Here is a 144,179-nt window from a genome sequence, read left to right on the forward strand (position 1 = left end):
GAATGTTTAATGTTGCTACTTTAGCATGTCATCTCATGGCCATGATATATATGATCTCATAAAGCATTTCTAGGAAAGTGGTCAAGTGTGAATGAATTGACATGAGTGTCTGGGAAAGATTATTTAGAACACACCATTTATTTTATGGTTCATACCCGGGCGATTATGAGGAATTTGTTTTTCAACATAATCATGAGCATATTATATGGTATAGGATCAAGTGTTGCTTTGAGTTTTGAACTCATGAGGGATTAAAGAAACTTGATCGGGTGTGATCAAATAATCTGGGGCATAGACGAGATATTATGAGTGATGTACTATGTTAGTTTAGATGGTGACTTAATATAGTACTCCTACCTTACACCTTCTCATCAGATCCCACACTCCATTTTTCAGTATGAAGAGAGGATTGGACAAGAGATTGAGAGAAGCCAGTTCTGATTGTAGTACCCAGTGTGGACGAGTGGGAGATGTTAGAAAATAGGCTGGTTTTGACCCAACCCATAAACCATAGCCCATGGATCGTCCACATGGGTTATCTGATAAGTAAATTTAAATTTAGGCTAATTGATATTGGTATGAATTATTAATATCAGTAGTAGAGTAATTTAAACTTAACTGATATGAGTTATCAATATCAGTAGTGGAGTAATTTAAACTTAACAGATGAGATCTTTTAGGGATCACATATATCTAATAGTAAGTAAATCTCTATTAGTATTTAAAATATTCTTACATCAGTTAGATTAATAAGAGATACAATGAGTGAACATACGTGTGCTCTCTTAAAATAAGCAATCTCTCTAGAACACCATCTACTGTTCTCTAGAATTTGGAGCATGAAAATTAGGAGAGACTCTAGTAGCCTTTTCTGCGACTTTGAGGTGTTCCACAAAGGAGATAGTGAGGAGTTTGTAAAGCAAGTAAAGAATAAGATTTGACAATTTGGTAATCTGTTCCACCAAAGGTATGTGTCTATATGACCTCTAGCAAAGTATATAACTATTCAACAACTTTAATTAATTATTTAAACATCAAATTTTAATACTAAAGTAGAGGAGAATTTTGGAAACCTGCTCTTAAGTAATGGACAGGTTAGTATACAATATTTTTAATATTAATTTAACAAAATTTGGTCAAATGGATATCAAAGAAGAAAAAAAAAATTCCCTTTAAATTTGGAATAACATTTCTCCAAATTTTAAGAAAGAAGAATGTAATTTAAAACAAAAAGTCAAATCATTTTATAAACAAGTCAACGCAACTAACATTTTTTATACAAGATAGAGTTTCTACTCTAGTATAATCTAAATGTATATGTGTGTGAAACTCTTTCCTAGAGACTAGAACCCCGGCTGTTGCCCCTCTCCACACCCCACAAACATTTATACTTGTAGAATGACCACCGCACTAAGGGTGTGTGATGGTCATGCAACTAAGGGTGCGTTTGTTTTGACAGTAAACCAATTCCGGAAAATGTTTTCAGCATTTGCGGGTGTTTGGCAACACCGGAAATTTTGGTCAAACGGAAAAGAGGAAGCGTTGACCGTAAAACACACCCTCCCCACCCGGAAAATAATTTCCATGTCTATTTTACCTTCAAATTGAGTTTTCCGTTGGAAAACACAGAGAAAGAGAAGGAGAGGGAGAGAGCAACAACCACACCAGAAAAGAGAGAGAGAGCTAGAGGGAGATCGCCGGTGAAGCCAAGATCACGCCGTCCTCAACCCAAAGGCCCGCCGGCGAGCTCGCGCCGGGCGAGATCGAGGCGCGATCTCGCGCGGTCGAGCTCGCGCCGGGCGAGATCGACGTGCGATCTCGCGCCGGGCGAGATCGACGTGCGATCTCGCGTCGTCGAGCTCGCGCCGGGCGAGATCGAGGCGCGATGCGCGAGATCGACGGCGCGAGATCGCGCCTCGATCTCGCCCAGATCGCGCCGGCGAGAAACCCTCCCCACCGATCTCACTCTTCCTCCTCCCTGTCTCACCTCCCTCTCTCAGTTTAATTTGATTTGGCCGGTGATTTGATTTTTGTTTGTTTAGAAGTTGATGGATTTTAACGTTTTATTATAAAATTTGTTTGGAATGTGAGAAAATGGTTGAGAAAATGTGAAAAATCAGTAAAAATTTTGCATTTTCAGAATGTTACCAAACACCTGAAAATATTTTTCAAAGTATTTTTTCAAATGTTACCAAACACCTAAAAATATTTTCTTTTCCCGAAAATGTTTTCAGCTGAAATCATTTTACACCCGGAAACCATTTACTGCCGAACCAAACGCAGCCTAACACTTACTTTTAAATATGTTAGGTAAAATACTAAAATGAGTTATTTATTTATTTATTTATTATTTTTTGGAGGGTCCACCAGATAAAAGTACGTTAGATGGCCATTTTATTTTTTGAATTTTTAGGCAATATATGTTAGGTAAAATACTAAAATGAGTTATTTATATTATTGATTATTTTTGGAGGGACCACCAGCTAAAAGTACGTTAGATGGCCATTTTATTTTTTGAATTTTTAGGCAATATTCAATTTGAAGGGGAATACGACATTACAAGTGTTAGCTCAAATTTAATTATGGACAATGGTAGTGAATTGTTTACAACAACCTGAAAATAAAGTCTATTTCCTTTCAAAAAAAAAAAAAAAGAGTCTATTTTGTGCGTGTATTTTTTTTTTTTTTTTTTCCATTTTAAGGAGAATAATGAGTAGATAAGTCTTTTTTATTCTTCACTTTTTTTTTTCCTAGTTCATTTTAAGGAGAATAATGGGTAGATAAGACTTTTTCTTTTCAATGGCTGGTTATTTCCCATGAATGCTAATGTTAAATTCAACTAATTGGTCATTATCCACTTTACTACAGTATTTACTTTTGTGTAAATTTCAGTTAACTTAATCGATATCTTGACTTGATAATAAAATGCAATCATCATAACATGAATGCCCTAGCTATAGAGGCCATCTATAAATTTTTTCTTTTTTAATTTTTGTAGCATACTAAAACAGACTTAACACAGCATACATGTAGAAGAAACCAAGCCTCAATTTATTGTTATATTTGCAGTGTCACAAGCCCACTTTTCATCATCATCATACATAGAAGGCATTCAAATAACATAACCATGTGGGCAAGAACTAAGAGGGTATTAGAGTATAGATATAACTAAGATAAGTCTATTAGTTACAACCGAGAGTTAGCTTACCACCACCTTGGGCTTCCCTTGCCCTTGTTCCCACCATACAAGCGGAAGAGGCTAAAGGCAGACATACAAGAAATGGCAACCATGCTAAGGCTAACTATGAGTGCACTCGCTATTCCCTCACCAATTTGGTTGCAATACTTCCCATACATATTGCATATCTTCATCCACTGTAGTTCTGGCTGCCCCAACTTCGAAATCACTGCTGATTGTGCAGTAGCAGCCACTGCGGCCACGGTCACATACGCCATTACCTGCATAAGCAAGTTAATTGGTTTTTCTTTTTAATGGTACAGGTTAATTAATAATATAGATGAAACATGACAAATGAACAGTTGCTACATGTTACATCAAATTGATAGCACTAATTAGAGGCATTTATCACGGAGGAGTACCGAATGACCAGTGGACTTCATGGACTTAAGACATGGTATGACAGCAATAAATATTATATACATATTCACGAGACAATACTATGCAAAATATTTACGGCCAAAATTGAAGATTATCATTTATGATCACGTCCAAATTAATCTTACAAGCACCCGTTCCTCATTAGTTATAGCTAGCACATGCAGTCACATATTACCCTTTCCTCCATAGCAACTCTAATTAGCTTGTGAAAAACGTGTCCAAATCCACATTTTTGTCACACTAGTTTACATTTACTATTTCACACACATATCCACAATTGATACAAAAATGTTTACATTTTAAGAATGTTAACATTTTAACATATAAAAGTGAATATGAAATAACCAATGTGGAAAATGTGATGCGACGGGGGAGGACCATAGAGAGTAAAGGGAGAAGGAAAGAAATAACCAAATTGGACAAGAGAAAGAAGGTCCACAGCTTCGATCTTACCACCTAGTCAAGTCTTATCAGTCAGTCTCACAAATTTATTTAGGAAGTACATTAATTGAGGTCATAAATAAAAGTGCAAGGCTGCATTTAATTCCCACGCGAAATGTTTCATAATCATAAGAAATAGAAACAAAAATACAAGAGGCATCTACTTTGGATTGCTTAACAATGATATATATCAGCATATGTGGCCCAGGAGTGTTCATCGCTGACTACAGACTACCGATTTGGATATCATGAGATAGTCACGTGAAGGGGACCAAAAATTTATTGGTAGACATGAAGCAACAGAATGTGATTAAATGGCCTAATGAATACATGCATATGGCCCTGTTGTGCCAATGGTTTTTTTTTTTTTTTTTTGGGGGGGGCTAAATATTGTGTTGGTTGTGATATTGACAAAAATGAGACATCAGACGTGCACAGAAATGGCCCTAGTGAGAATGCAGAAAATGATCTTTGGTTCATATATATATATATTTTACAAATCTAAAGATGCACAACTATGCCATTTAAAATTTAAAATAGTATGGTAATCTGTACGAAATAAAATTTCAACTATGAAATGAACAAATGGATTGGATTTGAAAGGGAGAGGATACTGTTGCACAATGTGCTTATTGCTATTTGTAATTGTATGACACTTGTGCAACTCCAGTGGGTTGGTTTAGTGGATTCTTATGTCTCATGAGATTCATAAGGGTTTTGGGTTTAAAATTCCTGGTCAGCGTCTTGAGGCTACCCACAAGAAACACGCACCCAAGATAATAGTCAGGTAATCAAAGAGCTGGACACCCACGCAATTATGCAACTAATTGTGACAAAGTTCTCAAGGGCCTAGACCTTTCAAGTTGATGAATCTGTTGCTTTGTACATTAACCTTCGGTTTGGCTTAAGAAATAAGAAGGAAAAGAAAACAATTAGATTAAGATCTTTGCTAGTGATTCCTATACCAAATGTGCTTTTGGGAGAAGAGGAAGATCCTTTTGTTTTTTACCCCTGAAAATATTAGAAATGGTTCTGCAAGAGTCTGCCAAAAGGGCTTTGTAATTGGGAGTGGAGGGAAATTCCTAAAACTGAGGAATAAAGTTAGGCTTTCATTGAGGCATAAAATTAGGAATGGTGTGCATATATTTGAGTGTTGGGGGTGATAACACCTTGGGAATACTCCAATTGAGTAGTTAATATAACATATAGGGATACCACTTAACCCAAAAGGCCTAAACCTACGAATTTGGGCTCAATTATGTTATATTAACGACTCTTTCTTATTGTTATTCAATGTGATATTTAATGTGAGACTTCACTCACTCATTAATACTCAACATTGAGTGGTTACTACAGGAAACAATTGAAACTAGAAATAATATTTATTTTGCTTGTCCTTTTCTAAAGGGGTGTGACTAACTGCTTTAAGACGTTTGATCAATAGGCAGGTAGGGGATTGTTCTGAGTTGTGAAGAAGTTGGGAGTTGAAACTTTTCAGCATACTCTGTGTATGATAGCCTGGTCTGTGATTATTACCATCGTTGATGAGATCCAAATGCTGAAATTTCTAATGAGAGTGTTAGACCTAAACAAGAGTTGTGTCATGCTGTGTTGTTTACTGTCAGGTGTCGGCTTTATTGGTGCATTTGAAGCTCTATTCTAAACGGGTCTCTTTGCTGCCTTTGAAGAATTCCATTGTGTTTGTGAGTTTTAATTGTTTGTGTTTGTACTTTGTAGTGCTAATGATGTTTAGCTGGTTTGCTTCAGTTGTGGCAATTGGTTGTAGTGCTATGTTTGCTGGTATCTGTTATGTTGATGTTGTTCAGTAGTGTGGCAGCTTGAATAGTTGGGGCTTGTTTTGGTGTTTGTTATTGTTCTGGTGTATATTGCTGTGTGAATAATAAAATTTTCATTCGTAAATAAAAAAGGTTCATTTCATCATCTGAAATTCATTTTCTAGTCTATTAAACATAATAAAAACAATGGAGCTCAGTATAGCTGGTATACATTCAATTTTATTTCAATATTCATTTTGCAAATAATCCAAACAAGGTCAATAACACCTTTTGGGGTGAATAGTTAAGTGTAATTTTGTTAATGTCTAGCTGAGATTAATGTTTAAAAAAGGGAAAAGGTTATTAGCACTATCAAAAAGAAAAACCAAAATCTGGGTAACTTGACCAAAAGGGGAGGAGATGAAATATTGGAACCTATCATCATGAGACATGATCTTCAAGGTAACATGCTCCTTCAGATTTGTAATATTTTTCTTGTTTCACATGGATTTTCATGCATGCCATGTGCAAAAAGAAAAAAAAAAAAAAAAGAAGAAACGAATTAAAGCCATAAATAAATTAGCATAAAGTGTAGATCTTTGTTTTGTTTTGGATCATCATAAAAAATTCTAGAAGGCAATGTACCTGATCACCAGAAAAGATTGCCCAAGCTAAGGGCTTGCTGAAAAGCACATGCCCTCTAATCATGCTCACAACGCAACGCAACACTTGCATCAACGAGTAGGCAGCAGCTGTCCCATTTGCTATCACCAAAAAGCTGCAGAATATGGTAACACAAAACGAAATTTGATCACAAATAACCTCAAAGAGAGAGAGAGAGAGAGAGAGAGAGATGGTTTGAGATCTTACACTAGAGCTTTCATATCTGTATATTTAGCTTTCTTTCGGATTGAGAAGATTTCCCTGACCTGGGAATCAGTCCCCACAAGAACAGCTGCAAGAACTCCAAGGCCACAGATCACACACCTCAACACCAACTCTGCCACCCTCACTCTCCTATCAACTACCTTCACATTTATGCTATGAGACACTGGGACATTCCCAGGACTTATACCAACACCCAAATAGCTCATCCTTACTTCCCAACACACACACACACTTTCAAAAGTCTAGAAAATTAAACACAGAAGAGAAGTTAGAGACAACCCTCAAACTCACACAAGGCCACCCAAGCACTTATACACAACCACCAGCAATAATTTCCACTACTTTAATACACACACAGGGCAGACACAACTTTCATTTATTTATTTTTTCAATTGCTCAATATTTGGTGATGGAGATTAGTGCAAGCCTGTGAGGTGTGCCAAGTGGTCAAAGCTAGAGGCAGCAGAGATGCATGACCTCTGTATTGAGAAAGGGTACCTCATCCTTTTATAGGTAGAGCATTCAATGGGGCTTTTAAGTTTCATAGGTCTAGTTCTGTATTTAAAGGACCTATAATATTTATTTCCTGGGAGTTTTATAGATATGCTAGGTCCATAGCCCCAGGGGGGGTCTAGTTGATGTGAGATTTCGTATGCATGTATGAGGTCTATTGTTCGAATCGTGATGGGTAACATATGAAAGGTGGATTTTTAACATGCATTGTGCCTCATCTACTGGCTCTCTTGGGGTACTAGGGTAAGATATGTGGCACCCCGATCACAGTAGTTATGACTCAATTCAATATTTCCTAATGAGAGTACCTCTATTAAGTCACGCCCTGAGAGTAAGTTATATATGGTCGGCCTGCCCCTTTTCGTTCGTAAAAAAAAAAAAAAAAAAAAAAAAGATATGCTAGGTCCATATAGAAAATGATACACGGACATGATTTATTTGTTTATTAGTAATGCTACATAAACACAAAATTTTATAACATTTTTTATACATGCATGTGGCAAGTCTGTACTGAGTTTTTATTTGAGCTTAGGATTGACATTATTTTTTTAGAGAAATGTTAATTGATATGATAAGGTGCTTTTTAAGAAAAAATTGTTTTGGAGTATAGCTAATAAAAAAAGGTATGAATTAAAGAGGGAATTAAAATATTAATAAAATAACAAATGGAACTCAAAATATTAGCTCTATTAACTCGAGTCTTTTGGGTAAATATTGGTAAAAATCAAGTTTTTTGGGGTTATAGTCGCTGTTCAAAGTTATTTGGGGGAATGAGGAGAGAGAGTGAATTTCGGCAACAGTGTTGCCGAAATTCGAAGAAAAGTATGAGAGAGAAAATGCAATCTGAGGAGAGAGAAATTTTGAGAATTTCGGCAACAGTGTTGCCGAAATTCCTTCTGCCCAGCCTGCCCGCGTGAGTGCTCAAAAGGAAAAAATAAAAACGGTTTGCGGCAATCCCATTGCCGAAAATGGAGGGAAAAGAAAAAAAAAATTGAATTATGGCAATGGGATTGCCGAAATAGGGGGGGAAAAAAAAAGAGAAATGTGGCAATGGTAGTGCCGAAATAGTGGGGGAGAAAAAAAAAAAAAAAAAAAAGAAGAGAAATGTGGCAATGGTAGTGCCGAAATAGTGGGGGAGGAAAAAAAAAAAAAAAAAGAGAAATGTGGCAATGGTAGTGCCGAAATAGGGGGGAGAAAAAAAAAAAAAAAAAAAGAAATGTGGCAATGGTAGTGCCGAAATAGGGGGAGAAAAAAAAAAGAAAAAAAAAAAGAAAGAGAAATGTGGCAATGGTAGTGCCGAAATAGTGGGGGAGAAAAAAAAAAAAAAAAAAAAGAGAAATTTGGCAATGGTAGTGCCGAAATAGTGGGGGAGAAAAAAAATGTGGCAATGGTAGTGCCGAAATAGTGGGGGAGAAAAAACATATTATGCAATATAGTTTTTTCCAAGTAATGATATAATAACTGATAATAACAAAGTAAAATTGACTGTAAAAAGATCACAATAATACAATTTATTACAATTTTTGTGGTCATATACTACTAATAATAATAAAAATAAATAATATTAAATAATTTCAAAATTAACAAAACATATACGTAAATTTTTGTGGCCACATTTCTCTTTTTTTTTTTTTTTTCTCCCCCCTATTTCGGCACTACCATTGCCACATTTCTCTTTTTTTTTTTTTTTTTCCTCCCCCACTATTTCGGCACTACCATTGCCAAATTTCTCTTCTTTTTTTTTTTTTTTTTTTTTCTCCCCCACTATTTCGGCACTACCATTGCCACATTTCTCTTTTTTTTTCCCCCCCTATTTCGGCAATCCCATTGCCATAATTCAATTTTTTTTTTCTTTTCCCTCCATTTTCGGCAATGGGATTGCCGCAAACCGTTTTTATTTTTTCCTTTTGAGCACTCACGCGGGCAGGCTGGAATTTCTAAGAACACTGTTGCCGAAATTCTCAAAATTTCTCTCTCCTCAGATTGCATTTTCTCTCTCATACTTTTCTTCGAATTTCGGCAACACTGTTGCCGAAATTCACTCTCTCTCCTCATTTCCCCAAATAACTTTGAACAGTGACTATAACACCAAAAAACTTGATTTTTACCAATATTTACCCAAAAGACTCCTATTAACTCTGCATCATATAAAACAGGTCAAAAATTTAGCAATAAATCAAACTATTTCTTAACAAACACCGGTGTTTGTTAATGCTCTACTATGTTAACAAATATTAAAGGTCCATTTGGTACATGTGTTTAAAAATTAAAAATTATTATTTAAAAATATTTGTAAAAATACGTGTAAATAAAAAAAAGTATGAAAATATACATAATATTATTTAAAAATTAAAAATTGTTATTTGAAAACACATAACAAACACTCTAATTTTTTTTTTTATTATTATTTTTGTGTCTATAGATTTTTTTATTTGCACCTCTAGATTTTTTATTTTTGCAGGGTTGTCTTTCTTTCTTTCTTTCTTTCTTGGAAGAGGCAGAGTTCATGTCCCAACTCCCAAGGAGTCAGATAAGGTGAAGAAGGCCTTAAATTTTCTCATTGAACGATGGTGTGGTCAGTGGTGGAATTTATGATGCCCCGTTACTTTTGCAAACTGCAATAGGCCATTTCAGAAAATGACAAACTAGAGAGCTTTACTCAACAGAGTAAGTCTACAGATAATTAAAAAAAAAAAAAAACTTTACAAAATTTTTTTACATTTGATGAGAAGTTAAAAAAAAAATGTATAATAGTGTGTAAAAAAAAAAAAAAAAAGATTTGTAATGGTTAGATAAAACATAAAACTTGAAAAAGAGTTGTCTATATATATATATATATATATATATATATATATATATATATTTTTTTTTTTTTTTTTTGGGTGTAACTGTAAGTAGCAGTAATCTTACCTAGTACGAACATATGCAATAAAAAAAAGGAGAGAGTGGTAGTATGAAAGCTTAAACAAAAGCACGCACAACAGGGGCAAAAGCTGATATATAGATAAGAGGAATGATTAAAGTGGGTCACTTTGTCTTTGATGTTGATTTGCTCTCTGTGGTGGTAGTAGGTTATGTGATCTTATCACATGTTAGCATGATGAAATGTGACCATTATTCCCCCTTTGTGCAAGTGATTCCCACAAAGCCACGCGTTTTCTTAAACCCAAAAACTTGTTTTAAAAAGAAAGGACGGCAAAAATTCTCATCATTGCCTTGTTCTGTTCTATCTAAGTTTTTCCCGTGACAGAAAAGGGATAGATTTTGCTTTATATATATATATATATATATATATATATAATGTGTGTGTTTATTTAATATATATTTAATTATCGATATAAGATTCAATTTTTTTTAACATATTCCTCTAAAACACTTGTTCTCTCTTTCTCTTAGCACTTTAACTTTCTTTTATAAGAGATAAAGTCATCTCATTAAAGATAACAAAATACCTCTAACATGTCTTGCCTCTGGCTTGTCTTGCTCTCTCTTGTGTGACTTTTTCTTGTCCAAAAAAGAGCAAGACAAAGATGGGGCATCCCTAAGCTAGTCCTATCCCTTGTTACCATCTTTACTTGCTAGTGCTAGGGTGGGAGCAAAAGATGTTCGAGATCATCAACTAGCGAACACCTAAGTATTAAACCTATTGCCATCTTGATGTGGGTAGAAGTCATTAGAAGAAGAAGACGTCCAATTTTTTAAGAATGTAATCTTGAATTCACAAAGTGATAAGGTTTGAAATTCACTAGAAGAAAAAAAAAAACACGAAAATCTATATTTTACTAATCTGAAAACTAAATTACTTGGAGGCTACAATCCGTTTAAATAACGAAAGAAGCCATAGGAGATAAAATTAGGTGACAAAATATCAAATGCTTTGGTCTCTAGGAGACATTCCAAAAAAGACGGAACTTTATCTAGACTTTTAAATTAAAAGTTTTAATTGAAATAAAATTACTAAAAACAACAAAAAAGAAGATTTCATAATCCAAACAAAGAAATTTTCCCAAAAAGTGGCTTCGGTTATGGTAGGAGGCGATGAGTTTTACTCCCAATTTGTTACCCTTCATGTTGCCAATTTTCACATAATTCTGTCACCATCGCCAGTGATTTCTACTAGTACTTTTCTACCACCTAGATTTCTTGCCCGCTTACTTTTGGCGGTCCCTTTGCTCAAGTTAAATATGTGTTGTTTGTTTTACATCACATCTAGAGAATGAGCCACTGACAATACTCACCAAATTATTGCATAACACTACTTTAGTAGTTGGTGAAGACGAAAATAATGCTCCACTTCAACGCCTCGATGGGACTAAACAGGAAGCGTGTAGTTAGGCAGAGTTAAGTTCAATGTAGTAGGTATTGTATTTTAGGTATTTTTGTAATTAAATTAAGTCATATGATTGTATTGTCCAATATAAATATTACTATTTTTCTTGTAAGATAATGGATCTTATTTATCGATGCAATTACATAATTGAATTTAATTAAAGAACAAAGTATAACATTTAAGATACTGAACTTGAGTTTTGTTTATATATTTAAATTTTTTTTTTTTGTACTTCTAGTATTTGCACATAGACAAAACTTGTTAGATACAGTTTTTTAGATTTTCCAATTGAATTGATTAATATAAAAAAAATATTATACTTGTAAGGGCAATTAAATTCAACCATATAGTTCATTGACCAATACAATCATATATTCGAATTCAATTAGAAAACTTAAGGGACATGGAATTTACCCATCTTACACGCTTTACTACAAGAATTTCATTTATCATTGTTCATCCGACGCTTAAAGAACCTAATACTATGAATTGTTCAAATTGACCCTTCTTCTTTAATTCAACTAGTTATAATTGATAGAAAATGATCTTGTGGTTTGCATGTGACCACTTTACTATAAAAAAATATTGTAAAAATAATACATGCACAATATATGACCATTTTTTTTTGTTAATTTGAGATGGTGGGTCAATTTGGGCAAAAAATCCAAACCATTGGGGGGTTGTTTTGCATTTTGCCAAAAACAATTCACATAGAAATTATGTGATAAGTGTTAAAATAATGGTTAAATGTTAAATGTTTAAATTTATTATTTATAGTAATTTAAACTTTTGAGACAATGGGTAAATTATCTTAAATCTTGTAGCAATTGGTCTTAAGCTAAAAAAGTTAAGTTTTCACTTATTAAGGGGGAGTATGGATTCAAAACTAGTGGAAGTATTCAAATATATATATATATATATATATATATATATATATATATATATATATATATATATATATATTTAAAAGTTGAAGCATAACTTTTATTGTTCTTACGTTCTAGTTGAGCCATATCATCGCCATGTCATGATTTTTTTTTTTTTTTTTGGATTCCACTTCACACATTATCTATAATCAATCATCTTTTCTATCTCTCAACTCATCATCATCCCATCATTAATTTCCCAACTTATTTTTATACATTCTCCAACCTTTCCCCTCCCTTTTACCTTTTCATATTCCCACTACTATTTACCTTAATATCACTCTTCCTCTATATCTTTATTTTCATTTTATTAATTTTTGGCGCCTCTTTTTATTCCTATCCTCGTACTATAAAGTTGCAATTCACTCTCTCATTTCATGCATAGTTTTCTCACACAAAATAGGTTATTTCTCTCTCCCTCTTTCTCATTTTTTTTTTTCAATTTTTGGAGGATTTTATTATTTTTCTTGCATCTCTACTTTAGGTTTGTTAGGGACACTATTGATGTAATTGGCTAATCTTTTGACAAAATGCACTTTACTTATAATTGGGTAGATCTAGGATGGTTTAAGACTTCAAGAAACATATTGTTTAAGTCAAGTGTTAAAGCCATGCAAATCTATTCAAGAAACAAGTGAAAAAGTACTGTTCATTAAAGCTCGATAGAAGTCTATCTATCGAGATTTAATGTTGAAGCTCGACAGCAGCTCGATAGAAGCTGTATCTGTCGAAAATTACGAAATCAAAATTTTCAGATCTGATTACACGCATATCCAAGTGTATTTGTGTAGGGTTTCTTTTTTTACAACTCTAGACATATATAAGGATTATTTTAAGAGTCGTCTTAGTGTGTGTTTGGATACTGCTTATTTTGCTGAAAAGTGAAAAAATCAAAAATAATTTCTGGGTTACTGTTCACTATTGTTTAGCATTGTTCATTTGTCTTAATGCACTGTTCATGTCCTATGAACAATGTAAGAGGTGCTAGTAAAAAAAAAGAAGAAGCCAAAAACGCTAGATGCATGATTGTGGAACGCAATCCAAACGGAGCTTTAGTGTTGCAAAATGTCTTTAGGAGTATCCCTACATGCTTATTGTGACCGGAGACAGAAATTGCTCTAGTCTATCTTTCTCTCTATAAAAGCTACTGCGCCTTTACGCCAAGGGTTTTGTGACCAAGGAGCTTCCTGATTTTCATGTTGATGAACTGAAGAACTTTTCAGCCAACATCTTTCTCAAGTTGGTGTGTTAGTCACATACTGGGATCCGTGTATTATTGGTTAGTCACGTACTAGGATTCAAGCATCGAAAGGAGAGATTGCCGCTACAATACAAGTCCAATTGGGTATTGGGGTAAGGGATCAACTGTAAGTTGGTATTAGGTACTGAGATTTCTTTTACTTATAACCATTTGTTTTGATAATAGTGGATTCTCGGGAGTGGTGACCTTAAATTTACCCGGTGGGGTTTTGCCTCAGTGGTTTTTCCTATTCGTAAATAAATCACCCGTGTCAAATTTATTTTCCATTGCATTTAACTTAGTTGGTGATTTGTTTGTGCTACCACGCTATTGCATGTTAAATTGACTTAATTAATTAACTTGGATAATTAATTAATTAATTTGCCAAATGGATCAATACATTTTTGGCCTATCAAGGTTGATGAATTTTTGTGTTCTTTATAACTCTACTTTAGGTTGATGTGATTTAGTTTTTTATTTTTAATTTCTTATCTTTTTTTTTTCTTTGATTTCTTAGATGATATCTTATTGAATTATAAAGACAATGTATTAGAAATATAATGTTATTATATTACATAGCATGACTTAGATAATTTGATATTTATTACTATATATATATATATATATTATTTTTACTCTTTTTATTCTCATCTTATTATCTATAATTTTTTTTATTCTCTCTCATATTCTTTCTTGAAAAAGTGATTACTCTCTCTCTCTCTCTCTCTCTCTATTTTATACTCTTCCTTGCAACTCTATTTTAGGTTAATGAATCTTTGTATTTTTTAAAACTTAATACGTATTGGTGTTGTATTTTTTAGTTCCCTATCACAAGTAGTCTCTCTTCGTGTGCGTTTGGCTCCAGCTTAAAAAGCCAACTTATTTTTGCTACTATTCATAGGTCTCATTGCACTTTTTGGTACTATTCATGAGTCCCACTGTACTATTTCAACTAACTTTTACCTTTATCTACAGTACTTTTAGCAAAATATTTTCAGTTTCAGCAAAATAAGCGAATCCTAAACAGACCCTCCCTCTAGTACTTTTGGTCAGATTTTTGTTTGGGTTAATACTTAGTTATTTTGGAAGTGATAATTAAATTTAAATAATATATTTGAAACTTAAAATATTTAGTTGTAAAGAAAAAAAATTAGAAAATATATCAAATCAGTCCTGTTTGGTCCACTTTGGTCTATCCAATCTACTTCGGTCCAATTGGTCGAATTCAGTCCAATTCGGTCTATTTGATCTACATAGTTTACTTCAGTCCATTCCAGTCCAATTCAGTCCACTTTTCTCTATTTGGTCCATTTAGTTTACATATGTTCAATTCGGTCCACTTTAGTTCATTTTGTCCACTTCGGTCCATTTGGTCTAATTCGATCCATTTCAATTCATTTTGGTCCATTCGGTCTAATTCGGTGTGCTTACTTAAGAATGGAAAAAAGACAGGTTTTGAGTTTTAATTATCATGATAATATCCTTTAAGAGAATTAAGAATTTGAATATTTTATTTGAAATTTAAAAAGTTTAGTTGTACAAAAAAAAAAAAGCTTTATAACATAATTTCGAAGAATATGGACCACCTTATAAATGGATAATATTAATCATCAATCAAACACACTCAAAATAATAGAATGATATATTGGTGGAGATAGAAAGATGAAAACTAATTTTAGAAATTGTTTAATATTTAGGAAGAATAAAATTATCTTCAACAAATTTTAGAGAACAAATTATACATTATATTACAATGATTATCTATTCCCATGCATCATGTCGTGGGTCTGCGACTAGTAATAGTTAAATAATTAAAGTCATCATTTCCTAACAATTTAAACTTTAAAAATAGATGATATTTTATTACAAAAAACCCAAATGACAATTTTGGGTTAGCTATTAGTACTTGATAATTTCCTTTAGATCAATGGGGTTGAAAGAATTTTTTTTTTTTTGCATATATCTTTTGTCCATATCTTACTTTAATCATCTCTTCCTTGGAACAATTCTTCATCAATGTCTGCATCTGGATCATGATTATGGTAATAAGGATCATCAAAGTCGAAAGGACTGGGCATTTCCCAATGGTGTTGATGGGGCCATTGCTGTCGGCAAACATCTGGGTCTGCTGGCACAATGTCTGGAAGGATTCCTTGATTGAGGGATTCTGCCATTGTGAGAGAATAGTGATAGGATATCCAAGATACGTCCGTGTGTCTGTGAATAGTTCCGTCGGCATTTGTTACCCAATGTACTTCTGGAGGGTGGACAATTCCTTCTGCTTGAACATTATTTTTGGAGTTCAACTTTGCTACTATACATGCTGAATTGATTTTGTGACCAAACCGGGGGTGATCTGTTTTGTGATACTTGGACCATTGACCATCATGAGCATCATTTTTCAAAATTTCATGCCAAAATTTGTGAAAATATTTATTTTCATGAGAAAAAGTGTATGAGTAGAATCGTGGTTCAAAATGAATGCACAAGTAGTACTCATTGAGTAAGTACCACATGTAAAGGTAATGCGCAACATTCCAATATGTTATCCAAAATGCAAATGGAGTTTTCCATGGTTGTTCAATATCTGGGAAAATGGCAAGGAAATGGCTTTGGTGTTGTTTAAGGTAATCATGAGGACTCCAATGATTCTTTTGGATCTGGCTTGGAGGGTCAGGGTCTTTATTTGGTCTTTTATGTCTGGGGGAAGGGTTTCTATCATGTTCATGATATCATCAGAGGATGAAGTAGAAGGGTCAGAGGATGAAGAAGGGCCTGAGGATGAGGATGGATCTGTTATTGGGTATACACATAAGGGTGGAGGAATTATTGTGGTATGGAGGACTGGAGGCTTTCTGGAAAGGTAATCAGTGATAAGGTTATCTGTACCTTTGATGTGTTTGACTTGGAAGGACCATTGTGAAAACCAATTTGACCATCTGAGTAACTAGGGATGGGGAAGCATTTTTCTTTTGAACTGGAGCATCTTTGGGAAAGAAGACATATCTATTTTTACAAGAAAATTATGACCAAGGAGGTGAAACTGGAACTTTTCAATGCCATGTTTAACTGCCAGAATTTCTTTGAAAGTGGAATGATAATGGAGTTCTGAAGGCTTGAATGCACCGCTTTTGTATCCACAAATGTTTCTCTTACCATCAATTTCTTCAAAGAGAGCTGCTGCCCAATACTCATCACTTGCATCTGTTTGTAGAATTCTTTTTCCTGTTCCTGGAATCTGCAAAGGGGGAAGTTTTTCTGCTAATTTTTTCAATTGTTGAACTGCTTCTGTATGAACTGAATTCCATGCTGGAGGAGATTTTTTCAACAACTTGGACAAACAATCTCTGCGTCTGGAAATTTTTGGAATGAAATCTGACATGTAGTTAACAATTCCAAGAAACTGTTGGATCTGTTTGGTGCTGGTGAGTGTATCTGGAAATTCACTGAGAGAGATCGCTATGTGAGGCTGCAGAGTGTACTTATCATCTGAAATGTTTACTCTCAAGAAATCAATAGAGGATACTCCTATGACCATTTTCTTTTCTGAAAGCATTATCCCTTGAGCTTTTACTAAATTGTAGAATTCAGTAAGCAATTTTTCGTGGGATTCTGCATCTTTTGAGAATAGGAGGATATCATCTATATAGATCAATGCATTTGAAAACAGTGGTTGAAACAGAGTTACCATTGCTTTTTGAAATTGGGATGGAGCATTTTTTAGGCCGAAAGGCATTACCGTCCATTGATAATGGTGGTCTGGAATGCAAAATGCTGTCTTGTATCTTTCTTCTGGATGGATTCCTAATTGCCAAAATCCTGCTTTGAGATCAAACTTTGAAAATACTTTGGCATTGGAAAGATGCTGGAAGAGAGCACTTTTGTTTGGCAGTGGAAACTTGTCATCAGCAAGGAAATGATTAAGATCTTGGTAATTGATTACCAATCTGAGCTTTCCTCGAACTTGTTCTGCATGCTTATTAACATAGAAGGCTTCACATGCCCATGGAGAAGTTGTGGGTTCAATGAGGTTTTCTGAAAGAAGGGTAGCTAACTCCTGCTTAGCTAGAGACAAGTGTTCTTGGTTCATACCTCTATGACTAGCTTTTGTAGGGTTAACATCTTCATTCTTTTTGAAGGGGAGGGTTATGAAAAAGGCTGGGTTTTTCCACAGAGGATTTGGGTTTTTGAGGAGGAATTTTGAGTGGGTGGCTGCACAACATTCATTGATAATTTGGGCTTTTAAGGAGTCAAAAGGGTTTATTGAGAACAAATGTGGTACCTGGGTCCATGTGAAAAGGTGTTGTTTATGCAAGAGGCCTTTTGAGGACCATCTGAGGCTGGGTATCTGGTGAAAGAGGTTAAATCTTACGAGGAGGTCTTTGCCTGTGAGGGGGGATCCAAGAACTTGGTGTTTAATGGTAAGGGTTGGGAATATTCTAATGTGAATGGGTTTGCTTTTCTGGGTGATCAGGAATGTTTCTCCATTGGCTACTCTGAACATCTGATGATAGGGTAACCAAAAATCTTCTGGTAAAATCTTAGGGTGAAGGATTGTTGCTGCTGCTCCTGTATCAAACAAAGCTATCAATGGGATGGGTCTGGAGTAGGTATCAAGGAGGATGTGAACTTTGGCTATTGGTGTGGGGCCAATTATTGGGGCTATAAGAGGCTGAGATGTGTATATGGTTTGGATTTCTAGGTCTGAATCATTTGTAATGTTTGAATCTGACTCATTTTTTGAGGTTGAATAAGCCATGACTACCAAGGCTTGGGGAGAATAATCGTCATCAAGGGAAAAGAGTGATTCAACATCTGAAAATGGAGTATCATCTGCATGAATCTGGGCTTGCTCCAAAAGCTTTGCTGCTTTTTCTCTTTTTGGACAATTTTTTGCAAAATGACCGGGCTTTGTATATACAAAACAAACTTTTGAAGTTTTGCCTTTGAACTGCTTTCTTCTGAGAAACTTCCATTTCTTTTTTCTGAAAAATTTCATCTTTGGATGAGAATGTTTCTTCTTCCAAGAGTACTTCTTGTAATGATCTCTTCTTTTTGTTGGACAAGAACAGGTTTTGTCATAACACTTGATCTGTAAATCTTTCCTTTTGCAATTGTCTTTAAGCTTGCTGTGGATCTTATCAATCTCTGAAAGAAACTTTCTTTTATTGCAAAGTTTTTCCAAAGCAATAAGGACATGCTGATAAATCTCTCCTAAAGAGGCTTGTTGCAGGGTGATTTTTTGAAGATTCATCATACGAAAAGTCTCATCACCAAGTGGTTCTGGGAATGAGTTCAAGAAAGTGTGCTTGGAATTCACATCATTCATGCCATTAAAGGCGTAGTATCTGCTGGACATTCTGTCAAAATGTTTTTTCAAATCTTTTCTTTCAAAAGAACAACAATTCATCAGTAGGAATTCATCTCTCGCTACTTCAGTGTAATGAGCTAATAAACCAAGAAATTCATTATGGAGGATCGTGAAAAAATCCTCGAGTGTGTTATACTAGGCTGCTTGTCTTTGCCTGTATTCTCCACAGTTAATCCACCATTGTCTCAGTCTGCCTGTTAGTCTTGCTACAAATTTGGCAATAATCTGGGCAACTGTATTGTTTGGGGCTTGAAGTTCTGCTGTACACCATGAATACATGTTGAAAATCTCATCTTGCCATTTTGAAGGAGGACTGTTATCAAGGGTAAACAAGTGCTTTGAATTTGTGGTTGATGAGTAGGTTAATCTTGTGTGGTGATCAGGGATGAAAGGTGGTGTAGGAAATATTGGGTGTGGAGGCGGAGGTTGTTTGGGGTGAAGGACATCATCTTCTTTTTCTACTTTTGGCTCAGTCATGAAGACTTCATCTAGGTCAAGGCCAGATAAGTCTAAATCTGTGTCATCAATGACCGGAAGAACAAAGGGTTCTGTTGGTTCTTGAAGAGTTAAAGTTTTGAGAAATGATGATATCGGGTTTGGAGGATCAGAATTTATGGTCAACATGTTCATATCTGGGGGCTTGGAGGAAGCACCAATTGTTAGATCTGGTGGTTGGTATAAGGGTTCTTTGTCTTTTTTGATGGGATAAGGTTCCTTTTGTGGTTTGGTTTGAGGTTCTGGTCTGGGTTGAGATTCTAGTTGAGGTGGTGGTGTTGGGTTTGTTGTGCTGGAAAAAATTCCACATAGTTTGAAAGGATTTTGGGCTGGATGTGTCATGTTTAGTGGTTGGAGGTTTTGGTATGGGGAAACTAGGGAAAATGGTGAGGGTACTGGTATGGACAGATCTTTATACAATGATTGACGAGGTTGGTATGGCATGTAGACTTGCATTGGAAGTGCTTGGGTAGCTGCCTTTTGTGAGTTTTCCAAAGACTGGAGTTGCATCAACAACTGCTTTTTTTCTTTTTCTTTTTGCCCGATGAGTGGAAAGGAGACAGACAAATCTTTTACTGTGGAGGCAATTGTTTCCAATTCTTGTTCAACTAACTGCATTTTCTTCTTCAAATCTTCAATGAGAGAATTTGAGGATGAGAATGTATGACTTACTGCTTCAGTCAACTTTTGTTGATTATCAAGAATCTTTGAAAGGACTTGATTCTGTGCTACAACATTTTTTTGCCTGCCAATTGAGAGCTGCTTTAGCTGAGGAAACTTGTTTTTTGGTTCCATCTGAATTGGTTCCAACAGGGTTTTTGATTTTCCAAACAAGTTTAACATTGGCTTGTGGGTGGTCAAAGCTTTCTAAATGAGGAAAATGTTGTGAGTATGAGGGTGATGCATGGTCAAACATATAACAAGGTAAGGGCTTTTGTGTGTGGGTTTGACTGGGAGGCTTGGGTTGACATTTTTGTATTTGGGGAAGGACTTTCTGGTAATTTGGGATTAAAGGTGGTTTCTGGTTTTGCTGGTTTGGATGATGACTTTCTTTGTATGGGGAAAGGGATGGAGGTTTTTGTTTCTGGATCTGGGATAAAAGACATAGTAGTCAAACTTTCCTGAAGGTTCTCCGAGGAGGTCAACTTCTGGGTCTCCTACTTCATATCTTTCTTTGAGAAGCTGCTGTGAAGACTTTTTCTTTCTTCTTTTCTGATCTTCTTCAAATACTTCTTCTTCTCGACATTCTGCACAATCACAAACATCCCACCATATGTGCAGTGGATGATTTTCCTTCATAGACAGGTTTTCCATCTTCTCTAAATGCTTTGATCTGAAGACCATCAAGACCTTCATATGAAACTGGTTGGATCATTGCCGTTGGAAAGACTGTAACTTCTTCCTTTTCTGGTGTGGCTGTCATAAACCTAATTTCAATATCAACATTTTGGTTTCTGAATAGAAAGGAGTGTTGGACTGGATTGGCTGAGATGCCTGGTGAAGAGTCTCATATTTTGTGATCCATGACTCTGGAAAGAGCTTTTTCATCTGATCTTTGTTCAATTGTCTTGGAACAAATGTGCACATAGGCGTCATGCCTAGATCAACTTGAATCAAAAGAGCATCATTGGACTGGGCTATCTCTGGTATAGCTAGGTCAAAAGCATGGTTTTGGAGTTTGTAGGCAAGCTGATAGTGGAGTGTAGCTGCAAAAGTATCATGCACTTGAGAAGCTCCTGCAATCTGGACTTGGACTTTAAGAGCATCACAAAGGTGAGGGTCTTTGAGAGACATGTTGAAATTGGGGAAAAGGGTGACAAAGACTGTTCCCGCATTGAGTGTGGTTTGGACAGTTCCTATAACTGCATTGTGGTATTCCAAAAATCTAGAATCAAGAAGAGCAATTCTAGAAGCTATAGGGAGTCCTTTTCTGCCATGAAAAGTGAGTGCGAGTCTTACTGCACCAAAATGGAGGTGAGTATAACCTTGTCTTTGCCATGGAATGACAAACTCTCTGGGAAGAGCAAGACTGATAAAGTTTTCTTTTTCACTAGCTGGAATATTAAACTGGTCGAACTTTGAGGCCTGGACATATTCTTTTACACTAGAAGGATGAGAAGGACCTAGAAACTTTTTTATGGATTTTTTGAAGGTTTTTTGAGGTTTATCAAACACAGTGTAGGGATTTACAATAGGGAAATCAGTAATAGGTATTTTACTATCTTCAGGGACATGGGATATTTCATATAAATAGTCTAATCTATTTGCAGTAGATTTACGAAGGGAAAGATCACAAGAAGTTGTAATAGTATCTGTGACTGCTGAGGATGATGAACTAGCCATGATTGTTTCTAAAATGAAGAACTGTTTTCCTAAGGTCTAACAGGACTAAAACGCCACTCCTAGGCTCACGTCCACTAGATGACTCAGGAAAAATAATTCTTTGACACTTTTAGTACAACCCCTTAGTATTCTACTTGATTATCAAATCCAGTGTTCTGATGTGATTTTCACAGAGGATCCACAATAAGTGGCAACTGTAAATCACAGAGCATACTAATCAGGACAATAATTCAAGTATACTAATCAAAGGAGAGTGAAACTGGTTGCAAGGCTTTAGTAGTTTTGTGTTGCATAGCAGTTTTAAGCTGTATGGCTCTGATACCAATTACGGCGGAAAGTGACGAAGAACTAAGAGAAAGTGACGAAAACCAAGGAAAATACAAAGGAAGAAAGTGACGAAGAACAACTAGGATACAAAGGACAACTAAACTTAAAACATGAAGAAGGAAGCTACGGGAAAGTAGAATTGATGAAGGAGAATAAGGACGACTTACAACTACAAGACGAACACGTTGTCTGGATAATGGGAGTATAAGAAGATCATGGAAGCTTATTAATGGCATATATTGCTAAAATAATATTGAAAATGACAGAAAAATATGGAATAGAACATAGAACAAGATACAACAAACTGAGAGATATTATTAGATTGAACAAGTTTTTTACAGGACTGGAAGACATAGACTGGAAAATATTACACAAACTGGCTAACTCTAACTCTAGAATTTTTTCTAAGTCTCTCCACTCTTTCAACTCTTAAAACTCTCTCTAAAACTCCCTCTAAAACTCTCTCTGTTGAACTAAGGATACAAGCGGCCAATTTATAGGCAAATATTTTACAAAATGACAAAATAATTTATAGTGGAGAAATGTGAATTCTGACTTCCTTCTTTACAGTTGTCGAAGATTTGTGATGATGCAGGGCCAGCTGTCTTCTGAATGGGTAGGAATTATTCTTCTGCAGGATTCTCTTCTGACAATGGGAATTATGGCACTGAGGGAAAGGACAAAGCATCATGCATGAAAATAGTTGAAGTCTTGAAGGAAGTGTGACGGCAAAAGGAAAACACACCAAAACAAAAGTGGGTCCCACAATTTTTTTTTTTTGCATATATCTTTTGTACATATCTTACTTTATTCATCTCTTCCTTGGAACCATTCTTCATCAATGTCTGCATCTGGATCATGGTTATGGTAATAAGGATCATCAAAGTCAAAAGAACTGAGCATTTCCCAATGGTGTTGATGGGGCCATTGCTGTCGGCAAACATCTGGGTCTGCTGGCACAATGTCTGGAAGGATTCCTTGATTGAGGGATTCTGCCATTGTGAGTGAATAGTGACAGGATATCCAAGATACGTCCATGTGTCTGTGAATAGTTCCGTCGGCATTTGTTACCCAATGTACTTCTGGAGGGTGGACAATTCCTTCTGCTTAAACATTATTTTTGGAGTTCAGCTTTGCTACTATACATGCTAAATTGATTTTGTAACCAAACCGGGGGTGATCTGTTTTGTGATACTTGGACCATTGACCATCATGAGCATCATTTTTCAAAATTTCATGCCAAAATTTGTGAAAATATTTATTTTCATGAGGAAAAGTGTATGAGTAGAATCGTGGTTCAAAATGTATGCACAAGTAGTACTCATTGAGTTAGTACCACATGTAAAGGTAATGCGCAACATTCCAATATGTTATCCAAAATGCGAAGGGGGTTTTTCATGGTTGTTCAATATCTGGGAAAATGGCAAGGAAATGGCTTTGGTGTTGTTTAAGGTAATCATGGAGGACTCGAATGATTCTTTTGGATCTGGCTTGGAGGGTCAGAGTTTTTATTTGGTCTTTTATGTCTGGGGGAAGGGTTTCTATCATGTTCATGATATCATCAAAGGATGAAGTAAAAGGGTCAGAGGATGAAGAAGGGCCTGAGGATGATGATGGATCTGTTATTGGGTATACACATAAGGGTGGAGGAATTATTGTGGTATGGAGGACTGGAGGCTTTCTGGAACGGTAATCAGTGATAAGGTTATCTGTACCTTTGATGTGTTTGACTTGGAAGGACCATTGTGAAAACCAATTTGACCATCTGAGTAACTAGGGATGGGGAAGCATTTTTCTTTTGAACTGGAGCATCTTTGGGAAAGAAGACATATCCATTTCTACAAGAAAATTATGACCAAGGAGGTGAAACTGGAACTTTTCAATGCCATGTTTAACTGCCAGAATTTCTTTGAAGGTGGAATGATAATGGAGTTCTGAAGGCTTGAATGCACCGCTTTTGTATCCAGAAATGTTTCTCTTACCATCAATTTCTTCAAAGAGAGCTGCTGCCCAATACTCATCACTTGCATCTGTTTGTAGAATTCTTTTTCCTGTTCCTGGAATCTGCAAAGGGGGAAGTTTTTCTGCTAATTTTTTCACTTGTTGAACTGCTTCTGTATGAACTGAATTCCATGCTGGAGGAGATTTTTTCAACAACTTGGACAAACAATCTCTGTGTCTAGAAATTTTTGGAATGAAATCTGACATGTAGTTAACAATTCCAAGAAACTGTTGGATCTGTTTGGTGCTGGTGAGTGTATCTGGAAATTCACTGAGAGAGACCGCTATGTGAGGTTGCAGAGTGTACTTTCCATCTGAAATGTTTACTTCCAAGAAATCAATAGAGGATACTCCTATGACCATTTTCTTTTCTGAAAGCATTATCCCCTGAGCTTTTACTAAATTGTAGAATTCAGTAAGCAATTTTTTATGGGATTCTGCATCTTTTGAGAATAGGAGGACATCATCTACATAGATCAATGCATTTGACAACAGTGGTTGAAACAGAGTTACCATTGCTTTTTGGAACTGGGATGGAGCATTTTTTAGGCCGAAAGGCATTACCGTCCATTGATAATGGTGGTCTGGAATGCAAAATGCTGTCTTGTATCTTTCTTCTGGATGGATTCCTAATTGCCAAAATCCTACTTTGAGATCAAACTTTGAAAATACTTTGGCATTGGAAAGATGCCGGAAGAAAGCACTTTTGTTTGGCAATGGAAACTTGTCATAAGCAAGGAAATGATTAAGATCTTGGTAATTGAAGTTCTGCGGTACACCAGGAAGTTCTGCTGTACACCATGAATACATGTTGAAAATCTCATCATGCCATTTTGAAGGAGGACTGTTATCAAGGGTAAACAAGTGCTTTGAATCTGTGGTTGATGAGTAGGTTAATCTTGTGTGGTGATCAGGGATGACAGGTGGTGTAGGAAATATTGGTGGTGGAGGTGGAGGTGAAGGTTGTTTAGGGCGAAGGACATCATCTTCTTCTTCTACTTTTGGCTCAATCATAAAGACTGCATCTAGGTCAAAGCCAGACAAGTCTAAATCTGTGTCATCAATGACTGGGAGGACAAAAGGTTCTGTTGGTTCTTGAAGAGTTAAAGTTCTGAGAAATGATGATATCGGGTTTGGAGGATCAGAATTTATGGCTAACATGTTCATATCTGGGGGTCTGGAGGAAGCGCCAATAGTTGGATCTGGTGGTTGGTATAAGGGTTCTTTGTCTTTTTTGATGGGAGGAGGTTCCTTTTGTGGTTTGGTTTGAGGTTCTGGTCTGGGTTGAGATTCTAGTTGAGGTGGTGGTGTTGGGTTTGTTGTGCTGGAAAAAATTCCACATGGTTTGAAAGGATTTTGGGCTGGATGTGTCATGTTTAGTGGTTGGCGGTTTTGATATGGGGAAACTGGGGAAAATGGTGAGGGTACAGGTATGGACAGATCTTTATACAATGATTGACGAGGTTGGTATGGCATGTAGACTTGCATTGGAAGTGCTTGGGTAGCTGTCTTTTGTGAGTTTTCCAAAGACTGGAGTTGCATCAACAACTGCTTTTTTTCTTTTTCTTTTTGCCCGATGAGTGGAAAGGAGACATACAAATCTTTTACTGTGGAGGCAATTGTTTCCAATTCTTGTTCAACTGACTATATTTTTTTCTTCAAATCTTCAATGAGAGAATTTGAGGATGAGAAGGTATGACTTACTACTTCAGTCAACTTTTGTTGATTATCAAGAATCTTTGAATGGACTTGATTCTGTGCTACAACATTTTCTGCCTGCCAATTGAGAGCTGCTTCAGCTGAGGAAACTAGTTTTTTGGTTCCATCTGGATTGGTTCCAACAGGGTTTTTGATTTTCCAAACATGTTTAACATTGGCTTGTAGGTGGTCAAAACTTTCTAAAGGAGGAAAATTTTGTGAGTATGAGGGTGATGCGTGGTCAAACATATAACAAGGTAAGGGTTTTTGTGTGTGGGTTTGACTGGAAGGCTTGGGTTGACATTTTTGTATTTGGGGAATGACTTTCTGGTAATATGGGATTAAAGGTGGTTTCTGGTTTTGCTGGTTTGGATGATGACTTTCTTTGCATGGGGAAAGGGATGGAGGTTTTTGTTTTCTGGATCTAGGATAAAAGACATAGTAGTCAAACTTTCTTGAAGGTTCTCCAAGGAGGTCAACTTCTGGGTCTCCTGCTTCATATCTTTCTTTGAGAAGCTGCTGTGAAGACTTTTTCTTTCTTCTTTTCTGATCTTCTTCAAATATTTCTTCTTCTCGACATTCTGCACAATCACAAACATCCCACCATATGTGGCCAGTGGATGATTTTCCTTCATAGACAGGTTTTCCTTCTTCTCTAAATGCTTTAATCTGAAGACCATCAAGACCTTCATAAGAGACTGGTTGGATCATTGCTGTAGGAAAGACTGTAACTTCTTCATTTTCTGGTGTGGCTGTCATGAACCTAACTTCAACATCACCATTCTGGTTTCTGATGAAGAAATGAGTGTTGGACTGGATTGGCTGAGATGCCTGATGAAGAGTCTCATATTTTGTGATCCATGACTCTGGAAAGAGTTTTTTCATCTGATCTTTGTTCAACTGTCTTGGAACAAATGTGCACATAGGCGTCATGCCTGGATCAACTTGAATCAAAAGAGCATCATTGGACTCGGCTATCTCTGGTATAGCTAGGTCAAAAGCATGGTTTTGGAGTCTTTAGGCAAGCTTATAGTGAAGTGTAGTTGCAAAAGTATCATGCACTTGAGAAGCTCCTGCAATCTGGACTTGGACTTTAAGAGCATCACAAAGGTGAGGGTCTTTGAGAGACATGTTGAAATTGGGGAAAAGGGTGACAAAGACTGTTCCCGCATTGAGTGTGGTTTAGACAGTTCCTATAACTGCATTGTGGTATTCGAAAAATCTAGAATCAAGAAGAGCAATTCTAGAAGCTATAGGGAGTCCTTTTCTGCCATGAAAAGTGAGTGCGAGTCTTACTGCATCAAAATGGAGGTGAGTATAACCTTGTCTTTACCATGGAATAACAAACTCTCTGGGAAGAGCAAGAGTGATAAAGCTTTCTTTTTCACTAGCTGGAATATTAAACTGGTCGAACTTTGAGGCTTGGACATATTCTTTTACACTAGAAGGATGAGAAGGACCTAGAAACTTTTTTATGGATTTTTTGAAGGTTTTTTGAGTTTTATCAAACACGGTGTAGGGATTTACAATAGGGAAATCTGTAATAGGTATTTTACTATCTTCAAGGACATGGGATATTTCATATAAATAGTCTAATCTATTTGCAGTAGATTTACGAAGGGAAAGATCACAAGAAGTGGTAATGGTATCAGTGACTGCTGAGGATGATGAACTAGCCATGATAGTTTCTAAAATGAAGAACTGTTTTCCTGAGGTTTGACAGGACTAAAACGCCACTCCTAGGCTCACGTCCACTAGATGACTCAGGAAAAATAATTCTAACACTTTTAGTACAACCCCTTAGTGTTCTACTTGATTATCAAATCCAGTGTTCTGATGTGATTTTCACAGAGGATCCACAATAAGTGGCAACTGTAAATCACAGAGCATACTAATCAGGACAATAATTCAAGTATACTAATCAAAGGAGAGTGAAACTGGTTGCAAGGCCTTAGCAGTTTTGTGTTGCATAGCAGTTTTGAGCTGTATGGCTCTGATACCAATTGCAGGGGAAAGTGACGAAGACCTAAGAGAAAGTGACGAAAACCAAGGAAAATACAAAGGAAGAAAGTGACGAAGAACAACTAGGATACAAAGGAAAACTATACTTAAAACATGAAGAAGGAAGCTACGGGAAAGTAGAATTGATGAAGGAGAATAAGGACGACTTACAACTACAAGACGAACATGCTGTCTGGATAATGGGAGTGTAAGAAGATCATGGAAGCTTATTAATGGCATATATTGCTAAAATAATATAGAAAATGACAGAAAAATATAGAATAGAACATAGAACAAGATACAACAAACTAAGGGATATTATTAGATTGAACAAGTTTTTTACAGGACTGGAAGACATAAACTGGGAAATATTACACAAACTGGCTAACTCTAACTCTAGAATTTTTTCTAAGTCTCTCCACTCTTTCAACTCTTAAAACTCTCTCTAAAACTCCCTCTGCTGAACTAAGGATACAAACGGCCTATTTATAGGCAAATATTTTACAAAATGACAAAATAATTTACAGTGGAGAAATGTGAATTCTGACTTCTTTCTTTACAGTTGTCGAAGATTTGTGATGATGCAGGGCCAGCTGTCTTCTGAATGGGTAGGAATTATTCTTCTGCAGGATTCTCTTCTGACAATGGGAATTATGGCATTGAGGGAAACGACGAAGCATCATGCATGAACATAGTTGAACTCTTGAAGGAAGTGTGACGGCAAAAGGAAAACACACCAAAACAAAAGTGGGTCCCACAAATTATTTTTTTATTTTTTATTTTTTTGCATATATCTTTTGTACATAACTTACTTTAATCATTTCTTCCTTGGAACCATTCTTCATCAATGTCTGCATCTGGATCATGGTTATGGTAATAAGGATCATCAAAGTCAAAAGGACTGGGCATTTCCCAATGGTGTTGATGGGGCCATTGCTGTCGGCAAACATCTGGGTCTGCTGGCACAATGTCTGGAAGGATTCCTTGATTGAGGGATTCTGCCATTGTGAGTGAATAGTGACAGGATATCCAAGATACGTCCGTGTCTGTGAATAGTTCCGTCGGCATTTGTTACCCAATGTACTTCTGGAGGGTGAACAATTCCTTCTGCTTGAACATTATTTTTGGAGTTCAGCTTAGCTACTAGACATGCTGAAATGATTTTGTGACTAAATCAGGGGTGATCTGTTTTGTGATACTTGGACCATTGACCATCATGAGCATCATTTTTCAAAATTTCATGCCAAAATTTGTGAAAATATTTATTTTCATGAGGAAAAGTGTATGAGTAGAATCGTGGTTCAAAATGAATGCACAAGTAGTACTCATTGAGTAAATACCACATGTAAAGGTAATGCGCAACATTCGAATATGTTATCCAAAATGCAAATGTGGTTTTCCATGGTTGTTCAATATCTGGGAAAATGGCAAGGAAATGGCTTTGGTGTTGTTTAAGGTAATCATGGAGGACTCGAATGATTCTTTTGGATCTAGCTTGGAGGGTCAGGGTTTTTATTTGGTCTTTTATGTCTGGGGGAAGGGTTTCTATCATGTTCATGATATCATCAGAGGATGAAGTAGAAGGGTCAAAGGATGAAGAAGGGCCTGAGGATGAGGATGGATCTGTTATTGGGTATACACATAAGGGTGGAGGAATTATTGTGGCATGGAGGACTGGAGGCTTTCTGGAAAGGTAATCAGTGATAAGGTTATCTGTACCTTTGATGTGTTTGACTTGGAAGGACCATTGTGAAAACCAATTTGACCATCTGAGTAACTGGGGATGGGGAAGCATTTTTCTTTTGAGCTGTAGCATCTTTGGGAAAGAAGACATATCCATTTCTACAAGAAAATTATGACCAAAAAGGTGAAACTGGAACTTTTCAATGCCATGTTTAACTGCCAGAATTTCTTTGAAAGTGAAATGATAATGGAGTTCTGAAGGCTTGAATGCACCGCTTTTGTATCCACAAATGTTTCTCTTACCATCAATTTCTTCAAAGAGAGCTGCTGCCCAATACTCATCACTTGCATCTGTTTGTAGAATTCTTTTTCCTGTTCCTAGAATCTGCAAAGGGGGAAGTTTTTCTGCCAATTTTTTCAATTGTTGAACTGCTTCTGTATAAACTGAATTCCATGCTGGAGGAGATTTTTTCAACAACTTGGACAAACAATCTCTGTGTCTGGAAATTTTTGGAATGAAATCTGACATGTATTTAACAATTCCAAGAAATTGTTGGATCTGTTTGGTGCTGGTGAGTGTATCTGGAAATTCACTGAGAGAGACCGCTATGTGAGGCTGCAGTGTGTACTTTCCATCTGAAATGTTTACTCCCAAGAAATCAATAGAGGATACTCCTATGACCATCTTCTTTTCTGAAAGCATTATCCCCTGAACTTTTACTAAATTGTAGAATTCAGTAAGCAATTTTTCATGGGAATCTGCATCTTTTGAGAATAGGAGTATATCATCTACATAGATCAATGCATTTGACAACAGTCGTTGAAACAGAGTTACCATTGTTTTTTGAAATTGGGATGAAGCATTTTTAAGGCCAAAAGGCATTACCGTCCATTGATAATGGTGGTCTGGAATGCAAAATGCTGTCTTGTATCTTTCTTCTAGATAGATTCCTAATTGCCAAAATCCTGCTTTGAGATCAAACTTTGAAAATACTTTGGCATTGGAAAGATGCTGGAAGAGAGCACTTTTGTTTGGTAGTGGAAACTTGTCATCAACAAGGAAATGATTAAGATCTTGGTAATTGATTACCAATCTGAGCTTTCCTCGAACTTGTTCTGCATGCTTGTTAACATAGAAGGCTTCATATGCCCATGGAGAAGTTGTGGGTTCAATGAGGTTTTCTGAAAGAAGGGTAGCTAACTCACGCTTAGCTAGGGAAAAGTGTTCTGGGTTCATACCTCTATGACTAGCTTTTGTAGGGTTAACATCTTCATTCTTTTTGAAGGGGAGGGTTATGAAAAAGGCTGAGTTTTTCCACAAAGAATTTGGGTTTTTGAGGAGGAATTCTGAATGGGTGGTTGCACAACATTCATTGATAATCTGGGCTTTCAAGGAGTCAAAAGGGTTTATTGAGAACAAATGTGGTACCTGGGTCCATGTGAGAAGATGTTGTTTATGCAAGAGGCCTTTTGAGGACCATCTGAGGCTGGGTATCTGGTGAAGGAGGTTAAATCCTATGAGGAGGTCTCTGCTTGTGAGGGGGGATCCAAGGACTTGGTGTTTAATGGTAAGGGTTGGGAAGATTCTAATGTGAATGGGTTTGCTTTTCTGGGTGATCAGGAATGTTTCTCCATTGGCTGCTCTGAACATCTGATGATGGGGTAACCAAAAATCTTCTGGTAAAATCTTAGGATGAAGGATTGTTGCTGCTGCTCCTGTATCAAACAAAGCTATCACTAGGATGGGTCTGGAGTAGGTATCAAGGAGGATGTGAACTTGGGCTATTGGTGTGGGGCCAATTATTGGGGCTATAAGAGGCTGAGATGTGTATATTGTTTGGATTTTTGGGTCTGAATCATTAGTAATGATTGAATCTGATTCATCTTCTGAGGTTGAATAAGCTATGACTACCAAGGCTTGGGGGGAATAATCATCATCAAGGGAAAAGAGTGACTCAACATCCGAAAATGGAGTATCATCTGCATGAATCTGGGGTTGCTCCAAAAGCTTTGCTGCTTTTGCTTTCTTTGGACAAATTTTTTGCAAAATGACCGGGCTTTCTACATACAAAACAAACTTTTGAAGTTTTGCCTTTGAACTGCTTTCTTCTGAGAAACTTCCATTTCTTTTTTCTGAAAAATTTCTTCTTTGGATGAGAATGTTTCTTCTTCCAAGAGTACTTCTTGTAATGATCTCTTCTTTTTGTTGGACAAGAACAGGTTTTGTCATAGCACTTGATCTACAAATCTTTCCTTTTGCAATTGTCTTTAAGCTTGTTGTGGATCTTGTCAATCTCTGAAAGAAACTTTCTTTGATTGCAAAGTTTTTCCAAAGCAATAAGGACATGCTGATAAATCTCTCCTAAAGAGGCTTGCTGCAGGGTGATTTTTTGAAGATTCATCATACGAAGAGTCTCATCACCAAGTGGTTCTGGGAATGAGTTCAAGAAAGTGTGCTTGAAATTCACATCATCCATGCCATTAAAGGCGTAGTATCTGCTGGACATTCTGTCAAAATGTTTTTCCAAATCTTTTCTTTCAAAAGAACAGCATTTCATCAGTAGGAATTCATCTCTAGCTACTTCAGTGTAATGAGCTAATGAACCAAGAAATTCATTATGGAGGATCGTGAAAAAATCCTCAAGTGTGTTACTCTGGGCTGCTTGTCTTTGCCTGTATTCTCCAAGGTTAATCCACCATTGTCTCAGTCTGCCTGTTAGTCTTGCTACAAATTTGGCAATAATCTGGGCAACTGTATTATTTGGGGCTTGAAGTTCTACTGTATACCATGAATACATGTTGAAAATCTCATCATGCCATTTTGAAGGAGGACTATTATCAAGGGTAAACAAGTGCTTTGAATCTGTGGTTGATGAGTAGGTTAATCTTGTGTGGTGATCAGGGATGAAAGGTGGTGTAGGAAATATTGGTGGTGGAGGTGGAGGTTGTTTAGGGCGAAAGACATCATCTTCTTCTTCTTCTACTTTTGGCTTAGTCATGAAGACTTCATCTAGGTCATGGCCAGATGAGTCTAAATCTGTGTCATCAATGACCGGAAGAACAAAGGGTTCTGTTGGTTCTTGAAGAGTTAAAGTTCTGAGAAATGATGATATCGGGTTTGGAGGATCAAAATTTATGGCCAACATATTCATATCTGGGGGTCTGGAGGAAGCACCAATAGTTGGATCTGGTGGTTGGTATAAGGGTTCTTTTTCTTTTTTGATGGGAGGAGGTTCTTTTTGTGGTTTGGTTTGAGGTTTTGGTCTGGGTTGAGATTCTAGTTGAGGTGGTGGTGTTGGGTTTGTTGTGCTGGAAAAAATTCCACATGGTTTGAAAGGATTTTGGGCTAGATGTGTCATGTTTAGTGGTTAGAGGTTTTGGTATGGGGAAACTGGGGAAAATGGTGAGGGTACAGGTATGGACAGATCTTTATACAATGATTGACGAGGTTGGTATGGCATGTAGACTTGCATTGGAAGTGCTTGGGTAGCTGTCTTTTGTGAGTTTTCCAAAGACTGGAGTTGCATCAACAACTGCTATTTTTCTTTTTCTTTTTGCCCGATGAGTGGAAAGGAGACAGACAAATCTTTTACTGTGGAGGCAATTGTTTCCAATTCTTGTTCAACTAACTGTATTTTCTTCTTCAAATCTTCAATGAGAGAATTTGAGGATGAGAAGGTATGACTTACTGCTTCAGTAAACTTTTGTTGATTATCAAGAATCTTTGAAAGGACTTGATTCTGTGCTACATCATTTTCTGTCTGCCAATTGAGAGCTGCTTCAGCTGAGGAAACTTGTTTTTTGGTTCCATTTGGATTGGTTCCAACAGGGTTTTTGATTTTCCAAATATGTTTAATATTGGCTTGTGGGTGGTCAAAACTTTCTAAAGGAGGAAAATTTTGTGAGTATGAGGGTGATGCATGGTCAAACATATAACAAGGTAAGAGCTTTTGTGTGTGGGTTTGACTGGGAGGCTTGGGTTGACATTTTTGTATTTGGGAAAGGACTTTCTGGTAATATGGGATTAAAGGTGGTTTCTGGTTTTGCTGGTTTGGATGATGACTTTCTTTGCATGGGGAAAGGGATGGAGGTTTTTGTTTTCTGGATCTGGGATAAAAGACATAGTAGTCAAACTTTCCTAAAGGTTCTCCAAGGAGGTCAAATTCTGGGTCTCCTGCTTCATATCTTTCTTTGAGAAGCTGCTGTGAAGACTTTTTCTTTCTTCTTTTCTGATCTTCTTCAAATATTTCTTCTTCTCGACATTCTGCACAATCACAAACATCCCACCATATGTGTCCAGTGGATGATTTCCTTCATAGACAGGTTTTCCATCTTCTCTTCAATTATATTGGGATTTTTCAACAGTAATATGAGTCTTGGGTTTGTGAAATTTTTTCCATTTGTTTGATGGCATACAAATTTCACTATTTCTTTCATAATTAACAACAATGATGTCAATAATGATCTCATATTTAATCTGTCACCTTAACATCCTTTGCTTTGATTCATTTAATTTGAAGTATTGATACAATTCAAAAACAGATTGTCTTTTGTAATTTTATAATCCATGTAATTGTGATAAAAAAAAGTTGTGAAATTTGTGACAAAATGTAGCGTTGTTGAAAGTCTATATAGGCTTTTTGTGAGGGTAAACAACACCACCACCTAAATTTAAAGCTAAATCAGTAAGTATATGCTTAACAATTTTTCGATTTTTTGTTTTGATCTTCCGTTTAATTAGCTAGTGATCAATGAGTGTAAATGGTATAAGTAGTTACGATTTATGAGCCTACGAGTCACAACCAAACCAATCAACGGGTATTATTGTCTGTGGTCATTGAGCTAACTTCGTTTTTTTTTTTTTGAAAGTGTCATGGAGCTAACTTGAGCCCAACTCAACGGCCTAGAAGATGCAACAAGTTAAGCAGGTTGGGCTGAGTATTTGAAAATTTAAATGTGTGTTTGGTAACTGGGTTTAGCTTTTTACAGGATTAGTTTTTTATAAATTTTTTTGAAGGTTTTGGGTACAATTGTAATTTACAATTTTACTTTTAAAAAAAAGAGTTTACAATTTTACTTGATGCAATGATGATTAATTATCTATGACTTCTTAATTATCTCCCAATCCTCATCAAAATGAGTGTTTTGTTCTATCTTTCACTAAAAAAAGGGCACAGATTCTTTTAGGTACAGTAATTATTTTATGTTGTGTGTGCTTCACTTATTTTACATTTTAAATGTAAACATTATTAAAAATTTTGGACATTGCGTATAAAATTATTAACGCTGTGTGTATGAAGTGTAAATCAATGAGTGTGAAAAAATAATTATAAAAAAAGATTATTGTACATTGGATATGACCTTTAAATATAATCTGCCTTGTTACGTAAATAAACAAAAAGTTAGTGTTAATACTTAATGGAATCCATTTAAAATATAAATTATGCCAAAGCACATTAAATAAATAATTATGAGCCCTTCTACCGACATTCCCAAAGTAAAAACTTTTGTAAATAAGCATTACCTTAAAAAATTTAGAGAGAGAGAGAGAGAGAGAGAGAGAGAGAGAGAATCTAATGCAGTTCCTTTATATTTTCAGTCAAGATACTCAAACTTTCATCAATCATGGCCTTTGCCGTTACAAACCAGTGCAAGTGCTATAATTAAAGGACATTCTCGATATTTTCATTCAAGGAAGATACTCAAACTTGCATGATTTGTGACCTGCCACCAAAGACAAAGAAGAAAACATCACGACATTTTCCACTACACATGCTAGTAAAACCAATTAAGATAATGTATTCAATTGTCATCTCATTGCCTTTAGTACAAAATTTCCAGCCACCCTTGGATGCTTTCTAGTTTCTAGGACAACCTAAAGCTCTCTTGCTCAAAATCCATTCTAAAATAGATGACAAACCATTCAAAAATCAAGCAATTTCCACATGGATTATACCTTAATTTAGGCACATGGACTTGTATTCTCAACTTCTATAGGTCAGTGTTATTGTATTTATTTGATTGACCAACAAGATTATATTGACAAAGATCTAATTTCAGAAATCCTGAGTAAAATTTCTAACCATGTCACATCATTCAATATACTTGGAAGTATAGTGAATTATAGTGGGATTTCTTTTTCTTTCCTCCAATAAGTAGTAGGTCCAATTAAGACACTATAAGGTATACAGAAACAAAATTGCAATCATGTTATTAATCTAAGTTGAAAAAAGAGTTGTGTGGGATTGGGATTTCTTAGATATCTTACTTGGGTCAAGATCTGTGATCATTGCAGCAGCGTTAAAATAGCAAGTAGCTCCAATGTGCTTGAACTTCTGATAGTAGTTGTTGAAGGCATAAGAGGCATGATCCCTTATTGTATTTGGTAAGAAGCAGGGCTTGTTTACTTGTATTTTGCTGCAATCTGCCCCTCCTTTTCCACAAGCCCAGTTAAGGGCCTTAAGCAGCTCATCATCTGGGGTCTGCTCATCAGCTATGCACCATTCCTCAAATTGCCCATCTAACATTAATCACCAAAAAAAGTTTATAACTAAACACAGCATTAGATCATTAGGAACCACATATAATATATGAAGGGCTGTGGACTTCGTTAAAGTTCAACCTGCTAACAAGTAACACAAAAACATGAATTATTGGCTTCTTAACATAAAGTGAAAGGTTAAAGGTATACATATCACAAGGCACAAAATAGAGTGCTTTGAAATGAAGACAGAGCAATTAATATGTTTTTGTTTAATTTTTTTCATATCCATCCATGTACCATGCATTTGTACCCTTCTAAAATTTGTTTTGCAAATCAAACGGTGCTACATATTCGTTATCCACCATGTTAATAATTATAATAAAAAAGGGATAATGATGATTCTACCAGATTTTTGCAGAATAAGTGTCAAAAGGAGCAGGGCTAGAAGAGTTCTTATAAAAGCAGATGACATTGTTCTCCAGAAGCTGCTGCAGGAGCTTAATCTATAGCCAGAATTGGACATCCACATTAAAACCCACAGTAAATCCTATATATCAAGTAACTTTGATACTATCAAAGAAACTCTCAGCTTTAACGAAAGTAGAGATACCATTCTATATGCATTCCTTCAATCTTACGTAAAAAACATTAGACAAGCTTTTCTTTGAAATACCTAACATACCCTCATTTCTAAATTTTGATTCTGAATATCATTTACTGAAATGCTAAAAACGGACACCTTTGATTTAGTGTTTGAAAAAAAGTGTACCCATGTCCCATTCCGGACATGTTGATATCTTTGATTGACTAAAAGGAACATTAATTTTCCTTAAATTTAGTCCAGTTACCGGATTCACCGAAGACAAATTTTGTTCTAATAAATATTATATTAAGGGTTCATAGTTAGACAACAATTTATAATAATAAAGATGTAGCTGTTAAAGGTTTTCTGTTGTAAACATTATTCGTCAGGTCGAATCTCGTAAATCCTTACTTCTATTATCTCTTTCTCATGCCAAATCTTTTATTTTTTGTTACTGTTATTTTAATATGGTATTAGATATATTTTTCTATGGCCCTTAATAGTTTTCGAGCAACCCACCACCAATCATCGCTCAACTACAACTAGCCATCGTTTTCTAGCCACTTCTGGCCATTGTTTTTCTTCGGATATGAGACACTTTCCCACCCTTTTTTTGGACTACAATTTTGGGTTCTATTTTCCTATTTGAGGTACTCAAATCATATCACGCAAATAGCTACATCAATCAATCTTTCTGGGATCAATCTAAATGAAATTTGCCAACTCTCTCACATGATTCATCATGATTGTCCTCTGCCAATATTCCTTAGGTTATTAGTGCAGCCATCCCTGGGCCAGAGCAGCCGCTCTTTGGTCACTTGTGCAACTATTCTTGTACCCTAGTAGTCCTCTTCCGGCATTCATTCATTATCCGTTGTCATCATCAACATTTTGCATGATTCATTCCACGTTATGCCTGACCCATTTTATATCTGATTTGGTCATTTATGGTCATCTTCAAGGCATCTTCATGTACTTACATTCCAAACTCAAATGCATCATTTGACATCTACCTTAAGCTTGGGGGAGGATGTTAGTGCATGATGCGAATCGCATTTAGCACATGTTGATATTCTTGTTTGACTAAAATTAAGGAACATTAATCGTTTTTTTATTTTAGTCCAATCAAAAGATTCTCCTAAGTCAATTTTACTTCTCATATATATCTCACTTAATATTCACAGTAAAATAACAATTCATAATTGTTATGTTCTAAGACCTTATAGACTAATGTATTAGAACTTTAATGTGCAATGTGTTAGCAAACCATGATCAAAACATAGAGTTTTGGTTTAGGCTTGCTCAAAGTATGTTTTATTGTAAAGTTGGAATTGGGTGATTATAGAAATTAGTGGACAAATTCTGCAAGGCTCGATTGATCGAAAATTAGATTCAATCGATTGAGAATTGTGCAGAATTAATTTTCTGCAGAATTTTCAACTCAACCTAAGCCCGTTTGACGTGTAGGGTTTTATGTTTTACTTCACATATAAAAAGAAAAATCCTAGTTACGTTTTAGAGGCTTTTGATGTATTGTGTGTTTGAATCTCTTGTGAGATCTAGAGGTGTTTACCTTCATACATACTTAGAGTTATCAAGATTAAGATTGATGTCAACAAACTTAGTGATCGCTTCAGTTGCTGCATAAAGAACTTAACAAAGATTTGAAATCTTTGAGTGGAGTCTTAAAGTTACAAGTAGGAGAACTTGTGGTTGTAGTGAATTAAAGGAAAGAAGTAATCCGTAAACTTGGAGCTGTCACGTGGTTGTGGTAGTAAGTTTTTTACTCGAGGTAGCAATAAGATGTTAGTGGTTTAAGTTTTATTGTAGAAACTTTAATTCTTTTATAGTGGATCTGTTTTATCTTGAAGATAACTAGGTTAAATCCTTCTCATATTTTTTATCGATTTACTTTTTCTGAGTTATCAGATCTCTATGTTCTTTACTTTCTGCATTATATTTATTTTACACATATTTGTTTGACTTAATTAATCAACTTGACTTAATATTAAGTTAAACCTATTGTATTAAAGGATCTATAATTTTACAATAATAATAAATATGTAGTCGTTAAAAATTATTTGACGTGGACATGGACCCCAAGCCGAACCATATAAAGCTTTCTTTTGCTCTCTCTTTCCCTCTCTAAGAGTCTGTTTGGATATAACTTATTGCTGAAAACTGAAAACTGAAAACATTCTAGCAAAATAATTTTTAAATGTGTAAAAAGTACTGTTCATGCCAAAAATCACTGTTTATTGGCCTAACATCACTGTTCATAGCCTATGAACAGTGACAGACACGCTGAAAAAAAAAAAAAAAGAAAGCCAGACGTGGACGCTGAACGTGGAAGCTGAATCCAAACACATTCTAAATCTTATATTTTTCTTTTATTTTAACAAAAAGGGCCAGACACGTTACCAGCTTATCATTGGATTGAAAGCAACTTGCTACTTTATGAGTGAAAGTTGTATTCCACATCTAACAGCTGTTATATGATCTAATGGTCAAAGAATCCTTTTAGCTTGATGTAGCCTCCCATTGAAGCGTTGGCTGACACGTATGGAATACTTTTATGTACAATATGATCACTTGTTTTATACGTTTCTGATGAGTGTCTTTTCAAGTCTTCGTACACAAGACATTATTATTATTTTTTTTTTGAGGTAATTACGATAAATCGTTAACCCGTTCGAATTTTTTCTTCCTTAAACTTTTAAGTATTTCCTAAATATCTGTATATGAGAAAGTATCCATTCAGTTATAAGTCATTTAACTTATACACAAAACATTAAAGTGTGTTATACAATCTATATAGCAAGGAAACTAAGAAGAAGTAAAGTGTTTAATTTTAAAATTCCACAACAATGCTAAATGTTGTCCCATGTTAGTGCATCTTGCACATGTATAACCAAAGAAGCCATTGCTAAAGCAACAACTTAAAACAAGACAATCCAAAACACATTACAAATTTAAGATAAAGTAGTTTAATGAAAAGAATGCGTGAATTTGAATAAAATAAATATACTATTTATTGTAAGAGTAATATTTATTATACACCCAATAACTCTTTAACAAGTTATTCATTGATCATAAAAATATCAATTAGAATTGAGTTGAAGAAGGTTTCAAAGACAAATTTATGCCCCCCAAGAGTTGCTGCAAACCATGAATCTCCACCTCATCCACTTCATTCTCCTCCGTATCATATCAAAAGAGTTTTCCCATCCTGACCTCCTGCAGGAACAGAATTTGACCACCACTATTTGAACAAATTAATGGGCCTCAAATGCCCATACACGTCCTTTCCAACACAACACAACACAACAATCTCAAGAGTTCTTCACCCCGAACTCCTCCATCACATACAGATCTACATAACGCATATGAATATGATGGTAGTAAACCAGTAATACAAAACACAAAGTTTTCCTCCCAAGTTGGTTTCAAACTCCCAAACCCACTGAGGCACCACATGGAAATTCTCAGGCCCAAGATAGCCACGATTTTTTTTAAAAAAAAAAAATCCTTGTGTCATATTCAGGGGTGGCTCAACAACTTTTGGGGTTTAAGGCAAAAAACTTAAATGTGACATTTTTTTATATTTAAATATTAGTAACAAATTTATCCATTCATCATTTTTTTAGATTCAATTTATTTTTTAACTTTTTATCTTTTTTTTTTGAAGTTTTTTATATCCAAATAGATATTTTTTAGTACACTTATAATGAACAACAAGTATTTATAAATTAACAGAACATGATTCATAATTGAAAATTATAATTTACTTAAAAATAAAATTTAAAGTATAGAATAATAGAACCTGATTCATCAATACCAATGTTCCAACTTTACTAATGTTGTGACCACTTTATAATCTAAACCTCCACGAATAAAAATTAATTTATTACATAGTTCTATAAATTAATATCACCAATACAAATTGGTTGACGTGATATACATCAAATTATTAATCCGTGTTATAACTGATAAGTTACAAAGCACAAGATTTGCACAATACATGGCTCACTCTCTCAGTAGCTATGTGATATATGTTTAGAAAGAGTAATAATAATAATAATAATAATAATAATAATAATAATAATAAAAAAGGGTGAGTGGGTGACAGTGTTATGTTCTATCACTACCATGATAAAAATTTTTTTTTTAAAAAAAGCTTAAAGAGAAAAAAGAAATAGAGTGAGAGCTTAAAGCCAAACCTGAAGGGAGAAAGATCTGAAGCCAAACAAATTTCAAGCGGCTGGAGTTTAAAACTTTAAATGGAGAGAATGACAAAGTTTCTAACAATGAGTATAAAAATCTAAGGTTTGAGTTTGATTTGTTTGGGCCTTTTGATTTTAGTCTTTTGTTTTGCTTTGTTGAGTTATTGAGAGAGAAAGATTTTTCTATTTGTGGAGTATGAGAGACTAAGAGTCCGTTTGGATAGAACTTATTTTGCTGAAACTGAAAACTGAAAACTGAAAACACTGTAGCAAAATAATTTTTAAATGTGTGAATAGTACCGTGAGACCCATTTTTAATAAAAAAGTTGTTAAAAAGTGAAATTTGTGGGACCCATGAACAGTGCATTTGTGCACTGTTCATGGCTGAATAGTCAAACCTTGCGGCTGGGTTTTAAAAAAAAAGAAAAAAAAGAAAAAAAAAGAAGAGGAAGCAAAACGCAAACGCAGCCATAAAAGCTGTATCCAAATGGGTAATAAGTGGTATACTCTTAATTAAAAACTCCCACATAGAGATCAAAGAGTCAAGAGCACTATCACCAAGAGTTTTTTTTTTCCTGTTTTTTCTTTGATATATATATGAGAGAGAGATAATCAACTCTACGTGCCCACGAAAAATTTTTATTTATGTTTTTTCTTTGATAGAAAAATAATTTTGATGCACTAATTTATTTTTTGGCCTTGATTAATATTATTATAGAGCAAAAAATATTCTTATTGGTTCAAATTTAGGGCCTTAGACAATTGTTTTTGTTGGTTTTAAGGTAGTACCGGTTCTAGTCATATACAAATGTCATCCAGTGAAAAACCCCTTATGCTCGAGAGAAGTTATTATGTACTTTCGGAGCAATGCTTCCTCAGACCCACTCCTTATGTGATAGGAGAGTGCATTATTGCGGGAGTATTGAATAAATTTCCCATGCTTTGAACTCCCATCTTTGAAAAACCTTGAATGAAATAACGTGAAACCTTTAACCTTCTCCACGTATTGCTTGCTTCTCATACTATAAACTACATTAGTTTAACTGCTGCCTCACTTAGAAACAAAACCAAACCTTCATTGCCACTATGTTGTGCTTGCACAGCACAATCCTCAGTTCCTCATCAGTCACGTACCACCTTGTAATTATCACTATCCAAGTCATACCCAAATCCATTTACGCAGCCCTCGCATTTCCCATAATTATAGCCACGGAATTCAATGGGAGAGAACGGCAAGGTCTTGTACTTGACTACTTTCCCGTGGAAAAACTCCAAACAAACAAAGCCATTGCACGAGCCCACCCCAGAAGTTTTTGGCTTCTGATTTCAAAGGGTTTCTTAATTTGACAGATTTGTGGAAGGAAACTGATTCACTGAATCCATGTCCACGAACTCTCTCCTATGTGGTTTCCAAGGATGATGCCGAGATTGGTATATGATCGGACCGTTTGCAGTGGAGGTTGATGAAGAATATATGGATCCTCCAATATTGTTGAACACCATTATTTTGATAAGCTTTTAAAACGTACCACACTCTTTGCAGGTATTCGGGACATGATGTCAAAGACCAGTTCCGAAGGGACATTCATGTTCTTCTTCCACTCGAGTGGTTGGTCTGTGTGTGACATTTTGCTTTGTTTTTGGTTTGCCATTTAACATTTTCCTTTCTATAAAATTTAGTCACTCCCTCAAAAAAATAAAAAGGATTAATTGCATTTATTTATTTATTTTTTGAGAATCAGAATTAATCACATGGTACATTGTACTCACATGATTTTTTTTCCAAAGTATACTAATTAATTATTAAGATAATTTTTTTTTTCCGGTTGACCTTTTATTTTCTAAATTATTAAAACATCTAATGTATCATATTGGATTGATAATCTAATAACTTTTTTTAGAAAGTTTTGACCTATAATGTCCGCTCTTAATGATAGCTCTTTATCATTAGACCAAAATACTAATAAGTTTTTAATGTAAATAAAAATTGAATTTTAGATTTCTTATTCAACTATTAGAAATTTTATTAGTTGAGTTAAATGCGTTTAATAACTAAATTTATGATCTCATACATAGCAAGGACACATGGTTTATTCATTAAGGATGTACATTTTGATTTTAGAAAAATGAAAAAGAACTAATTTTAGGATTACATAAAACACAACAACTACTTTACTGTTTATATGAAAAACTTTGATTAGCTGTTTGTTATTTTTATATCAACTCGTTACTCTTTTTTTTTTCACCAGTACTCTATCACGTGGAAAGGTGCCCTAGAATGTTTGAAATTAAAAAGATGTACGATTTGATTCTCAGACCCATTTTGAAAGTTTGTTGGCCAGCTCAGTAACGTGAGCCTATGACATTAGACACTGTGGTACAGTGATTGGACCGTGGCCCAGCCCACCACCCCTCCCGCGGGAAAAGTTGAACAACCTCTTCCTCTTGTCGTTGACAGTGACAGAGAGTATCTATTACGAACTACGTATAAACTGCAGGGTCACTAGTCTCAGAGACTCGTTAAAAAACGTACCTCTCTTCGTTTTGATCTGGGCTGTTCATAGCAAACAAAAATCAGACTGCAAAAGTAGTGAACAAAATGTAACAAGCTAATATTTTATAATAATCACCATGATTTTTCAACAGAGCTACCAATATTTAAGCCATTTGATCGGGTTTGGTCTTTTGGACTTTATCATGATACAAACAGTAATAGACTGAAAGTACTCTTGGATACATAGCTTCATGGAAAAACATGAAAAGCACACATCTCATAGCTAGCACTAATATTATGGCGATGACTCATCCAATATTACATTACCGGAAATAGCTCTCTCTCTCTCTCTCTCTCTCTATATATATATATATATATGGTCGTTTACAGATGGAGAGAGGTATCAACATCAGGGTGAGAATCAGAGTCATTGAATTTATTGAAAGAAGTGAGAGCAGAGGGTCTATGATCTGCGGGGCACGAGTTCTCGAAGAGTTGGGTCTGGCTGTAGCTGCTAGTGTAATCTGCATGATTGGTTTGGGATTGTGGCCAAATAGAGAGTGCAACATGGGGTGGTGATCTTGGTGGAATGCTCGACTCAGAGTCGAAAAACAACCTGCTTGATGGCTGATCATAATGCATGGTGGGATTGGAATCGGGCTGTTTATGTTTAGGTTCGGTGAGCATTCTCTTGAGTGCTCTTTCCTCTCTCATTTCCTTCACTCTTTGGAGCTGTCTAAACCTCTCTTGCAATAGAGCAATGGAGGAATGAACGACAGTAGTACTACTGGATTCATTTTGGTCTTCCCTGCTCATTTGAGAAAGCACTACTCTTTTTGGTCTTTAGCTTCTCAACTAGGCTGGTGGAGTTAACCTCTAAGGGATCCTTAAATAGCTTTAGGAGTATATATAGGATATTGGGTATGGTTTATATTTTTCTTAAAATTAAGCAAATTTATTTGTTCGATGAAATTCTAAATGATTTGAAAAGGGAATGAGAATCGGCAACAAAGCTACAAAATCCAAAAGGAAGAGGTTGTGTGGCCAAATCTAAGGGGTTTGTTTGTTTAGAGTACGTGAGGAGAGAGGCAAAAGCAACATTGCTAAAGCAGAAAGGTAAAGGGTTTGGAGAAAAATCCAAGAGAATGTTGAAACTAGCAAATGGAAGGGTGTATTTGGAGGAATTATAGGTTGGAGGATGCTCTGTCAGCTTGTCCCAAAAAACCCTCCCTAATTTGCTTTGGAGGTGATGGAGGCTTATTTTGTGGCCTTTTGTTGGGATAAAATTTTCTAACTTATTTTTTCCTTTCAAATTCTTCCTCTTCTGAAATTTACTCTTTGTTGAAGCAGAGTAGGTGGGGGTAGCCTAAGAGGAAAAAGACAAGGGTTAGAAAGAGAGAATTTCCTTTGGAGGTCATCATGCTTGGATTGAATATTAATGTTATGACAAAGACAAACATACCAACATTCTCTCTCTCACACAATATAGGTTTTGTCTTGGAGTTTTTGGCTGATAATGGCATGCATAAATGAAAGCTGCAGATACTACTGGTGCTAAATTAGATGCTTCTTTATGAAACACAAGCCGCCCAAACCCCCCCCCCCCCCCCTAATTCTTCTCTCTCTCTCTCTCATTTAATTTCTTTGGAACTTCAAAGTTTGAAAGACGGTTTGAGAAGACATATATTGTGTCCTCAATGGACAGGCATGTAATTAAAAATCTCCCTTATATCCATTTGCATTGGGCGTATATATACATCTTTTTTACGGAGCGGTGTAGTCGGTACATTCAAAACAGGATCAAAATTGAGAGAATTCTTATACATATTACGATGCATGTGTTACTATTTAGGGAACATGACTCTCTCTACTTTATTGGTAATAATGAGAGTTCTTTTTGCAATTTAATAGTGCACATTAGTTTATAATATTTTATCTAAGTCATGAAATTGATTAATTTTTTAAATGCAAGTACCACATGTTATAACCATATTGGTTTTTTTTTTTTTTTTCTCATAAAAAAAAAGTAGGATTTTTTTCCCTCTTAACGGGGAAGTTAATTTTATTTACGTGTTACAACCATAACATTATATCCAACACAGGCATGTTCAATTCATGACATCCCATGATCTTATAATGAAGAAGGGACGGTAGGATGAGAGACAACTATTTAAAAGTAAGATCCCATAAAAATAAATAAATAAATAAATAAAGAATTGGAAACTAAAGGATATGCATGCATCACTTCAAAAAAGAAAAAAAAAAAGAAAAAGAAGAAGGAAGATATCAGAGCCCATAGCTGCCACAAGTTTTCTTAGATTCTTGCTCTCATCTTTTAGGCAGGAAAAAAAAAAAAATCTAGGATCACAAATGTTACACAACTTCCTTACCACAACCTTAATGAAGCAAGGTGTGAGTGCTAGAAAAAAAAAAAAAAGAAAAAGTCATATGACTCATATGTAAGTGATAGATAATTATTCAAAATCTATCATTTGTGACAAAAAATTGTGAAATAGTTTGTAGTTCTAGAACTACTTGGTAAACAGTAATAACCATCATGATTTATACCAGTACTGTTTTGTCTGGTGTGCTTTATACTGGAATGGGGTCGAAATGTTTACAACCCATAAAGAAAGAGTAATGCAGTCCGTATAACCAAGTTTGCTCTAAACTTTGTGGTAAACTCATACGGATATAAGCAATGACTTGAGTATAACATGTGGTACTTGCTAAGTATAGTTCAATATTAATTGCAGCCTATTCTAGAAGGCAACAAAGTAAGTCAGGGTTGGACGTACAGTTCTTTGATGAGATGCAATTGGCCATGTGATAACTGATAAGTGATGATGCCGACTAGCTAGCGGGCCTTGTCTGCGTGTGTATATATGTATATGGGTGCCGTGGCCATTGGCAAGATGGTTCTTGAGTGCATATGGTTGAGAATCGAGATAGATATTAAGCTTGGAGTTCTCTTATGGACATATGTGAAAGTGTGGAGTTAGGAACATGATCCTATTTATTCCATGAATGGAGAGAATCCATTTTCAAGCTTGATATTTTATTTTGTTTATAAGTAAATTTTTTAACATAAGGTAACACCAATACACCACACACATCCTAAACCTTCAGGTTTTGTAATATCTGATTCGAATCATAAAATGAATTCATTTGAAATTGAAAAAGAAAAAATATTTTTCCATAGAGACATGGATAATCCACTAAAGAGTATTCAGTCAAATACATAAGTGGATGTTCTAGAAAGTTAGAAGTGCTTCTTTCTTTTTCTTTTTTGAAAAATAAACACATATACAAGGGAGAGGGAAAATGGTTTTAACACAAAGCTAGAAGTGCTTTGATTCTAAGATTTTATCCAAACTTGCATTAGGTGAAGGTGTGTTCACTTTGAATATTTTTCAAAGATGATCTCTAGGATTTAAACCCAAATAGTTTTTACATTAAATCGGATAGCTTTTGACAAGCTATCAAAGTCAAGTCAGACCAAGCTGGATGAGCAGTAGGATTTCACCATTTCACGACACTTAATATTATGACATTTTGGACAAACAATAACAAGGCATTATAGGACAAACAATAACAAGGCATTATATGACAATAAATTTTTATCACATCAAAGAATATATTTATGGAGGGTACAATGACGAAGTTAGTAATTCAATTTAAGGAGACAAGATTGAAAGCAAAATTAATTGTAAAATTATTCAATAGATTAATCTTGAGTACATAAATTATAAACATAAAATTTGATTACTAAAAAAAGTAATCATTTAAATAAATATTGTTAGGATTAGTGCTCTTAAATCCTATTGTATAATGCTATGTATGTTATTATGTATGACATTATGTATGACTTAATGTTGTATTTAATAAAGTTGTTTTATTATTATCTGAAATAATAGTAATATGAATATTAAGACATTATCATATAGTCCATGAGATGCATAGTATATGATTTATATGAAAAGTTACAAAAGATATAAATCACAAGTTCTTTGTAAACTTAGAATTGTAGTTCGTAGTCGGTGATGAAACTGAGATTTTCATCTGTGAAGACTATAACATATCAACTAAGATGATTTGTCTTGATCACGGAAATAGAGATTTTTAGTTGGTATGTTGATATGTTTTAAGAATTAAAACATATTGAACTGGACTGGTGTGAGATTTATTATTCTTCTAACAACTGTCAAATGAATAATAAACTCACGACTTATATTTGCATGAACTCTTAATTCTGAGAGAATAATGGACTTGATCATGAAGTGTGGGTTACTTTAATATATTAGGAGCGAGGTCTAAAGAAACGATCAAAACCTTAGTATGTTGAATAACCACATTTAGTGTTGGTGGAACATATATTCTCAAGATGGAATTCATAGTCTCTTAATGGAGATACAAAATATTCCCTTGAGATAAGTTTAATGGTTTTGTTATTCAGAATGTTAGGCCTAACTACTTTAGTAAATTGATGCTAGAATATATATTTATGAAATTGGATTTCATAAATATATGATGAATAACTTAAAAGATTAAACCGGGTACTCAAGGATAAGATGTAGTAATTTACAAAGTGACAGTCTACATTCATAACTTTGGATTACTACAAATATTTTATGAAGGGGTTGCATGTACAATAAAGTCTTGAGATATAATTTATAGATAAGGCCTAGAGTGCAACTTTATTTATATAGTGATATTAAATATAGTTAATGGTAACTTTGGACTTGTCAAGAGTTGACAGAAAAGCCTAAGGCCCATTGGAGTTAGTATCTTATTGGTTCCTTTTGGTCCCACTCCAAGCCACATACTAAAGCCCAATTGGAAAGGTCCAAAAGGCTAGTCCAATTAGATAATCAGTTAGATACAAAGGGAGAAACATACAGAAATTTCTGTAGAGAATTGAAAAAACACTATTGCGAAGTGGTGTAAGAAGTGTTAGACACTTTAACATTCTCCTTTTTTGGAGCTGATTGAGAGACCGCACATCTTGGACGTTAGTAGAATTGGAGTGAAGATCAAAAGTATTTCCAAGTGCTTCCGATCTTTGTTTTGAAATTCAACACACCAAGGTACGCTCCCTTGTTTTTGAATTTTGAAACTTACATAGTGCATGTTATCGATTGTGAATGAAGTAGATCCATTAAATTTCCGCTGCGTATGTTTTATATAAGATTCAAACCATGTTTAATCCTATTATCCTACAAATATAAAGCTTTTAAAGTATAGCAAATTAGCAATATATCTAAAAAGTTGTATATTAATTGTCTTAATTGTTTTTTATGTATAATTCAATTTTATTCCCCTTATTTTCTATGTACGGGCCCTACCCCCCTGTCAAGCCCAATCGCCCTAAGGCCCGTAAGTACTAACTCTTATAGAAGCCCCGCGCTGATCACACATAGTAACGCGCGTGCCTTCCAAGAAGTTCGAGCTCGGAGTGCTCAAAGCCGCCTGTGACGTGCCCCTGCCAAGCACAAAACTTACACACGGGGTTGGTCCCAACGCTACTATCATTTTTTACTTCCAACCACCAAATATCCACTTAGATAAAATGGTATTGGACTTCCCTTCCATTGCCTAGGGAACACCCCTGCCAAGCATTGAAACCCAGCGATGGAGCCAATTCCAATGCCACTCTCATTTTCTCCCACTCCTAACTAAATCCCCACTTATGGGTAATAGTATTGGACCCCTCTCTTCGCACATCAGGAGAATAATCATGACCGTTCCACTAAGTTTGGCTATAAATAGACAAAGAAGATTCAGTCAAGGGGATGGCAATTTAAGAGAGAATAGACTAAAGTGAGCGATATCAATTCTCCCCAAGGGAGAGAGGGAAGAGATAGATAGAAACAAGGGGAGGCTAAGTATACGGGGCTACTGAGCATAACATCACCTATGGTAGGAAATTTAAAAGCCCATTATACAAATAGATTGTGAGCCCAAATTCCTTGGAGGCGCAACAACCTTACTTCGGGACGTACAATTGGCGCCGTCTGTGGGAATCTCCTACGTAGCTATGGTGCTATCTTGGCACACTCGTAAGGATGTCTGGAAGCAGACAGAGAAGCCATGCGGAGAGCGGCACTGGAGGGTTGTCGCGGGGGTCTACATGGCGGGAGAGAAAGCAAAAAAGGTAAGAAGACAGAAGGCACGAGGAAGTAGAAGAGTCTAGGCCCGGGGAAGGGTCGTACCAAACCCTCCGGACAATGTCTGACGCCTCAGGCCGCAACCACCTTGACAAAAGAGACAAGGAGCTTGAACGAAGGGACTAAGAGCTCGAGCGCCTGCGCAGGGCGGTCAGGGATTTGGAGTTGCAAGCACGGGGCCGATGAGGGAGAAGGGACCATGGAGTATGAAGGGAAAGGTCGATAAGTGTGGGGAATCGCCGTGAGGCTAGATCTCATCAATTTGGGTGTCATAGGCACCGCCACCGCTCGCGAGAGTATGTGGAACGTGAATCAACTTCTCCCGACGCGGAGCGACCACGTAACGCGGCAATGGATACCATGAGCCGAGCACTGCGTCAAGCTGCTAGGTCACCGTTCTCTAGAGATATCGAGAGAGCGCCTATGCCGAGCTGGTTCGCGCGGCCACCGTTCAATTCCTACACTAGGAGGACAGACTCGGTGGAACATGTAAGTCACTATATCCAGATGATGTCTTTACATTCTCATAACGATGCATTGATGTGTAAGGTTTTCCCCTTGAGCCTCGGGCCCATTGCTTTGAGGTGGTTCAATGGGTTGAAGAAGGGCTCGATCTATAGTTTCTCGGAACTGATCCAGGAGTTTAGAGTGCGGCTCATGACATGCAGCTGGGTGCCGCAGCCCGTGGACGCTTTGTTATTAATGAAGATGGGAGCTGGAGAGACCCTTCGTAACTACGCCAGTTGGTACTGGGAGCTGTACAATGAGATTGGCAGGGGCAATGAGAGGATCGCAGCGAGCACCTTTCTGATGGGCCTACCCGAAGAGTCCGGGCTAAGAGAATTGTTGACCTTAAAGCCTCTCGAGGATATGAGGCAGCTGATGAGGTGTATTGAGGAGTATAAGCGCTCAGAGGACGATCGGCTGCAGTCCAAAGGGAAGGATCTGATGATCAGTTATCCTCGGAATAACGGCTTTAACCCCAGACACAAGAAGGATGTGAGAATTCAGGAGCCCGGCCCAGCGGTTGAGGGAGTCAACGCAACATTCAAGGAGCCTGTACACTGCATCATTGATAGGATAAAAAATGAGCCGTATTTTAGACGACCGAACAGGATGGTAGGCGACCCGTCAAGGAGAAACCAGAACTTGTATTGCTCCTATCACAGGGATAAAGGGCACACCACCGAGCAATGTAGAGTGTTGAAAGATCACTTGGAACAGTTGGTGAAGGCAGGGCATTTGAAAGAGTTCTTGGTGGAGACAGGGAGTCAAGAGACTGAACAAGTTGAGCGGCTGTGTTGAAACCCCCTCCTACCCCCTTTGGGAGTGATAGAGGTCATCCACACCGCTCCAAGGGCAATCATAACACCCACAGCAAATGGGGTGTTAACTGTGGTGTTAGCAGAAGAAGGCACGAGTGAACAACCCCCGGGGAAGAGGCCGAGGTACAGTGGACAACCCATCGCGTTCGACGACGACGACTTGGAGGGTACCCAGCCTCACCACGATGCGTTGATAGTCACGACCTAAATAAGGGGATTCATAGTGAAGAGAATAATGATAGATTAAGGGAGTGGCGCTGATGTGATGTACCCGAACCTATACAGGGGGCTCGGCCTGAAAAAGGGGGACCTATCCAAGTATGATACGCCTTTAATGGGATTCGACGGGCACATGGTGATTCCAGAGGGGCAAATTTCGCTCCCAGTTATCATGGGCGGCCGGGAGGTGATGGTGACGTTCACAGTGGTCGTCTCTTTCTCGCCATACACGACAATATTCGGAAGGCCATGGATACACGACATGGGGGCTGTGCCGTCCACCTTGCACATAAAAGTCAAGTTCCGAATCGATGAGGGGATTATAGTAATAAGGGGCAATCAGTAGGCGGCCAGACAATGTTTGGTAGCCGTGGCAATCAAATAAACGGAGCAGAAGGAATCAGCCGAGAATATGCCCCTATAGCAATTACAGCATCCCCAGGTGGAGGGGACCAGCACTACTGAGGATCTAGTGAGTGTAAAAATCTTGTCGGGAAGTGAAAGGAGTTTTCAGATAGGGGCAGGCTTGAGTGATAGGGAAAGGGTGCAGCTATTATTATTTCTCATACAAAACGTGGATGTGTTTGCATGAAGTCCATATGAGGTTCCCGGCGTCGACCCCGAGTTCATAGCTCACAAGCTGAATGTGGATCCTTTGTGCCCCCCTAAGAAACAGAGACCAAGAAGGTCTACTAAGGAGCATGCGGAAGCCGTCAGACAGGAAGTGGGGAGGCTGAGAGAAGCGAAGGCCATTAAGGAAACGTTTTTTTCGAAATGGCTCGCAAACATGGTGGTCGTGAAGAAGAAGAGCGGCAAGTGGAGGGTTTGTGTTGATTTTACTGATCTGAACCTCGCGTGTCCAAAGGATCCGTTTCCTATGCCGAAAATCGACCAATTAGTGGATGCTACATACGGGCACCCGAGAATAAGTTTCCTCGACGCCTTCCAGGGCTATTACCAAATTGCCCTGGCCGCTGAGGACTAGGAAAAGACGGCATTCTTAACGCCCGATGCTAACTACCACTATACTGTGATGCTGTTCGGTTTGAAGAACGCGGGAGCCACATATCAACGAATGATGACGACGATGTTTAGGGATAAGATTGGACGGACGGTGGAAGAATACATTGACGACATGGTGATAAAGAGCAAGCAAGATGGGATGAGGAATGTGACAGGGCCTTCCAAGATCTGAAGGATTACCTTTGTCGGGCACCGACGTTGTCAGCACCCGAGCCGGGAGAAGACTTGTACATGTACCTCTCCATGTCCGAGCATGCGGCAAGCGCCGTACTACTAAGGGATAACGGTGCACAGCTCCCGGTTTATTACATCAGCAAGACACTAGTCGACAGGGAAACCAGGTACTTGCCACTGGAAAAGATGGTGCTGGCACTCGTGCACTCCACTCGAAAACTACCCCATTATTTTTAGGCCCACACGGTCCACGTCTTGACTAAGTACCCACTCCAGTCACTATTAAGAAGATCTGACTTCACGGGAAGGATAGCTAAGTGGGGGACTTGGTTGGGCTCCTTCGACATCAGATACAAGCCGAGGAACTCTGTGAAGGGACAAGTACTTGCGGATTTTATTGCCGAGTTCTCACCTAGGGCTACGAGCATAACCTGCGTGGTAGAAGTCAGGCCGTGGAGGGTGTTTGTGGACGGAGCATCCAATGTGGCTGGAGCAGGGGTAGGGATCGTGGTCATCACCCCAGAAGATCTGAAGCTAGAGCACTCATTCAGGTTAGGCTTCAGAGCTTCTAACAATGAGGCTGAATACGAGGCTCTGCTGGCAGGACTGAGAGTTGTCATGGATCTGGGGGCAAGGAAGGTGGAGGTATACTCGGACTCCTTCCTCGTGGTAAGTCAAGTCCAAGGGAACTTCGAGGCCAATGATCCCCGGATGATAGAATACTTGCGGCTAGCAAAGCAGATGATGGGTAACTTTGAGACAGTCAAGATAGAGCGGATAGCCCGGAGGCAAAATCGGCACACCGATTCCTTGGCAACTCTAGCATCATCAATAGTTGACGAAGTACCTCGGCTGATTAGGGTGAAGTTGGTACCCGAGCCAAGTATTGCCGCCAAGGCATTGATTTTACAGGTCACGGAAGCCAAGAGATACTGAATGGATCTAATCATCGATTTCCGTTTAGAGGATCGAGCCCCAGAAGATGAGAAGGAGGCAGCTAGAGTACGGCGAACTGCCGCTCAGTACTGGTTATCGGCCGATCGGAAGCTATATCGCAGGTCATTTGAAGGGCCATACCTGTAGTGCCTACGCCCCGACCAGGCTAAGGAGCTACTAGCCGAACTGCACGAGGGAGTCTGTGGTAGCCACGTGGGGGGATGCTCGCTGGCGCATCGAGCAATGACCTAGGGTTTTTGGTGGCTACGGATGAGGAAGAAACCCAACGAGTATGCTCAGAGATGTGAATAGTGTCAGGTTCACGCGCCGATGATCTGCCAACCGGCCGGGAATTTGAACCCAGTTTGCAGCCCGTGGCCATTCGCCCGCTGGGGGCTGGATATAGTCGGGCCCTTTCCCTGAGCAACAGGCAACTGAAGGTTCGTGCTAGTGGCGGTGGACTACTTCACAAAGTAGGCAGAGGCTGAGGCGCTGGCCAACATCCGAGACGTTGATGTTAAGAGATTCGTATGGAGGAACATTATAGCAAGGTTCGGTGTGCTGGAGTCCTTAACATCGGACAATGGCCTGCAGTTCAACAGCAGAGCGTTTCAGGAGTTCTGCGAGGGCCTTGGTATACGGAACCGATACTCCACGCCGACTTATCCGTAGAGTAACGGCCAAGCGGAAGCAACCAACAAGGCCATCGTGAGCGGCCTGAAGAAAAGATTGGAGGGCGCCAAGGGCAAATGGGCCGAGGAGTTGCCAAGCCTCCTGTGGGTATACCGAACTACTCCGAGGAGATCCACCGGAGAAACGTCGTTCTCTCTAACGTATGGAGCAGAGGCGGTCATCCCCGCTGAAGTAAACCTGTGTAGCGCCCGAGTTGCGAGATTCGCTCCTGACAAGAACGAGGAGTTAATGGCTAGGGAGCTGAACCTGCTGGAGGAGCACCGAGATATGGCCACCATCTGGTGGGCAGAGTATCAATAGAAGCTTGCCCGGAGGTACAATAGAGCTGTCAGAAGGAGGGAGTTTGCCGCGGGAGATCTGGTACTCCGAAAGGTAGTGGGGAACACGCGAGACGTGACGGGAAAGCTAGCTCCAACCCGAGAGGGGCCCTACCGTGTGACTGCTATTGCCGGAGCAGGGGCATACTATCTAGAGGATCTGGAGGAAAGACCGCTTCCCCGGCTGTGGAATGTTCGCAATTTAAAAATTTTTTATCAGTAACCAGACACCCCCCAAAGATACAAACCTGATGTAACCGGGCACCACTGCATGTTTAATATGAAGACCTTGATTCAGTGCCTCTTGTTTACTTCAAGTTATGATTGCAAGGCAAGAATTATAAAGAGGATCGCGGGGTTAAAAGCAATTCGTTCACGGTAAGGACAGAAACCTACCCTCGGTTCGAGCCCTATCACCGAGCAGGTGAAAACCTTACGCTATTCCTATCTAAGGATAGAAACCTACCCTCGGTTCCAGCACTATCACCGAGCAGGTGAAAACCTTACGCTATTTTTATCTAAGGACAGAAACCTGCCCTCTGTTCAAGCCCTATTACCGAGCAGGTGAAAAGCTTACGCTATTTTTATCTAAGGACAGAAACCTGCCCTCAGTTCGAGCACTATCACCGAGCAGGTGAAAACCTTACGCTATTTTTATCTAAGGACAGAAACCTGCCCTCGGTTCGAGCCCTATCACCGAGCAAGTGAAAACCTTACGCTTTTTTATCTAAGGACAAAAACTTGCCCTTGGTTCGAGCCCTATCACCGAGGAGGTGAAAACCTTACGCTATTTTTATCTAAGGACAGAAACCTACCCCCGGTTCGAGCACTATCACCGAGTAGGTGAAAATCTTACGCTATTTTTATCTAAGGATAAAAACCTGCCCTCGGTTCGAGCCCTATCACCAAGCAGGTGAAAACCCTACGCTATTTTCTATTTAAGGACAGGAACCTGCCCTCGATTCGAACCTACCATCGAGCAGGTAAAAGCCTTATGCTAGCCCTATCGCCAAATTGGGATTTGGTTAATTTGTATGGATTTAAGTTGTTCACTTACGCCGGGCATCTAGTAATGTAAGCCCCGATGGCTCGAGTTCAAAGGTGGAACTCCCGGCAATCTGAAGCAAGAGAGTAAGATATGATGGCATTTAACAACGATATAAACAGCATAAGTTGAAATAATGGTATCTAAAAAACATTAATTATAGATATGTGACGGACAGGGAAATTGTTCTATCGCCACAGCCCAGCGATTTAAGCTCTTCAAACACCAAAATAAAGAAAAAAATAATAATAATAATAATTATGGCACAAAAACAAAAGGAAAAAGCAGAAAGACAAAGAAAGGCTGAATCTTCAAACGACAGGGTCGGCTGGAGGGGGCGAAGGCACAGGCTATTTGGTTCTGCTCATAGTTGTCGGTGGGACTTGTTCTGGTGTAGCTTTGGCCCCCACGCGGGTATGGCTTAACACCTCAAGGTCGGCTACCTCCATATGAACATCAATGTCCCGCACAAGGTCGATCATACTCGGAGTCTCCTCCTCGTCTGATGCCTCGGTCTGACTCTGAACAACAGGGGGAGGAGGGGCTGGGTAGGGGATATGCTCGGTGTTCCATAGCGGAGAGTCCGCGGCCACCCCTATCACCTGAAGGGTGGTTAGCTATCCCTCCCCGAAGCCGTGGCGCCGAGCTTGGTGAATGATCGGCTCCGCGGAGTTTTCAGCATCTGAGAAGCCGTCATTGTACCACTTCTCCTCGCAGGCTTCGAGGGACTCCTTCAGGCCGGCGATCTCATTAGCCTGGGCTAGACTCAAGTTGTCCACCGTCGCCAGCTTAAGCTCGGTCTCCCCAAGCTTCGCCACCAAGAAGGTCAACTTTCCCTCGGCGGCCTGCCGAGCTTTCTTGGCGTCCACCGCCTTCCTCTCTGACGCAGCGGCAACCTCCCCCTTCTCCCTGGCCGTGGCCTTAGCAACAGCCTTCAGCGCCTTTTCCCCCTCCAGGGCCTCGGCCGCATCCTTCAGCCGCCCAGTCACAACACTTGTCATCCGCGCGACCTGGAGATAGGATAGTAACCAAGTGACGAAATTAGAAAAGAAAAGAGAGAAACACTCGATGCAATGCACACGGTCAAAGAGGATAGAGCGTTACCACGATAGATTGCCATAGTAGTCGCGTGGCAAGTGTCTCGTCATCGCCCTGCGCATAGTAGTGAACATCCTCGGGTAGTATGAGGCCCTGCGCCAAGCTTTGGGCCACTCGCCCCCCTGCGCCCCTGTCCTATAGCCGGACGCTGGCGCTTGCCGGCAAGCACTCGTCACCTAATTGAAAGGTGTGCTGCCAACCAGCCACCTACCGTGAAGAAGATGCCACGTTCGTCCCTGCCTGTACCGCGGGGGGTGTCATCGCCGGCCCTTCCAGAAGCCTGGAACTGCCCGCTGCAAGGGGAGGGGTCTTCGGCAAAGCATCACCCGGTGTAGAAGGGTTATTCTCGGCAACCTTTTTTCTCTTCCTTCCCTCGCCTTCAGGAGGAGTTTAACTCGTTCCTCTCGGGGACTGAGTTAAAGCCATAGGGTCGGCGCTAGGGATGAATCGGGAAAGGGTCATCTCCCTTTGCTTCACCATTCTCTCTGCTTGGGCGGTAGCAGGTTCCTCAGCTACGGGGCCAGCGCCTTCTGGCTGTCTGATCGCTTTGTGCCTTCGGCGACTCTACGACACTCGCTCGGCAGAGTCGTCCCTCACCGGCGCGATATCGTCGGCAGTTGTATAGCGAGGGCCACTTCCTCGAGCTTCACCTGTGGTGAGCCTGGGGGGGAGGAAGGTCTTGTACCGCATGTCAATATACAACAGGAGCGGGCTGTCTACCAAGAGCGCCTGGCCGAGGTTTTGCCAAGTGGTGTACACGGGGTTGATGCCGAGGATCAAATGAGACGCCCTAAGCTACCCATCGTCATGCACGAAAATCTCGGACCTAAGAACGAAGTTGAGGTCTCGTGCGTGTATAACTCGACTATCACAGAAGAACCTTCTGGCTTCTACAATAGGTCCAGGAACAAACCGATCAATTAAAAAAAAAAAAAGGGAAAAGAAGAAAAAAAAAAGGGGAATACAATATAATATGTATATAAAGGATGTAGGAATCAATCAAAGGGGGATTATCGGTACCGACCAACTTCACGTGGTGAGAGCGGGCAAAGAAGCTCACTGGCGTGCTAGTTACCACACACCTGAACGAACTCTCTGGTTGAGTTCCTGTTAGAGTCGAGCAGGAAGGATATGAGCCGGACTCGGGTATCTCTAGTTTTCAAGTAGTAACCTCGGGCGAAGTTGCCGCACAGTTTATACATGAAATTTATGTCGTGTTGGTTCAATTGCAGCCTGAACATGTGGTTCAACCGGATAACACAGCTAACTACCTTATAAAAGTTGGGGGGAAACTGGTCAGGGCACAGGCCAAAAAACCCTAGGATATCTATGACGAAAGGGTCAACAGGGAACCTAACCCCACCCTCAAGTATCGACATTAGGGGGAAGAACGCTGCATTCGAATCAGCAGCCCTCTGAAGTTCGAGGTCGTCCACGTTGCAATACGTAATGTCGACGTCCCCTGGGATGCCAAAGGTCTCTCTAAAACTAGCCAAGGCAGCCCTAGGGGTAAGTAGGTGAGAGAATCCCATTACTATAAGATGATATGGAAGAGAAACGAAAAGTTAAGAGAGGTAGAAAGAACTTACTTGGGGCTCTAGAGACTGGAGAACTGAGGAGCTTTTTTTGGCGCAGAAGAAGAATGCTCGGCAAAGGAGGGGATGGGAGCGATAGGAACACGAAAAGTGGAGAAAGAGTCTTGAATGGGCTACTTATAGGCCCTTGAAACGTTTGATGAGGCCAGAGGCGGGAAAAATAACCCTCCCGAATCATTTTCTTGGGTAAACCCCCACACGCGTGGGCACGGTTCACGAACCGTTGTGCGGTTCGCCAACTACCAAATATTAATTACTGATGTGACGACCTGATACAACGCCATTCTCGAGAAATCCACTGAGACGATCACCCTGGCCGGGTGCCGAGAATATACGTCCGCTGGAAGCCACCACTATGACTTGCCCGGGGTCCTTGATTCATCGCCTGAAGCAGAACATGAATCAAGGGGGGGCTATTGTATGGGCCCTACCCCCTATCAAGCCAATCACCCTAAGGCTCGTAAGTACTAACTCTTATAGAAGCCCTACGCTGATCACACATAGTAACGCGTGTGCTGTCCAAGAAGTTCGAGCTCGGAGTGCTCAAAGCAGCCTGTGACGTACCCCTGCTGAGCACAAAACTTACACACGGGATTGATCCCAACGCCACTATCATTTTCTCCTTCCCGTCACCAAACAGCCACTTAGAAGAAATGGTGTTGGACCTCCCTTCCATTGCCTAGGGAACGCCCTTGCCGAGCATCGAAACCCAGCGGTGGAGCCAGTTCCAATGCCACTCTCATTTTCTCCCACTCCCAACTAAACCCCCACTTATGGGTAATAGTATTGGACCCCTCTCTTCACCCATCAGGAGAATAATCATGACTGTTCCACTAAATTTGGCTATAAATAGACAAAGAAGATTCAGTCAAGGGGTTGGAAATTTGAGAGAGAATAGACTAGAGAGAGCGATATCAATTCTCCCTAAGGAAGAGAGGGAAGAGATAGAGAGAAGCGAGGGGAGGCTAAGTATACGGGGCTGCCTAGCATAACATCACCCGTGGTAGGAAATTCAAAAGCCCACTATACAAATAGATTGTGAGCCCAAATTCCTTGGAGGCCCAACAACCTTACTTCGGGACGCACATTCTAAGTATTTAAAATTTTGAACTTGTGGAAAATTTTTTAACATTGGCTACCTCTCCAGATGATTCATCTTCGATTTTGTCCCTCACATATGATCTGCCTGTTTTGGATTTTGTGGCACCACCATCTCCTGAGCCTCTTATTGGTCCTGACCTTTTTCGCTCTACTCAGTTCAATGTTCCTCCTTCTTATCTCATTGATTATCTTTGCTCTTTTGCTTTTGCCACTCTCTATGAGACTTGCATCTATTGTAAGACCCATACTAACCCCCTTCGGTAGAAACTATGTTTGATGAACTAGATGTCCTTCAAAAAAACCACACCTAGGAAGTTGATTTGCCTCTTGGTCAGTTTGTAGTAGGTCGCAAGTAGGATGGGCTTAGGCCTATACTATGGGCTAATATATCTAATATATCTCTAATAATAGCAAAGACACAAGTTTAAACTAGCTGAAGATATTGAAGTAAAAAGTATTAGTGTAGGGGATAGGTATTAAAGTATTCACATCAATGGGTGTATAATAGAAAATATATTTAAATTTTACAAAGTTTTGCCTAAAAAATACAAATGTTAGCGAGTGTATAATTGAATAAATTTACAAGTTTGCTACAATAATCATGTAAATTTATATTGACTCTATTACTTTTGCATTTTTTTATTTTTTATTTTTTTATGTATCCCTAAGGGAAGAGAGCAGATGGCGGTTGTTGTGTGTGAAGAAAAGAAAACAATTAAAAAAATAATTTTTTTTGATATTTTAATAAAATATAATATAAAATAGATAATATGATGTGAAGTGTTTTGAAAAGTGAAGATGTAAAATAGAGGTTCTTATACTAAAATAGACAAATTTTTTTGCACTAGTTGATACGAATGCTCTTAGGAATTTAGTGTCATGAGAAAATAAAACATAAGAATAATGTTACAATAACAAACTTTTTTTATAATATTTTTACAAATTATTGAGGTAGCAAATTCTTACTAGCTCTCATTTAGCCCCACTATTTATATAACTTTTTTACTTACCTATAATCTCTCACTATATCAATAGTTTGTTAAAAACATTTGAAACAAAGTTTGTAACTTTAGTAATTTTCAAAACATAAATATTATTTTAAGTAATGCCATGAAATAGATGAATTTAACTTGAATTTATAAAAAGTGTAATGAGATGAGTTTAACTTGAATTTCAATTATTGAGAATGGTAGTAATGATTATGAGAAAAGTTTCAAGGAAAAAAAATCTTGTTTTTATTTTTCTGCCTTTATTATTTTAACCACATAGCTTTTTAGGATGGAACTAATCTAACATTAGTGTCTGTTAATCCTTTTAACTCCATTTCATAGTTAGTTGGATATGTAATATGTGACATTTATTTATGTAACATGTTGTGCATCTGACATCCAAATATAAATATATAGGAAAAAATTGTAGGATTCAATTAGAAGGGATCTTATCATATTGATTGCATATACTACTAATACTTGTGATTTTTTGAAAAGTCAAGGGACACAATTCTCCCACTCCCCTCGCCCCTCTCTCTTGCCCCAACCATGGGTGTCTACGATGCCCCCAAAAATATAAGAGATACCATAAAAGAGCCATATATTCATTCACTTAAAAGAATGTGTTCAGTTCAAGCTTTAATTTGAGTTTTTTAAAGAATAATATAAGTAGAACTCAATCAAATTATTTTATTTTACTTGCAGATGATGAATGTAGAGTTGAACATTTTAAACAATCCAAGAACTAGCTTGATGTAAGCTAACTAGAGGTTGGCATTGCTTTGATAATTAATATGGACATCATGGAAATCCACCAAAATATCTAAACGTGAGGCCCCTATTGCTTCATTGAGTCATCAAATTATGGTCCATATTTATCCTTGGCTCTTAAGAGACCTTACCAAGCAATTCAAATCACAAACGCACACTCTCTCGCTAGCCCAGCCAAGCTCTTAGCTTCTCACTCAGGCCCGTAGGTCACATCAGTGGAGTATGCTCACCGATCTCGCTCACTCTCATTTCCATAAGCCACAGGTGCTTTATCCCTCATACATGTAATTATTTTTTTTTATCATTTTAGTTTCTTGTACATGCATTTGCATTTTATAATACATACACTTCGAGGCTTTCGTTTCAAGGGTGAGAGAAACCTAGTGTAGATTGACCTATATAATTTTTATTTATTCCCTCAACATTTAAAACTTTATTTCTTCCCACTTGCATGCTCTTGTTAAATTTTTTTTGTGGGAACCAAATTGTTGGAAATATGGGAATGGTGGGGATTTAAAGGAGTTATGAGATGTAGGCTTGTGCTTGTACTTTAATAAAGATTTATCGTTATTGTTATTTGGTTATTTGCACTTTTGAATTGGGTTTTAGTTTGTAAGTTAGTGTCCAGGTGGTTGGTGGTGGTGTGGAACTGTTTTTGTATGCTTCCTTTGTCGTTGAAGCAAGAAATGGTGTTACTTAGATGGACAAAGCTTGATTTTTATTTTTTTGGGTATTGACTTGATTTGAGCTTAAGTTTTTGAATCGATTGATAGAGCAAGCCAAGCCGAGTATGGTTCAAGCTTTATAATTAAATTTTAGCAAGCTACACAAGGTTTTTATTCAACATATATGAGCAAGCTTGCATCAAGCTCAAGCAGAGTTTGAATATGTCATTAATCTTGTCAAGTCAAGTTTGTTAACTCAATGTTTGGCTTGGTTTGGCTAGATTAGAGCCCTAATAGTTGTCAACAAATAACACTATAATGGAAGTACTTACCCAAAAAAAAAAAAAACTTCTAAAGTATAGATGTGACCAGTTGTCAAAATGGAATAAGGCAATGATGAGTGTAATCGTTGGTTAGTCATACTTCGCAAAAAAGAATCAGACTAAAATCCTCTTGAATTGATATTATTGGCCTCATACCAAGCCGAGTATGGTTCAAGCTTTATAATTAAATTTTAGCAAGCTACACAAGGTTTTTATTCAACATGTATGAGCAAGCTTGCATCAAGCTCAAGCAGAGTTTGAATATGTCATTAATCTTGTCAAGTCAAGTTTGATAATTCAACGTTTGGCTTGCTTTGGCTAGATTAGAGCCCTAATAGTTGTCAACAAATAACGCTATAATGGAAGTACTTACCAAAAAAAAAAAAAACTTCGAAAGTATAGATGTGACCAGTTGTCAAAATGAGATAAGGCAATGATGAGTGCAATCGTTGGTTAGTCATACTTCGCAAAAAAGAATCAGACTAAAATCCTCTTGAATTGATATTATTGGCCTCATACCAAGGTTAATGATCTAATTATGTGTATGATCATATCCGCCAAAATATGACTAACTTAGACCAATATACATGATATTCTTATAAGTAAACAAAATAAAAGCATATTATATAGATTTTTTTTCATTATAGTAAATATTTAAACATTATCCTCTGCCAATCTTGGCAAGAGTACGTCCTTTGTTTATGTTATAATGATGTACTTTCAGATATATAATGTCAATTCTTTTGCTCATAGATCTTAAGAATATATTGAAACTCTTTAAAAAAAATCCCTATTATGGGCAATCATGTACAAACTATAATTTTATAAAAAAAAGTACAGACTATAATTTTCTCAAAAACTCATAGATCTTAACAATATATTGAAAGTCTTAAAAAAAATCCCTATTATGGGCAATCATGTACAAACTATAATTTTTATAAAAAAAAGTACAGACTAATTTTCTCAAAAAAAAAAAAAGTACAAACTATAATGCTAGGGCCTTTCAAATTAGGTTCCATAACTATCTTGGCCTTTCACATTAGGCTGAATGTTAAGAGTTATTAGACTGCATCTATTAACCTTACAAATTTAATTACACCTTTACAAGTATTCTTCGTGACATTGTGTTGAGGCAGAGTATTCTTCAAGGCGACTATATTTATAAGATCGAAAGTTGTCGGTTCAATAGGTCCCAGTATGTAAACGCTTTTGAGGCATTATGAACATTATCGACTTTATAAATTGAAACATGGTCTTAACAGCCGCTAGCTTTTCCTAACAATTAACAGATCTGTTAGGAAAGATGATGACAATAATTATCTTTATACTAGACTAGTAATGTTAGGAACATCTTTTTTGTAATTGTTGACATAATAAGTTGTGATTAGACTAATATGACTTTTATATGGGCACAAAAGACACCAATTTTATTTTCATCACTCATAACATGCTTGCTCAGATGTTGTGAATTTTATGTTCCTAAATTTGTTGTTTTCTAAAATAGGGACTTCCACTTTGCGTGTGCGTGTGTGTGTTGGGGGTGTAAATTTTGATTCTTATAGCTTTAGCTTTGCATTTGCTGTTATATTCAAGATATTTAATTGATTCTCCAAGTTTGATAGTTTAGTTCAATGCTTTGAAATTGGCACAAAGTTTTCCACACATTGGCCTTTTGCTGTTTTTGCTCGACTCTAAGTTCTTCTTTGTTTCTTATTATCGGCATCTCGAAAATTTTATTTTGTTCTTTCTATAATTGAATGAGAATAAATATGCACTTAGTTTGGTTGACACTTGGCACCCTTTTAACTGTAAACTGTCTATTGAAACCCCTTGACATATAATGTTACAAAAATGCAGGTTTTATTTGTGTCTCTAAAAATTTCTTCTCAAAAAAAAAAAAAAAAAAAATCTCTAATTTCTTTAGTGGGTCTTTAGTTCTAGTCATTTAATTGACTAGTGTCAGTGTGAAATCAGACTTGGTTTATTTCACTGTTCTAATCATTATTTAATGAATTTTTACAATTTTTATGGTGCTTAAAAGGGAAGTTAAATATAGATTTGTGCATATTATTCTTGGCTTGAGGATAGAAAAACAAATCTAGCCATATAGAAATTTATACAAGTGGAACAACCAAAACATAGGAAACATATATGGGGTGGGGGAGGGGAGAGGTGTGTTGTGAGCCATGACATATAGACAAACTATTGGAATTGCTGCATCTTCTACTGCTTTTTAAAAAAAAAAACATATGGTAAAACTGCCAAAAGGAATTGCTATATGTTCTACTTTAACAAAATAAATAAATAAAAAACATAGTAAAACTGCCAAAAGATTTTATAAAAGACAAAAGTATACTACCTGTAAAACTAGGGAAGAAAATGCTAAAAAACATGCAATAGTTTCCTCTAATCAGACAGACAATTATGTAACAAAACACTTCACCAAGTTAAGAAACAAATTTCTGCTCTCATTCCTTCTTGTTCATTTTGCTTATACTAAAAATGAAAATTAGTATAAGCTAAGGATGTGTAAAAGTAGTACTCTCTCTCTAAATAGAAACTATGCTTTATTGATTATGAATGAATGAATACAATTGCTTCTAATCCTTTTTTTATATACAGGTTAGAGCTAAGACAGAAAAACTAACTGCTTCCCTATTTTGGGGATATTTGTTACAATCAAGTACCTACTTAAAACTTACACGTGTACATTGATCAAATCACTTAAATCAGACAGACAATTATGTAACAAAACACTTCACCAAGTTAAGAAACAAATTTCTGCTCTCATCCTTTGTTCATTTTGCTTATACTAAAAATGGAAATTAGTATAAACTAAGGATGGGTGGGTGTCAGCTCAACGTTAGATGTAGAATCTGGAGGGATATTAACAGTTCTTGGATGTAAGCCAAGTAGTCTAGTCAAGCAATTCCATAACTCAGCCGTGCACTTTGTAAACCAATCACTAGCCCATGAAACCACCCCAGGAAGAAGGCAACTAAACCACTGCACCCAATTCAATCTTGCATTGCCTACGATAATGTGTGCAATCTCAATAAAAGCCACCTGCAGTATGAGAATAACCCCCACAGAAACCCAAAGCAATGGGTTCCGATGAATGCTCTTAAACAGGTTCTTCTTCTCCAATTCCCTTGTATTTACTTGGTTACATGCTTGGCAGAGAACAAAACTATTAAAGATAATGGTTTTACTAACCTCATTGCTAATACCCAGGATAGTTTTCCCTTTGAATTGGAATGCCACTGAGATGGTAACTTGATAGAGAGCTTGAGAGACCATGTTTCTCCGCATGGCCTTGGTGATAAGTGGTTTAGTTTGTTTCAATGGCAGCTTTTCCATCAGTTCCTCTGTTGGTGGTTCGGTCAATAACCCAATGCCACCAAGAAGTGACACAACAAAGTTTGCCCATAGCAGTTGGATAGACGTAATTGGAGAATATCCACAAAACATTACCATGATAGAGGTTATCAACAGCCCTGCTATATACATGGTGAGCCCCAGTTGGATATACTTCTGAATATTCTCGAAAGTACATCTTCCATACCTTGAAATGGTGACCAAGAAACTGAGATTTCCATCACGCATGATTATGCCAGAACTTGCTCTAGCCATTTGAGTGCTACAATTTCTCATTGTAATCCCCACATCAGCTTCTTTTAGTGCTGGAATCGCATTTGTTTTAACTCCCAACATTGCTACTATATGGCCTTTATTCTTCAAACATTGCACTAAAGTGAGCTGGTCAGATGGGATTGAGCTTCCTATCAAGATGATTTGATCAACTTTATTCATCCTCTCTTCATTGCTGAATTTCCGAAATTCTTCACCTTTAAGCACCATTGCATTTGAGCAGGGAAGTAGTCCACACTCGTGAGCTATGGTTTCCAACACTGACACATTCTCTTCTGAAACCAGAGTGATGTTATATCCGGCATTTTTCAAAGCCCGTATTTCCCTTCCAACCGGCACCAAGTCTAGTGTTGGCACACACTCAATGCAAATACTTGTGACTGAACTCATGGTTAGGCAAGCAAAAGGTTCTTGAGCAAAAGCCTGTTCAGAGTCTTCAGACATCATCTTCTTATTCCAATAAGAGATGGCAAGCGTGATTACAAAAGGTATTCCTTCCATTATTCCAACCAGCAAGGTAGCAAGTGAAGTTGTTAAGGTACTAATCCTCCCATTTGGTTTCATCACAATTTTCTCAATCGCATCCATAATCTCTTTGATTGCCTTTGGTTTCTCCTTGAGGTCTGGGAGGCTAGACTTATTATCTTCCTTCAGAAAAGTAAAACGGAGGAATAACACTACAAGGATGAGGATAGATATTGAAAGACCAAAAATTTGTGTGCCTTTGTTGACCTTGTCAATTTGCGCTGGTAATGGGGTCTTTTCGGGGACATGGGTAACCTGCTTCATCAAATCACCCAATCTAGTGTTCATGCTCACTGATGCAACTAGCATGCGACCCTCTCCATTAATCACCTTTGCACCATAGAACAAAAAAGGATTCTTCTCATTAATGGTGGACTCTAAATCATCATCCAGTTTTAAGTATTCACCAATGAACAAACCATCAGCAGGGACGATATGGTTCCTCTCTAGGCGTACTAGGTCACCAATCAAAACATCGCCAATGAATACTTTGTGTAAACATCCCCCTCTAATAACATCAACCATCATTCTCTGCAATTCAAATGGTTTATGCTTCCCTGACATCCTTTGGGAATGTTTAAGTCGACGTAGTGAATCAATGACCACAAGTATGATGATGGCAAGAATTATGATGACCCCTTCATACCAACCTGTTCTCAGGCCTTCCTCCTTGACACCGAAGCCAAGTGACAGTGCCGCGCACACACAGAGAAGCAAAACGGTGTAATTATTGCATGATTTTGGGAGAAATTGAAGGAAGCCTCGTGCAGGAGCCTGTGTTAGGGAGGGTGATGAATTAGCAATATCTATGCGTTGAGTACATCGATCTTGCTCAAGACCAGGGATTCCTTTCTCTAAATCAGTACCTAGAGCCTCGGCAACTCTTTGGATGCCTCCAAGCTTTTGTATTGAATCCAAGTTCTTCTCCCTTACAATCTTGGCAATATTTGCTTGTTGGGGTTTTACATCATAGATACATTTGTCTTTCCCACCATCCGAATTTACAGTAATGGAGACTTGAGGTGATGCAGATGAGATTTCGAAATCCTGAGAAATAACAATAAGATGAAATATTAGAGTTTTGCAAATAACATAATTATTTACAATGCAAAATATTGGCAATATCTGCTTGTTGGAGTTTTACCTCACAGTTACATTTGTCATTCTCACCATTCGACTTTACACTAATAGAGACTTGAGGTAATGCAGATGAGAATTCCAAAACCTGAGAAAGAGCAATAAAATGATATATTAGAATTTTGCAAATAACATAATTATTTACAATACAAAATATTGGCAATATTTGCTTGTTAGATTTTTACCTCACGGATACATTTGTCCTTCTCACCATCCGAATTTACACTAATGGAGACTTGAGGTGATGCAGATGAGATTTTCAAATCCTAAGAAATAACATTAAGATAATATATTAGAATTTTGCAAATAACATAATTATTTACATTACAAAATATTGGCAACATCTGCTTGTTGGAGTTTTACCTCACAAATACATTTGTCATTCTCACCATTCGAATATACACTAATGGAGACTTGAGGTGATGCAGATGAGATTTCCAAATCCTGAGAAATAACAATAAGATGATATATTAGAATTTTGCAAATAACATAATTATTTACAATGCAAAATATTGGCAATATTTGCTTGTTGGAGTTTTACCTCACAGATACATTTTTTATTCTCACCATCCGAATTTACACTAATGGAGACTTGAGGTGATGCAGACAAGAATTCCAAATCCTGAGAAATAACAATAAGATGATATATTAGAATTTTGCAAATAACATAATTATTTACAATACAAAATATTGGCAATATCTGCTTGTTGGAGTTTTACCTCACAGATACATTTGTCATTCTCACCAGCCGAATTTACACTAATGGAGACTTGAGGTGATGCAGATGAGATTTCCAAATCCTGAGAAATAACAATAAGATGATATATTAGAATTTTGGAAATAACATAATTATTTACAATACAAAATATTGGCAATATCTGCTTGTTGGAGTTTTACCTCACAAATACATTTGTTCTTCTCACCATCCGAATTTACACTAATGGAGACTTGAGGTGATGCAGATGAGATTTCCAAATCCTGAGAAATAAAAATAAGATGATATATTAGAATTTTGCAAATAATATAATTATTTACAATACAAAATATTGGCAATATCTGCTTGTTGGAGTTTTACCTCACATATACATTTGTCATTCTCACCATCCGAATTTACACTAATGGAGACTTGAGGTGATGCAGATGAGAATTCCAAATCCCGAGAAATAACAATAAGATGATATATTAGAATTTTGCAAATAACATAATTATTTACAATACAAATATTGGCAATATTTGCTTGTTAGAGTTTTACCTCACAGATACATTTGTCATTCTCACCATCCGAATTTACACTAATAGAGACTTGAGGTGATGCAGATGAGAATTCCAAAACCTGAGAAAGAGCAATAAAATGATATATTAGAATTTTGCAAATAACATAATTATTTACAATACAAAATATTGGCAATATCTGCTTGTTAGATTTTTACCTCATGGATACATTTGTCCTTCTCACCATCCAAATTTACACTAATGGAGACTTGAGGTGTTGCAGATGAGATTTTCAAATCCTAAGAAATAACAATAAGATGATATATTAGAAATTTGCAAATAACATAATTATTTACAATACAAAATAGTTTGCGACTTAACTCAATCAAATGGGTGGTGTGTGCCATATGTGACTCATTTGCAAACAAAATGAAGCAAAAATTTACAAAGCATGGTTTCTTTTCATGATTTCTCGTCAAGAAAACATTCAATAACTCAAATGATCAAATATGCTAATTAATCCTTATGCTTAATATGTGAACAATTATTTTAATTATCAAGTTAAAATCTGCATCTTATATAGCCAGAAGGATAAATAATCATAATCTGAAACTTGATTTGAAGATGCTAAACTTGACACTTCAAATTGAGAACTATCAGTCTATCACTGCACTTTTCTGCATGGCCAAGTTAAGGCAGCTTTATAGGGAAATAGAATATTGAATTAGTAACATAGTCTTTTATTTATTTATTTATTTGGGATTGTTGGTCCATTATATATCCCTATTTCTAGGAGAAGACTTTGATAAAAATAAAATAGAAATATACACTTTTTGATGTAAAATATGCATAATATCCCACACTTTCACACCAAGTGTTAGTTTGGATTGCGCTGAAAACATTTTTCAGCGCATTTGTGTTTTAAACAGTGGGTCCCGTGTATTGTTTACGGGACCCACAAGTACGGAATTCAGCAAATTTTTCATTAAAATTGGTCCTACGGTACTATTCACACATTTATAAATTATTTTGCTCAGTGTTTTCAGTTTTCAGCAATAAGCTGTATCCAAACAGACCCCAAATATCTACATTTCACAATAGTATGAAAGAATGTAGATATGATGTGAAAGAATGTGGACACTATAATTAGATGTGAAACAGTTTCTCCAAAATAAAACTCATGCAAAAATCCTAAGGAGTACTCACTATTCCTTAAGTGTTTTGTTGGTCATGGACTAATTGCGTGGGGTGCTCTCATGTTAATAGAAAGATCAAATTGATAGAACGCCCAAAAACTAAATGCACATTTGGTATATTCATATTAAATAGAGATCATGATAGCAATAGTAATATTTATTATTAAGAATAAAAGATAATGTAATGAACTTTTACTATTCATAAGTTTAGTTGTAAACCTAATTGTTACATATAGAAAATTTGTAAAAGATTATGCATATGAATTGTTTGTACTTTTTAAAATATATTAATTTAAAAATTATTAAGTGTATTAAATAATTACTTTTACATTTATAGTTATTTTTTTTATACAACATTTCCAATCATTTTGGAGAGGAATAGCTACTCCTTAATTTCAAGAATAAATATTTTTAAAATATAACTATTCACTATAATGATTATACAACCAAATAACTGAATAACTATTACACATGAATAATCATTCATTATAGAATCTATTACCACATACTAAACATGCCTCTTAGAAGTTACAAGTTGCATATAAAATTTATTTTCAATGTGTAACTATAATCAAGATCTTGTGATTAATTATATGTGAATATAGTTTCCATTTCTTGTTTTTGCAAGGAAAGGTGACAAGAAAATTTTGAGATGTTTTAAGCGGAAACTTTTAACATGAATAATAATAATAATAATAATAATAATAATAAGAATTTTTCTACACATGATTTTTCTTTAGAAGTGGATGGTCGAGAGAAGTATTTCATTGTATGTGTTGCTTTGTGCACCACAAACTCAAAAAAAAAAAATTTATTAAAAAATAATCATTGTCCTCCTTTATATACAGACAACCAAATGGTTTGATGCCAAAATATACAACTCTCTGACTATGATGACTTTTGACATAGATGTAGACTGAATTTACTATGAACACACTTATTTTGAGTTTGGTCTGTCCGATTATATTGAACACAACCTAATGTTTTTCTCGGAAAAATCATTTTCACTTTGCAACTTTTGAACAGGAAAAAGGTATAGTACTTTTTAACATTTCAAGTCGCATTTTAATATAGTGAAAACATGTACCAAAACACCTATTAAAAAAGAAAAAGAAAAGGAAAAAAAAAAAAGAATATAATGGATTCTCGAATTCATTTAATGGCTGCTCTTAGATCTTGGGCGAGTTTAAAGCAAGGCTATGAGTCGAAATATGCCCCCAGCTTCAAAGCAAGCCTATGACCATCATGTGATTGAGCGGTATGCCCTAAGAAGCTAAGATACGGCCAGCGTCTTGAAGGCCCTTTACGTAGAGGGTAAATGCAAGTTTTTGAGTGCGTCTTCAAGGCCCTTTACGTAGAGGGCAAATACAAGTTTGTGAGTTTTTCATGTCAAATATAGGATTTGTGGGTTACTTTCACGGGTGTACTTGGACCATTTATTAGTTGTCTATTTTTTATAAATTTTGGTATTACTTTTATGAAAAATATAAAAAATTATTACAAAAATTAGTTGAATTTTCTTTTTTCTTAAAATTTTTTCAAAAATATTTTTTTAAATCAATATTCTTAAGCTATCTGTTAACTTTTTCCCTTTATTACTTTTTTGTCGCCTACTCTCACCCTATATTCTACTACTTTGAAAGCTTCTCTTGAAAACTATAAGGAGAGCAAAAGATTGCTTCCGTTTTCTAATAAAATAGCTCCATTAAATCAAGTATAAACCTTATTAAGAGTCTTGTAACATAATTGGTACCTCTCCATGCTTAAAGTGCTTGGGGTCTAAGAGAGAAAATCGTTCAAACTGCAATATTAATTTTTTTTTTCTTCAAGTTAATCATATATAAAATAACACGATTTATCTTTAGAACTGTAATGATTTTTATCAAAATTATAAAATGAATCTATTTAAAATAAAGAAAATGATTTTTAAAATAGAAAACGTATACTTCCACAGCTTTATTTGCTCTTATAGTACGTGAAATTGCTTCTTCAGTTTCAAAACGATTACGTACCAACGGTGTCTTTCATATATACTCCCCCCTCTCCCCTGCCCCCTCCCCCCCCCCAATTTTTTTGAAAAATTTAAATAGTATATAGGATGAAAAAAAAAATCCCCAATTTATAACCAAAAAATCCCTCACCAATATCATAATTCAATAATTCATAACCAAAAAAATCTCATAAAAAAAAATTCCCTTATGGGGATTACAACAATTTATATAAATTTTTAATTGATTTATAAACTATGGGAAAGTGAATTACAATATTTATATTTTTTTCAAAAGATAAAATGCCAAAATTCTTTTAGAAGCCAATATTGATGACATAGCATTGTCAACTCTTAATATTGATATTCCAATTTTTTTAAGTCCTTAAACAAAGTTTTGAAAAACTTAATTAGTGTGATTTTCAGTTGCATCCAAAAGTATATGATTATCATATTAGTGAGTTGGTCAACATGATAAAATCAACATATTAATTCCAATTACCCAAAATCTGGAGTTCTGAAGTCCTCTTCTTCGAAAAAAGTTAGAATATCATATTGTAACTTTCAACTTTTTGGTTCATATTATATCCTTCCTGACTTAAATATTTAGGTAATAAAATGCAATTTTTTGTCCACCATGATTTTTTTTTAATAAACCATGTCACATGAAATTTTTTTGGTTCATTCTTTGGCTCCTCAGGTTCAAATCCTGGTTCCGTCTCTGGCTAAAACTCAAGTTCTTTACCATTACCAGCACTGACCCAAAAGAGAAACGAACTATATCTTTAAGGTCCTTAAATTTTTCAAACGTACAAAGTATGCATGCTCAAGGTCTCTACCATTACCAACATTGACCTAAAAGAAACACGAACACTATCTTTAAGGCCTTTAAATTTTCAAACAGACAGAGTATGTAATTCAGATAAAGTATATGACTTATAAGCTCAAACAAATTAACCCAAGTTTCACTGTCCACTACTATAGATCCACAGGAGGAAATAAAAAACTTACTGCTTTTATTGTGTTAATTTCTTGGATGCCTCCAACCTTTGGCATTGAATCCAAGTCCTCCTCCACCACCCCAGCAACGTTTGCTTGTTGCAGTTTTGTATCACCAATACAATAGTTCGAGATTTTCTCAGCCTGCAAACTATCAATTAGATTATACAATAGTATTTTTGCTATTCTTTAATGTTATGTTTGGAAGAGAAGAAAAATGAGAGAGGAGAGGAGAATAAGGTAACCTAAAAAAATAGTTACGGAGAAAAAGAGCTTTATAATAAGTAGATGAAGCAGCTTCGTCGAAATCTCGAAGGAATGAGAAATAAATTAATCAATACTTTTACCGAGTTTTTGAAAGCAGCTTCGTCGAAATGACAAAGAAAGGATGAAAAAAAATTAATCAAAATTTACACCGAGTTTTTTGAAAGCAGTTTCGTTGAAATCTCGAAGGGATGACAAAGAAATTTAAGAATGCTGAGGCTGAAAGAAAACTTAACCGCGTTATCCACCTTTAGATTTTTATTTTTCATATCATCTTGACTGAATTTGAGTTGAAAAAAATCATTAATCGCCATATCTGATGACATGCAATTAATGATAATCTTAGTCTCCCGACTGACTCTGAGGACGGCCGTGTACGGTGAAAAAGAATCATGATATGGACTTATAACGGCTGAAACGTCGACCCCGTTGTCACAGGGGGAGATCCACACAAAAAAAAAAAAAAAATGGTATTATTATTTCATCAAACTATAATTAATTTATCAAATATGTCACATGAGTAAGCACAAGGTGAAGGACAATCTCAGAGAATGTGAATGAGAGTTTTAAGAAACCAATTTAAATTTTGATTATTACATCCGAAAAGAGAAAAAAAAATGATAAATGACAAGTTGTGATTAACATAAAACAAAGTAAAACACTAAAAATGAGATAGAAAATTTCTAAATTTCTATTCTAGCTAAACTATTTATAAAGAAATTTTGTTTATCATTTACCTTTGGCAGCTTCATTAAACTAATGATTAATAATAGGGATACAACAATTTCACAACAACTTTATGTGAGAAATTGTTAGTAGTAAGTAAAAATGCAATATCAATTGTGAACTCAAATAAGAACTGGCCAATAATAGATTGTCATCCAAGATTTGTTGTGAAATTAAAACTTTTTTTTTTTTTTTAAAAGAAAGTGAGAAGGTCTATAGACACACAAAATATACAAAGAATTTGACACTTATTGATGGAGATTGTTAATAATATGTAAAAATATAATATTAGTGATGAGCTGAATGAAAATCAGTATAAGCTTACCACATTAATCAGTGTTAAAAATTGCTCATTCTTATTTTAGAAACAAACACACACAAAGAATTAAAAAATATATTCTAACACAAAAACACATTGCGATCTCCACTCAAAATTATAATAACTTCTAAGAAAAAGTTGTCAAAAAGTTTTTGTATACACTAACATTACTCGTTGAGAACTAAAATCAACGTCAACGAAACCATGTTGTTAACGGGGAAGACATGATGGATCTAGACGTGAAAACTAACGTAATACACAAGTAATACAATCTATAATTGTATGTGTAGTGTATGGAAGGATACGATGGATAGTGGTATTTTTAGTTCAACTTTCATCACATAGTCACGTGTCAGCCAGTGTCCATTGTCCACCTATGGAGCTAGGGCTGTAAACGAGCCGAGTTTTGTCAAATAATGCATGTTCAAACTTGACTTGTTGAAAAAAGTCAAAAGCTCGGGCTTGGTTTGAGCTTGTGACAAGCCTAAAAATAGTGTTTGAGCTTCAGCTTGAGCTCGAGCTTGTGCGAAAGCTAAAAAGCTTAAGTTTGACTTGGCTTGGTTTAATTAATTAATCAAGCCAAATTCAAACTTAATATCAAGCTCAAACTCGAGCTCAAGTCAAGTTTTTGAGCTTGAAATCTAAAAAAATTACATTATTAAATGCTTAAATCTCTAAAATTAAGAAAAAAGAAAAAGAAAATAGTATACTCATTTTATCATACATCTAGTATTACTTATAATTAGCTATTATTCAAATTAATAATTTACATAATAAATTTATTTATTCATCATTCCTTGTCTACAGTTTCAGCAATTGTTCAAAATACAATTTTTATATTCACGTTAAATGGTGAATGACTAGAAAAATATCTGTTTGTAACTATTATGAATGAGAAAATACTAATGTATTTCATAACTTTACTTTAGATAGTTGATAGGAAAGGATCATATGTGACCTACTTAATTATTTATTTATTTTTAAATGTAACTATAGTCTAAAGTAGTTCTTGATCAATTTAAAGGGAAGAAAAAATTAAGGTGTAATAGTCTCATGTTGGCCATGTCATTATTAAGATATGAGTAATGAGTATATTTAGCTAACACATATAAACTTATAAATGAGTCTACACTTGAATTGTTGTGTATCAAACCTAATAGCTCACAAACTTGTTCGTGAACAAAATTTTTTGCTTGGACTTGGCTTGTTTATTAAACGAGCCTAAAACTAAGGTTCAAACTTGGCTTATTTATAAATAAACAAAGATAAACAAAACTTTTTATCGAGCCGAACCCGAGTTATTAATGATCGGTTTGGTTCATTTACAGCCCTACGTGGAGCTAAACACAATAGGCTAATAACACAACTTATTTCCAAATGAAAAATCTATTACCATAGCTTATTTCACTTTTTTACTACAATTGTAATGTGATAGAATAGAAGAAAAAAAAAAGTTGTGAGTCCATATATAAATGATAGACAACTATTCAAAATTTGTCACATCAAAATTATGACAAAAAATTGTGAAATAGAATATGATCCTAAAACTACTCATTTAATAACTCAACTTTTTCTCTCAAACCTATATATCTTCAATTAATTATTAATATTACTTTTATATATATATATACTAATCACAATTTACCATTTCATCAAATTATAATCAATTTATAAAATATGTAGTGGGCATAAAATTATATACATATATATATATATATATATATATATATTTAAATATACTCATTACTATGACTTTGAGGACATGTTCGAATTTCATCTCATATATACATAAAAGCAAATGGAAAAGCATTTTCACCCCGTAAAATGAAGGGGGGTGGGCGGGGGGGTGGGGGTGGGAGATAAGCACGCCAATGTTGACCAACGCGGTTTTAATTAGTTCCATTGCCGTGAAAAATGGAGCAGGAAAGAAATCCTTCTTCTACACGAAAATGTTTCACCTAATTGAGATAAGACTAGTCTTTATCATTTTGCACTTGTTTAAAACCATATGCTACCTATTAAAAGTTACTGTAAGTGCACAATTGCACCTGGCCTCAAGAACAGTTACGGGCTCAGGCCCAATGAGCCTTAAACAATATGAATGTGTAGAGTGTGGGCTTGAAACCCAGGTTAGAAGTATTTGAGGATTAAATGACAAGCCAAAGATTGCAAACACTTGAAAACAACAAAAAATATTGTGAATCAACCTACTCGGACGTAAGCCGAGAGCAGTTCTTATATTATCTCTTTCTCTTTTTTCTTTTTCTTTTAGATTACAAAAAAAGAGTCCTCCTTTTCCTGTTCTAGGTTTCTCCTTAAATACTCCTCTTTCTGATACTTTGTACACGTGTTGCCCTAACTTCACCTTAGCCTAGATATTTCTTTTCTCAATGCCTTTGAATAGTAACCAGAAGTTTCCCGTCCACTGTTCAGGTGTCACTTCCCCATTAATGCGGCCAGGGTGGTAGGTGCAGGGTCTTTAATGTGGAGGTGACAGCCTTTATCTTTGGTATTTCTCTAACATTGATGCTTCTAGGACATTCAAGGATTCGCCCCCCTTTAACCATTGGTATTGACCGTGTCTTTCCCTAACCTTTACCATGAAGTCCCAGATTCTCCGATGTCCGTCCGAAGGAAAATTCATCATCGGCTGGATCCTCGGATCTTCGGCGTATGGGCCGACCCGTAGTACTAACAAGTTCTAAACCCAAGAGCAGGTCGGCCTTCCTTAGCATGGCCCAAAGGCCCACATCCCCATTAGGGTCTTTTTTCTCCCCACAGTTACGCTTTTTTTTTTTTTTTTTTGGAAGCCATAATAAAAGTTAGGTTTAAAAATCATAGTTGCGCGAAGTGATTATTTCAAATTACAACAATTTTTTTCTCTTAAGAATAAAAACAAGGCTTTAGTTGTTCTTATTTATAATGGGCCTACTAAGAAGTAGGTGGCTATTTTTAATTGGACTCTTTGAAGAGTAATACTAGAGATATAAATTCTTTTACAAAAATTATTACAAACTGCTAATGTGATTAATAGTTATTAGTAAATAAAAAAGTAACGTTAATGATGGGTCTAGATGAAAATCAATAAAAAATTGGTCATATTAACGGTTTGTAAAAATGTTGTAAAATAGTTTGTGTTAGAGCATTACTTTTTTTTTCCTTTTATCATGCATTACTCTTTTTGAATGCACTACATAAATTTAGTGATATGACATGGCCATTTATGATGGGACAGAAAAATACTAGATCCGTAACATTATTCAAGTAAATATTCATGGTATTCTTCTATTAAAAAAAAATAAAATAAAAGGTTAATCAGAGTAAAACCACTTTTTCATATACTTATCATGAATAAAAAAAACTTTCATATATCTCTTTTTTTTATATAAGAAAAAAGATTAAGTTACTTTATAAATTGAAAAAAAAAATACTTTGGAGCAAAATACAATTAATAGGGTAAAGTGAAGCATTAAGACATGATTTTTACTCACTTATTATGTAAGCGCACAATTACACCTGGACCCAAAGACAAATGTGGGCTCAGGCCCAATGAGCCTTAAACAATGAGATTTGTAGAGTGTGGATTTGAAGCCGAGTTTAAGGTGTTAGAAACTTGACAAACAGGCTAGAGTGTTACTGTATTTGCGAATAGTAAATGATTATGACAAAGGGACTTCCTCGGACATAAGCCGAGGACAGTTTTTTTATTATTTCTCTTTTTCTTTTGAAGGTTACAATTCTTGGTCCCTCTTTTGCTAACTGACCGATCCCCCTTTTCTTTGCCCTCCACTCTTCTTAAATACTTCTTCTTTTTCCTTTGTCCACGTGTCGCACAAATCTTATCCTCATTTCCCTCTTTTTTCCACCACCTTCTTCAAGTGTTTAAATAGTAACCAGAAGGTTCCGTCCTACTGTTCAGGAGTCACTTCCCCATTAATGCGGCCAGGAAGGTAGGTGCAGGATTTTAATGTGGAGGTGGCAGCCTTTTTCTGAGATATTTCTCTAAAACCGGTGCATCTAGAGGATACAGGAATTCCCCTCTTAACCAACAGTTTTTCCAAAGCCCTGCCTTGATCTTTTGGCAAATCTTCAAGTTATCGCGGGTCTGTCCGAGGAGAGATTTCTCCTCAGACGACTCCTCAGATTCTCGGCCTGTGGGCTGACTTGCAGTCCTAAAGGCCTTTAGTCAAGAACAAACTGGCCCTTCTTATCAGAGTCCAAGGGCCTAAATACCTGCTCGGTCCTTTTACTCCTCACATATTACTAACAATAGTAGTTTGTAACATGTGCATATACATGGATAAATTTAAAAATAAACACATTTTTTTGCCATAAAAATATACACGATTAATTGAATTATTTGAAAAAATAAATGTTATTAGATGCATGTTTAAATTCCTTCTTAAGTTTAATACTACTACTTATGATCATTTTTATTCTAAATTTTAATAAGATAGAACATGTGGTGATTTTTGTTAAATAGAAATATGATTGGTTTTTTATTTTTTATAGTTCATTAATATTAGAGTTTTAGTATTTTGCACTCATTAACCCACTTAGCACAAATATTAAAAAAAACTTAAGTGGACACATAGCACAAAATTAGTCCACAATTAAAATCTAATTTGGAATTTAATTAAATTTTCTCTCCACTTCTATAATTATATACGAGTTTAAATTATAATATAACGCCACATCAACATCCAATTAAAAATCTCATTAAAATCAAAAAACAAAGCAACAAAACAATGAACTTCTGTGTTGATATTAGTAACGGTGATGTTATCGGAGGCACAAAGAAGCTGAAGAAGTCACCACCAACGGTCCACCGCTGTCAATGAATTTTTTTTTTTTTTTTGAAAATGAATATTCATTCATAAAAGAAAGAAACGTTACAGACAAAAACAAAGCAAGAGGAAAGAGCAGAGGAAGGGCTAGACACAAGCACCAAAAGAGACCAACGCGGTTATAATTTTTTAATTTTTGGTAGAAACCAACGCGGTTTTAATTAACTTGGCTGGGGTCGGCAAATGGAATCATTGCCGTGAAAAATGGAGCAGGAAAGAAATCCTTCTTCTACACGAAAATGTTTCACCTAGTTGAGATAAGACTAGCCTTTTATCATTTTGCACTTGTTTAAAATCATATACTATATATATATAATAAAAGTTAGACTTTAAAATCATGTTGCGCTGAATAGTTGTATCAAATTGCAACAATTTTTTTCTCTAAGGATAAAAACAAGGCTTTAGTTGTTCTTATTGATAACGGAACCTACTAAAAAGTAGGTGGCCATTTTTAAGTAATGCTAGAGATATAAATTTTTTTACAAAAAATTTTACAAACTGTTAATATAGTGAGGGATTGTTGGTAAATAAAAAAGTGACATTAAGTGTTGGCCTATATGAAAATCAATAAAAAGTTGGCTATATCAATAATTTATAAAAAATAGTTTGTGACTTTAGCAATACTTTTTTTTTTTTTTAATCATGCATTACTCCTTTTTAATGCACTACATGAATTTAGTGACATGACATGACCATTTATGATGGGACAGAATATGTTGGTAAAATTGAAAAGAAAATGAACTTTTCTCTCTAGGTTCCTCTGGAGACCCTAGAGGTGAAAAAAGGGGCTAGTATTAGCTAAAGGCTGCTAATAGGCATACTTTCTCTCCGTGTAAGCGGTAGAACATGTTTTTTCTTCCAAAAGCTCGAATATGGAGGAGATTACAGAGAGATGTGCAGGTCTACAACTGTCATTGAGAGAAGATGCTGAAGTAATAATACACGAACGAACTAGTGCCAGAGGATGGTCTAGTTCTCATAGGGAAGTTCTATACAAAGAGGAGAGTTAACTTAGAGTCTGTGGCAAGGGTGCTGAAATCAGTGTGAAAAACAGAGAACAATTTTGAGGTTAGCGATTTGGGCGAGAACAAGGTCATGTTTCTTTCTCAAAAAAAGGATGATATGGATAGAGTGCTTTTCCTTTGCCCTTGGTATTTTGATAAGTACTTATCAATCCTTCATAAACTGGCGCATGAGGAGGCGGTGAAAGATATCAAGTTTGACAAGACCCTGTTTTGGATTCAAATTCATGGGCTGCCTACAATGTGCCAAACGAAGGCAGTGGGAATGAGTATCGAAGCTACACTAGGGGAGGTGGAGAAGGTGGATGCAAATGGGAGAGGGTTTTGCCTAGGAAGTTTTCTGCGAATAAGGGTGCTTATGGATATCACTAAGCTGTTGTGTTGAGGTTGAAAGGTTCGGTTGGGCAAGTATGGCCTGAAATGAGTAGAATTCAAGTACGAGAGGCTCTCAATTTTCTGCTACTTGTGTGGGATGATTGATCATGATGAAAGGGATTGTCTGCAGGGTTTCAAAGCAAGGAAACGCCAAGGTTAGAAGAGAAGCAGTTCGGTCTGTGGTTGCGTGCGAATCCAGACAAACACCAAAAAACATTATTGATCACTGCGGTGAAAAATGGCGACAGTAGAACTGGGGAAGCTAAAGCTGAGACAATGGATTGAAGTTGGCATGCAGTACGCACAAAGGAAGCCGTGAATACTAGAAACAACTGCTTGGGTAAGGTGGAGAGGACGATGGAAGTTAGGGCTGACCTGGTGAACGTGCAAAACAAAATCCCAAATATCTCGCTGAGTTCAAACTTTGAGATGGAACTTCAGGAAATTAATGCCACAATTGTGGGAGATGTTTTAGGTGTGCATGTTGATCCAAGTAAGGAAAGAATCGTGGAGAGGGAGAACACGCTGACCCAGAAGGATGCCAAGCTTGATAGGAAGGAATTGACCCATATAAATGGGCTTAAAATTGAAGCTCAATACCAAAATGAAATTACTGGGCCTGCCTCAGGGGCAACTTATGGAGATGAAATATCAGTCGGGTGTGGACTTAGGCTTGACCCTATCTAGTATTAACTTTAAAATGGGGCCTACTTCTCCAAAATTGCCAAAGTCCCAGAAAATAAAGAAGACCACTAAAGGTGGCCAAAAGAAAAACAAAGAGAATAAGGGTGGCGAAGGCATGAAGATGGTCTCGGGCAGGGAGAGCATGCAGTGTCAAGGAGTTGACAATAGCATTAAGAGGTCCATGGACGTTGATCTAGTGGATATGGGATTAAAGAGGAGAATACGATCACCATTGCATAAGTTGGAGAATTTTGATGTTACTAGGAGAAGAACAAAAATGGAAGGAGAGGTCAGGGAGTTTGCCAAACTGTTAGCACACCATTTGGGATCGGCAGAGGCTGGTAACCAACCTCGCCGGGCATAATGAGTGTCATTATTTGAAACTGTAGAGGGCTTGGGAACCCCCTAACAGTTAAGGCAATCCAAAAGATGGTTTTGGAGAAAGATCCCACCTTACTTTTCCTAATGGAAACTAAGTATATTGTCAGTGAGATGGACAAAATCAAAAGGAAAATAGAAAAACAGGATGGTATGGTGGTCCCAAGTGTCAAACGTGGAGGAGGCTTGGCCCTTTTATGGAAAAGAATGGTGAAGGTAGACATGCTGACTTACTCCCTTAGACACACTAACACAATTGTCGTCGAAGAACAGGGGACAAGGAAATGGAACTTCACCGGGTTTTATGGACATCTGGAGATAGGGAAGGTGACGTCGGTGAAGTATGCAATATGAATTAATGGGCAACCTTGTGGAAAAATCCAGCCAACTCAAGGATTGAGGAAAGGTGACCCACTGTTGCCTTTGCCTTATCTCTTCCTTATTTGTACTGAGGGATTGTCGACCCTTCTACACCGTGCTGCCCAAAGAAATGCCATTAAAGGAGTGGCCACATCAGCTAGAGGTCCTAGAGTATCCCCTCTGTTTTTTGCCAACAATAGTTTAGTGTTTGGAAGAGCAACAATGAGTGAAGCCACGGAAATCCAAAGGATTCTCAAAGTTTATGAACTTTCCTCAGGTCAACAACTAAACTGGTCCAAAACTTCCCTATACTTTAGCCCAAATACGGATGATGGAACAAAGGGAAAGGTGAAAAACATGTTTGGCGCCTAAGTAATAAAGCCCCATGAGTCCTACCTTGGTTTGCCATCACTTGTGGGTAGGTCTATGAATAAGACCTTTGCTTAGCTCAAGCAGAAAGTGGCAAACAAAGTCTCGGGTTGGAAAGAAAAATTACTTACACTTGTAGGTAAGGAGGTATTGATTAAATTAGTGGTCCAAGTCGTGCTGTCCTATACGATGAGTTGTTTTTTGCTACCTAAGAAATTGTGTGAGGAGCTTACTGGCATGATTAGGTAGTTTTGGTGGGGATAGGTGAAGAACGAAAAAGAAGCTTACGTGGTTGAGCTGGGACAAAATGTGCTCACAGAAGGATAGAGGGGGATTGGGCTTTAGAGATTTAAAAAGCTTCAACTTGGCTCTCTTGGCAAAGTAGGGGTGGCGGCTTCAATCCAATCCCACCTCGTTATTTAGTCGAGTATATAAGGCTAAATACTTTTCATAGTGCAATTTTGTTGAGGAAAAGATAGGTCTGAGTCCTTTATATGTGTGGCAAAGCTTAATGGTAGCACGGGGAGTTGTCCGAAAAGGCATGAGGTGGCAAGTAGGAAATGGCAATAGAATTAGAGTGTGGCAAGATAAGTGGATTCCAAGGCCAAGCACGTATAATTTGGTAACACCAAAGAAGCCAAATTTGGAGAATGCTCTTGTTAGCGAACTCATAAACAAAGCAACTCATGAGTGGAACATGGATAAGCTGAAGAATTAGTCCTTACCCGAAGAGAGAGAGGCTATAATGAGCATACCGTTAAGCACAAATGACATTTGTGATAGACTAATATGGGCTGAAAATAGAAGTGGTAAGTTCACTGTCAAAAGTGCCTACGCACTGGCACTAGAGGAGCAGAGTCACTCAGCCACGGTAGATTGCTCTAATGGCTCGGCTCAAAGGAAGCTGTGGAAGACCATATGGCACCTAAATGTGCCTCAAAAACTTAAACACTTTGCATGGAAAGCGAGTTGTGACATTCTCGCCACAAAAATGAACCTGGCAAAGAGAAAAATCACACTGAACGAAGTGTGTGAACTCTTTAGACAGGACGAGGAGATAGTCTGCCAATTACTCTGGTTTTGCAACCACGCTAAAGAGGTATGGACAGCAAGCAAACTGGTGCTACCGTTTGAAATTTCAAGATCCTGGAACTTCTTGGATGTGATTGAGAACTTGCAACGGTGCGAAGATACTAGGTCTGGCCTCCTAGAACGGGTTATCATCGTTTGTTGGGGCATTTGGAAAAACAGGAACGAGCTTCGGACGCGTGGAAAAGGGAAGGCGGGAAGGACAATATTGAGGAACGCCATGAACTTGGTGGATGAGTTTCACGCGGAAAATGAACTAAAAGGAGAACTTCAGGTTGAAGCTACACCAATGGTTTCATGGTGACCACCAAGCCGTGGGTGCTACAAAGTCAACACGGATGGCGCGATCTTCTCAAACAGCAAACAAGCAGGCGTAGGTGTAATTATCAAGGATGAGGCTGGGGAAGTAGTTGTAGCTCTAAGCAAGAAATGGAAATTCCCATTGGGAGCTATTGAAGCTGAAGTGAAAGCTGTGGAAGCCGGTGTTAACTTTGCCAAGGAAGTGGGAATCCAAGATGCTGAATTTAAGTCCGATTCGTTGGTGATATACAACGCATTGCAAGGCCACGTAGTCTCCCCGTCATCGGTGGTGAACGTGGTAATTGGAATACTAAACCAAGCCTCATTATTCAGACAATGGAAATTTAATCATATCAAAAGACAGGGAAATGTCCCTGCTCATGTTTTGGCCCAACATGCCAAGAATGTTGAGGACTATGTAGGCTGGTTAGAGGAATGTCCTAGCACGGTAGAGCACGTGTGTGCTCAAGATAGAGTGTAGCTGTTTTATGTTTCCTTAATAAAGTCTAGTATTTCTCATAAAAAAAATGATGGGACAGAAAACTAGATCCGTAACATAATTCAAGTAAATTCATGGTATTCTTCTATTAAAAAAAATTTAAAGGTAAATTCGTGGTACTTGCCATTTTTTTGGCATTTTAACTTGATTTGGTGTGGTGTTGGGAAATATTCCTAGGTTGGAACATTGATATGAAATCAATGTCATGCACCAATCGACCTTAGAAATTTCAACGTCTTGCAAGTCCTGACTAAGACCAATCACATCTTAATGATCAAGTGGACTCTTTAGTCTTTGCCAGAGCTGAGATGATAAAAACTGACTAATTAAATAATCATAAGAGCTCATGAGTGGTAGATGGGCTGGCAGTGATTGTGATTCATACGCCGGCCTGATACATCCAATGTCAGCGAAGTTAATTTTGGGAGGAAAAAAAAATACTGGTGACATTAAATTTTATTTCACAACTTTTTTTTATCATTTAATTATAAATGTTAATCAGAGTAATACCACTTTTTCATATACTTATCATGAATAAAAAAAAAAACTTTCAGATATCTTTTTTTTTTTTATATAAAAAAAGAGATTAAGTTACTCTATAAATTGAAAAAAAAAAAATTCTTTGGAGCAAAATACAATTAATAGGGTAAAGTGAAGCATTAAGACATGATTTTACTCACTTATTACTAACAATAATAGTTTGTAACCCGTTTGTACACATGGATAAATTTAAAATTAAACATATTTTAACCTTGCCTCACTTGTGCATTTTCTATGCTTTGGTCATGCATTACAATTAGACACCATATGTGTTTGCTACCCTTGCCATACCCTGGTCAATATTATGTTTACACATCTTATTGATCATTTTGCATCCTTAGCATGTCATGCTTACTTTATACTCTGTAGTATTTTGTTTTTAATGTGTTTTGTTTTTTGTTTAAGCTTCATTTCTCATTCATGTTATACCCCATGTGCATCCTATCCTTGTTCATATCTTTATTTCTTTCCCTCATTCTTCTTGGAGTATTTTTCTATTTGTGACAAAAATGGGGAGAGTATTGTCATTTTTATATGACTCTTATGCACATTCTTAAGATGAGAAATTCTATTTTTTGTGCATATGCGTAGGGGAAGAAATTTCATAGGGAAGTTGCATATACCAAAGGGGAGAAGACATCGTTTTATAAGAAAACCTTGTTTTGTATTGTTTTATATTATGTTTGTTTTCATGTTTTCTTTATGGTGCTTTAAGTTACTTTTAGTTTCTATGCATTGTTGTTCTCATTGTATCGTGTTTGTGTGTTGGACATGCATACATCCTTATGCTATTATGTTTTATTGATTGCATGTCTGAATGATCATTTGCTTTGCTAAGTGATAATTGTAGTCATTTCCATATGACTCTCATGTGTTTGATCAAGTTGCTCATATGTTTTAAATCATGTTTACTTGTTACTTTATACTTGTTCTTTATTACTTGCTTTACCTTGAGGGTCTAATATGATTTGTGTAAGTGTTTTAGGATACATGTATTTTGTTAGGACATATGTGATTGAATGTTAGGAACATATGTCACTATTTATGTAATTGGCTAATCCTTTGACAAAATGCACTTTACTTGTAATTGGGTAGTTTTAGGATTGTTTAATACTTCAAGAAACCTTGTTTTAAGACCAAGTGTTAAAGTCATGCAAGTCTGTCCAAGATTCATATGTGAAAAGTGTTGTTCATTAAAGCTCGATAGCTAGCTCGACAGCTAGCATCTATTGAGCCTTGAAGAGCTGTTCTAACCCGTGGCTTGACAGCAGCTCGACAGATAGGGTATCTGTTGAGGTTTATGAAATTCAGATTTTTCGAGTTTGTTTTTCCTCCAATTCGTGGTTATGTGTTTGAGCTTTCTTTTCTCACAAGCCTAGACATATAAAATGATTATTTTAAGGGTCGTATCAGGTTACATAGCGAAGAGCACAATTGCATAAGAGCATAATTCACCAAGTGTGACCAAAAACCTAGTTTCCCCTAGTTCTTGAAAAGCTGCTGTGTTTTGTACACCATAAGGTTTTGTGATCAAGCAACTTCGTGATCTTCCTGTGTTGAAGACCAAAAGAACTTTGCAGCCAACCTTTTTCTCTAGTTGGTGATTGAAGTTGCGTACTAGGATCCATGCAATTGGTTAGTCACATACTGAGAGTTGTGCATTGAAAATGAGAGATTGTCACTACAGAACAAGTCCAGTTGGGTCTTGGGGTAAGAGTTCAACTGTAGGTTAGTATAAGGTACTGAGATTCCTTTACTTAAAACCGCTTGTTGTGATAATAGTGAATTCTTAGGAGTGGTGACCTTAAAATCACCCGGTGGGGTTTTTGCCGTGTAGGTTTTTCCCATTCGTAAACAAATCACCGTGTCAATTTATTTTTTGCTGCACTTTAGTTAATTGGTGATTTGTTTGTGCTACCACGCGTTTACATGTTAATTTGATTAATTAATAAACTTGGCTAATTAATCAATTAATTCATCACAAAGGGTCAATACATTCTTGACCTATCAAGTGGTATCAGAGTGGGCATACTTTGATTAGGGCTTAATCTTTGCTATGAGACCCATTGACCCTTATTTGTCATGGATAGATGACAATCACTTATTGTTCCTCCTTTATTTGATGGAACTAACTATGCATACTGGAAAGTACACATGAGAGCTTTCTTGCAGTCCTTAGATGAGAAGGTGTGGCAAGTTGTGGAGATAGGCTGGACCAAGCTGAAGGAAGCGCTGGCCGATTGGGATGATGCAAAGATCAAGGCAGCTAACTTCAACAGCAGAGCATTGAATGCTTTATTCAATGTGGTCACAAATGAGGAGTTCAAGAAGATTTCCTCCAATGAAACTGCAAAGGAGGCGTGGACCATTCTCCAGACAACCTATGAAGGAACCAAGGCTGTCAAGGATTTGAAACTTCAGAGGCTCATTACTAGCTTTGAAGAAATCAAGATGGAGGAGGATGAGTCTTTTAATGAGTTCTATGCCAGGCACAAGGACATTGTGAACTCAGCATTTAATCTTGGGAAAACCATTCCCGAACCCAAGATTATGAGAAAGGTGCTCATCTCTGCCCGAGAGGTTTCTTGCAAAGATCACCGCCATTGAGGAATCCAAGGATATTGACAAGATTCCTTTAACAGAGATCGTAGGAAATCTGCAGACCTATGAGTTGGGTTTGACAAGACTTGGGAAGTCAAGCAAGAGCAAGAGCATGGCATTGAAGGCCAAGAGTAGTGATACTGATGGGTCTTCCGATGATGAAAATTCTAAAGTGAAGTCCTACATCACCCGGCAATTCAAGAAGTTCATGAAGAATGCTAATGCAAAGGGCTTCGACAAGGATTGTAAGCAATCTAGGTCTTCTCAGTTTAAGAGCCAAGACAAAGGAAAGAAGGATGCAAGGGATGGCGGTCAGTACACTGTTCCTTCAAGACCCAAGTGCTTTGGGTGTTAAGACTTTGGACATATGAAACAGGAGTGCCCCATATATCTCAAGACCATTGGGAAGAGCAAGGCGCTTGCTGCTACATTAAGCAACACCGAACCTGAGGATGATTCCAACAATGAGGATGACTAAATCCTAAATGCCTTCACTGCTATTGTCAATCCTACTGAGGGGATTGTTGAAGATGTGGATGGAGAAGAGGACTTGGTGGAATCTAAATTTGAGAAGATGGATGAACAAGATGACATCCATACAACCTATGCAAAGTTATACAAGGTCTCGGAGAAACATGAAAAGTTGTATAGGTTGACCACCAAGAAGCTTAGTGATGTGGAGCTTGAACGTGAAGAACTCTCCACAAAGTTTGTTGAAGCCAATCAGACTATAGGAGCACTGAGGTTTAAGAACAACTTCCTGGCTGAGAAGACTAAGAAGCTTGAGGCAAAATTGTTCCAAGTTAGAGCTTAGCTAGAAAGAACTTCAAGCGCTAAGCTCGATGAGATGCTTAGTCTTCAAAAATCTGCTTTCGATCGAACCGATTTAGGATATGATTTCTCTTCTTCTAATATTGCTTCTACTAGAACAACTGTTTTTGTTCCTCCTAGTAATAATGTTGAAATTAAGAACATAGACAATGATAAATCTATCTTAGGAGCACCCCCTAAGTAGGATAAGAAAGAAGCTACAAACCCTAGGGCTAAAAAGGCTAACTCTCAAAAGCCTAAACAGAAGAAGCAGCATCTCTGTCATCACTGTGGAGCAGCTAGTCATACTCGGCCTAATTACTATAAGTGGTTAGCCACTCAACAAAGCAACGGCATGGTCGCATCGGGAAACTAGAATCATTGTTCATCCTCTTTTGCTCCTCTTGGAGATCTTCTCAAAACCCTCGTATTCCTTTCAAACTTGAACGGTTTCAATTCTTCCCCCTCACCGTCGGTTCAAGGCTTTGCTCAAAGGAAAGGTTCTTCCAAGGTGTGGAAGGAAAAGGGTTCCAAGTGATTTAATCACTTTTTCTCTCTCCCCTTTTTGTTTTTGGTTCTGCATTACTTAAATGTTTTGCTTTACTATTTTGAGTTAGTCTAATTTTATGCAGTGCTTTGTTTTTTGTTTAACATGTTTTTGTTTGGTTATTTTTCAATTTTGTTTTATTTTTCATACAAAATATAAAAAAATTGAAAAGTTAAAAAAAAAATACAAAAACATTGTGTGTTTGTGTATATTGATACTTGTGTACCTTAGATAGCCATTGAAACAAAGTTTTCTAAACTTTGTGTCATTTGTAGCTTAGATGAGCAACTCTGTGCACAACTAAGCAAGTGAGCTTTGTGGCTCATGTTTGTGATGAGTAAGGTTAAGTTATCTCTTGTACTTAACACTTGTATCACTCTTTTTGACGGAAAGGACTAAAAAATCTTAAGAGAAAGGCTTAAATAACCATCTTACCATTGTTGCTCATCAATCATGAAATGACATTTGTATGCTTTGGCATAGCAAAAGTGCAATGTCAAAAAGTTTAACATAATTGAGTATTTCTTTCCTCTCTTTTATATGCCCATGCATGGTTTGCTTAAAAGAAAAATATACAAAGAAAAATAAAAGCAAAAAGATCAAAATGTTTTACATATGATTGAAAGCATGTATTCTAGGAGATGTGGGAGTTATAGAATGTACATCGAGGGTGATAGTCCCCATCAAACAGTTATGATTGTGTGTGGGTTAAAGTGATCTTCTCATATCTCAAATTGTCATAACATGTATACACTTATGCAATCTTGCGATGTTTTTCACACACAACATGCAATATTCTTTGCTACTTGATACATGTGGAGGTACAATGTGATTTGGCCATCACAAGGTTTACATGTGTCAACGTATACTCACTAAGCTGTCTTAACTTGTTTTTGAAATATAAAATTGGTTAGACTTGTTTAGTGTGTGTTTTTGTTTTGAGATTTATGTGCTTCACAATGTTTGTTGAAAGAAGTTTTTGAGAGATTAAAATGTTGTTTGGATCCTTGGTTGAGTTGCATGCTTGATTGCATTCATGTCTGTGTTTTTTTCTTCTTTGAAAAATTGTTTTAAGCAATCTCAACAACTCCTCGACACCTCTTGACTCCTGGCTTATCTATCGAGCTCATCAGTTAATTTCTTATCGCAATTTTGACACCTCTCGATAGCTAGGTCGATCGATCGAGAATCTTTCTGTCCCCTCAATAGCTCTTCGACAGATCCTTGATCCATTGAGCTTCTTTTTGCCTTGGACACCTCTCGATAGATGCATCTGTCGAACCCTTTAAAGCTCGACACCTCTTGACACCTTTCAATCTGTCGAGATTTACTAGGTTTCTATATAAAGGGTCTTCGCGATTTTGATCTCACTTTCCTCAATCTCTCTCGCTTGATCTCAACTATTTCACCTCCCAAACACACTTTTCTCTCTCTAAACCTCTTCCTTAAGGAATTTTCGGCCTTAATCAAGTTTTTCTTCACTTGTTATGTGTCCTAAAACCTTATATTCATGCATTTCATGTTTTTAACCTAAGTCTTTTGGATTTTTGAAAATTTTGGGGTTTTTCAAAATCAAAGAGGTTCTTGCAAAATTTTTGGGATGGGTTTTGTAGTTTTGATCTTGAAACTTCATGAATTGCATCTCATTTGAATTTTAACTTTATTGTCATGCATTTAAAATGTGTGCTATATATGTTCTATGATTGTGTGCTGATAGGATTGGATTGGCCTGAGCCCATGATGCAATTCTTTTCTATATTTTGATATATTTGAACTGCTTGGGACTTTTCTGATTGTCTCCTTCTCCCTCTCTCTCTTCTGTTTGCGTTAGTCTGCTTCTATGGCACCCAAACATAAATATACTCCATCCTGGAATCCCTTACATTCTGGGGCATCCACTTCTTCTGATCCTACTCCCTTTCATATTTGGTTCCATGATGAGAAGGCCAAATCGGACTTCTTTGAGAACTTTTCATGACAAGGCATTCATCCGAAATGCCAAGTCATTTTGTCGGACTTCTCCGACACTGACCTACCCACTATCATTCACAGTAGGGGTTAGGAGTCACTATGTGACGTCCCGGTCACTTATCCATCCATGTTGATCCAGGAGTTCTACTCTAACATGCATGGATTTGATTATTCAGTACCTCAGTTTTCCACTTGCGTTCAAGGTACGCGCATCGTGGTCACTCCAGTTCTTGTAGCTGACGTGCTCCATGTCCCTAGGGTAGCGCATCTTGACTATCTTGGTTATGATCGTCTTAAGTCAGTCTAAAGACGAGCTTATGTTTGCCATCTGTGAGCACCCTTATGATTGGGGTGAGCGTTAGTTCACTTACTGTTTGACCTTTGCTAGAGTTCCTAGGTTCATGCACATGGTCATGACTTTTGTGTTACATCCCTTATCTCATTATAACTCTATTACAGAGCCCTGTGATCGGTTTTTGCTTTTTCTTCTTGAGCATCTTACTATAGATTTTTCCTCTCATTTCATTCTTTCTATCATAGATGTGTATAGGAATATGGCGACCCGTGATAAGCTCATCTTCCCTTCTGCTATCACGAGGCTCTTACGCCATTTTTCTGTTCCCTTTCCCTTGTTCGACCACTTTTCTATTATGGGTGCTATAAATGCCACTACCGTTAAATAGAGTGAGGCATAGCTTCGATCGAGGTGGTCCAGGTCAGCAGCTCTTCCCACTCTTTTAGCTCTATCCACATCTGCTCCCTTTTCTTCTACGAGCGGTGTGTCTCTCGAGGACATCATGGCACAACTTCAGTGCATGGATGCTCGCCTCGACGCTCTCAGTGATGGGTTGTGTTAGGTGAACACCCGCGTTGGTCGTATTGCACAACGGCAGGCGGTCATGGGTGGCTTCTTTGCTTCTCCTCCACCTACTCCAAAGGCTTCTGAGGATGAGGATGAGGATGATGCTGATGATGCTACTGCTTCTGAGGATGAGTATAATGGTGATGCTAGCTCTTCCAGTGATGACAAGATGTCTACTTGAAGCTCTTACCCTTTGTCATTCGTGACGAAAATGGAGAGTAGTTTTGGTTATGAGAGTAGTCATAGTTAGGGGGAGAGTTAATATAGGAGATTTTTGTTAGGGGGAGTGTTGATATTGAAGGATGTAGTGAGGATACTTGTATCTTTTATTTTCTTTCTACTTTAGGTACATTATCTCTTGTACATGGGTCTTGTGACCATTTTGACATACATTGTACTTATCTTCTTTATATGTTGTTGCATGTATGTTTTTCACCTACCATTACATGTGTTGTTTCTTTTCTCTCTTTATGCACATACTTCTTATTTATTATATGCAATATTTTATTTCTGTTTTACACAAATATGCCTTGATGAGTTTTGTTTAAGTGTTTCAGAAATACAGGTTGTCAAAGTCTTCCCTGCCATAAACTCTCTTCTTGCAAAACTTTCAAGAGTTTGTGTTAGGATAAATTTTATTGTATTCAACAAGTGAGTATGAGTTGAGTGATTTATGACTCCTTTCATATGTTCATTTGTTTGTTGTGGTTTTGTCTCGGATTGCCAAAGGGGAAGATTGTTAGGACATATGTGATTGAATGTTAGGAACATATGTCACTATTTATGTAATTGGCTAATCCTTTGACAAAATTCACTTTACTTGTAATTGGGTAGATCTAGGATGTGTTTAATACTGCAAGAAACCTTGTTTCAAGACCAAGTGTTAAAATCATATAAGTTTGTCGAAGATTCAAGTGTGAAAAGTGTTGTTCATTAAAACTCGACAACTAGCATCTATCGAGCCTTGAAGAGCTATTCCAACCTGTGGCTCGACAACAGCTCAACAGATAGGGTATCTGTCGAGGTTTATGAAATTCAGATTTTCGAGTCTGTTTTTCCTCCAATTCGTGATTATGTGTTTGAGTTTTCTTTTCTCATAAGCCTAGACATATAAAAGGATTATTTTAAGGGCCGTATTAGGTTACATAGTGAAGACCACAATCGCACAAGAGCATAATTCATCAAGTGTGACCAGAAACCTAGTTTCTACTAGTTCTTGAAAAGTTTCTGTGTTTTGTACACCATAAGGTTTTGTGACCAAGAAATTTCGTAATCTTCCTGTGTTGAAGAACAGCAGAACTTTGCAGCCAACCTTTTTCTTTAGTTGGTGATTGAAGTCGCGTACTGGGATTCGCGCAATTAGTTAGTCACATACTGGGAGCCGTGCATTGAAAATGAGAGATTGTCACTACAGAACAAGTCCAATTGGGTATTGGGGTAAGGATTCAACTGTAGGTTAGTATAAGGTACTGGGATTCCTTTACTTGTAACCGCTTGTTGTGATAATAGTGAATTCTCGGGAGTGGTGATCGTAAAATCACCCGGTGAGATTTTTGCCGTGTAGGTTTTCCCCATTCGTAAACAAATCACCGTGTCAATTTATTTTCCGCTGCACTTTAGTTAATTGGTGATTTTTTTGTGCTACCACGCATTTGCATGTTAATTTGATTAATTAATAAACTTGACTAATTAATCAATTAATTCATCACAAGGGGTCAATACATTCTTGGCCTATCATATTTGATTTCAAGTTCACCATAGGTTTTAAATTTAGGTGTGAGTGAGTTTTGTCATTGTTCTCAAACTCACGTTTAAGTGTAGAGTCTGTTATAGGGGGTTTTGTCATGGAATAGCCAAAATGGGAGATTGTTAAATTATGGTTTTTCACATAACATTTATGTTGACTTTATTCCGTAACAAAAAGTGTTGTAATTACATATATTTATTTCCTTGTATTTTGTGGGATTTAATTATAATGGGTTTAATATTAAATTGGTGAAGATTGCTCAAGACAATGAAGTTTGTGACTTAATTGCGACTAACTCACGAGTGGACGACTGGCGAAAGGTCACATGAGAAGCACATGCTAGAAGTTGAAGAGTCAAGTGTGAGATTGTATTTTGAGAGTCACTTTGCGACTTGGCTAACCTGCGAGTGACCCGCAAAACTCTCTGGTTGGATAATTTCAAGTGTGACTCTTATATCCTTCACCCATACTATATATACCCTTATTAACCACAAAATTGTAAGAAGGCTATTCAGAAGAAAACCCTAAAAAGGTTTTACAATACACTCACCTTGTTAAAGAGAGAGCTACTCATCCTCAAGAGAAAAATCCTTGTAATAATTTACCTTAATTATGTTAAATTTTATGGGTTTGAAAATTATATTGTTAGTATTCACTGATTATAGTATATAGTTTCTTGGTATTTATTTTGAGAAACTTTGTTTTTCATTATTTAATCATTCTTGTCATATTATTATTGAAAATCATCTTGCAATATTTAGTTAGAAATTTCCCAAATTAAAACATACTTTGTAAACTGTTCATCATCATGAAACTTACATTTCTCCCACCCCATTAATTAGGCTACTTAGTGGGCTTTGTCTCATCCCATTCTTTTACAAAAATTTTCAGAGTAGACAATGATCATTTTTAGACATGTTTTTTTGGCTAGCAGTAGTAAGATTAACTACTGATGGAGGCTGGACTTTTGTAATGCTAATCTTTAGATGATGTACATCCTACAATAGACTTGACTTATTTTTTTATGTATAATAGTGGTGATGATTTTTATTCCCATTAATAGGACAAAGTAATGATATGTAATTATATTTATTCAGACTTCCATTCTTTTGTGGCCAATAGTCCTTGTAATTATTATATAGGGCTCTGACTTACTTTAGAAGTATATTTATTGAAATTATTATGAACATCCTTAATATTAGTACTTGGTATGAATTATTTAGATCAAAGCGTCAAAAAAGGAAAAATCTATAGTTATCTTTCCATCCGCCTTTTTCTTGTGACAACACAGTGCAGCAAGAAAACCTCAAATCAATTGATAAACCGATAAACTCGTCAACAAATCAAAGGAAAAAAGATTAAATGAAAAACTCAAGTGAGATGAGTGAAACATGAGGGAATGAACTCAGAATATTGTTCATATATTCAAAAGATGAAGTACATACACATATATAGTATATACAAGAAAAAAAATACTGAAATATACAACAACATACAACCTTCACATTATCTATAGTTTCGACAGAATCTTGACTCTCGAACTAACACCAATAATAATAGCCAAAGCCAATCACACGTAATATAAGTTACAAACTTATAATAGCTTCTTCTAACGTATAGCACAACTCGTAGCTAGCTTCAACAGATCGATAATGAAAGATATCAATATGTACGTACACGACATGTCCCTTTGTCATTCATGTGATGCATGACACGTTGTTCTGCTTATCAAGAAGTGCATGCACTTTGTAACCCAATCAATAGAAAATTAATAACCCATGAAACCATCCCAACTGAAAGACAAATAAACCAATGAAGCAAAGTCAACCTTGCATATGCTAACATTGCCAGAATATGTGTAATTTCAATAAAAGCCACCTGCAGTAACAAAATAACACTAGACTAATACAGAGCTTGGATGACACGTTAGTCCACAGGGTCATGTTGATAAGTGGTTCAGTTTGTCTCAATGGTGGCTTTTCCATCAGTTTCTTTGATGGTGGCTCTGTCAATAATCCAAGGCCACCAAGAAGAGTCACAACAAAGTTTGCCCAGGCTAATTGGATGGTTGTAATTGGAGAATATCCAAAAATTGTTGTTGTGATAAAGGTTATCAACAACCCTGCTACATTCATGGTGAGCTCAAGTTGCATATACTTGCAAATATTGTCACAAATACATCTTCCGCATCTGACAAGACTGACCAAGACACCGAGATTTCCATCCATGATGATGATGTTACAACTTTCTCTAACCATTTCACTACTACAAGTCTGTATGGTGATCCTTACATCAGCTTCCTTTAGTGCTAGAATCGCATTTGAACTAACTCCAACCATTGCTACTGTGTGACCTTTTTTCTTCAAACATTGCACTAGAAGGAGCCTGTCAGAAGGGATTAAACTTCCCATTAAGATAATTTTATCCACTTCATCCATCCACTTTTCGTTGGTGTAGTTTCGAAACTCTTTTGCCCCAAGCTTCAATTTATCTGCATTGGGAAGTAGTCCATACTTAGAAGCTATGTCCTCCAATATTGAGACACTATCTTCTAAAATCAATATGATATTAACTCCAGCATTTATCCAAGATTCTATTTCTCCTCTTGTTGAGTCCACGTCAACTTCCACTAGGTTTAGTGATCGCTAATCTCTTTTGTCAATACAGACAGTCGTGACTGAATTCATGGTGAGACAAGCCAAGGGTTCTTGAATAATGGCCTCACCAAATAGCATCTTCTTATTCCAATAACCAATGGCAAGAGTGACTACAAAAGGAATCCCTTCTGTTACTCCAAACAGAAACGTAAGATCATTGAAGTTGATAATATGTTGAACTTCCCATTTGGTGTCAAGAAAATTTTCATACTCGTACCCATGATCTCATTACTTGCAACTGCTTTCCCCTTGAGGTCTGGGAGGTTAAAATGAAATCTTTTCTTTTGAAGCATAAAATTGAAGAACAACACTACAAGGTTGAGGATGAAGAGTAAGAACCTTGTAATTTGTATGCCATTGTTCAGCTTATCAAGTTGCATTGGTAATGGGGTCTTGTTGATGGCGCCATAGGTAACCTAGTTCACAAATCACCCAATGTTGTGTTCATGCCCATTGATGTAACTAGAATGCGACCTTTTCCATCAATCACCTTTAGACCATAGAATAGAAATGGGTTTTCGTTGTTAATGATGGAATCAAGATCTTCATTCAGATTTATGTCTCCACTAGATACAAGCAAACCATCAGCAGGGACCAGATATTTCTTCTCGAGGCATACTATGTCACCCAACAAAACATCTGAGATGGATACTTTCTGCGAGCTTACCCTCTAATGACCTCAACTTCCACTTGGTGTATTTCCGAAGTATTCTACGTTCTTGACATCTACTGCGAACGTTCGAGCCAAAGTTCCCGTAAGGAATGAATAACCACAAGCACCATGATGAAAAGAATTGTGATGACACCTTTATGCCAATCGTTTGGGCTTTCCATAATGATCCCAAAGCCAAGTAATAGCACTGCATACACGAAAAGAAGAAAAATAATCCAATCATTGCATGTTTTCAAGAGTGATTTGAAGCAGCCTCCTGCTGGAGCCTATGTTAGAGAGGGTGATGAATTAGCTATATCTATGCGTTGAGTACATGGATCTTGCTTATGACCAGGGATTCCCTTCTCTAAATAAGTACCTAGAGCCTCTGCAATTCTTTGGATGCCTCCAAACTTTTGTATTGAATCCAAGTTCTTCTCCTTTACCATCTTGGCAATATTTGCTTGTTGGAGTTTTACATCACAGATACAGTTGTCATTCTTACCATCCAAATTTACGGTAATGGAGACTTGAGCTAATGTAGATGAGATTTCCAAATCCTGAGAAATAACAATAAGATGATATATTAGAGTTTTACAAATAACATAATTATTTATGTTAGGACATATGTGGTTCACTTGTTAAGAACATATGTCATTGTTTTATGTAATTGGCTAATTCTTTGACAATATGCACTTTACTTGTATTTGGATAAATCTAGGATGTGTTTAATGCTTCAAGAAACCTTTTTTCAAGTTCAAGTATTAAAACCATGCAAGTCTGTCCAAGAATCAAGCCAGAAAGTGCTGGATTTTAAAGCTTGATAGCTACTCGACACCTCTTGATCGATCGAGAAATTTTCTGGATGCTCGATAGCTTCTTGATAGCTCACAAGTGAAGAAGTGTTGAGATTCATTAAATCTCGATAGCTCCTCGATAGCTCTCGTTACCTCTCAATAGCTCATAACAGGTACGAAATTCAATTTTTTAGATCTGATTTTCGGTCCATGCTTATGTATTTGTGTAGGGTTTCTTTTCTCACAACCGTAGACATATATAAGGCTTATTTTGAAGGCTGTCACATGAGAGAATACAAGGTGAACATATGCAAAAGGTGACCAAAGCCTTATTCTCTCAAAAAGAAGCTACTGCGTCTTTGCGCCTTAGGGTTTTGTAACCAAGTGCTTCTTGATCTTCATTGTTAATGAAGTGAAGAACTTTGCAGCCAACATTCTTCTTCCTCAAGTTGGTGAGTGAGTCACGTATTGGGATTAATATAAAGGAGCGAGTCATGTACTGAGATCTATACATCAAAAGGGTGACGTTCATATATTAAAGAGTTCAAAGGTTCTGAAGCGGTAGAAGATTTCTTCTGTAAGTTCATCTATGGGGATTGTAGAGTCTAAGGACAAAGGTTTTGTACTAGATCTGAAATTTCTCTTTACTATAATGAATTGCTTTTTGGGAAGGTTTCTCCCTAGGTTTTTAACTGTGAAACTGGTTGGTTTCATTGGTTTTCCTAAGTCATCATATCTTGTCTTATTTAATTTTTCTGATGCATGATTTTGACATAATATTGATGTTTGTTTGTTTTAACAAGTTTTATTCATAATAAATCTAATTAACAACTTGAGTTTAAAACTTGTTAATTCTATCAATAGGGGTCTAAATTTCCCAACAATTTACAATACAATACAATACCAAAAAAAAAAAACTGTGACCTAACTCAATGAAATGGGTGTGTGCCATACTGCCATGTGTAACCCATTTGGGAACAAAATGATGCGAAAATTTACAAAACATAGTTTCTATCTTTTCATGTTTTCTCTTGAAGAATCATTTAATAACTCAAATGATCAAATATGCTAATAACCCTTATGCTAATAACCCTTATGCTTAATATGTGAACAATTGTTTTCATTATCAAGTTAAAATTTGCAACTCATTTAGCCCAAAAGAATAAATAATCATAATCTAAAACTTGATTCGAAGATGCTAAACTTGACAATTCTAAAAAAAAAAAATTATACCACTTTCGTAAAAAATATATAAAAAAATTGTGATAAAATTCAGTTGATTTTTATTTTTCTTTTTCTTTAATAATTTTTTTAAAAAAATATATTCTAAATTAATACCCTTAAATGTATCTGTTAGGGCCTGTTTGGTACTAGATCTCAAGTATTGTTGTTCAAAATGATGTAAAAACTGTCGTTTGAAAATTGTTATTAAAATATGTGTTTAAACTTTAAAGTATTAATAATGCAAAAAATGTATTTGGTACCATGTTCAAATATGTTATTTTAAAATTTGAAAAAACATAATTCTGTGTTTGATATGAGTGTGTATTTTTCAAAAAGAGTGAGTTTTTATCTGACATTTACAGTGATTTACTATTATTTTAACATTTGATGAGAGAGAAATTCCATCTCATTATCGTTGGCACTCTCTATTCTTTCTCTTCTTTTTTTGTTTTCTTCTTTGCTTCGTCCATCTCCTTTCTCCCTATCTCCCATCTCTTCTGCCAAATTCTTTAAAGACCCACAAACAATACCAAAAAAAAAAAAAAAACCCCATGAAATCCCAGCAGTAAAACTGTTCAAATACCAAAACCAATTATCCACAAAATCAAATTCACACACTCTTCTTATCGGAAAATAAAGAAAGAAATTAAATCAAACCCATGCCACAAAATCAAATCCACCCATGAAATCAAGTCAAACCCATGTCACAAAATCAAATCAACCGAAATTGAGAACCTGTTCTCTTTCCACATCTTTTTCCTTCCGATCTGAACACTACTAACACACAAATTTGCACCCAAAAAAAAAAACAAAATAGTTCACAAAATTCCAATTTGCAAAACCCATAAAATAACTCAACACACCAAATCTAAAAACTAAAGAGAGAGTTAGCTGAAGATAGAGTGAGAGAAAGAAAGAAAGAAAGAAAGAAAGAAGAGTGCATGCAAGAGTGAAAGAGGAAAAACAAAAAACAACAAAAAAAAAAGAAAAAGAAAAAAGAAGAAGACAGCATGCAACGTGTAAGAGAGAGAGGGGAAAAAAAAAGAAGAAGAAAGAAATAAAGAGAAGAAGTAGAGAGAGTGGCAGCATGCAAGAGAAAGAGGGAAAGAAAAAGAGAAAAGGAAGAAAGAAGAAGAAGAGGAAGGATGAAGAACAAGAAATAGTTTGCAATCAAGGGAGTTGTTGAGGACAAATTTTTCACACCAGATGGCTTCATTTCATTGGCGACTCGCGCCACGTCAACACTATCATGAATTTTTGGAAAAATCTCTTTTAAAGCCCAAAAGAGTCCATATTCACAAAATGACGCCAAAGCCCATGGTCCAAAACTCATGGCGATATAATCTCATCAAAGCCCATAATTCCAGCTCATGGCACAACATCTCATTTTCGACTCATAATCCAAGCTCATGAGTCTCATCGGGAGAATTTTGGGAGTCGTGATTTGAAGGACCAAGAAGTATGTTCAGCAAAACTCCAGTAATTTAAAGTTGATAAATGAAAGTATGTTGCTTGGTATATATTCCCTAATTCCCTGAACTCTGATAGGTTAGTGTGCAATAGGTAACATTTGGTAAGCCTCTCATATTACATAACACTTAAAATGATAAAATTGGCCATGCTCTTTACATAAAAAATTAATATCCATAATATAATATAAGTTTTAAAATATAATTATATCAATCCATATTAATTATATTATTATTTTCATTTAAATCAATTCCAAGCACATGGCTAAATATATATTGGTATCTCATATCTAGCATTAAATGCTCTCTTTATTCACCAAGATTTGGTTAAAATACAAAAAGACTATAATTATATCTCTAAAACTTCATCAAATATCAACCAACTAGTCTATTACTTATCAAAATTATATAAGGACTAAACATATAATTTTTCAAAAGAAAAACCTTAGCAAAAAATACCAACAACAGCTCCTGCAGAAGTTACAACAGCTCCAGTAGAAGCAGCAACAACTTCTACAGAAACTACAAACAACTCCAGTTGTAGTACCAGAAATAGAAGGATCTCATAAAGATTATCTTACCATTTATAGCCAAACCATGAATTTAATGCCAAAGGATGTCATTGAGATGATATCATCCAGTTGTAACAGCTGTGACATAGCATTAAAGTCTCAAATTTTTTTCTTTTAGCTTAAAAACAAAAACCCACTAATGAAACCATTTACTTTGTTAAAGACTTTTCTTTATTTGCTGAATTTCCTTTCAACTAATTTTAATCTAGTTACATACTTGGCTCTATATAAAGAGGACCAAGCAACACATATTAAGGCACCATCCATCTCTCTCTCACCCCCTTATTCTGAAACCTTATTCATTTTGCTGCCACATACACATTTTTGTACTTCTTCATCTCTCTTACAAAATCTCTCTTCATAGATAACAACACAACACACATATTACAACATACCATTATCTATTACTCATCTTTCTCACACTCCATCATTCTAAAATATCATCATTTTGCTGCTCATAAACACATTTTTCATCTCTTTCTCTATTTCTCTTGCAATATCTCACTTCTTAGAAAGCAACATAATCAATGTCATAACACAAAAAACAACTCCAATAGTAGCTTTTACTACATTTAGCCTTTATATTATCTATCTTATATTTCCACATATTTTACAAACACATTCCTTGTATAATACTCATACATACTTCTCATATATCTTTAAACTCCATGTCTAACAAAGTATACATATACAAGATCCATGTTCAACAAAGCATCTACATATAATTCATATATATATATATCTTACCATCTCCACACATCTTAAAACATATCAAGCACTCTTCCAAGAACTTATTATTGAAAGCCCTTTCTCATGGAAGACATATATTTATAATGCTAAAAGCCCTTCTTATGAAAGACAAAAACTAACAATACTAAAAGTCATTCTCATGGAAGACAACATCACTCATATTTGACTAAAAAACTAAAAGAGCATTACATGGAAAAAGCCATTTAAGTGGATGGTAAAAGGGGATAAACTTAACCAACTTATACCCACGACTGGACATATTCTCTCTCCCCCTAGTTGCAGCTATTTTTCCCCTTCAATCATGAAGTCACCACGGAAGGACTCATAATATCATATTATATTGCTAGACTCATTTTATCACGTTGTTGAAATGTCATAAGTCCACTGCTTTTCTACGGCCAGAGCTACAAACTGTCACGATAAGTCATAATCTCTCTATATTTAAGATTACATTATTAAGTACATGTTAATTCATTGTTATTGCACCGCTGGATGCAAGTTACTTTAATAATATCTCACCATTTAATAAACATGATCTCACTAATACTTCATTAATGAACATACATATTAATAAATTGATCTACCACCGTTGCACATATATTATTTGGACATATACCACTGATTGACATGTATTATTTGGACATAAAACATTGTTGGACATACCTTATTTGGACATGGACCATTGCTAGACATGCCTTATTATATTGGAAATGAACCACGAACTGCAGCTGGATATGGACTATTCTGGACTCATCACTGGACATATGACACTTACTAAATTACTTTGTAATATTGGACATCACTTAATATACATAATAATAATATATCAACTCACCATTTAATCAAAGCTATCATGCTAAGTATATTATTTATTTATTTCAACCATTATTATGATTCTAAGACTTTGGGCTTTATTTATTTTGTAGGCTTAAAAATACACTGAAAGCCATTGGTTTATGCGGCTCAATGTCGAGTTCCGGGTTGAACTCCCTGAAACAAATCTGGGCTTAGCAAAGTCACACCTCCAATGGTAGACACGTGGCTTTGTGCAAAAACCACCCCGACATTCTAGCGACTCCACTGGGAAGTCATAAAGTATAGCCTTATCATGCCTCTAAAAGTCAAGAGTCACATATCATGAAGAAGACCTCTAAAAGTCAAGAGTCACGTACCAAGTCATCTATCTCTCAACCATTTGAGTCATCCCAAGGCTTGCAACATGCCTATAGTGGAAGTCTATCATGCCCTCAAGGTTGCATAATAGCCAACAAGAAGCAAGTCAACATGATGTATATTCAAATATATATATATATATATATATATATATATATATATATATATGCATACGTAAGTAAACACTCTATTTTCTTTCCTTCAAAAAAGAAACAAATGTTTTTTTTTGCAAAAAAAGAAAAAAGAAAAAGGAACATAGTAGCTACAGCTGGAGGTGTCCTTTGCCATGAAAAGTTCAATATTTACATGTGAATGGCTAAAAGAAAAGGTCAATAATGCGTATATGTTTGTTAGTATACATGTGTATACATATACGTAGATGAATGAATACTATTTTATCACAAAACATTTTTTTTTCCTTCCCTTTTGGCTCAAAAACAAAAAATCATTCTTGCTGGAAAAAAAAAAAAAAGGGCACAGTAGCTATGGCTGAAGGTGTTCTTTGCTATGAACAATGCAATATCTTCACATGAACAGTCAGGAAAAACATGTGCATGCATAAAAAAGAAACAAGGGGCAACCCCTTTTTTATGCAGAAAATTTCTTTTAGGCACGAAGCTTTTACAAAACAATGTCCATAGTTAACTAGTCCTTCTTTCGCATGTAAAATTGGTTGAATGACCTTTTGCACAAGTAATAACAACACTTATAACTAAACAAATCATAAGATTTTCTATAGCTTTTATGCAGAAAATTTCTTTTGGGTATGAACCTTTTACTAAACAATGTCCATAGTTAACTAGTCCTTCTTTTGCATGTAATATTGGTACCTACAATTGAATGACCTTTTGCACAAGTAATAACAACACTTATAACTGAACAAATCACAACTAAATAAGTTCTTCTATAGCTGAATGAGTTCGCATACATGAATAGTAACAACGCCTACCGCTGGGAGAGTTTTTCCTCCTATTACATGGACAAAAAAAAAGAAGAGAGAAGTCTTTATAACTTGAGAGTCTCAAAACATGTAGTAACACATTAGATACATATTACATCCCAACAGAGTTGCCCACTAGAAAAATAAACTAAAGCATGAGTAGCCTAATCCAATAAGCTGCCAAAGTTTTTCGCAGAGGAGGAGCTACCGCTGGTGGGTAAGGACATCATAATGGAACTCTTTTGACTTGTCAAAAGGGATAGTTTCACTGACTTTGTTGCAATTTCTTTCTCTAAATCTGCAATCTTCACCGTAAGCTCAGCCAACTTCATCGTACCATCATGAATGATGCAAGAGGTAGCAGTAGTTTTGAGCCAATCAAGAATGATCCCAAAATAAGTTTAAAAGCATTTTTTTTTTTATCCAAAAGAAAGGAAAGCACAAGGAAGCATCTAGCAGCAAATCATACCCACAAGGTGAATAAACCTGTTTGCGAAATGGAAGTATAGATTGTTACTCATAATGACACGTGAGGCTTAGTTGCCTCAAATATAAGGGTACTAGGTCGAATGAAGCTAGTACCAAACATATGGCTGTATCCAAAATAGAACACATCACAGAAGAAGAATTCTTGTCCAGCAGTATAGCTGAACCATTTAAGGAACCTTCAGCAGTACTTGACGTACCTTCTCCATCTAATAAAAAGTACATTGACATCTTTGCTATACTCAGGAGTACAACATGATGCTCAGTTTAGATCCTAACTTGGTAATACGAGCTCCCAATGTCAAGTAATGGAGAGATTTATCATGATATATGGACTTTCCACTGATGTACTCATGTCATCATGCTGCTGGACTACCATCAGTTCACTGATATACGGCTTGAGCCATGAACTTTCAAGATAAGTCACCACATCACTATCTTTAAATTTATATTGAATATATGTTACTCTACTAGCACTATACCGCTTAATACAAATTACTTTGATATTACATCATATACATCATTCGATCAAATCTATCACGTTAAATATATATTACTTTATCTTTACCATTATTGCAACACTGATCGAAAATTATTATGTGAAACATATTGTTTGTTTCAACCATCGTTATGCTTTTTATACTTGGGAATTTGTCTATTTTGTAGGCATGAAACCCCTGATCATAACTCCTTGAAACTAAAATCAACAATATTATCCTAATCGCTAAAGGAAATCCTTCTTGTACCAACCACTGAACCAAGTAGATTGGCAGTCATCCCTTAAAGAAGCTTTGTCGCCATTGTAGCCATGGCAGCCCCACACATATTCAAGACCTTGGTAACTCCATCATGTTACTAGAATCATTATATTCACATCATTGGAATCCTTGGAATCTCAAGCATCATCAAGGGTATCAACTATCCCACACTTGGGGGCTTTGATTTAAAGTGCCTAAGCAATCTGACATCCCTACATCTAGGGACATTAGTTTTGAAAAAGAAGTCTATAACAACAGCTATTATTGTCTAGCCATGGTAGAAGGTGAAAATCTCATGAAACGTATCAATGGCAAATGGCTGAAGCTATGTCATACTTAAATCAATAATCATATTTTCTGCAAAATTCTTTGGAAATAAAGAGAGGTTCAAAGTTTCGCAATAGAGTGTCTCATCAACAGAAACATCACCTTTTGGTGGAATAAATTATTATTATCAATCATCCTAGCCTTAAGGGGCTCCAGCAGTAGAAACCACGCTTACCACTGGACATATTCATTTCTCTAGCCACAGATGGCATCAGTAGCAGAAGGCCAGAAACCTCTCTTACCACTGGACATACTTATCTTTTCAGCAATAGATGACCTCATCAGTAGTAAACCATCATGCTGCCAAATTAACCCCTTGTTATCCATCACTTCAGTATAAAAAGAGGGACCTCTTCAACTGAAATCATTCCTATCGCTGGACAATCAACTTTCTTCTCCAGTGGTTCAATCAGATAAGTTTCCAACAAAAACACTTAATCCCCTCCCAAATTATTCCTATCCAATAGCATAAAAATATACACATGACTATTTGAACCTATTTATGAACTCACCAAAATACTCAAATAGCGCCCATAAATATTTCTCATCCCATCACCGAATTAGTCCACAAATGTATACTATCTCATTACCAAATTGGGTCACAATATAAACCATTACCATAAAGCCCAGAAACCACATATTTGGCCCTATTTTTTTTTTCTTCAACGCTTGGCAAAAACCAAAATTGGTCCTATGAGCCCAATGCACATATCTCATTCCTTCAAAGCCTAAGACAACATATAATTGGAAATATTCAAAAAAGCCCATGTGTCAAGTCCGTGGCAACACTACTTTATCAACGGGATTCAACCCCATAATTAAAGCCCATGGTTTAAACCCATGGCAACTTGTCTATCAAAAGCCCAAGCTAACTACTTGGCAACATCAAAGCCCATTACTAAATAGCACCATAAAAAAAACCCAATTCTCATTGGCAGTATCCAATGCCCAATTCTCATTGGCAACATCAAAAAACTCAGTTCTCGTTGGCAATATCAAAAGCCCAATTCTCATTGGCAACATCAAAATCCCAATTCTCATTGTCAACATCAAAAGCCCAAGCTAACTACTTGGCATTATTTTATCAAAAGCCCAAGCTAACTACTTGGCACTATTATATCAAAAACCTAAGCTAACTACTTAGCACTATTTTATCAAAAACTGGTAAATATTATATTATAAATATTTTACTAAGAGCCGAAGTACAATTTTTGGCAAACCATCATTTCAAAAAATCCAAAATCACATTACAAAATATAATATCTTGCTCAAAGCCCAAAGTTAATAATCTTAGGCAAAATAGATTTTTTTTTACGAACTCGTTATACTTGAAGCCTAAAGCTAATAACCTTTGGCAAATTAAATTTCCTAAACAAGTATATAAGCTAATGAATCATGGCAAATATTTATACCATGTTATCTATCTTATGGAATAACACCATTCATTTTTCCAAAACCCATAGCAAACATATATCAAGCCCATGGAGAAATATGAGTGTGTGTCACTAATAATTACACTCATAGAAATTATATTAAAAACCTATGACAATTTTATTTATTTTGCAAACCCATGGAAAATATTTATAAAAATCCATGGAAAATTATATTATCAAAGTAATTGCTTATTCAATGATTATAATAATCAAAAGCCCATGGTAATTATCTTAAACCCCATGGCAATTATTATTTACCTTGCTATTCCACAAAAACACATAAAAGACTCAAATAAAATTATATTATTTTATTATTACTAACATTTAAAGCCCAAGACTAATAATACTTGGCAATATCTTAAGCCCAAGGTTAATAATACTTGGCAAATTAAATACTATATTATAAATATTTGAAATCCAATAATGAACAATTTTTTTTTACAAATTATATTACTAAGCTCTTAAACTCATAGCTATAATCCATACCATGTTATAAACCCATCGAACCTATTTTATAAAACCCATGGTAACTATTTATGTTATGAAACACTATTCATTTTTCCAAAACCCATGACAAACATACATCAAGCCCATGGAGAATTATGAATTTGTGTTACTAATATTTAAGCCCATGGAAATTATATTTAAAACCTATGAGAATTATATTTAATTATTTATTTTATGTAACACTATTCATCTTTCCAAAACCCATGGCAAACATATATCAAGCCCATGGAGAATTATGAATATGTGTTACTACTTACTAATATCTAAGACCATAAAATTCTTTTTAAAAACATATAGCAATTATATTCAAAACTTATGACATTTACTTCATATTTTATTATAAATCCGTGGAACTCACTTCAACAAAACCCATGGTAATCATTTATTTTATGTTACATTATTCATCTCAATAACATTTAAATTCCAAATACTACTTGGCACCATTTTATCAAAAGCCCAATACTACTTGACAATATTTTAAAAGCCCATGATTCAAGTCCATGACAAAGTTATTTTATTAATAATCAAAACCCATGGTTCAAGCCCATGGCAAATTAATTAACAAAGCTCATGCAGTTAAGAAGAAATAGCCAACGGTTCAGCAATGATACCTGTAGCAAATCTAGCTCATACTATTTTACCGCTAGAACTCATACTAGCCATACCTTACTAAGAGCTTCCAACAAAGAAATGGAGATCCGATGCACTCAATTATCATCATCTACTCAACGACCATTAATACATTCAGCAAGTCACAAAGCCGCCAAGGAATGAGGAACTATTTATTCAAATCAAGAAAAGATTACTTCGGCGATAACTGAACACATATCCAGCAGCCTGCCTGGACAAACAAAACAAGCTCTTTATGGCTGGAAGGTCTCAACTATCTCTTTGCTACAAAAAATTGATCATCTCAAATACTAGATATGCCATGTTCTATTTCACAAAGGAATCTAGTGGTTACATCCAAATCAGAATTCTAGTTGCTCATGTTCAGAATACCAGCAATATTGCAGTCTATACAGACACCTCTAGCAGTCAAACTTCTACTAAGCAAGCATATTCAAGCAAAACATCATTATAAAAGATCATTAACTCAAATGTCTAAGCTGTTTCAAATATCAAAAGTGCCAAGATTCTGCCACTAAACCTGTCAAGGTGCCTCCCACATTCCCCATCTATGCGTATCCAACGCCTCTACACACTTGGGGGCTTGATTCATTGATTCAAAGGTTCCATTTTTGGGGGCTACAATTGGGTATTGATCAATAAAGCTACTACTCCATCTATGGAAGTTTTAGCTACATCAATTTATTATCGTTGTACCTATGAGATAGCCAATGTAGCCCACATGTCCAACAACGCCTATTTTACTACTCTAACAGTACTATCAGCCATCTTCCCTAGCAGCCAACAACATTAGATTCACTCATTTACAAAGTCTTCAAGAAAAATCTTCACACGTGCATGCCCTTGCAAAACAAGCCCTTGCAAGACAAGCCCATGCACTCGGGGGGCTGAATGTTGAGGAGAAATTTTTCACACCACATGCCTTCATTTCATTGGCGACTCACACCATGTCAACACCATTGAGAATGTTAAGAAAAACCACCACACCTTTGAGTGGTGAGAGTTTTGCATATATATAGTCATTTGTAGATTGTATAGCATAATTACACATAAATGTTGATTACAAAATAAATGGAAATAATTAGCTAAACAAGCTCCTATAATTAAGGGTCAAAGGTTGCACATATGGAAAACCTTAGATTAGGGCAGAGGATCCTCAACAACTATCATGGATTTTTGGAAAAATCTCTTTTAAAGCCCAAAAGAGTTCATATTCACAAAATGACGACGAAGCCCATGGTCCAAAACTCAAGGCGATATAATCTCATCAAAGCCCATAATTCGAGCTTATGGCACAACATCTCATTTTCGGCTCATGATCCAAATTCATGAGTCACATCGGGGGAATTTTGGGAGTCGTGGTTTGGAGGGCCAAGAAGTATGTTCAGTAAAGCTCTAGTAGTTCAAAGTTGAGAAAGGAAAGTATGTTGCTTGGCATGTATTCCCCAATTCCCTGAACTCTAACGGGTCAGTGTGCAATAGGTAACATTTGGTAAACCTCTCATATCACATAACACTTAAAATGATAAAACTCTCCATGCTCTTTACATAAAAAATTAATGTCCATCATATAATATAAGTTTTAAAATATAATTATATCATTTCATATTAATTATATTATTATTTCCATTTAAATCAACTCCAAGCACATGGCTAAATATATATTAGTATCTCATATCTAGCATTAAATGCTTTTCTTACTCTCCAAGATTTGGTTAAAATGCAAAAAAATCATAATTACATCTCTAAAACTTCATCAAATATCAACCAACTAGTCTATTACTTACCAAAATTATTTATGGACTAAATATATAATTTTCCAAAAGAGGAAACTTAGCCAGAAATACCAACAACGGCTCCATCAGAAACTGCAACAACTCCAACAGAAGCAGCAATAGCTTCTGCAGAAATAGCTTTTGCAAAACAGCTTCTACAGAAACTACAAACAGCTCCAACTGTAGTACCAAAAATAGAAGGATCTCATGAAAATTATCTTACCATTTCTATCCAAACCATGAATTTAATGCCAAAGGATGTCATTCGGATGACATCATCCAGCTGTAACAGCTGTGACATAGCATTAAAGTCTCAAATTTTCTTCTTTTGGCTAAAAAACAAAAACCCACTAATGAAATCATTTACTTTGTCAAAAACTTTTCCTTATTTGCTGAATTTCCCTTCAATTAATTCTAATCTAGTTACATACTTGGCTCTACATAAAGAGGACCAAGCCACACATATTAAGGCACCATATATCCCTCTCTCACCCCCTTATTTTGAAACCTCATTCATTTTGCTGCCACATACACATTTTTATACTTCTCCATCTCTCTAACAAAATCTCTCTTCATAAATAACAACACAACACACATATTACAATACACCATTATCCATTATTCATCTTTCCCACACTCCATCATTCTAAAATATCATCATTTTGCTGCTCATAAACACATTTTCCATCTCTTTCTCTATTTCTCTTGCAATATCTCACTTCTTAGAAAGCAACATAATCAATGTTATAACACAAAAAACAACTCCAATAGTAGCTTTTACTACATTTAGCCTTCTTATTATCTATCTCATATTTCCATATATTTTACAAACACATTCCTCGCAAAATACTTATACATACTTCTCATATATCCTTAAACTCCATGTCTTACAAAGTATACATATACAAGATCCATGTTCAACAAAACATCTACATATAATTCCTATACATATTACAAACACCATATCTCACAAAATATATATATTTCTTACCATCTCCACACATCTTAAAACATATCAAGCACTCTTCCTAAAACTTATTACTGAAAGCTCTTTCTCATGGAAGACATATATTTATAATGTTAAAAGCCCTTCTTATGAAAGGCAAAAACTTACAATACTAAAAGTTATTCTCATGGAAGGCAACATCACTCATAGTTGACTAAAAAACTAAAAGAGCATTACATGGGGAAAGTCATTTATGTGCATAACGAAAAGGGATAAACTTAACCAACCCATACACATGGTTGGACATATTCTCTCTCCCTCCAGTTGTACCCATTTTTCCTCTTCAATCATGAAGTTACCACGGAAGGACTCATAATATCATATTGTACTGCTGGACTCATTTTATCGCACTGTTGAAATGTCATAAGTTGACTGCTTTCCTACGGCTGGAGCTACAAACTGTCAAGATAAGTCAAAATCTCTCTATATTCAAGATTGGATTATTAAGTACATGTTAATTCATTGTTATTACACCGCTGGATGCAAGTTACTTTAATAATATCTCACCATTTAATAAGCATGATCTCACTAATACTTCATTAATGAATATACATATTAATAAATTGATATACCACCGTTGTACATATATTATTTGGACATATACCACCTATTGACATATATTATTTGGACATATACCACCGATTGACATGTATTATTTGGACATAAAACATTGTTAGACATACCTTATTTGGACATGGACCATTGATAGGAATACCTTATTATATTGGACATGAACCATGAATCGCAACTGGATATTGACTATTTTGGACCCATCACTGGACATATGCACTTAATAAATTACTTTTTAATATTGGACATCACTTAATATACATAATAATAATGTATCAACTCACCATTTAATCAAAGCTACATGCTAAGTATATTATTTATTTATTTCAACCATTATTATGATTCTAAGATTTTGGGCTTTATCTATTTTGTAAGCTTAAAAATAGACTGGCAGCCATTGGTCTATGCGGCCCAATGTCGAGTTCCGAGTTGAACTCCCCGAAACAAATCCAGGCTTAGCAAAGTCACACCTCCAGTGGAAGACACATGGTTATGCGCAAAAACCTCCCCCGATAGGAGTCAATCTTGTATCAGAGGCTGTACCGGTTTGACTTGTGGAACAATATATTTTGGTACCGGTCAACACCAATGTACTGTTTCGGATTTATCGTTATTTTTTATATTTATAAATATGTATATATGTGTGTGTGTGTGTGTGTGTGTGTGTGGGGTGTGTATTATAATAAATATAAAAGTTTACCATAAAACATTACCTTAATTCAGAACAAATTATTCATGATTTTAGACTTTAGCATCAATTAAAAGAAAAAAAATATATAAAAAATAGAAAACTTAATTGTTCACTGTATATTAAGAAAACAAATAATACTAATAAGTTAATGCAAGTAAGTTACTATTCTGGTCTTACAAAAATTCAAAAATTACAAAACTAAAAAAATAAAGCTCTTTTTCTATATCAGCCGGTACGCCCAGTACTGGCCAGTATTGCCTGAAATTGTTTGGTATGGCCAGTACAGGGCTGGTATTTAAACCGGTACGAAACGTTAGTGTTTCGATACCGGTATATATACCGGTACGGTACATACCAGCCGGTACGGCCGGTATCGATACGGTATTGACTACCTTGTTTGCAATAGAGAGAGAGAAAAAAGAAAAGTCTAGAAAGAGAGAAATTTTTGGGTGTTGACAAATCCATCGGTCCCACATTTTTTAAGTATTTAAAAAAATACCATTGAACAATAGTATTTGAAAACTAAAGCTTAGTATTGCAAGTTTTCTAAATATAATGTTTAAATATCTTAAATTGAAAATCGTGACTCAAACACTCTCACCAAACATATTATTGTTTTTGGGCTAACAGTTTTCAGTATTTAAATACTAAAAATTGTTATTTAGAATCACTTATTAAATAGGTCCTTAACTTTTGTCTTTTACTTCTTTTTTTCCCCTACTTTGAGCCTATCATCCACTGCTTGAAAGCCTCTCTCGAGATCTACAAGGAGGGCAAAAGATAGCTGTGATTTTTTTTTCCCCTCAATGCTCTTTAGGTCAGTTGAAGAAAAAAATAAATCTTGGCCGTGAATCCGTGACTTGTATATAGCTCCATCAAATCAAGTATAAACCCAAGTTAGCTTAAACAAACCAAAGTTTTACTGTCAATCATCTCTATGGACTATAAAGAAATGAAGAGATCAAATTTATTTTACGGTTTTTTTTTTTTTGCTTTTCAATTTGATAATTTATAATATCACGATGAATTGTAATAATTTTTATCAAAATTATAAAATCTATTTAAAATAAGAAAAAAATGCTTTAGAAAGTAGAAAACGTATACTTTCACAGTTTTATCTACTATTATAGTACGTGAATTTACTCATTTTTAATTCAGTTTCAAAACGATTTCGTACCAATGGTGTCTTGCAGATTGTTAACAAGTATAGTGTTGTGGATTTTAGGCCCAACTAGTTTAGTTGTATAGCACACATTCTTGTACTACACTCTTACTTGTACTGCACTCATATGCCTCCTATATAAAGGCACTCATGTATATTCTTTTAGTGAGAAATACAATACTATTGAATTCAGTATTTCTAACATGGTACCAGAGCCACTGTTCTGACATTTTCTTAGCAGTCTTGTCTTTATTGGTGGTACTATATTCTCAACGTCGCTTCCGCCATCACAGCAGTCGACGCAGTTTTTCGTCGTAGAACCTCCAACTTCTTCCAGTCGTTGTCCTTGGGTTCCGAACCTGCAGCCGCCGTCATTGAGGAGTACTGCACCACACAGACCACTGCACTTCCTATCTCCGCCGTGCATCTTACTCCAATAAATATTTTTCAGGTACCATAGTGATCGCCTCTTCCTGATCTACTCAGTCGTGGAAACCACGCAGTAATCCGAGCCCCCACGCGCCCTCACGCGTCGTCTAAATATTCTGCACTGAAGCTCACACGCCTCCATGCGCCGCCATTCTTCCTCACGTGCCGCCACACGATGCAAGCGCTAGACTTGCACCTATTGATGTCAGCCCTAGGTGACGTCATCACTGCTACGTCATCACTGACATCATCGTCATTCTGCGCTGCTGACATCACCCACCACGTCATCGTTGACCCGCGTTGACTGACGTTGACCCGCGTTGACTTTGACTTTGACTTGACCGTTGACTTTTATCTAGGGTTGACTTTTTTTGCAGTCCAGGTGCTCCTTACCCAGTTTTTCGCGTAGATTTCATTTTTGCAATCCATTTTTGCATATTTTGCTTCTAAATGAAGAATAAGGACAGGTCTTCTTCCTTTTGCAACAATCATCGTCGACAATCCAGCAAACGTTTTTGCAATTTTTGCAAACATTTTGGCCATAATATTGAGACTTGCTTTCAGCGTAATAAATCAGCTGTTTCAATTTCTATTGCCACTATTGCTAACATTGAGAGTGTCCAACCAATGGCTCCTGTCTCTACACAGTCTAAGTCTTCAAGTCACACTTTCACCATGACCACAGATGACTTTAAAAACATCTAATCCCTTTCTTTACAGACGCTTAGTTGGCAGCCTAGTTTATCTTACTGTTAGTCGTCCAGACATTTCCTATATTGTTCACCAAGTGAGCAAGTATCTGTCTGCTCCACGATCGACTCACTATGCTGCTGTTCTGCGCATTCTTCGGTACCTAAAGGGCACTCTCTTGCATGGTCTTTTCTATTCTGCTCAGTCTCCTCTTGTTCTCTGTGCATTTTCTGATGCCGATTGGGCAGGAGATCCCACTAATTGCAGGTCCACCACTGGTTATTGCTTTCTTCTTGGTTCTTCTCTGATTTCTTGGCGAAGCAAGAAACAAACTCATATGGCCCGTTCTAGTACTGAAGCAGAATATCGTGCCTTTGCTGATACCACATCTGAGCTTCTTTGGCTACGATGGCTTCTCAAAGACTTAGGTGTGTCTACATCCTTTGCTACTCCTTTTTATTGTGACAACAAGAGTGCCATTCATATTGCTCACAATGATGTCTTCCATGAACGGACTGAACACATCGAGATCGATTGTCATTTTATCCGTTATCATCTTGTCCATGGTGCTCTCAATCTAATATCAGTCTCCTTTACAGATCAACTTGCAAATATCTTCACCAAGTCACATCCTAAGGGACGCCTTCGTACTTTGGTTGACAACCTCAAGTTGGTCTCACATCCACCTTGAGTTTGAGGGTGGCTGTTAACATGTATAGTGTTGTGGGCTTTAGGCTCAACTAGTTTAGTTGTATAGCACACATTCTTGTACTACACTCTTACTTGTACTGCACTCATATGCCTCCTATATAAAGGCACTCATGTATATTCTTTTAGTGAGAAATACAATACTATTGAATTTAGTATTTCTAACATGGTATCAGAGCCACTGTTCTGACCTTTTCTTAGCAGTCTTGTCTTTATTGGTGGTACTATATTCTCAACGTCGCTTCCGCCATCACAGCAGCCGACGCAGTTTTTCGTCGTAAAACCTCCAACTTCTTCCAGTCGTTGTCCTTGGGTTCCGAACCTGCAGCCGCCGTCATTGAGGAGTACTGCACCACACAGACCACTGCACTTCCTATCTCCGCCGTGCATCTTGCTCCAATAAATATTTTTCAGGTACCATAGTGATCGCCTCTTCCCGATCTACTCAGTCGTGGAAACCACGCAGTAATCGGAGCCCCCACGCGCCCTCACGCGCAGTCCAAATATTCTGCACTAAAGCTCACGCGCCTCCACGCGCCGCCATTCTTCCTCACGTGCCGCCACGTGCTTACACGCGCTAGACTTGCACCTGCTGACGTCATCACTGACGTCATCGTCATTCTGCACTGCTGACATCACCCGCCACATCATCGTTGACCCGCGTTGACTTTGACTTTGACTTGACCTGACCGTTGACTTTTATCTAGGGTTGACTTTTTTTGTAGTCCAGATGCTCCTTACCCAGTTTTTCGCGTAGATTTCATTTTCGCAATCTATTTTTGCATATTTTGCTTCTAAATGAAGAATAAGGACAAGTCTTCTTCCTTTTGCAACAATCATCGCCGACAATCCAGCAAACGTTTTTGCAATTTTTGCAAACATTTTGGCCATAATATTGAGACTTGCTTTCAGCGCAATAAATCAGCTGTTTCAATTTCTGCTGCCACTATTGCTAACATTGAGAGTGTCCAACCAATGGCTCCCGTCTCTGCACAGTCTAAGTCTTCAGTTCACACTTTCACCATGACCACAGATGACCTTAAAAACATCTAATCCCTTTCTTTACAGACGCTTAGTTGGCAGCCTAGTTTATCTTACTGTTAGTCGTCCAGACATTTCCTATGCTGTTCACCAAGTGAGCTAGTATCTGTCTGCTCCACGATCAACTCACTATGCTGCTGTTCTGCGCATTCTTCGGTACCTAAAGGGCACTCTCTTTCATGGTCTTTTCTACTCTGCTCAGTCTCCTATTGTTCTCTGTGCATTTTCTGATGCCGGTTGGGCAGGAGATCCCACTGATTGCAGGTCCACTACTGGTTATTGCTTTCTTCTTGGTTCTTCTCTGATTTCTTGGCGAAGCAAGAAACAAACTCATGTGGCCCGTTCTAGTACTGAAGCAAAATATCGTGCCCTTGCTGATACTACATCTGAGCTTCTTTGGCTACGATGGCTTCTCAAAAACTTAGGTGTGTCTACATCTTCTGCTACTCCTTTTTATTGTGACAACAAGAGTGCCATTCATATTGCTCACAATGATGTCTTCCATGAACGGACTGAACACATCGAGATCGATTGTCATTTTATCCGTTATCATCTTGTCCATGGTGCTCTCAAGCTAATCTCAGTCTCCTTTACAGATCAACTTGCAAATATCTTCACCAAGTCACATCCTAAGGGACGCCTTCGTACTTTGGTTGACAACTTCAAGTTGGTCTCACATCCACCTTGAGTTTGAGGGGGGCTGTTAACATGTATAGTGTTGTGGGCTTTAGGCCCAACTAGTTTAGTTGTATAGCACACATTCTTGTACTACACTCTTACTTATACTGCACTCATATGCCTTCTATATAAAGGCACTCATGTATATTCTTTTAGTGAGAAATACAATACAATTGAATTCAGTATTTCTTACACAAATATACTTGACAAGGTCTCTACCATTAACAGAAAGAGTAAGCGTGTGATTCAGATAAAGTATATGGCTTATAAGCTCAAACAAATTAACCAAAGTTTCACTATCCACTACCATAGATCCACAAGAGAAAAATTATTTTTAAAAAAAAACTTATTGCTTCTCTTGTATCACTGGGGCTGACATTGTCTAGAGCAACAGAACCTTACTCAGATACGTCACCTTTTCGATCCCGTAGTATTGAAACAACCCATTGCCAACGGTTTCGGGCACGAGCCTGTGTTGGGGAGAGTGTGTTAGCTATACGTTGAGAGCATAGATCCTGTTTAAGACCAGGGTTTCCCTTCTCTAAATTTGTTGTTTTCTAAAATAGGGACTTCCACTTTGCGTGTGCGTGTGCGTGTGCGTGTGTGTGTTGGGGGTGTAAAGTTTGAATTTTGATAGCTTTAGCTTTGCATTTGCTGTTATATTAAATATATTTAATTGATTCTCCAAGTTTGATATTTTAGTTCAATGCTTTGTAATTGGCACAAAGTTTTCCACACATTGGCCTTTTGCTTTGCTTGACTCTAAGTTCTTCTTTGTTTCTTATTATTGGCATCTCAAAAAATTTATTTTGTTCTTTCTATAATTGAATGAGAATAAATATGCACTTAGTTTGGTTGACACTTGACACCCTTTTAACTGTAAGCTGTCTATTGAAACCCCTTGACATATAATGTTGCAAAAATGCAGGTTTTATTTGTGTCTCTAAAAATTTCTTCTCAAAAAAAAAAATTGTCTCTAATTTCTTTAGTGGGTCTTTAGTTTTAGTCATTTAATTGACTAGTGTCAGTGTGAAATCAGAACTTGGTTTATTTCGCTGTTTTAATCATTATTTAATGAATTTTTACAATTGTTATGGTGCTTAAAAGGGAAGTTAAATTATAGATTTGTGCATATTATTCTTGGCTTGAGGATAGAAAACCAAAACTAGCCATTTAGAAATTTATACAAGTGGATCAACCAAAACATAGGAAACATATACGGGGTGGGGGAGGAGGAGGGGGAGGGAAGAGGTGTGTTGTGAGCCATGACATATAAACAAACTATTGGAATTGCTGCATCTTCTACTGCTTTTTTTTTAAGAAAAAACTTATGGTAAAACTGCCAAAAGGAATTGCTATATGTTCTACTTTAACAAGATAAATAAATAAAAAACATAGTAAAACTGCCAAAAGATTTTATAAAAGACAAAAGTATACTACCTGTACAACTAGGGAAGAAAATGCTAAAAAACATGCAATAGTTTCCTCTAATCAGATAGACAATTATGTAACAAAATATTTCACCAAGTTAAGAAACAAATTTCTGCTCTCATTCTTTGTTGTTCATTTTGCTTATACTAAAAATGGAAATTAGTATAAACTAAGGATGTGTAAAAGTAGTACTCTCTCTCTAAATAGAAACTATGCTTTATTGATTATGAATGAATGAATGAATACAATTGTTCTAATCCTATTTTTCTATACAGGTTGAAGCTAAAACAGAAAAACTAACTGCTTCCCTATTTTCAGGGAAGTTTGTTACAATCAAGTACCTACTTAAAACTTAAACGTGTACATTGATCAAATCACTTTAATCAGACAGACAATGATGTAACAAAACACTTCACCAAGTTAAGAAACAAATTTCTGCTCTCATTCTTTGTTGTTCATTTTGCTTATACTAAAAATGGAAATTAGTATAAGCCAAGGATGGGTGAGTGGCAGCTCAAGGTTAGAAGTGGAATCTAGAGGGATATTAATAGTTCTTAGATGTGAGCCAAGTAGTCTAGTCAAGCAATTCCATAACTCAGCCGAACACTTTGTAAACCAATCACTAGCCCAAGAAACCACCCCAGGAAGAAGACAAATAAACCACTGCACCCAATTCAATCTTGCATTGCCTACGATAATGTGTGCAATCTCAATAAAAGCCACCTGCAGTATGAGAATAACCCCCACAGAAACCCAAAGCAATGGGTTGCTTAAACACGTTCTTCTTCTCCAATTCCCTTGCATTTACTTGGTTAAATGCTTGGCAGAGAACAAAACTATTAAAGATAATGGTTTTACTAACCTCATTGCTAATACCCAGGATAGTTTTCCCTTTGAATTGGAATGCCACTGAGATGGTAACTTGATAGAGAGCTTGAGAGACCATGTTTCTCCGCATGGCCTTGGTGATAAGTGGTTTAGTTTGTTTCAATGGCAGCTTTTCCATCAGTTCCACGGTTCGTGGCTCGGTCAAAAACCCAATGCCACCAAGAAGTGACACAACAAAGCTTGCCCATAGCAGTTGGATAGACGTAATTGGAGAATATCCACAAAACATTACCATGATAGAGGTTATCAACAGCCCTGCTATATACATGGTGAGCCCCAGTTGGATATACTTCTGAATATTCTCGAAAGTACATCTTCCATACCTTGAAATGGTGACCAAGAAACTGAGATTTCCATGACCGATGATGATGCCAGAACTTGCTCTAGCCATTTGAGTACTACAATTCCTCATTGTAATCCCCACATCAGCTTCTTTTAGTGCTGGAATCGCATTTGTTTTAACTCCCAACATTGCTACTCTATGGCCTTTATTCTTCAAACATTGCACTAAAGTGAGCTGGTCAGATGGGATTGAGCTTCCTATCAAGATGATTTGATCAACTTTATTCATCCTCTCTTCATTGCTGAATTTCCGAAATTCTTCCCCTTTAAGCACCATTGCATTTGAGCAGGGAAGTAGTCCACACTCGTGAGCTATGGTTTCCAACACTGACACATTATCTTCTGAAACCAGAGTGATGTTAAATCCGGCATTTTTCAAAGCTCATATTTCCCTTCCAACCGGCACCAAGTCTAGTGTTGGCACACACTCAATGCAAATACTTGTGACTGAAGTCATGGTTAGGCAAGCAAAAGGTTCTTGAGCAAAAGCCTGTTCAGAGTCTTCAGACATCATCTTCTTATTCCAATAAGAGATGGCAAGCGTGATTAAAAAAGGTATTCCTTCCATTATTCCAACCAGCAATGTAGCAAGTGAAGTTGTTAAGGTACTAATCTTCCCATTTGGTTTCATCACAATTTTCTCAATCGCATCCATTATCTCTTTGATTGCCTTTGGTTTCTCCTTGAGGTCTGGGAGGCTAGACTTAGTATCTTCCTTCAGAAGCATAAAACGGAGGAATAACACTACAAGGATGAGGATAGATATTGAAAGACCAAAAATTTGTGTGCCTTTGTTGACCTTGTCAATTTGCGCTGGTAATGGGGTCTTTTCGGGGACATGGGTAACCTGCTTCATCAAATCACCCAATCTAGTGTTCGTGTCCACTGATGCAATTAGCATGCGATCCTCTCCATTTATCACCTTTGCACCATAGAACAAAAAAGGGTTCTTCTCATTAATGGTGGACTCTGAATCATCATCCAGTTTTAAGTATTCACCAATGAACAAACCATCACCAGGGACGATATGGTTCCTCTCTAGTCGTACTAGGTCACCAATCAAAACATCGCCAAGGAATACTTTGAGGGCGTTTGGATCTGCGTTTGTGCGTCTACGTCGCGTTTTTGCTTTTTTTTTTTTTTTTTTTTTTACCCATCAGCATATATTAACTTTTCAGCCATGAACAGTGCACAAATGCACTGTTCACGGGTCCCACAAATTTCACTTTTTAACAACTTTTTCATTAAAAATGGGTCCCATAAAACTATTCACACATTTAAAAATTATTTTGTTACAGTGTTTTCAGTTTTCAGTTTCAGCAAAATAAGTTCTATCCAAACGGACCATTTCTGTAAACATCCCCCTCTGATAACATCAACCATCATTCTCTGCAATTCATGTCACGTCCCAGTCAATCAGACCAAGGAAAGAATAAAAAAGGTCAGATTTTTATGGCGACCCACGTGACCCCACCTACCCCCATTATTTCCCCACCATTCATTTCTCTCAAATTATCTCACTCTCTCATTCTTTTTGGCCGGCCAGCTCTCTTCTTTCTCTTACATTTTCTTTTTCTCTCAACACAACACAACACTCTCCTCTCACACTCTCTCACTCTTCCACCGGTGAATCACTCCAACACCTCCACCATTATTTCTGGCGAAAAAGCTCCATAAAAACCCCTTAAGCTTCTACACCTCATCTTATTTAAGGTAAGAGCTTTTATACTTTTTGTAGGTTTTCATATTTTGCTAGAGGTTTTTTGTAATCTAAGTTTTGGAAGTGATATTCTTGTGATAATGTTTATGGGTTTTGCTTTGGTGGACCTATTTGGGTGAGTGGTTGTAGATTTTGTTCAATGGTAGCCATTTGAGATTTACCTATAGTAAAGATCTGGGGATTTTAACTTTCTAACGTGAAACAATTGATGAATCTAATTTTTATTGTTTATTTGGAGGTAGTTAAAGATTTAAATTGTTAGTTTTGAAGGATATTGTGATTTTGGTGTCATGGGTTTCTTGATGATGTCGTGAAAATCTTGTGGAAACTACTCATAAATTATTGAGGTTTGGAGATCATACCTTGAATGATTCATGAGTATAATGGGAGTCTATGCCTTGTAATGAAATTGTTGAGAAACTTTGGAAGTGAAATACATTATTTGTGAGGTTAATTACTAGGTTTGCCTAATTAATTGCTTAGTTAGCAATTTCTAGTTCATAGTTAAATGCAATGTTAAGCTTTGTGCTTATCGTGATAGGTTTGTTTGGTATTGTTTAGGTTCCAGCTAATCTCCTTTGGAGCTTGGAGAGTGAAGCTTTTTGAGGGTTGCAAGGTAAGTAGCTTTTTAATGGGATTTATGGAAAATAATCATATTGCATAAAGCATTATTTTTTGGATAAACACATTTTGGGAAGTTGTTATGGAAATTATATTTTCCTAGAAAGCTTTATGTGGTAACTTTAATGTATGAGATTATTTGTGAAAATGTTATCATATTTGGCAATGCATATGGGGAAATGCATAATTTGTTAGCATGGAAAATATTAGCATCTTTGATTAAATTCTTGAGAATGGATTTTATTGATTTATTGCATTATTTGCAAAATTTAAAGATACTTTGATAATTGGGAAAGTTGAGGCAAAATATTATTGACAAGAAATGATTTTGGAAAACTTGAGAACCTTGTGAATATATTATGTATTTCAAAGGTTTTTGTGAAACTGCTTGAAATTGAACAGTGTTTTGATTTCATATACATCGTGAGTTTTTTTTTTACCCTTGGGCTACGACCCAGTGATTACCCAGCCAGATGCCGTAGTCTTTGTGACATTGGTATCTTGGCACCCCGTCTTTGTGGCGGATTGATGTCTTCGTGGCATGACTTGATATCTTCGTGGCATACCTAACGTCTTTATAGCGGCTTGTCATGTGGCTTTGGGTTGGATTTCTAGGTTTTAAAAAGGGTATTTTGATAGCTCACAATAAATAATATGTAGTTTCATGTTGAAATATTTGGAGAAAGCTTGGTGCTATATTCTTTTAATCATTCTTGTCAATTTATTAAGAAAAATGGATTTGCATGATCCTAATGGAAATTCTCATATTATAACATATTTTGTAACTTGCTCATCGTTATGAAACTTGTATTTCCCCCACCCCCATTAATTTTGCTACTTACTGAACTCTGTCTCATTCCATTATTTTACAAACTTTTTCAGAGTAGGCAACTATTATTTTGAGATAGCTTTTTGGTGGCTAAGAGTAGTTAGACTAACTATTGATGGAGGCTGAACTTTTGTGATGGAGTTATTTGATATTGTACATCTTAGAATAGGCTTGACTCATTTTTTTTTTGTATATTATAGTGATTGTGACTGTATTCCCATTGATAGGACAAGTTGTTGATATGTAATTGTTTATTTAGACCTCTATTCTTCTATGGCCAATGATCTTTGTAATTAATGCTTAGAGTTTTGACTTACTTTGAGAGTATATTCAATAGAATTATTATAATAATTCTTGATGTTGATACTTGATGGGTTTTATGTGGATTGAACTGTCAAAAAAAAAAAGTTTACAGGTACTTGAGACGTTTTTCTCACACTTTGGACCCCTTGGGGTTTGGGGCATGACAATTCAAATGGTTTATGCTTCCGTGACATCCTTTGGGAATGTTTAAGTCGACGCTGATTACGTAGTGAATCAATGACCACAAGTATGATGATGGCAAGAATTATGCTGACCCCATCATACCAACCAGTTCTCAGGCCTTCCTCCTTGACACGAAAGCCAAGTGACAGCACCACGCACACAAAGAGAAACAAAACGGTGTAATTATTGAATGATTTTGGGAGAAATTGAAGGAAGCCTCGTGCAGGAGCCAGAGTTAGGGAGGGTGATGAATTAACAATATCTATGCGTTGAGTACTTGGATCTTGCTCAAGACCAGGGATTCCTTTCTCTATATCAGTACCTAGAGCCTCGACAACTCTTTGGATGCCTCCAAGCTTTTGTATTGAATCCAAGTTCTTCTCCCTGATGATCTTGGCAATATCTGCTTGTTGGGGTTTTACGTCACGGGTAGAGTTGTCATTCCCACCATCCGAATTTACAGTATAGGAGACTTGAGTTGATGCTTCGAAATCCTGAGAAATAACAATAAATTGATATATTAGAGTTTTGCAAATAACATAATTATTTACAATACAATACAATACCAAAAACAAAACTGTGACCTAACTCAATGAAGTGGGTGTGTGCCATACTGACATGTGTAACTCATTTGGGAACAAAATGATGCGACAATTTACAAAACACAGTTTCTATCTTTTCACGTTTCTCTTCAAGAAACATTTAATAACTCAAATGATCAAATATGCTTATAACCCTTATGCATAATATGTGAACAATTGTTTTCATTATCAAGTTAAAATCTGCATCTCATTTAGCCCAGAAGAATAAATAATCATAATCTGAAACTTGATTGGAAGATGCAAAACTTGACAATTCTAATTGAGAACTGCCAGTCTACCACTGCACTATTCCGCACGTCAATGTTAAGGCAGCTTCTTATGGAAATAGAATATTGAAGTAGCAATATAGGGTCCGTTTAGATAGAACTTATTGCTGAAAACTGAAAACTAAAAACTGAAAACACTATAGCAAAATTTTTTTTTAAATGTGTAAATAGTGCTGCGGGACCCACTTTTAATAAAAAATTGCTAAAAAAGTACACGCACAGTACGCGCACTGCGCACTTGTAACCGCAGCAGCAGAAAAAAAAAAAAAAAAAAAAAAAAAAAAAAAAAACGTGGACGCAGCAACTTTAAGCTGCATCCAAACGCCCTCATAGTATCCGTTTGGATACAAATTATTTGCGTTTACGTTTTTCAGTTCACATTTCAGCTTTCTTTTTTTTTTTTCCTGCGCAGTCTCTCAGTTTTTAAGGGACAAAAGCTACTGTTCATGCACTGTGCATGAACAGTAGCCGCAATTATTGACCAATTCAACCGTGAACAGTGCACCGTGTACTATTTATGGACCCACAAACTTCACTTTTTAGAAATTTTTTCATTAAAAATGAGTCTCACAGCATTATTCACACATTTAAAAATTATTTTGTTACAGTATTTTCAGTTTTTAGTTTTCAATTTCAGCAAAATAAGTTTTATCCAAATGGACCCATAGTCTTCTATGTTTTTTGGATAATATATTGGTTCATTATATAACCCTATTTTTTGGCGAAGACTTTGATAAAAAATAAATAAATAAAACACACACTTTTTGATGTGAAATATACCCAATATCCCACACTTTCACACCAAATATCTATATTTTACAAATGTTATGAAAGAATGAAAACATGATGCGGAAGAATGTGAATACTATTAGATGTAAAAGAATAATTTCCTAGAAATAAAACCCATGCCAAAATACTAAGGAGTACTCACTATTCTCTAAGTGGTTTTTTGGTCATGGACTAATTGCATGGGATACCCTAATGTTAATAGAAAGATCAAATTGATTGAATGACTAAAAACTAAGGGCACGTTTGGTATATTAAATGGAGATCACGATAGCAATAATAATCTTTACTATTAAATATAAAAGATAATGTAATAAACTATTCTTATTTATAAGTTTAGTTGTAAAATTAATTGTTACGTATAAAAAGTTTGTAAAAAGATTATGCATATGAATTGTTTGTATTTTTAAAAATATATTAATTTTAAAAATGATTACTTTTATTAAAGAATTACTACTATATTTATAGTCATTTTTTATACAACATTTCTTGTCATTTTGGAGAGGAGTAATAACTCCTCAATTGAAAGAATAACTATTTTTAAGAAATAACCATTCCCTACAATGAATATGAAACCAAATAATTCAATAACTATTTCACATAGATAATAATTCATTATAGAACCTATTACTGCATAACAAACATGCCCCAAGGGTCAACCTTACAAGTTACAAGTTGCATTTAAGATTTTATTTTCAATGTGTAATTAATCAAAGATCTTGCGATTAATTATAAATGAGTATAGTTTCCATTTCTTGTTTATGAAAGGAAAGGTGACTAGAAAATTTTGAGATGTTGTAAAGCGGAAACTGTTAACAGAAAAAAAAAATAATAATAATAATAATAATAGCATTTTTTACACATGCTTTTTCTTTAAATGGATGATGAGAGAAATATTTCATTGTATGTGTTGCTTTGTGCACCACACACTAAAAAAATTATTAAGAAATAGTCATTGTCCTCCTTTATATATACAACTCTTTGACTATAATGACTTTTGAGTACTTATTTTGAGTTAGGTCTGACCGAATATTTTGAACACAACCTAATGTTTCTCTAAGATAAATCCTTTTCACTTTTATGTTGCAACTTTTTTACATGAAAAAGTACTACTTTCTAACATTTCAGGTCGTATTTTAATATATATATATATATATATATATATATATATATATATATATGTAGTAAAAACATCTACAAAAAAGTTCCAAAACACCTATAAAAAATAAAAATAATTAAAAAAAAAAAAGAGAAAAAGAACTCGGGCAAGTTTAAAGCAAGGCTATGAGTTGAAATACGCCCCAAGATTTTCAAAGCAAGCCAATGACCATCGTGTGATTGAACCGAAGTATGCCCTAAGATACGACCAGCGTCTTCCAGGCCCATTAGGTAGAGGGTAAAACACAAGTTTGTGAGTTTTTCACCTCAAATAAAGTATTTATGGGTCTGATTAATGGGTGTTATTAGAGGATTAATTAACTATTTTAGAAAGAAAAAAAATTTGTCATAAAATTCAGTTGATTTTTCTTTTTTCTTTTTTATAAAATGTATTTAAAAATATATTCTAAATTAAAATATATTCTATCAATCATCTCTATAGATTATAGAGAAATAAAGAGATCAAATTTATTTTACGATTTTTTTTTTTTGCTTTTCAATTTGATAATTTATAATATCACGATGAATTGTAATGATTTTTATCAAAATTATAAAATCTATTTAAAATAAGAAAAAATGCTTTAGAAAATAGAAAACGCATACTTTCACAGCTTTATCTGCTCTTATAGTATGTGAATTTGCTCCTTTTTAATTCTGTTTCAAAACGATTTCGTACCAACGGTGTCTTGCAGATATACTTGACAAGGTCTCTACCATTAACAGAAAGAGTAAGCGTGTGATTCAGATCAAGTATATGGCTTATAAGCTCAAACAAATTAACCAAAGTTTCACTATCCACTACCATAGATCCACAAGAGAAAAATTAAAAAAAAATTAACCAAAGTTTCACTATCCACTACCATAGATCCACAAGAGAAATTAAAAAAAAAAAAAAAAAAAAAAAAAAAAAAAAAAAAAACCTTTCTGCTTCCCTTGTGTCACTGGGGCTGACATTGTCTAGAGCAGCAGAACCTTTCTTAGATTCATCTCCTTTCAATATGCGTTTGTAGACGACTAAATTCTTAGTTCGAAATAAATCAAACAAGTAAAATAGTTTCACAAATGCGAATTTATATTAATGAATATGTGGTACAATTCTCTATAATTACAAAAGAGTGATCCTTTGATTCGATCTCCCTGAAAGATTTATTGATTGGAATTGTGGTGATGTGATTTTAATTTGAACACAAGATATCCTTTAATTTGGCTGAGGAATGGATCGAAGATCTTTGAAACAAAATTACAATGAATCTCTAGCTATGAGCTTGTTAGAAATTCTTTGTTCTTCACGTTCTTTGTTGTTCTTCGTGTGTTCTTCTTTTCTGAAGGTTTGTGGTGGAAGTTCTTCTGGGCTTTAGAGGCTAGAATCCTTAGAACTTCGCTGATTTGTGGTTTGTTAAGGTTTCTAGAGGCTTTTGAGCTTAATTCTAATGACCTTTGAGACCTGGACGAGTAGTTTGGATGATTTTGCTTCGAATGTTATTTGTATTCAAGTTGAAGTTCTTGAAATTCTTGGAGGCTTCGAGATTTGATTCCGGCAGAGCTTCTAGATTTCTGAACTCAAGATCTCTTTTTTTTGTCCAACCAAATGTCTTAGGAAGGCTTCTATTTATAGGAGTTTGGAGGTGGGTGAGCGACACGTGGCGGAGTCTGATTGGTGACACGTGGCGGAGTCTGATTGGTGACACATGTCACAGCCTGATTAGTCCGCCTATGTCATCGCTTACACATGCTGGATTGCTTGTGTCATCGCTTACATGTGCAGGACTGCTTGTGTCATCGCTTACGCATGCTGATGTGTTTCATGCCTTTATTTCAATGACACTTGGCAAATTTCTATTGGTTTTCTGAATAGTGATGGCAAAACCTAGCAGCAGTACGTGGCGCTTTGTAATTGGTTGTATTTTGTGGACTTGGTAGTATGATGTGTCAACTTGTGATAGGTCGGGAATTTTCCCTCTCTACAGCGTTGAGACCATCTCTGCAGCTCAAGACCAGGGAATATTCCCTTCTCTAAATCTGTATCTACAGCCTCTGTAATTTGTTGGATGCCTCCAACCTTTGGCCTTGAATCCAAGTCCTCCTTTACCACCCTAGCACCGTTTGCTTGTTGCAGATTTGTATCACCAACACAATAGTTCGAGATTTTCTCAGCCTGCAAAATATCAATTAGATTATACATTAGTATTTTTGCTATTCTTTAATGTTATGTTTGGAAGAGAAAAAAAAAATGAGAGAGATGAGAGGACAGGGGCGGAGCCAAAAATTTTGGTTTGGGGGGGCCGAATTACATATTTGTATATACATTCATTTACACAACTACATATTGATATGTTCACACACACACACACACACACACACACACATACACGCATGTGTGTGTATGTTCAAGAAAACTGCTTTTTAAGTATTGTCACCTCCAAACATTACATATTTTCGGTGTAGTTTTTTTCATTCAACATTTTATGACTAAATCAAGTATTGAAAAACAACCCAAAACTTAACAACAACATTGAAAGACTTAATCCAAATAAAACAAAATAACTCTAAGTAGAAGCTTCTTTTATAAAAAAAACTTACTATTTGAACTCAACAACTAAAACTTACCAATTAAGAGAAGAAAAAACTAAAAGAAGTACTTTTTTTTGCTTACAAGATGGATAGTTTGTTGTTATTAACCAATAATTTTTGGAACCCACAATTAGTTGTTCAATTACTTTTTGTAGGGGCCAACTTTTATTTTTTGGAGGGGTTATCTATTAAGTTTAAGGTCTAATATTTTAAAAAAATTGCAAAACACATATACATTATGAAGTTTTTAAAAAATTTTGGGGGGGCCGTGGCCCCCCCACTAGTAAGTGCAGCTCCGCCCCTGTGAGAGGAGAATAAAGGTAAAGGAAATATTTATTTATATCTTCCTCCATTCAAACCTACGTTAATTTTTTAACTCAGTTGACTTGAAGGCAGACACAAACATTAAGAAAGTATATTCCGGTCACCTTATCCTCTATTCTCCTCTCCTTTTTTCATGTCCCTCCATCAAAACACAGGGTTAAAATCTTTAACTTAGTTCATGACTCGAAGGCATACTTCATCACCTCTTGTCTCTTGAAGAGATAACTAAAGCTCATTCGTCTACAAGTAGGGCACAAGAAAGCAACAGTTTTTCTTTCTTCTTTTTTCTTTCATGGATTTGGCTTGTGAGAGTATGCTTATTAAGCCTCTCAAATGCTACAATTCCTATTTTTAGCATTTTTGAGATAAAAACACCACTCCATTAAATCGGCTAAATCTTAAATTTTTAAGATTCAAGCTATTGTGCAATCTCATATTTAAGACCACACTGTAGCTACAATTGTAAAACAAAAATTATTTTTTATTCCCTCAGGCTCTCTCTCTCTTCTATCTTTCTCTTTCCTCTCTCCACTTCTTTCTTCTCTCTTCTCTCTCTGTGCTTCGCCAATGTGGTTCGCTGATGAGTGTGCTCTGCCGATGATTGTGCTCCGCCGATGGTCATGGGTTATGGGTTGGGGTTTGATGTGCTCCGGCGATTTTGTGGGTCTGGGTTTATGGGTCTGAGTTCATGGATTTGGGTTTGTGGTTCTGGGTTCGTGGGTCTACATTTATAGATCATCAACGTGACCGGGGTTGAGATCGAGGCAGTGGGTTTTGGCTGGAGTTGAGATCGAGGTGGGGGGTTTTGGTTGGGGTTGAGAACGAGGTGGGTGGGTGGTGACTGAGGTGGGTTGCTGAGGTGGGTCTTGGGTTTGATGGGTTTTGCTTATCATGGCCGCCGTGATTCTTAGGTTTGTGGGTTTTTTTCGCCGCTCTATCTTCCACCTCCCTCTCTTCCTCTCACGGTGAGCTTCTTTCTCTCAAGTTTAGTTTAGTTTTTGTTGTTGTTGTTGCTGTTTTTTTTTTTTTTTTTTTTGTGTGGCTATGGGGTTGATTTTTGGATGGATGCTAATTGTGGTGGCAGTGGGTTGGCCGGTTTGGGTTTGCCGTTGAATGTTGATGGTTTATGGTGGTGGTGGCTGACAATGGCTAGCCGTTGAGAAGAAAGTGGTGGAAAGAGAGAGAAAGTGGTAAAATAAAAATAATATTATTTAAATGAAGTTGTAAAAAAAATAGAATGTTTGATGTTTAGTGAATTGTAAAATAGTATGTTAAAATTGATAAAGTAAAATTTTGAAATGCTAAATGTTAAAATATTTAGCATACTTGATAAGAATGCTCTGAGAGCTCAACAAATAAGGCCAATCTCAAAGAGATTGAAGGTACCATATATATCCATGGGGGAGAAAATAGAGAACTTATACTTACTGCTTCTCCTGAGTCATCCTGGCTGATATTAGAAGTCCTTGAGGAAACTTTGTCCACAGCAAGAGAACTGTTGTCAGCTTTATCTGCTCGATCCTGGAGCTATGCTGGCCATTGACAAGACCGTTTGTTGAGACTCTAGGTCACCACCAAGGCCACCACAGCTGACCTAAAATAAGACCCAAAATATGAGCTTTATTTTTCAGGTCATTAATATTTTCACGGAATTCAGAGCAAGTCCTTCAAAGTTAGAATGTTTTGACAAATAAGGCCAATCTCAAAGAGATTGAAGGTACCATATATATCCATGGGGGAGAAAATAGAGAACTTATACTTACTGCTTCTCCTGAGTCATCCTGGCTGATATTAGAAGTCCTTGAGGAAACTTTGTCCACAGCAAGAGAACTGTTGTCAGCTTTATCTGCTCGATCCTGGAGCTATGCTGGCCATTGACAAGACCGTTTGTTGAGACTCTAGGTCACCACCAAGGCCACCACAGCTGACCTAAAATAAGACCCAAAATATGAGCTTTATTTTTCAGGTCATTAATATTTTCACGGAATTCAGAGCAAGTCCTTCAAAGTTAGAATGTTTCAACAAAAACAATATCGACACATCCATTTTCTTACCTCGTAACTGTAAGTGCTGGAAAAGAAAAAATTGCCTTAACTCTTATTGTAAACCACTTCAATATGTTGTGATATTGGGCAGGTGACTAGATTTATTCACATGCTTAAGCACAAACAAACCAAAGTTTCACTATCGATCCTATACAGATCGACCCAAGTTCTAAGGGAAAAACATATATAGGAAACTTATTGCTCCTGTGTCATCTGGGCTGATATTACTATAAGAGGAAATGGATGATGAGGCTGCAGGTCTGTCGAAATGAAAGTTTTTAAGCAGCTGCTTTGAAGAAATGAGAAAGAAAGGATGAAAATAAATTAATCAAAATTTATGAACGCTTCGTCGAAGGAATGAGGAAAAAATTAAGGGTCATTAGGTAGCGTTGTTCTAGTAACGTTGTTTATATTTTTTGGAAATACTTGTGGATGAAAAAGTGTATGAAAATTCGTATAATGTTATTTAAAAACTGAAAAATATTGCTTAAAAAACCATACCAAACGGCCCCTAAGAATGCTAGGTTAAAAGGAAACTTAACCGCATTATCAATCTTGATTGACTTTGAGTCGAAAAAAAAACAAAAAAAACAAAAATCGCCATATTTGATGACATGCAATTAATAATCGACTCTGAGGACGGCCGTGTACGGTGAAAAAGAATCATATGATATGGATTTATAATGGCGGAAACATGGACCCCGTTGTCACTTAGCTAGGGAGCTCCACACAAAAAAATGGTATTATTATTCTGTGTGCGTTTGGAATAAATTGAAAATTTCAGTTTATTTGCAATTGCAACTTACTTTTATTATTATTCATAGGTTCCGTTACACTTTTTGGTATTATTTATAAGTCACATTGTACTATTCCGCTAGTTTTTAACTTTACCTACAAAACTTTCAGTAAAAAGTTTTAAGTTTCAACTAAATAAACTGTTCCCAAACCGATACTTCATCAAACTATAATCAATTTATAAAATATGTCACATGAGTGAGCAGAAGGTGAAGGACAATCTTAGAGGATGTGAATGAGAGTTTTAAGAAACCAATTTAAAATTTCAATAATTTCATCCGAAAAGAGAGAGAAAAAAAAAAAAAAAGATAAATGACAAGTTATGATTGACATAAAACAAAGTAAAACACTAAAAATGGGATGGAAGATTCTAAATTTCTATTCTACCTAAACTATTTATAAAGAAATTTTGTTTATCATTTACCTTCGGCAGCTTCATTAAACTAATGAATTATTATAGGGATACAATAATTTCACAACAATTTTATATGTGGGAAATTGTTAGTGGTAAGTAAAAATGTGATGTTAATGGTGAGCTTAGATAAGAACTGGCCAATAATAGATTGTCATTCAAGATTTGTTGTGTTATTTAAAATTAATTTAAAAAAAATTGTGAGAAGGTCTATAGACACACAAAAAAATATAACAAATTTGACACCTATTTATGGAGATTGTTAGTAATATGTAAAAATATAATATTAGTGGTAAGCTCAGATGAAAATCAGAAGTTTACCTCATCAATCAATGTTAAAAATTGCACATTTTCTTTTTTTGAAACAAACACACAAAGAAGAGAAAAGTATATTCTAACACAAAAATACATCACAATCCTCATTCAAAAATTATGATAATTTTCAAGAAATATATGTCAAAAAAATTTTGTATACGTAACATTGCCAAATATTGTAAATGTAGCACTCATTGAGAACTAAAATCAAAGCCAACGATTCCAAAAACCAAAAAAAAAAAAAAAATCAAAGTCAATGAAACCATGTTGTCAATTGTGAGACATAGATATCGTTTGGGATGAATTCTACTGCACTTTTTGATATCATTTATGGGTTCTATTGTATTATTCAACTTATTTTTTTAATTTTTTTTCTACACTTTCAATAAAAAATGTTCAACTTCAGCTAAATAAATTGTTTCTAAATAGATACATAATAGACCTAGACATGAAAACTAACGTAATACACAAGTAACACAATCTATAATTCTATGTGTTGTGTATGTAAGGACATGATGGAGAGTGACGTTTTTAGTACAACGTTCCTCACGTAGTCACGTGTCAACCTAGTTTCCATTGTCACTCTTGGAGCTTAACACGGTAAGCCAATAACACGTAGAAAATTGATTTTTGCTCTTATTTTTTAAAATATTTAGCACAATATTTCTATTTTGAAACTCGATTTTCTCAAAATCGAGTTTCAACGTAGAACTCGAGTTCATGGAACTCAAGTTCTTTGAAAATTTTCAAGTGGAACTTGAGTTCCATATATATATATATATATATATATATATATATATATATATATATATATATATATATATATATTTTAAGTTTGATTGCCTATTACTCGATTTTTTACAAATCAAGTTTCAAAACAAAGCCATATTGCTAGATATTTTAAAAAATAAAGGCAAAAGTCCATTTTCTCTTTAATAACACAACTTATTTCATAATGAAAATTTTATTGCCACAACTTGTCTTTCTTATTTATCATAATTATGATATGATAGATTAGGAAAAAAAAAAAAGTGGATTCATGATGATAGAAAATTACTTAAAGTATGTCATATTAGAATTGTGATAAAAAATTATAAAATAGTGTATAATCCTGAAATTACTCATTTCATAACTCGACTTTTTCTCTCAAACCTATATCACCATCAATTAATTATTAATATTACTTTCTTATATACACTAATTACAATTTATCGTTTCATCCGACTATAATCAATTTATAAAACATGTAGTGGGCATAGAATTTTTATTATATTTAAATGTACTCATTATTATGAATTTGAGGACGTGTACCAATTTCATCTCATTTATATAAAAACGCAAATGGAAAATCATTTTCACTCGTTCAAAATAAATAAGGGTGTGGGAATGGGATAAGCACGCCACTGTTGACATATTTTTTTACTACCAACGCGGTTTGAATTAGTTCATATACACGTCACGTTCACTTGGCTGGGGTCAGCAAATGGAACCATTGCCATGAAAATGGAGCAGGAAAGAAATCCTTCTTCTACACGGAAATGTTTCATAAAAATTAGGCTTAGAAATTATGATTGCGCTAAGTGATTGTACTAAATTGTAACAATTTTTTTTCTTAAAAATAAAAACAAGGCTTTAGTTGTTCTTCCTATGCGGAAAAAAAAAAAAAAAGGCTTTAGTTGTTCTTATTAATAATGGGACCTACTAAGAAGTTAGTGGCTATTTTTTATTGGTCTTTTTGTAGAATAATGTTAGAGATACAAAATTTTATTTTACAAATTTCTAATGTGATAAGTGGTTATTAATAAATAAAAAAGCAATATTAATAATGGACTTAAATGAAAATCAATAAAAAATTAACTATATTAATAATTTATAAAAATATTATAAAAAATAATATGTACCTTTAGCATTACTTTAAAAAAAAATCATGCATTTTTCCTTTTAAATGCACTAAGAAAGTATATTTCGGTCACCTTATCCTTTATTCTCCTCTCCTTTCTCCATGTCCCTCCATCAAAACACGGTTAAAATCTAAAATTTATTTCATGAGTCGAAGGCATAGTTCATCACCTCTTGTCTCTTCTAGATAACTAAAGCTCATTCTCATGATCATTCATGAGCTTTAGTTATCTTGAAGAGACAAGAGGTGATGATAACTAAATAGAAACTTTAATCATATATTTTTTACCATATATAGATCCTTAGGAGAGAAAATAGAAACTTATACTTACTGCTTCTCCTGAGACATCCTGACTGTCAGCTTTATCTGCTCCTAGATCTAGGTCTCCACTATGGCCACTACCACTGACCCAGTGGCGGCGCCACGTTATGGTCAGGGTGTTCCCAGGATCACCCTGACTTGAAATTTATATATACTAATTTTTTTCTTTTACCCTTTAAATATAAAATAGGAACACCCTCAATTAAAATTAGGAACACCCTCACATTAAAAAATATATATATATTTGTTCTACTTTCAAGCCAAAAAAAAAAAAAAGCCCAAAAAAAAATTTCAACTAAAATCTGAAAAAAAAAAAAATTGTAACAGAGAAAAAAAAATTGTAAGAGCAAAACATCGGACGGGATCACAGCAAGCCCAACATCAAGCCCACGGCAAGCCCAACAAATGACAGAGGAAGCAAACCCACGGTTTCTCAACCAAAAAAAAGACCCATCAGAAACTTCAAATCAGTTATCAGTAGTTCAGTACATCATCACTAAAGCTTTTCTCAAAAAAATTTTAAAAAAAATCAGTAAAGCTAAGCAAACCTAAAAAGGAAAAACAAAGCAACGGCGCTCCCCTTCGAAGTTAGATCGATCCACGGTTCCAGTCGCTCATCGGACATCGGAGATCGCCAGATCGGTCCAGCTCCAGTCGCAGTCGCTCATCGGAGATCGGACTCGTCGCCCCTCGTCGCATTGGAGACGGAGATCGGTCCACATCGTCCCAGTCGCAATCGCTCATCGTCGCCATCGCCGTCGTACATCGCCGCCGTCACCCAGGTATTTCTCTCTCTTTTTCTCTTTGACTCTCTCTCGGTCTCTCACTCTCTCTATACTCTCTCAAATCTGAAATGAACATAGGAATGAAAATGAAATAATGAACACAATTATGCCTTTATTTATGACTCTCTCTCTCTTTAGTCATTATTAACTTTATGACTTTGTCTCATTGTCTGAACTGGTGAACCGTGATTGGCTGGCTGAAGCACTCAGTTTTTTTTTTTTTTGGAAAAACAAGCACTCAATTTAACTTTTTTTATTTTATTTTACTTTTTGAATTTGGCATTTTGCTTTTGGCTTTATCTTATGATTAAATCTTATCCGTTGGTTGGTGTGTAAATTGTAATGTGTTGGTGTTGGTGTTGCCGTGTTGGACTGTTGGTGTGTATTGGTATTGGACTCAAAGACATTAATTGTCTTTTAGCGTTATTGTGATTTGTGAAATTGTGATTGTGAAATTTTCTGATTGGTAGGTAGTTCTTGTGAAATTTTCTGATTGTCTTTTAGCGTTAATAATTTAATTAATCAATACATTATAAAAGACAAAAAAAATAATTAAATTATGTTAGGCTAAACAACAATTAATAATCTTATAATTAATGAAACAATAATATAACAAATTATAATTTATAAAAGACAAACAAATTAATGAAACAACTAAACAACAATAATTAATAACTTATTAATATTTCAAATAAACTTATAATTTATTGTTTATTCTTTTGCTAGAATTATGGACAAATACTTGATAAAAAAACCACGTACCCAAGATTCATCTCCTGTGCAAGATTCATCTCCATCTTCTAAGCAAAGTCGTGTTGACTTTAACTTAGAAAATCTTCCTTCAGATCCTAGGCTACGACAAAAGATATCATCTTATCATCCTAATAATCATGATGAAATAAGAAGACATTATTTAGGAAAAGGCCCTTGTCAACCTCCTCATGATTACCCGGTATCATATTTTTCTGGAAAGCCCTGTCGATTTAGAGTCGAATGGTATGAAACTAGAAATTGGTTGGAATATAATATAGCCAAAGATGCAGCATTTTGTTTTTATTGCTACCTATTTGGGAAAGATGTTGGTAAGCAAGGAGGAGGGGACACTTTTGTAACGAAGGGATTCAGACTTTGGAATCAGCTTGGGAAGTTAAATTCCCATGTTGGAGGAGTTAATAGTGCTCATAACCAAGTTGTCAAGAAGAGTGAAGATTTACAGAAGGAAAAACAACACATTCAAAGTGTTTTGGTTAAGCAATCAAATCAAGATAAAGCTGAATATCAGATTCAATTAAATGCAATAGTTGATTGCGTAAGATTCCTTTTATTCTGAGGATTAGCTTTTCGTGGTCACGATGAATCTCAAGGTTCAAGTGATAAAGGAAATTTCCTTGAGCTTCTACAATTTTTGGGAGATCACAATGAATCTATCAATGAAGTGATGCAAAATACTTGGAAAAATTGCAAGCTTACCCATCCTGATATTCAAAAAGACATGGTGAATGCAATTGCACATGAAACATCCAAAGCCATCATCGAGGATCTTGGCAATGGGTTCTTTTCAATATTAGTTGATGAGTCACGTGATATCTTAGTGAAAGAACAAATGTCACTCGTTCTTCGTTATGTGAACAAACAAGGAATTATTATAGAGCAGTTCCTTGGTATTGTACATGTAGCAAGTACCACCGCTTTGTCACTCAAATATGCTATTGAAGGTTTACTTTGTGAACATAATTTGAGTTTATCGAGACTACGTGGGCAAGGTTATGACGGAGCTAGTGATATGCAAGGTGATATCAATGGTCTCAAAACTTTAATTTTGAAAGAGAATAAGTCAGCATTTTATGTCCATTGTTTTGCTCATCAACTTCAATTGACACTTGTTGCCGTTGCTAAAAATCATATTAACATTGTTGATTTTTTTTTTATGTGGTTAGTAATTTAGTAACTGTTGTTGGAGGCTCTTGTAAGAGACGAGATGCTCTTCGAGATGCTCAATTTGCCAAAATTAAAGAAGATTTAGAGAATGGTGTACGAAGAAGTGGACAAGGTTTGAATCAAGAGACAAATCTTAAATGTCCTAGTGATACACGTTGGGGATCATATTATGGGACTATTCTCAACTTGATTTTGATGTTCTCTGCTGTTGCTGATGTACTTAAGATTATTGAAGAAGATGGGCTCTCTGACCAAAAAGTTGAAGCTCGATCTATTATGAGGTCAATTCTATCTTTTGAATTTGTTTTTGCTCTACACTTGATGAAAAACGTTTTAGGGATCACAAATGAGTTGTCAATAGCATTGCAAAAAAAAAAAATCAAGATATAGTAAATGCTATGGATCTTGTTAAAGTGTCTAAGTAACGATTGCAAGTGATGAAAGATGATGAATGGACATCTTTATTGACTGAAGTGTCTTCATTTTGTGCCACACATGATATTCCTATCTTGAACATGGATGAAATATTTGTAGTTAGTGGGAGGCTGCGACGCAACACCCAACAAAATACAAATTTACATCATTATCGTGTTGAGCTATTCTACACAGTCATAGATATGCAACTTCAAGAGCTAAACAATCGTTTTTTAGAGGTGAATACCAATTTGCTAATTTGTATGGCTTGCTTGAATCCAAGTAATTCATTTCTGCCTTTTGATAAGGAAAAGTTAATACATCTAGCAAAGTTCTATCCATATGATTTTCCTGGAACAGATATCTTGGCACTTGACTCTCAGCTTCAGAATTTCATTTTTGATATGCGCAACAATGACTTGTTTTTAGAACTTCAAGGAGTTAGTGAACTTGCTGAAAAGTTAGTGAGCACGAGGAAGCATGAGACTTATCCATTAGTTTATTTGCTTGTGAAGTTAACTTTGACCCTTCCTGTTGCTACTGCAACAGTAGAAAGAAGTTTTTCATCAATGAAATATATAAAGAATGAACTGCGCAATCGAATGGGAGATCAGTGGATGAATGATTGCTTGGTTGTGTATATTGAAAAAGATATAGCTTGTAGCATTGATAATGAGACTATCATGCAACGATTTCAAAAAATGAAAAATCGTAAAAGGCGATTGTAAATTTTATGTATTTGCATGTTTTTTGATTGTTGTTGTCAATATATAAAATTTTCTTTTTATTAGATCGTGTAATTTATACTTATTGAGGAACACCCTGGGAAAAATTTCTGGAGCCGCCACTGCACTGACCTAAAATGAGACCCAAAATATGAGCTTTATTCTCAGGTCACTAAAATTTTCACGTCTTTCAAAGTTACAAAAATAATATGGACACATCCATTTTCTTACGTAATTTCGTAACTTGTTGAAGCAATCAACTATGAGGGCTGTAAAAAAAAAAAGTATAAACCCAAGCTAGCTTAAACAAACCAAAGTTTTACAATCAATCATATAGAGAAATAAAGAGATCAAATTTATTTTACAATTTTTTTTTCTTTGCTTTTCTATTTGATAATATATAATATCACGATGAAATGTAATGATTTTTATCAAAATCATAAGATGAATCTATTTAATATATATATATATATATATATATATATATATATATATATATATATATAATGCTTTAGAAAACAGAAAACGTATACTTCCATAGCTTTATTTGCTCTTATAGTACGTGAAATTGCTCCTTCAGTTTCAAAACGATTTCGTACCAACGGTGTCTTTCATATATACTGCCCATTGACAATATCAATTGCTAAGACCCAAGTTCTTTACCATTACCAGCAGCACTGACCCAAAAGAGAAACGAACTATATCTTTAAGGCTCTTAATATTTGCACGGCAAATGGTTCCATAATGTTTGGTCATAATATATGTTTTTTTTCGACCTCCAACCTCTCGGTTCCTGGGGTCTTTAATGTTCCTGACATTTCTTACAATTTATTTTTTGTGGAACAAATAGCTGAGTTGAGTTATCGCATTACCTTTGATTATTCTGGATGTATTGTGCAGGATCCGAGGATGGGACAAGAGTTTAGGACTAGTCCCAGAGTTAGGCGTATGTTTCCCGTGGATAACCTTCGTCTTCCACTTGTTGCTCCTGTTTCTGTTGCTGCAACTGCTGCAGTTTATTCTATTCCTTCCCTTACACTTTGGCATGTGTTTTATGCCAGTTGGAAAAACAACCAACCTTGCCTTTTAATACTATTGAATCAATATCCACTGATATCTTTGACCTTATTCATTCTGATGTTTGGGGGACTTCCTCTGTCTCTAGTATTGGTGAATCTCTATATTTTATTGTCTTTGTTAATGATTACTCTCGCTATAACTGGATTTTTCATATGAAACATCGTTCTGAATTATTGCAAGTATATTATAATTTTGCAAAAAATGTTGAAACTCAATTTTTCAAACGTATCAAAAATTTTCGATCTGATAATGCTCTTGAGTACACTCAATATGCTTTCCAAGCTGTTTTGCATTTCTATGGCATTGTTCATCAACTAACTTGTTCAAGTACCTCTCAGCAAAATGGTAGACCCGAACGAAAATTTCGTCGTATTCTTGACACTGTTTGTGCTCTCCTTCTCTCTGTCAAAGTTCCTGCTCTTTTTTGGGGTGAAGTTACTCTTCATGATGTTCATGCTATTAATCGCATTCCAAGTCTTGTTATCCAAAATCAAACTCCATATGAGCACCATTTTGGGTCACCTCCAAACTATCACCACCTTCACTCCTTTGGTTCTGCTTGTTTCATTCTTCTACAGCCACATGAGCATAACAAACTTAAGCCTTGGTCAAGGCTTTGTTGTTTTCTTGGCTATGGCAAAACTCAAAAGGGGTATTGGTGTTATGATCCTGTCTCTCATCATCTTCATATCTCGCACAATGTTGTCTTTTAGGAACATTGCTCATTTGTCGAGCTCTCTCACTTCCGTGCCTCCCTATTTTCCTCCTCTGTCTTAGATATTTTTCCAAATGAGGCACATATTCCTCCTGTAGCTGCTCCTCATCCTCCTATAGCTGCTCCTGATTCTCCTGTAGACTTCTCTGTCTAATCACCAGATATTCTTGATCCCTTTCCTAGTTCACCCTTTAATGAACAAGTCGAAGACGAGCTACCCAACCCTGAGCTTAGGTCCCCTGCGCTGCCTGAAGATCTTACACAAGACATTTCACCTCGACACTCAACTTAGGTAAGATCCATTCCTACACATTTACTTGACATCATTGTTACACTGCTCTTGCTACACTGCACGAGCCTCACACCTATCGTGAGGCTTCCACTGACCCTTTATAGTAGATTGTAATGAAAGAAAAACTTGATGCATTATCTAAAAATCATACTTGGGACTTGGTGACTCTCCCCCTTGGAAAATCAGTGATTAGTTGTAAGTGGATCTACAAGATTAAGACTCACTCTAATAGGTCCGTTAAGCACTACAAAACTCGTCTTGTTGCAAAAGGTTTTACACAGGAGTATGAGATTGATTATGAAGAGACCTTTGCTCCGGTTGCTTGTATCTCATCTGTTTATGCCATCTTAACTGTTGTTGTTGCCAGTAAATGGGACATTTTCCAGATGGATGTCAAAAATGCATTCCTTAATGGGAATTTAAGTGAAAAAGTTTATATGCAACCTCCTCCTAGTCTCTCTGTTGAATCAAACAAGGTTTGTCACATTCGACTTGTACTTTATGGCCTTAAACAAGCTCCACGAGCTTGGTTTGCCAAACCCAGCTCTACCATCCCTTGCTTAGGATATATGACCAGTCATTATGATTTTGCCTTATTTTTTTGTCCCACTAACAAATGCACTATTTTACTTCTCCTATAAGTGGATGATATGATCATAACTAGTGATGATCATAACTAGTGATGATCTTAGTGGCAATCAAGAACTCAAGGATTTTCTTAGTCAGCAGTTTGAGATGAAAGATCTTGAACATCTTAGCTACTTCTTTTGTCTTGAAATCACTCATTCTACAAATGGACTTTATATTACTCAAACCAAGTATGCCTCTGAACTTTTGTCTCAAGCTGGACTTACTGATAGCAAGACTGTTGACACTCCAGTTGAGCTTAATGCGCATCTGGCTCCCTCAAGAGGGAAACCATTGTTTAATCCCTCTCTTTAAAGATGCTTAGTTGGTGGCCTAGTTTATCTCACTGTCACTCGTCTAGACATTTTCTATGATATTCACCAGGTGAGCCAGTATATGTTTGCTCCACGAACAACTCATTATGCTGCTATTCTACACATTCTTCGATACCTAAAGGGCACTCTCTTCCATGGTTTTTTCTACTTTGCTTAATCTCCTTTTGTTCTCCATGCATTTTCTAATACTGATTGGGTAGGAGATCCTACTGATCGCAGGTCCATTACTAGTTATTGCTTTCTTCTTGGTTCTTCTCTAATCCGGGCGAAGCAAAAACCAAGCTCATGTGTCCGCTCCAGTACTGAAGCAGAATATCGTGCCTTTGCTAGTTTGAACTCCTTTGGCTATGATGGCTTCTCAAAGACTTAAGTGTGTCTATATCCTTTACTACTCCTCTTTCTTGTGACAACCAGAGTGCTATTCATATTGCTCACAATGATGTCTTCTCAATCTCCTCTAAAGATCAACTTGCAAATATCTTCACCAAGTCACATCTTGAAGGACGCCTTCGTGATTTGGTTGACAACCTCAAGTTGGTCTCACACCTATCTTGAGTTTGAGGGGGGCTGTTAACGTGTATATTGTTGTGGGCTTTAAACCCACCTAGATTACTTGTATAGCATGCATACTTGTACTACACTCTTACTTATACTACACACATATGCCTCCTATATAAAGGCTCTCATGTACATTCTTTAACGATGAAATACAATACTATTGCATTCAGTATTTCTATAAGATATTGTCTATAGCAAGAGAATCCTTGTCAGCTTTATCTGCACCTGGAGCTATGTTGGCCTTTGACAAGACTGTTTGTTGAGATTCTAGGTCTCCACCATGGCCACCCCTGACCTAAAATAAGACCCAAAATATGAGCTTTATTTTTCAAGTCATTAAGACTTTGTTTGGTAGAGCAACTCAAACACACATTTTCAGTTTTTAAACAACATTTCACATGTTTTCAAAAACTTTTTTAACCAGACGTATTTTAAAAAAACTCAAACAACATTACTCAAACTTCTCTACCAAACATATCCTAAAATTTTCACAAAATTCAGAGCAAAGTTTGAATAATTTAACAAAAACAATATCGACAAATCCATTTTCTTACCTCGTAACTTGTTGAAACAATCAACTACAAGTGTTGGAAAAAAAAGTGCCTTAACTCTTATTGTCAACCACTTCAATATTTTGTGATATTGGGCATGTGACTAGATTTATTCAAATGCGTAAGAACAAACAAACCAAAGTTTCACTATCGATCCCATACGGATCGATCCAAGTTCCAAGGCAAAAACATATATAGAAAACTTACTGCTCCTGTGTCATCTGGGCTGATATTACTGTAAGAGGAAATGAATGATGAGGCTGCAGGCCTGTCGAGAAAAAGAGAACCTTTCTCAGATTCGTCTCCTCCTGGAGAGACCGTTTTCTGATACTCAAGGACCTCATTTCTAAAGCTTTTGCTGGTTATTATTTAGCTTGTCTAATTAAGGCACTCTACAGTATACCAAACCTTGCTGGACAAGACACTTTTAGCAAAAAGGAAAAAAAACAAATAAATCAATAGGGTAACCTGAACAAAACAGTTATGGAGAAACAGAAAAGACAGTTATGGAGAAACAGAAAAGATTGGAGAAATAACTACAGGGACGAAACTACGTGAACATGGTCCCTCCAAGGGCCCCAACCTTTGAAAAAAATTCCCTAGTATGTATATTAACATAAAAAATTTATTTTTGACTCTAAAATTAATATACTTACCCTTCTCTCCCAAACAATTTATAAGTTGACCCATAAAAGCAAAAAAGAAAAAAAAATTATCAAATCATCCCTTGTTTGGTTGTCCCAAGAATATCAAGAAAAACATTTAACTAAACATTTGGACAATTTTCAAATCTTGACAAAAAAAGGAAAATCTACAAAACAATTCGCTTATTGATATAATAAAAAAAATCTTTGGACACGTTCTAAGTAAAAAAAAAAATTATAATAATTCAATTATAAATCATAGCAAAAACAAATCATAAAAACTCAATAATCTTTACCCAATTTCTACTTCTTATTTGAGAGCTCTTTGTCCCTCTCAAATGACTCTACCCTATAGTCACAAAAACAATTCATATACTACTAATCACTACATCTACACATCAATTAGTGTCACTCCATCCATGCCCCAATTAGTGTCCCCATATTCACAAAGATAACTTTGGGACACACTGAGCATGCATGCATAAATGTAATACACGTGTAAAATAATAACAATTTATTGTTTTGTACCTTACCTAAATTGCCACCAAGCATATGTGTGATTAGTCTATAGGTAATAAATTTTGTGTTTTAGCTAAATTAATGTAGTGATGGGAAAAGTTTTATTATCTACATAAATGAAGACTCAAAATTACCGTTCATTATTATGTGATTGTTTAAAAGATCTCTTTTTCTTTTTTTTTTTTTTTTTTCTATTTTTTCAAAATGGAAATTTTTTAAAGGAAAAGAATTCAAATCTTTATGCTACCCCAACTTTAACCAAGTAATTATAAAATAAAATAATAATCCTTAACCAAGACACCAATAATTGTCTCACCCTTTTTTTCGCTGAATATTAGTGCATAATGTTGATTAACCATTATTTTAGTTGTTTTATTAATGTAATACTAGACATGAATTTGAACTTTTATTTATAGTTTTTTTTTTTTTAGAATCTTTTATATATGGCATTATGAAGTTATTAGGTATAGAATTATGTGAAAAGAAAAAATAGATTAAAAAAAATAATGTGGATAGAATAAAAAATTGGTTTAATCTCAGTCAGATCTTGAAAATATCAAGACGTGTCAATTGACTTACAGAACTCTTAATTATAAATATTTATTATTGATTTAAAAACTTTCTCAAAAAAATATCGATTTAAAAAAAATACAAAAAATTAAAGAATTAATACTAATAATGCATTGTTGCCAACCTTTAATATTAATATTCTGATTTTTTAAAATTCTTGAACAAACAACTTTAGCTCTCCTAAGTTTGAATCCTCATTTCGTCCCTGAATAACTGTATTAATAGTGAAGAAAAAGAGCTTTATGGGTAGATGACATGCAGACATATCCCAAACTATTCTCATTAAGATTATAATAAGAAATAAAAGTTTTTAAGCACAGCTTCGTCGAAACGAGAAAGAAAGGATGTAAAGATATTAATCCCGAGTTTTTTGAGAGCAGCTTCGTCGAAAGAATGAGAAAGAAATTAAGAATGTTAGGACAAAAGTTAACTTATCCTCGTTATCAATCTTTAGATTCTCATTTCTATATCGCCATATCTGATGGCATGCAATTGATGATAATCTTAGTCTCTGACTGACACTGAAGACGGCCGTGCACGGTGAAAAAGAATCATGATATGGACTTATAACGGCGGAAACGTGAACCCTTGTTGTC

At 36.0% G+C, this 144,179-nt stretch overlaps 6 protein-coding genes, 1 long non-coding RNA gene and 2 pseudogenes across 7 annotated transcripts; 3 read left to right on the forward strand and 6 right to left on the reverse strand.

Annotated features, from left to right (window-relative positions):
• Positions 1 to 3,028: 3,028 nt before the first annotated feature.
• Positions 3,029 to 7,283, reverse strand: LOC142636664 (CASP-like protein 2B1). The gene is made up of 3 exons (XM_075810940.1): positions 6,706 to 7,283; positions 6,481 to 6,613; positions 3,029 to 3,459 (listed from the first exon to the last, which is right to left on the reverse strand). The coding sequence occupies exons 1-3, from the start codon at positions 6,927 to 6,929 to the stop codon at positions 3,205 to 3,207; spliced, it is 612 nt and encodes a 203-aa protein (XP_075667055.1). The 5' UTR covers positions 6,930 to 7,283; the 3' UTR covers positions 3,029 to 3,204.
• Positions 7,284 to 35,218: 27,935 nt separating this feature from the next.
• On the reverse strand, positions 35,219 to 36,718 carry LOC142637106 (glucan endo-1,3-beta-glucosidase 4-like). Its single transcript, XM_075811384.1, has 3 exons — positions 36,541 to 36,718; positions 35,920 to 36,171; positions 35,219 to 35,375 (listed from the first exon to the last, which is right to left on the reverse strand). The coding sequence occupies exons 1-3, from the start codon at positions 36,662 to 36,664 to the stop codon at positions 35,341 to 35,343; spliced, it is 411 nt and encodes a 136-aa protein (XP_075667499.1). The 5' UTR covers positions 36,665 to 36,718; the 3' UTR covers positions 35,219 to 35,340.
• A 7,101-nt stretch (positions 36,719 to 43,819) lies between these two features.
• LOC142635609 (uncharacterized) lies at positions 43,820 to 44,251 on the reverse strand. The gene has a single exon (XM_075809746.1). The coding sequence runs from the start codon at positions 44,249 to 44,251 to the stop codon at positions 43,820 to 43,822; it is 432 nt and encodes a 143-aa protein (XP_075665861.1).
• A 5,702-nt stretch (positions 44,252 to 49,953) lies between these two features.
• Positions 49,954 to 50,907, forward strand: LOC142635610 (uncharacterized). Its single transcript, XM_075809747.1, has one exon. It carries the CDS (start codon positions 49,954 to 49,956, stop codon positions 50,905 to 50,907), a length of 954 nt encoding a protein of 317 aa, XP_075665862.1.
• A 1,013-nt stretch (positions 50,908 to 51,920) lies between these two features.
• Positions 51,921 to 53,279, forward strand: LOC142635611 (uncharacterized). The gene is made up of 2 exons (XM_075809748.1): positions 51,921 to 51,958; positions 52,694 to 53,279. Exons 1-2 carry the CDS (start codon positions 51,921 to 51,923, stop codon positions 53,277 to 53,279), a joined length of 624 nt encoding a protein of 207 aa, XP_075665863.1.
• Positions 53,280 to 64,545: 11,266 nt separating this feature from the next.
• On the reverse strand, positions 64,546 to 68,293 carry LOC142635612 (calcium-transporting ATPase 12, plasma membrane-type-like). Its single transcript, XM_075809749.1, has 8 exons — positions 68,276 to 68,293; positions 68,126 to 68,167; positions 67,909 to 68,067; positions 67,731 to 67,811; positions 67,553 to 67,633; positions 67,375 to 67,455; positions 67,197 to 67,277; positions 64,546 to 67,099 (listed from the first exon to the last, which is right to left on the reverse strand). Exons 1-8 carry the CDS (start codon positions 68,291 to 68,293, stop codon positions 64,712 to 64,714), a joined length of 2,931 nt encoding a protein of 976 aa, XP_075665864.1. The 3' UTR covers positions 64,546 to 64,711.
• A 148-nt stretch (positions 68,294 to 68,441) lies between these two features.
• LOC142634526 (uncharacterized) lies at positions 68,442 to 72,713 on the reverse strand. The gene is made up of 3 exons (XR_012844198.1): positions 72,596 to 72,713; positions 68,620 to 68,700; positions 68,442 to 68,522 (listed from the first exon to the last, which is right to left on the reverse strand). It is a non-coding gene; the product is annotated as an uncharacterized LOC142634526 (long non-coding RNA).
• A 45,177-nt stretch (positions 72,714 to 117,890) lies between these two features.
• LOC142635613 (calcium-transporting ATPase 12, plasma membrane-type-like) lies at positions 117,891 to 127,329 on the reverse strand (annotated as a pseudogene).
• Positions 127,330 to 130,326: 2,997 nt separating this feature from the next.
• LOC142635615 (uncharacterized) lies at positions 130,327 to 139,641 on the forward strand (annotated as a pseudogene).
• Positions 139,642 to 144,179: the final 4,538 nt, after the last annotated feature.

Source organism: Castanea sativa, chromosome 5 (genome assembly GCF_040712315.1).
Source record: "Castanea sativa cultivar Marrone di Chiusa Pesio chromosome 5, ASM4071231v1".
NCBI lineage: Eukaryota > Viridiplantae > Streptophyta > Magnoliopsida > Fagales > Fagaceae > Castanea > Castanea sativa.

Bases quoted from the DNA above. Each gene is read 5' to 3' on its own strand.
- LOC142636664 (XM_075810940.1), bottom strand. From the start codon at position 6,929: ATGAGCTATTTGGGTGTTGGTATAAGTCCTGGGAATGTCCCAGTGTCT. The intron at 6,614-6,705 runs GTAAGATCTCAA...CATATTCTGCAG, and splicing joins ACAGATATGAAAGCTCTAGT to CTTTTTGGTGATAGCAAATG. The intron at 3,460-6,480 runs GTACATTGCCTT...TTGCTTATGCAG, and splicing joins CAATCTTTTCTGGTGATCAG to GTAATGGCGTATGTGACCGT.
- LOC142637106 (XM_075811384.1), bottom strand. From the start codon at position 36,664: ATGTGGATGTCCAATTCTGGCTATAGATTAAGCTCCTGCAGCAGCTTC. The intron at 36,172-36,540 runs GTAGAATCATCA...GATTAATGTTAG, and splicing joins ACTTATTCTGCAAAAATCTG to ATGGGCAATTTGAGGAATGG. The intron at 35,376-35,919 runs GTAAGATATCTA...CTTTGGTGGCAG, and splicing joins GATCACAGATCTTGACCCAA to GTCACAAATCATGCAAGTTT.
- LOC142635609 (XM_075809746.1), bottom strand. From the start codon at position 44,251: ATGAGCAGGGAAGACCAAAATGAATCCAGTAGTACTACTGTCGTTCAT.
- LOC142635610 (XM_075809747.1), top strand. From the start codon at position 49,954: ATGGATACCATGAGCCGAGCACTGCGTCAAGCTGCTAGGTCACCGTTC.
- LOC142635611 (XM_075809748.1), top strand. From the start codon at position 51,921: ATGGCTCGCAAACATGGTGGTCGTGAAGAAGAAGAGCG. The intron at 51,959-52,693 runs GCAAGTGGAGGG...CTTCGACATCAG, and splicing joins GGTCGTGAAGAAGAAGAGCG to ATACAAGCCGAGGAACTCTG.
- LOC142635612 (XM_075809749.1), bottom strand. The intron at 68,068-68,125 runs GTAAATTCGGAT...TCCAACAAGCAG, and splicing joins CACCTCAAGTCTCCATTAGT to ATATTGCCAATATTTTGTAT. The intron at 67,456-67,552 runs GTAAAACTCCAA...GTTATTTCTTAG, and splicing joins ATGACAAATGTATTTGTGAG to GATTTGAAAATCTCATCTGC.